At 44.3% G+C, this 103,930-nt stretch overlaps 1 protein-coding gene across 1 annotated transcript; it reads left to right on the top strand.

Annotated features, from left to right (window-relative positions):
* Positions 1 to 19,339: 19,339 nt before the first annotated feature.
* TAS1R3 (taste 1 receptor member 3) lies at positions 19,340 to 100,403 on the top strand. Its single transcript, XM_078640382.1, has 6 exons — positions 19,340 to 19,524; positions 38,181 to 38,481; positions 74,439 to 75,227; positions 89,995 to 90,201; positions 99,137 to 99,257; positions 99,454 to 100,403. Exons 1-6 carry the CDS (start codon positions 19,340 to 19,342, stop codon positions 100,401 to 100,403), a joined length of 2,553 nt encoding a protein of 850 aa, XP_078496508.1.
* Positions 100,404 to 103,930: the final 3,527 nt, after the last annotated feature.

Raw genomic sequence — 103,930 nt, 5'->3', positions numbered from 1 at the left:
CCCGTGGGACACAAGTCTGTTTTTGCTGCTCATATTGCAGGCTGTCTGCAGGGAGCGGGCTTCACCGAGGGGGAGCCCTGCTTCTTAATTAGACCTTGAAGAGCGAGGCCTTCCAGAAGCCTGGGCACCAGAGGCTCTGCAGATTGTTGCATCTCATTAGCACTTACTGTAAGTCTATCTATCTATCTATCTATCTATCTATCTATCTATCTATCTATCTATCTATCTATCTATCTATCTATCTATCTCTCTATCTACCTATCAATCTACCTATCAATCTATCTATCTATCTATCTATCTATCTATCTATCTATCTATCTATCTATCTATCTATCTATCTATCTATCTATCTATCTATCTATCTATCTATATATCTCTTTCTCACTATCTTTGTATAGAATTACTGAAGAAACTGAGCTTCTCGGGGTTAAATGGAAACTTGTTTTGGCGTTTTATGCCAAGTGCTGATTATGTCTCGCTTTTTTGTATTGGTTATTTTCAGATTCTTTTCTTCTGGGCAGTTTGGTTATGATATTGTTGACAGGACGAACTGCTGGATTTCACTCTTATTGTGCTCTTAGAATTGTCGACCGTGCACTCCACACGCCACAAAATCCCCCCCCCCCAGTCCTGGTTGTAAAATTAGGTGAAAATCTGCTTATGGCATATTCAAATATTCAAATAAAAAAGAATTACGATTTTTTTCCAGCTTTAAAGTCAAGTCCGAATGTGGTAAGTGAACACAGCAAACTCCATAAAATCTAACAAAAGAAAATTTAATTTAATTGTGGAGGATTATGGTTTATAAGGGGCCTCCAACCTTTTCAGTAGTGAGAGTTACTCCTGATCATTGAAAAAACTCACAGCCACTCCCTGATATGGATTAGATAAGGGTACCTAAAGTCCAAGCAACTTAAACACTGGCCCTGGAACACCCAGGGCATATTTACAAGCCCCTATCGCCACCATAACGTCACTTTTTTTGATGTTGTGGTGGCGGTACGAGCTCACCTTATTTACAAGGCAGCGTTAAGCCTCTTAACGTGGTTTAACACTGCCTTGTAAATAAGGCACCCTTTCACGCTATACTTAGCGGGAAAGGGGAGGGCAATAGGTGTTGCGGTGTACGCTCCACTGCAACACCCATTGATTTTGACGCTGCCCCATATTTACAAGGGTGGCGTAATAATGGGGCAGTGTCGAAATTGGGACCAAAAAAGACCTGGTCTTACCCTTCTTGCACATCAACAATCTTTTTTTTAAAATGACGCGTTGCAACTTCTATGTGTGCTGCATTCTGCAGCACACATAGAAGTGCAAAACGCCACTGGTGAATGTTTATGTGCAGGAAGGAACACCTTCCTGCACAAAAAAATCTTTCCCTGCAACGCAGGCACCCTTGCACAATGGCGCAAGAGTGCCTGTGCTGGCGCTCGGCAGCTGCAATTAGCGTCAGCACAGGGTGAAATGAAGGGCTGCACCTTATTCTTGTAAATATGGTGCAGCCCTGTGTGTCTGAAGTGGCAGAGCGCGGCTTTAAGCCAACAAGGCTAATGCCATGCTCCGTCCCTTCATTGTGAATATGCCCCCCAGAGTCCCACCGCAGCGTTAACACAGCACCGAAGGCACAAAAGCTGTATCACGAAAAGTTTACCTGATGGGGCCCTAAGGACCACTTTGCCCCTTTACTCTTGTTTATGAATCCCCCCAGAGATGGGAGCATCGTACTGGGGTTTGTGGTTTCTTTGTCGTGCAGAACATGGGAATGACATTACTCTCATTATAAGTTTGAAGACTCAAAACATTTCTGTTATCTGTTGAATTCCCCTAAAGTCCATTGCTTGATTGCCGACCCTGGACCACCTGTAAATGTTCTTTTGTTACATTTGTTCAGTGTGTCGAAACGTGAATCCGTGAGACCCTGTACTGCAAATACCAGTGCTGGATATAACCTATTGATATTTACAACACGATGGAGGGGGATCAGGGAAACAGAAAAGAAACCCGGTTGATCTGGACAGGGGGGGTTCTCTCCCTGCTTCACCTGCTGTGGTAAACACAGAATAATAAAATGGTCATTACCATTTTATTATTCTGTGTGCCGCCGGCCGTAGCAAGTGGAGGCGGGGTAGATTCCTGCAGATTACAGGATGATCTTTTAGGTGTTCAAGTATGCATACCAGTTTGGTCGGCTGCCTACAGTCGGGTCAATCTAACATGTGCACTTCAAAGCCACCAATCCCAGCACTGTAAAACAGCCGAGATATTGCAGGCACAGGACCCCCGGGCACAGCCTCAAAATGAGCGTTGGGTTAGCCTGCTCCAACCAATCCTGGAGCTTTCTTTCCTGCTTCTCGTCACCCCCAAGATTGTTTGAGAGAGGGGCAATTGTTTGGAGTGCTCGACGGCCGGACACATTTATGGTGAGTGCTGCACCATTAATTAATGTTGCCAGCCGCCATTAGATCTGGATACATCCTTCTGTTGGTCTCTCTAGGAACACCCAGCACATCTGTAAAATAATACAGTATCACAAGCAGGAAGTAACTGGACAAATGGAGTCTCTTGTACACTGAATGGATTTTAAAAAGTATTAGATAGCCTCAGGGAATCAAATTCTGACAGTGGTAAACGGATATATGTTGAATGACCTCAAGTGAGAAGAAACATGGCTGTCATTCTGCTTCTATTCAATTGGTCTTTAACTTTGGAATCCTTAGTGAGAATCTCAAAAATACTGTGAAGTACCAGCAGATGTTTGAGTCAACTTTCTCTGGGTTCACAATATAGCAGACGTCTTTTCCACTCAATAGTAAATAATGTCCCATAAAAAGAAAGCTATCTCTAACTACCACTTACTTTCCCAAACATCAACTAAATCCAGCAGCAAAGTTTCGTGAAAGCAGAATTATGATCTGAGATAACGGCCAGGAAGAGTGTGAATAGGGGGATGGCAACAGATTGACTATCAATAACTTCCAGGCAACTCCCTCTTTACAAAGGGATTTCCTGATGTGTCATATTGAGAAGAAAATGCCAAAGTATTCCCTGGGACACACAACTGAATCAGAAAGTTACTTTTTAGGTCGAAGCCTACCAGACAGCACAGCTGTCTGGTTTGCTAACAACCTTTTGGGGACCTTCGGATCTCTTCCCTGGGAAGGCATTCCACCCATTGCTTACCATTGGCTTTGTGGTTTCTAACTCTCATTTGGTTGCTTTCTATTTGCTGGCTCTATATTTTTAGGCTGTCCAGTTTGGGTTTGTCTCTTCCGTTGCCAAAATCCAATTTACTGTATGCTTCCACGAGGACTGGATTTCTGTAAATAGGCCTTTAAATCTCGTTCTTATCTTGTCACATCTGCTGTGCATTCAAAGTCAGAGGTCAAATGTTAGGTTCTGTCTTCCAGGGAGCTTGGTATTTACTTTTCTTTCTCTGACTTCAAAGTGAGAGGATTTATGTGACAATCATGCTGGCTACTGGGGGTGTGCACGAGGAAAGCTGTATGATGTTATTTTTCTTCTACCTCACAACAAAATGTAAATTTCTCTAAATAAACTGTGAAAATATTTCAGAATACATCAGAATTAGAAAGCACAAATGAAGCACAATTTTGGTATTTTAATACAACCTAAACAAATCAATACACTAGGTGATGACATTGCCACACATTATCGGTTGTGCGCTGTATACTTTTATCAGTTAAACAGTATGTCTGTGCAAATGTAATGGTCATTTCAATTGAAGATGTGTTGTCTGTAATGGCAGTATGCTACCACACCATGCCTACTTGCCTTCACTCCACTCTACTCTGCGCCACTTCACACCACTTCAGTCTACTCTGCACCACTTCACGCCACTCCACTACACGCCACTCCACACTGCATCACTACACTCTACTCTGCAGCACTTCACTCTATGTCACTTCACACTACACCTCTCTAATCTACATTGCTCTGCTTTATGTCAATGCATGCTACCCCACACCACTCTACTATGTACCATTGCACTCTTATACTCTGCATTCTACACCACTCCACGTTATGTCACTCCACTCTGCAACACTGCACTCTATGCCACTGCAATCTATGCCAATCACTCTACACTGCACCACTCTATGCCAATGCACTCCATGCCAATCCACTCTACTCTACTGTGCACCACTCCACTCTACTCTAAAACAATCTGCTCCATGGCACTAAACTCAGTGCCCTACACTCTGCACCACTGCACTTTAATCTGTGCCACTGCACTCTACTCTGCACCACTGCACTCTACTCCCCATCACTGCACTCTATGCCACTTTACTCAAAACCAATACATTCAACACCACTGCACTCTATGCCAGTCTACTCTGCACCACTGCACTCTACTCCACTCTGCAACACTTTACACCACTGCACTGTACGCCTCTGCAATCTATGCCATTCTACTCTATGCCGCTGCACTCTATGCTACACCATTCTACTCTGCACCACTGTACTCTATGCCACTGCTCTCTATGCCTCTCTACTATGAACACTCTATTCTACTACACTCCATACAAATGGACTCCATGCCACTCTAATATACCCCACTGCCATCTATGGCAGTCTACTCTGCAACACTGCACTCTCTGCTACTGAACTGTACCCTACTCTACACCACTACACTCTATGCCACTTCACTCTGCTCTGCTGTACTCTATGCCAGTGCACTCTATACCACTCCAATCTAACCACTCCACTCTACAGCGCTGCACTCTACTCTATGCCACCTTGCTCTACACCACCCTACTCTCCAATGCTGCACTCTCCACCACTGAAATCTGTGCCACACTTCTCTGCACCACTACTCTCTATGTCACTGTCATCTACTCTGCACAACTCTACTTTAGGACCCTCTACTTCACTCTACACCAATGCACCGCATATCACTACACTCTATGTAACTCTACTCTGCATCGCTCCACTCTAGGCCACTGCACTCTACATCCATACACTCTAATCTACTCTGCACCACTGCACTCTATGACACTATACTCTGTGCCACTCAATCAATTAATCAATCATTTGTAGAGCGCGCTACTCACCCTTGAGGGTCTCAAGGCGCTGAGGAGGGGTGGGGTGGTGGGGGGGTAGCTGCTACTGTTCGAACAGCCAGGTCTTGAGGAGTCTCCTGAAGGTCAGCAGGTCCTGGCTCTGTCGCAGGTGGATGGGGGGGTTCCATGTATTGGCGGCAAGGTGAGAGAAGGATCTGCCGCTGGTGTCGCTCGATGGTTGCGTGGAACGGTGGCGAGGGCGTGGTCCGCGGAGCGAAGCTGGCGGTTGGGAGCGTAGAAGGTGAGTTGTTTGTTGAGGTATGCTGGTCCGACGTCGTGGAGTGGTTTGTGAGCGTGGGTGAGGAGCTTGAAGGAGATCCTCTTGTTGATTGGGAGCCAGTGGAGGTCCCTCAGGTGGGTAAAGTCTCTTCTGGAGTTTAGCCGTGGTTCCCAGTCTGCTGGTGACAAGGCCTGGGTGACCGTCCTTCTGGTTCTGGTGGGGATCCATCTGTAGATCTTGTGAAGCATGCGGAGGGTGTTGGAGCAGGAGGATGAGACGGCACTGACTTGCTGGGCCATTGACAGAGATGAGTCCAGGATGAACCCCAGGTTGCATATGTTGTTGGTGGGTGTCGGTGCAGCTCCCAACGAGGCCGGTCACGAGGAATCATCTCAGGTGGAGGGGGTGGAGCCGAGGATGAGCACCTCCGTTTTATCAGAGTTCAGTTTCAGGCGACTGCTCTTCATCCATTCGGCAACGGCCTTCATTCCTTCGTGGAAGTTGGGTTTGGCGATGGCGGGTTCTTTGGTGAGGGAGAGGCTCAGCCGGGTGTCGTTGGCGCATGAGATGATGTTGAGGTTGTGCGATCGGACGATGTTGGTGAGTGGTGTCATGTAGACTTTGAAGAGGGTCAGGCTGAGGGATGATCCTTGGGGTACGCCGCAGGTGATTTTGGTGGCTTCGGATCGGAATGGAGGGAGACGGACTCTCTGGGTTCTGTTGGCGAGGAAGGAGATGACCCAGTCCAGGGCTTCGTCGCGGATCCCCACATTGTATAGGGGTATGCGTAGGGTGTGGTGGCAGACGGTGTTGAAGGCGGCGAGAGGTCTAGGAGGATGAGGGCCGTGGTTTCGCCGCTGTCCAGCAGGGTCCTGATGTTGTCGGTGGTGGCAATGAGGGTGGTTTCGGTGCTGTGGTTGCTGCGGAATCAGGATTGGGATGAGTCCAAGGTCTTGTTCTGTTCGAAGAAGCGGGTCAGTTGTCTATTGACGATCTTCTCGATGACTTTTGCTGGGAACGAGAGCAGAGAGATGGGCCGGAAGTTCTTGAGGTCCTTTGGGTCTGCCTTGGGTTTCTTGAGTAGGGCGCTGATCTCTGCGTGTCTCCAGCTTTCCGGGAAGGTGGCGGACTCGAATGAGTTGTTGAAGATCTTTTGGAGTTGGGGTGTGATGATGGAGCTCGCTTTGTTGAAGATGTGGTGGGGGCAGGGGTCTGACTGTGATCGGGAGTGGATGGTGTTCATGGTTTTGATGGTGTCTTCGTAGTTGACGTGGTTCTAGGAGATCAGGACGCCATTGTGGCTGGGGGGCGATGAGTCTGTGGTGTCGGCGGCTGTCGGAGGGGTCTGGACGTTGAAGCTGTCGTGGATGTCTATGATCTTGGAGTGGAAGAAGGTGGCTAGAGAATCGCAGAGGTCATGTGATGGCGGGATGTCGTTGGAGCTGGAGCTGGGGTTGGCGAGTTCCTTCACGATGTTGAAGAGCTCTTTGCTGTTGTGTGCGTTGTTGTCGATGCGTTCCTTGTAGGAGGTCCTTTTGGCAGTTCGAATGAGTTGGTGGTATCAGCCGCGGTCGGCAGTAGGAGTTCCTGCAGGGCGGTGACGTGGGGAGGGGGAGGGGGCAGGGTGGGGGGTAGTAATGTATGGATTACGGAGTTTAACAGGTAAGTAAACATATAAATAAATAAAACGAATTTCGTTGCGTGCACTGCATAACCAAATGCAATGCAGTGCATGCAATGAAATTCGTTTTATTTATTTAAATGTTTACTTACTCGTTAAACTCCGTAATCCATACATTACTACCCCCCACCCTGCCCCTCCCCTTCCCCATGTCACCGCCCTGCAGGAACTCCAACTGCCGACCGCGGCTGGGAGGTATCTGCGGCTGGCGTTCTTGAGGGCTGCATGGTTGTCCGGTGTTTCCTCGTGGCACCATTTCTTCTCTAGTCTTTGGCGGGTCTGTTTGAAAGCCTGGAGGTCGGCTGTGAACCAGATGGCCCTTCTGTCCATGCGTCGGTCTTTTGCACTCTACATCACTGCACTATTTGCCATTCTATTCCACTATGCCCCATTCCACTGTATGCAACTCCACTCTATGGCACTGCAAACTACCATGCACCACACCATTCACTGCCACTCTATTCTATGCTGCTGCAATCTACACCACTGCACTCAACTCCAATGCACTCTACATCACTTTACTCAAAAACAATACACTCTGCACTACTGCACTCTATGCACTGTACGTAACTATACTCTAGTCTGCAACACTCTGCTCTATGCCACTGCACTCTGCACCACTCTACTCTGCACCATTTCACTCTATTTCACTTTGCTCTGCACAACTTTATGCCACTCTACTTTACACCACTGCACTCTATAACACTCTACTCTGCAACGCTGCACTCTATGCCTTGTAGATATGGCTAAGCCCTGTGCGCCATCGAACGTCACAAAAAGTGACATTCCAGTGGCGCACAGGGCTTGTAAATAAGCTCCAAAGAGTGTCTGTCAAGCTGAGCAATGGTCAGACTGACAGACACTCTTCATGTTCAAGTCGGGCCCCCAGGCGCTGTATATGTGCTAAAAGCTCAGGCGCCTGGCTGCCTGAGCTGAACTTTGCAGGACCAAGGATTTCATACTCCTGTGGGCCTGACTGCCTCATCCCTGCAAAGCATCCCAAGTTCCTCCCCTTGGTGACAAGGAGGTGCATCACTTTTAGCCACGGTCCTCGGCGCTTCAGTTTTAAGCACTAGAGTGCCCGGGCCATGTGCTAATCAGCGACACCCTGTCACACAGCTGTCACTGACCCTATCTCATTCTGTGACGAGGAAAGGACCGCCACCATCTCTCTTTGGCTGACCTAAGTTCAGTACAAGCCCCAGGAACCTCGGAGGATGTTCGCTGCAGCCCAGTTAATTAAAAAATAAATATTCAGTGAATGCATTGGTGCATGTGTGTGTGTGTGTGAATGTATTTGTATTACTGCGTGCATGCTGTGAATGGGTTTGCACGCCTGTATGTGCTTATGAATGGTGGGTGTATGTGTGCATGCGTGTGAATGCCTGGGTGTGAGTGAGTGTGCAAGTAGATGGGTGAGTGTGAGTATGTGTGTGCATGTATGGCCCGCCCCCCCATCCCAGGCTGCCACTGACTCAGAGACTGCATATGATCTAGCTCATGACCGACATGTTAAATACTTAAATGAATGGAATTCTTCCCGTCTTAGGTGCTGTGAATGAATTTATTGCAGCAATTTGATCTATTTTGTTTACATCTTCACTCTTTTTTGACAAAACAGCCAGACCTGGTAATGTTTCTGCAGCTATAATGGATCTTAAAATATCTTCATCTCTGTTTTGCAGCTGTGACTCGCCCATTATCCCTTGAGCTCACTGTATAAAATGGTGGGTGGACATTTCAACTAAGCAACTCAAGAAAATTAGTTCAAGGCACTTGCAGAAGCCTCTGAAAGGGATTTGACTAACACTTTACACCTATTAAAAACACATCTTTCCATACTCCAGATTTAACAGTCATGAGCCAAAAAACAAAAGATGCCGGCCAAGATTTACAAAGGTGTCACGCAATGCAGGGCAGCACCCAAAGTTGCTGCGCTACACTGCATGAGAGGGAGCGAGCAGGAGAGCACCATATCTACAGAGATCTAGGGCCATATGTATCAAGAAAATTTGCATTCGCAAAATGCGAATTTGCTAGATGGTATGTATTAAGCAAAATCTGGTGCAAAATAAGGAATCGCAAAATTTGCGATTCCTTATTTTGCAATTGCATTTAAGGAATCACACATTTTGCGATTCCTTAAATGCAATGTATGAAGAAAAAAAAATTGCAAAATGTCCTTAAGGAATCGCAAATTACCACCAACTTCTAGTTGGTGTTAAGTTGCAAATTCCTTGAAAAATGCACATTTTTGCATTTTTCAAAGTGCCATGTGACGCACATACATGCCTTAGGGCATGTATGTGTGCCACATGTGCACCCATGCATATTTCAGGGGTGCAACAGGGTGTCCTTTGGACACCCCTGCACCCTTGACATTATTCTCAATTTGCGATTAGCAAATTGCGAATCGCAAATTGAGAATAACTTCCCTTTCATTCCTACGGGCCTCCATAGAAATGAATGGGAAAGTATTCCTTAATTGCGATTCACTATTTGCTAATCGCAATTAAGGAATTTTAAGAAATCTAAAAAAAAATGCGATTTTGTACATACATACCCATTTGCGACTCTTAAATAGCGATTTCTTAAAAATCGCTATTTGAGAATCGCAAATGGGTATCTTGATACATATGGCCCATAACTCTCTCCTCCCCTCTCCATAGCACAGTGCAGAATCTTGCTGCAGAGCGCCACACACACACACCTTTACACGTTAATGCAAGGTTGTCTGCGTGAGTCTAGCATAGGTTTTGGACTGGAAGAGTACCCTTCAGAACAAAATACTATCACTAGACACGTTTTAAAACTTTTGCTACTTTGTATGTGTGCTGTACAGTGCGGCAAACATGCATAGTCAGAAAAGAGAGAAGTAAAAAAAAATCTCATTTTAATGTCTGCTTTTCCAGCAGCGTTATTTTTAGGGTGCAAAATACTGTCTACTATTGTTAGTAGATAAGGTTTTGTGTCAGAAAGGATTTGTGATTGCATCAGCATGCCCATGTACTACCCATGTAGCACCCCCTTGAGGCAAATTAATGTAAAGCAGCGCTTCACACTAGTTTGCGTTACTGTTTCATACAAACCAACGCAAATACCGATTTAGGTTGGTTTGTAACCCCAAAAAGGTTTTGCTTTGGGTTTTCATTAAAACAGTACCACAAACCTGACCCAAAACCTTTGTTAACCTTGGCCGCCATCTGCCAACCTTGTTTTTCCTAACCCCATTTACAGGAAAGTAAACCACTAAATTTCTGATGGTGGAGCCTAACCCGGCTCTGCTGATAGAAACTTGTATCTTTGCTCCATCTGCCACTGGAACATTGGGTCATAGTGACAGTTGCCATACTGCATGTAGAGTGGGGCATCCACGCTGCATGTAGGGTGGGGCGACCATCACTCATTTTTCCTGCATAGGTGTGAATGATGCTCCAATGCACGAGAAATCTCCATGTGTGTAAGGACCATTGCTTTCTTATTTTTCTGAAACAAAAACTCATCCTTTGAAATTTTGTTTTGGTAAAGTAAAATAATTTTTATGAGTGAGGCCAAAAAAAAAGTGACACCCGCTGAGCAAATTGCTCTGCTGTCAGTGGAATTGACAATTATGGTGGTGGTTATCCTCAAGGAGAGCAGTGGTCAGTGAGTCTACCGACCTGGGGAGTTGGCAGACTCCCAATCAAAATATAAATTACCCCTTTAACACACACCAACTGGCCTCCTCCCACTGGCCTCCAAAAGGATGAGAGAAGGATTAGGAAGAAGGTCAACTGAGAGGCTTGTTGGGCCATAGCCCTTCTCTCACCCTCCCACCACTCTTCTGTTTTTATCCAGAACTAGATACTTTCCATACGACTTCACTAAGGCTAGGCTCAGCCAGGAACTTTAGACCTGATGTGGTAAGATTACTACCTTAATATAAACCAAAATAAATATTTTATACGCCCATGTGAAAGATATGCGCCACTAACTAATTTAATTAATAATATGTTATTTTATATTATATTAGAGATACTTGTGTATATGAAGATATGACTTTGCAATGCTCAAGGGAAAACACTTCCCTTTCAACCTTGGTTCAACGGTTCCTGCACACACCTGGATCTGATTGACTTGTGATGATGTGTTCAGTAGTGTGTCTGTGTCTTGTTCATTATTAGGTAAGTATGTTACCTTCAGTGGATGTGTGAGTCCTCTTGATGTGTGATGGATGCTGCTGGCAGGCTGTACCTAATTGATGATGTATCATCTAGGAAGGCATGCCCATTACCGTTGTAGATGTGTATGTTATGTTATGTTATGTTATATGATATTTATTAAGCGCACTGTCACCGTGAGTTTCCTGGCGCTCCAAGGATCCTAAAACTATAACAGACGAATTCAGTGACAATGGGAGAAGAGCAGGGTTTTTAAAGATTTCCTAAAGGCAAGAAGGGAACCGGAGGTCTTGAGGGGGAGAGGAAGAGAGTTCCATAGTTTTGGGGCCAAATAAGAAAAAGTGCGGCCACCGGATCTGGTGAGTTTGACGCGGGGGACAACTAAGAGGTGAAGGTTAGTGGACCTGAGGGCACGGGAAGGACAGTAAGGAGTGATCAAGGACGTGAGGAAAGCAGGAGATGGACCAGTAAGTGCTTTAAAGACCAGGCAGTGGACCTTAAAAGCTATTCTTTCACTGACTGGGAGCCAGTGAAGTTGATACAGTAAAGGTCGGGCCGACTGCCATCTGGAGAGATTGAACGCGAGTCTGGCAGCCTGGTTCTGGATGAGTTGTAACGTAGATAACAAGGAGTTGGGGAGACCGTGATAGATCGAGTTTGAGAAGTCTAGGCGGGACATCACCAAGGCTATGATGACTTGTAGCAGTGCTTCAGGGGTTAGAAAGTGGGCGACCTTCCGAATCCTGTATAGCTGGAACATACAGGAAGATGTTACTGCACTCACCTGGGCCTTAAGAGTGAGGCCGGAGTCAATAATGACCCCAAGGCTCTTCACACGGTCAGCGGGAGAGGGAGGAGTACCAAGCTCGCTGGGCCAGAACTGAGGTCCCCAATAGGTGGCACTGCTCCCGGGAAGGAGGAGCTCAGTCTTGCCCGGATTGAGCTTTAGTTGGTTTTGGCACATCCAGTGCTGAATATGTGTCATAGCCGATTGGAAGTTGGACACAGCGTCAGGGGAGGTGAGGGGAAAGATAATCTGCAGGTCGTCCGCGTAATTGAACACGGTAGCGTCCCACCTACTTAGAGAGTGAAGGAGGGGTAAAAGATATAAATTGAAGAGGAGGGGGGACAGGGAGGAGCCCTGGGGGACCCCGCAAGATGACGCAGCACTGGTGGCGCTGAACGGGCCCAGCCTGACTGCCTGAGATCTCCCCTCTAAAAAGGACTTAACCCAGGACAAGGCAGGCCCGCGGACTCCGGCGGACTCGACACGGTGGAGTAAGATGTTGTGGTCCACCGTGTCGAATGCCGCCGATAAGTCAAGAAGGACTAATGCCTGGGGTAGTCCTCTGTCCGCCTTGCTTCTAAGGTTGTCCAGTACGGCAAGGATCACAGCCTCGGTGGAATGGGCTGGTCGAAAGCCGGCCTGGTTGAAAGCCAGGAAGTTGGACTCCTCGATGAAGTGTGATAGGCAAGTAGTAACATGTGCCTCCACGACCTTAGACAGAAAAGGCAGAAGGGAGATGGGCCGATAGTTTACAAATACCGCTGGGTCCGCGCCAGTTTTTTTTAGCAGGGGCACCAATACGGCCTCCTTGAATGACCTGGGGACTATGCCAGTGCTGAGGGAAGAGTTAAGTAGGGGGAGGATACAATGGGGAAGGGAGTGACAGATGTCACGAAGCACGGACGGGGGACAGCAGTCCTTCGGAGAGCCAGATTTTACTCGCGAGGACAGCTTGGCAAGGGAATCAGAATCGAGTATAGGAAATCGATCCAGGATAAATGGATTGATAGGGGGAGGTGTAGCTGTGGTTAACGGGGGGAATGGGATATGGAATTTTTAATTTTGGTGATCTTTTCAATGAAGAAAGAGTTGAGCGCATTGCATGACTCAGCGGAGGGAGGCAGGTTAGGAAGTGTCCTGGCGTCGGATGTTAGTTCGCCAAGGACTTTGAAAATCTCCTTAGATTTATTGGGGGCTGTTAGGATTCGCTCAGAGATGAAAGCAGACTTGGTGGAAGTGATGGTTTGTTTATAGATTTTCCGCGCGACCACGTACGCTTCCCTATCGGCACTAAGATAATTGCGCCTCCATCTACGTTCCAATTGGCGTAGCTCTAGATGTTGCTGTTTTAGGGTCGAGTTATACCAGTTGTGAGACTTATTGGGGCGTGTTCGGGGGAAGCAAGACAGAGGTGCAAATAAATCACTGGCTGTCATGAGCCAATGAGAGATGTTAGCATCAAGAATGTTGACGTCTGAGATGTCAGTGGTTGATGGCTGAGTATCAGCAAGGGAGGAGAGGAAGGCAGGTGAATCAAGGAGCTTCCATTTCCGGGCAGTTCCTCCTGATAAGGGAGGAGATCTGACTGATCCTTTGACGACGATGGAGGACTCGATCAGTAGATGGTCGGACCAGACACAGGGGGAGACGATCGGACAGGAGAGCGTCACCCCCTGAGTCCAGATATGATCGAGAATATGGCCACCGATGTGGGTGGGGGAGGTGATATGCTGAGTCAGGTTTAGACTAAGGAGTGTCTCAAACAGTTCAGTGGCATGGGGGCCCGCGTTAGCATCGTTGTACCAGTAATTAAAATCTCCGAACATAACGATGCGGCCTGAGGAGGTCATCAGAGCAGAGAGTTGTTCACAGAGGGCAACGGAGAACAAGGGCATAGGGGTTGGGGGCGGTACAAAACGATAAGGGACAAAGCGCCGACCTCAGTTGCAAGGCTGATGACGAGATTCTCGGCCTCAGGAAGGCATAAAGAGGAAGACGTAATAACAGACAGGTCTTTACGTATGACTGCCGCCACCCCACCACCGCGCCTGCCGTTAGGCCGGTTGGCGTTCAGCATGTAATAATTGGGGGGTAGGGCAGCCAGAATATCAGGGAGGGAAGAGTCAGATAGCCAGGTCTCCGTGAGCAGCAGGATATCTGGGCTCTCTGCTGTTAATAAGAGAAAAATGTCGGCATGGTGCTGTGGGAGGGACCGCGTATTAAGATACAGGATGCGAATGCGGGACTCAGGCAGGGTAGGGGCCGGCGTTGGTGCCTGGATAAGTGTAGGAAAGGGCAGGTCGGCCGAGATACCATGAGAGACCAAACGGTCCCAAGTCGTCGATGGAAGAGCGCACGAAGGACACTTTAGGCTTATAAGTGAGGCAGGGGTGTAGGTGATCATGGGGGCAGCATCTCTGGGCCCTGGTCCCGGCCCGTCGCGGACGGGCGCAGACGGGCTTGCCTTAGGCGCGCCTTCGGCGCGCAAACGGCGCGCCCGCTGCGCCCGTCCGCTGCGCAGTATCTGTGTAAGTATGGCAACCCGTGGCATTGAGTGCGGTTTCATGCCATAATAGCCACCTAATGGCATATTTGAACTATGTCTGCTGTATGTTCGGTGGCCTGCCCTATGCTGTTCTGTAGTTGGATAGTTTGGGCCAATTGTACTAAGTCGCATGTTTGTGATTGTCTAATAGCGATTAGGAAATCGCAAAGTGCAATGTATAACAGTGTGTTTGATACTGTTAAGGATTCACAGTGAGTCGAAAACAGACCTGCCTCATTAATTTTCACGAGGCAGGTCGCAATTTGCGACCCATTGGGAATGGCTACAATCACAGGAATGGTGGCCTGCTGGGGTCAGCAGATTACCATGTTTGCGATTGCTTTTTAAATAAAGCACTTTTTTTTGTAATGCACCCCTTTTTCTTTAAAGGAAAACAGGATGCATTTCAAAAATAAAAATGAAAAGCTACCTTTTCATTTTTTTTAAGAGTAGGCAGTGGTCGTGGGACCGCTGCCTGCTCTTAAAAAATGTTGGCGCCCATATTCACTATGGGGAAAGGGCCCCTTGGGGACCCCTTCCCGTTTGTGAATGGCTTGGTGGTAACTGTGAATGTTTTGCGACCGCATTACCGGTTGCAAAACATTCCTATATACCAGTGTGACTCACTATTAGGAAGGGGCCCCTTAACACGCCCCTTCCTAATAGTGACTCGCTAACCCAGTTTTGCCAGTCAGTAATAGGTGATCGACTAGCAAAATCCGGTTGATACATGCCAAAGAGCATTTTACAGGTCACAAAGGGACTGCGGTAAAATGCTTCGTACATCTGGCCCTTTGTGAGGTGTGTCGTTAGAAAGTGCTCTTATGAACATGGCGTAGTTAATTAGAATTTGTATAGCACACAGCCTACCACACATCCGTATTGGTTCGGATTTGTGGACAATGGTGGCCCTACTGTGTGCTGTTAGGTGTAATGTAAGCGACCTGTAGTTAGAGATACTTGCTGTGATGAGTACGATAAACCACAGCAAAATGGCATATTCATTTTGTCTTTGATGTATGTGCAATGTGATATATAGAATGGGTACTTTTGAATGCATGTTCTTCATTGACTAGTGGGTGCTGGTGGAAGCTTCAGGATATCCAACCATAGATATATTCGTGTGGTTCTAGATATTTGTGGCATGTTCTGCCTGCAATGTTACATTGACTACTCAGGTGTCTAGTGGGAGCAGCGTAGACAGCACTAAAACATTTTGTTACTTAGGTGAGATGACTATCATTCTGTGAGTTCTACTTCTATATAAAGCTGTCAAATACATTTTAAGCAATATCTAGCCACAATCCTTCTATTGATGTGCTTGATGACATATTTGTATCGTTTATTTTTGCTTTAAATTTAACAAACCGCAATCAGTCAAATGCAATACAAATGGGAATTTCAGTGCATTTGCAAAATATTTTGCTTATTTGTTGTCTCAAATTTATGGTATCTCCTAGTAAATTGTCTGTGAGTGTCTTGTTGAGTGACGCGCTATCCAGTGTCAGTCATGTTGAGAATGTAGAAAGCTTTTCTTTTTTTGAGCGCTATTGTACATTGCACGTATCGTGTTTGTAGTGTCACAGAAGTCTGAAGTATTTTAAGCAATCTTGGAAATTGGAAAAGTATCCAATGATGAAAGAAATGGTGATTGTGAGCTTACGAGTATTGATAATATCCTACATACACATATTACTGAGATAGCAGCTATGTAGTTATAAATAGGAGCTCTTTCCATTGAAAAACTCCCTTTTTATTAACTAATAATTTTTGTGCTATTTCTCAAATCTGCACAACTTTAGCAAACAGCTCAGATCTTTCAATTCCAGGATTTATGCAGATTCATCTGGAATGGAAGTAAAGAGGAGTTAAAAAAGAAGCATTTTCCATTTCTCCCATAGGAATTTGTGCTTTCTGCCAGAGCAACATCTGCAGAACAGAACAGCACCACACTTGGCATGAAACTAGAACTCTCCTTCAATGGGGCATTTTTGAGTGTTGCTATTGATCAGTGTAGTATTTTTTTAGATAGTTGTGCTACAGAAAAGATGTCATTGAACTTCGAAGGGTTAAATTATAGAGATGTTCTGGGAGTTGGAAAGAAGTTTTGAGCTGCTTAAAAATGTAGCACCGTTTTTTCAAACTACATTAAATTTGGCAGACATTTAGCTCGCTCCTTGTACGTCAAGTTTGTGCAGCTCTGCTAAAGGGAACACAAATAAAGTGTGGTCAAAAATTGTCCATTGTCTAATACTGTAGGTGCCTTTTGAAATATCTGCATGAAAGTATGCAGCTAGCAAGCAAATCTCATCAAGGATTCTCACGTTTTGTGCAAATCTGTCAAGGTGGGATAGGGTTAGAAAAGGTATAATTGAAGCTTTCATTTACTTTCCTTTGTGTTGTTTGACGGACCTACACTAAACCTGAGATAACCGATTTGGACTAAACATGCCAATCCTCATGCATATTTCATTCTGATTCAGTGCAAAGTAAAAGGGAGGGAATTCGAATGGTGTACATATTCTAATAACTTTGAACTCCTTGATTTGCTAACAATTCTGGTGCTGTTTACAGAATCTACATGAAACTTGAGCTGTAGTAATTGGGCCTCATATGTTTTCCCCTCAAATTTATGGAGAGCATCAAACACTCTCAAATTATTAGTAAATTAAGAATATTATGACTACGCTGTTAAATTCTTAGCCACTTGACAAATCTGCATAAAATTTGGTGCACATTGGAAAAGTCAGATCAAGGTCTTTTTTTGCAGGTTTTGCATTCATCCGTCTAATGGTAAAAAGGTTATTACAAATCAAAGGTTTCATGATGACCGCTCACCTTTAAATTATTTCTCCTATTAATGGATCTGCACGGAACTTGATAACCCCAAAGTTAGCTAAGCCTACAAAGTCTCTGTCAAATGTCATACACATTCTTCTGTGTGAAATGAGAAATACATTTTTTTATATAATGTATTAATAGAGTCAGTGATTACGCTGCTGTGGTTAAGTATTGCTTTCAATTTAAAGAGATTATTTGGTTTGCTAAAAACTTTGGTGCCACTTGACAAATCGACACAAAAATTGGAACACACCATATCAGACGAAGGATCTGATTTAGCTCTCGGCGTACGGGTTACTCCATCACAACAATGACGGATTTCCTGTCTGCCGAAATATAATTCCATAGGATATAATGGGATTTATATTTCGGCAGACAGGATATCCGTGCTACATTGCGTGAGAGGAAGACAGCAGAAATTCATCACATCTACTAAGATATGGAAAATTGCTGCTGTCTCCTAGCATTAGGGCACTGTGTGCTGTATAGCGACAACACAGGCACCCTTGCACCATTACAGGCAGGATTGTTTTTATGCAGTGAAGGGATATCTTCATGCATATAAACTATCCTCAGAAGCAATCTCCTCTTTCTATGCATGTTGCAGTATGCCACATGCATAGAAAGAGGAAGTAATGAGGAGAAATAAAGACATTTCTCCTCCAAGTGCCTGCTCCTGAGAGACATAGCTTTTTGGCGCAATCCCAGGCTTAGTCACCTTAGTAAATCTGGGATGTATGCATAGAAAAACCCATGGTCCACCCATGGAATGCCTCCCCGTCGTTAAGTAATGCTAGGCAGCGCTACTCGCTGTATTACTTTATATGTACTAAACCACTCAAAGTGACTTTGCATGTCTTAGTAAAGGCCAAAAGGGATTTTGTGTTGGGGCTGCATCATAAAAGTGATGCACCTCCAAGGTGAAATGTTAGAAAATCTGGACCCAAAGCTTCCCACAAAATACAGCCTTTTAATAGTTTGGTGGAAATCCATTCAGTAATTTGTGAGACATTTGCATCACAAAAAGTGTATGATAGATTTTAAAGGGTTAAAATATAGGAATATCTTGTCCATCAATGTGTGACCCCTTTGCAATGGATCCGGTTTTGCAGAGAATTTGTGGGGTTAAATTAGCAAAAGTAAAACAATCCAATTGGACAAAACAATACATGTTTGTTGTTGGCTGAGCTTTTGTCCTTCCAGCCAAGGCCTGAGAACGGTTGGTTGCTGCGGAGTTGGGTGCAGAGCTTTGAGATGTCATCAGTGATGCCATCAATGATGTCATTTAAGATGCCATTAGTAATGTCATGTGTCAGTGTATGACTAGTGCATAACGGGTACTCAAGTTATTGCTTGCATAGCTAACCATAGCTGGTGAATTTCGCAGTTTTTTCAACTGAAAACTTTTACCACAACTTTAATTTATATATGGGTTTTCATAACATTTTTGAGAGTGATGTAAAGTAATATTAGTCTTAAAAGCAGAGGCAACTATACCAGCAGAATGCAGGTCTTAGTAATTGATAAAACAATTCCACCCACCAGCAAAACTCAAAGCTTGGATCTTTTTCTGTAGGTCTGATGGCTACCTACTTCTCCAACACCAGTGGCACTCCCATCCTATTTGATACAAGGCCCAAGTGGTATCTGAGGGTAGACGTATGACACAAAAAAATTACACCATCACCCATACCAACATGGCCACTATATCCTGTGATACTTCCTTATTCACCCCATCCTACCACAAATCTGTCGCAGGTGGTATTTTGGTTTCGTCAACGGCTTCCTGAAAAGGGCCACTAAATACACAACAGGCCCATTTGCATGTTGCTGAGTGATGAATTTGAATACAGCATGAGGAGCACTTGCTATGCATTCCTTGAACTTTGCAAAACAAATGAATTGTGTGAATTTGCCACATTCGAGACAAGAGAAATGATCATGCTTTAACGAAGGAACCTCCAGGTCTCTATAGGCACTCGTTAAGCAGTCTCAAGGAGGTGGCCGATACTCTCTAATGGGCAATGAGGAGCCTGGCCTACCTGCTGTGCCTGAACTTTCTGGGCTCTACAGCATCTGGGAACTTCTGCTCCACCTCCCTGTTCCAGGCCGATGGGCACTACATGGTTGGAGGTTTGTTCAGTTTTGGAACTAGCACAGTGGGAGACATAGCTGGACGTTCCAAGCCTGAGCTGTTGGAGTGTGGAAGGTAAGAGACCTACCTTCAGGAATAATTCACAGACTGGGGTCTGAGATATTCACCATTTAACATTGCAGGAATCTTCTGTTCTCACTTAGGCGTTATTACGTCAGTTGTTACAGTAATACTACGATTTCATTAATAATTGTACCGCACTTGGTAATCAAGATATTACAGTAAACCTACAATTAAATGGTGATTAAGGGACTTATTTAGATCTTGGTGGATGGAATACACTGTCAAAAATGTGACATATTTCAATCTCCAGAGGATATAATGGAATCGTAATGTGAGGGGCGGGATCTCTGTCACGTTTGTGACAGAGTATTCCGCTCCGCCAAGATCTATATTAGGTCCTAAGACACTCATTACAAAATGTGTGGAATAGGGTGACCTCTTTAACACTGTCCTGCAGTTTGGGACGATATTTACCAGACCCGATCAAATCTAACTCTGCTGCATCTGAATTTATCTTGTCTGATAAATATCTTCCAGTCCCAAGTCCGTCCCCTGATAATGGGGGCTAACATGCAGATTTTGGGGTTTCATGCACCAAAAGGCACATGCCACGTAAATTATCAAGCATTTTTCCACCAGTAAATTTCGGTAGGTTTGACCTGCCGAAATGTATTGTGGGAGAGGGGTATTTCAGGCATGGAATTTTAGGTACCAAACTCCTATTTGTGAAACCAGAGGTGAAAGGAGTTACTCCATATATTGCAATTACATGACCAGCTGGAAATGAGGGCCCATGTGTAAAGAATGCCACCTATTTCATGTTTTCGACAGGAATATGAGGCATAACATGCAGAATCGCTTTTTACACCGAATTCGGCATGTTTTGTCTTTTTTGCATGCCTTTTTCCCTCCTACGGTTAGACAGGTTTGACCTGCCAGAATCTATCAGGGGGCGTCTGAGAGGGCGTGACGTTGGAACGAAGCCCTTAAGTTGTCATGAGAGCCTGGCTGTTTTCCTGCGTTTAAAGGTGCAAAGCCCACACAAGTTCATTGCTGATGCTTAGTGCCACGAATATGCAAGCCTATCACCACATTTATAAGGAGTAGCAAGCGCTATGTAAATGTAATTACAATGCAATACAGTATTTGGATGCTGTTAATATGGCTATTTTTCCTAAACATAAATTTCGAGTTGAGTGAATAGAAAATCACTTTCCACAGATGCAGTGGGATTTCTCCTACATCCCACTGCCTATAATGAGAGACTCGGAGTTCTGGCTTTAAACACAAATATTATTTTTTGTTTAGTGTTCATATTTAGAAAGAAACAGTGAGAAATAGGGAGAAACTGGGGTGCAAGCTGAGCAGGAAAATAGAAAAATAAATAAATTCAGAGAAGAGAGGTAGTGAGAGGCAGAAATAAAGAGAGTGATACAACGACAGAGAGAGCGTGAGAGACAAAGGGACACAAAAACGACAGAGTGAGGCAATGAGCGCTAAGGAAACAGAGAGAAGAGGCAGGCAGTAAGAAGGAGTTCAGAGACATAGAAAATTAGCGTTTGTTTACATGCATAACTGTGCAGCAGTAAGTACTGTCGAGTTGGGTCCAGCAAGAGGTAATTTAGTTTGTGGCAAGTGCTATATTATTTATTTATTTATTTTGGCGGTTTTGTATAGCGCGAACAATTATGTGAATACAGTACTGGGAACAATTAGAGATTAGCGCATAACTACAGGAGTGTATAGGACAAGTTCAAGTGAATTTGGACATGAGAATCGATTTCACTTCTTTTTTTGAAAAAGGACGCAGATGGATTAAGTCTCGTATCTGGGGGTAAGGCGTTCCATATCCTGTGGGCCATTCCTGAGAAGATACGATTGTATGTTTTTTTCTTGGAGAAACGTTGTGGTTTAAGTAGAAGGTTGTTAGAGCTCCTGGTAGACCTGTTACCACCTGATAGTACTAGTTTCTCTGCTAGGTACCTCGGGTTTTGTGATGTAATGCCTTATGTGCCATAGAGGCGATTTTTAACTGGATTCTGACCTCAAAAGGTAGCCAGCTGAGGGCATGAAGGTCAGGGTAAATGTGGCAGTTTCGTTTGGTGCCTGTGACGAGTCTGGCGGCTGTCATGATTGAGGCTCTGAGAGGAGCGGTCTTTGATTTGGGAAGACCACAGAACGCGACACTCCCATAGTCAACTCTGGGAATTACTAGAGTTTGAACTGCCTGTTTGAAGTAATTTGCGGGTAGGAAGGGTTTCAATTTTCTCAGTGTGTTTATCTGAAAATTTGTTTTTCTCCAGTTAGGTGGTGAGGGATAGAATGCGCAAGGTCTGATGGACAAATATTTTCTAGAAATCTAATACTAAAGTTTGCTACCAAGGGAACCCAAAACAGCCACCACCCCGTGCTGTTGGATCACAATTGCTCACAATTGTTGAAATACAAAGTTTTTTTGTGCGGATTCCCTGAGCAATAACACAAATATCTATATATTACAGTCATTACGTTTTCTCAGTAATGATCCATAAACCAATGTTCGATAAAGTCCAAATTCAATTTGTAGTCTTTATTCCCATATTTTTCGGATTTTAAATTTTGAAGACTTGTTAAAACACAGGTTCCATATCTATGCTTCAGGAGGTCAAGTAGGTTGTCGTGTTTGACTGTATCGAAGGCTGAAGAAAGGTCAAGTAGGATTAGCAAGCAGGCTTTGTTTTAATCCAGTATTTGTAATGCATCATCAATTATTTGGGTCAATCATGGCTGATTCGGTACTGTGCCCTGATTGAAAGCCTGATTGGAATTGGTCGAGCAGGCTGAAGTGGACTATGTGGTTACTAAGCTGCATGTGGACACATTTTTTGAGTAGTTTGGCCAGGGTCGAGATGCTGGATATTGGGCGATAGTTATTCAGGTCTGATGGGTCCACTGATACTTTATTAAGGGTGGGGGATACCTGACCAGCTTTGAGGATGTCAGGGATGGTTCCTTGCATGAGAGAGGAATGTATGATCCTAGTCCATAGGGGCACTAGCATTATTAATTAATAAATATTGCTATTGCTATTACTATTTCTTAATAATGATGGTAATAATCAAAACAGTAATAATGATCATTGTAAGACGGATATTAATATTAGTAATTTATTTTTTAAATCACACTGGTAGATTTTCATACTAATAAAAACTTGCTCTATTTATAATTATGTTATCTTTATAAATGATGCTTACACAGAGGTTCAGGACGATAAGAAAAGACAGCTTCAAGTTTACGGACTAATAATAAGTCTATATATTAGGAATGACAAAAACCTCAAACATGCCACGGAATACACTTTTGACCGAGGGATGAAATACAGGACCGTCAAACAGAAAATAAAGGGGAAAAGGGAACCAAACAGTCTGTCAGTCAGTTATTGGACAAAGAGCCTGTAATATGACATTTTTGCAAACACTTATTTGCTCCCAAATACAGAGGAAAAAGGCATGTGCTGTGATTGATCGACCAACTAGGCCCTCATTACAGCGGTCAGGTAAATTTCCATATGTACGGTAACACACCATTTACTTTCTGCTTGTAATGAGGGACAAAAGGTCACTGTGCATAATTCAGATTGTATTATACTGTAATTGCATTTATATAGCGTTTACTACCCTTGACGAGGCATTGAACTGCTTTCTGGCGAGTAGCATGCAACTACGGAACCCAAAAAGAATTAATGGTGGATTAGTATAGTGAAATCTGAGTCAATTTGAGCAGTGGACATGTGAGTCTGTAGGATCATAGGGGGATAGAAATGGGTAGAGTCCAGAAAGTGTTTATTGGGAGTTCATAGTAGTAAGATGAGGTTTGGGATGAGTATAAGGAGAGATGGAGGAGGGAAGAATCTCTAGAAATGGATTAGGGAGATCATACTAGCAAAATGAGTATTGAGATGAGTAAAAAAAGAGGGATATTTCAGGGAAGAATTTACAAGAGTTGTTTGGGAGATCAAAGTATTAAAATGAGGTTTGGGATGATCCAAGGAGGGATAGCAGAGGAAAGAGTCTAGAAAGGGTTATTTTCAAGATCCTAGTAGTAGAATGAGATTTGGGATGAGTCAGAGTGTGGAAGTAGATGATAGATTGAGAGAGGTATCCGGTGAAATATAGTGTAGAGCTTTGGAGAGAGTCAACATTTTTTTTGTTACAGGAGGAGTAAAGTAATAAATATATAGATACATAAGTACATATTAGACATATTTATATCAGGAAATAGACATATCTAGAAACACACATATAATAACATTTGCTGCAGATTTATGTTTGAGTATGGTGGTTATGTAGGAAAGAGCCAACTCTTGAGTAATCTTCTGAAGATAAGATAGCTATCTGTAAATCTTATGTTTGGAGGTAATGAATTCCATAGTTTGGCTGCTTGAAGAGAGAAAGATGTGCCACCTATGGTTTTTTTCTTGTATGTTGGGATTTTGAGGTGAGGTGCCAATATGGAGCAGGGGTTCCTTTGTATTGTATTGGCTCTTATAGAGCGAATGGCTATCCGGAGGCATCCCAGGGCTGCGTGGGGCTAAGGGGAGGGGGACTGCTCTCTTATGTGAACAGCCAGGTCTTTAATTGTTTTCCGAACTTCAGATGGTTTGGTTTGCTCCGTAGATGTAGTGGGAGGGCATTCCATAGTCTGGCGGCATTGAGTGAATAACGCCTACCACCACTTCTGGCCTTTATGATCCTGAGAACCACAGCAAGATGGAGTTCATTTGATCGAAGTACTCTGCTTGCCCTGTACGGGTGAATCATGGCATTTATGATTACTGATCCTTATCCGTTCAGTGCCTTGTGGGCTATGCAGAGAGCCTTGAAGTTTATTCTCTCCTGTATTGGGAGCCAGTGGAGAGAGCGAAGGGCCAGTCTTGCTGAGCAGCGGTTGGGGGGGGTGGGGGCTGGGGGTCAGTGAGCAGCCTTGCCGCACTATTCTGTATGACCTGTAGTTTTAAAATAACTTCCTTTGGGGCACCTAAATAAAGAGCATTACCATAATCCAATCTGGATAGAATCAGGGCCTGGGTCACTAGTCTTTTTGCAAACGGGGGAAGGAGAGGGAGGATTTTGCGAATAATTCTTAGTAGGCCATAGCATGAGGCGGCCGACTTCCTCGCCTGGGATTTGAAGGTGAGGTTCTGGTCAAGCCAAATTCCCAGGATTTTGATCTCAGTTTTGGGTGGTTGGCACCGAGCCCATAGTGGACGGCCACAAGGGTTTTGGAAAGGAACTCAGTGAGTTGCCCAATATCATGAGTTCTGTCTTCTCACCATTGAGTTTCAGGAGGGAGAGACTCATCCATTTTGTGACTTCCTGCAGACAGGGGAGGAGACCATTGGCTTGTTGGCTAGGGTGGCTCAGCGATACAACCAACTGAGTGTCGTCGGCGTATGTCACCATGTGGATCCCAAAGGGGGACACTATTTCTGCCAATGGGGCCATATAGGCATTAAAAAGGGCGGGGCTTAGTGAGGAGCCCTGTGGGACTCCGCACTTTAAGGGAATTGGCCGTGAATTGATATTGTCCTTGAAGACCTGAAAAGATCTCCCTTCTAAGAAGTACTGCAGCCATAATAAGGCTATTCCAGTCACTCCTACCCCCCTGAGGCGGTGAATCAGAACAAGGTGGTTAACCGTGTCAAATGTCACGCTTAAGTCGAGGAGGATTATTGCTGCTGCTCCTCTTACATCCAGTACTTTTCTTGTTTCTTCCACCACTGATAGTATAGCGGTTTTCGTCCCTTGACCGTGGGGGAAGCCCGTTTGGGAGGCGTGGAGGGCACCATTGGTTTCAAGAAAAGCTGCTAGGGTGCGGTTGGCATGTTTCTCCGCTATCTTGCTGATACCGGGCAGGAGTGAAATGGGGCGGTAGTTACCTAGATCAGTTGGATCTAGGTTAGACTTTTTTAACAGTGCGCGCACCATTGCCCATTTCCACTTGGAGGTACCAAACCCATAATCAGATGAGGCATTGACCAGACGGGTGGCCGAAGGGGCGATGGTTGGTGCGACCAGTGACAGGATGTTGGCAGGTGCGGGGCCTGATGGGGATCCGCTTTTTACCAATGACAATATGGTAAGGAAAAGTCCCTGAGTTAGTAAGGGGAAGGTCCTTAGCTCCTGTTTTCCTGGTTGCATGCCATCATTCGGGTGTATAATAGGGATGTTCAGGTCTTCTTGAGGAAGGTCAAAAAGGGGTTGGAGTACACCGCTGACACGTCACAGCTGAATTACCTCTTTGCATCATGGTCGATGAGGAAGGTGTTTGAGAATGTTTTGGATTTTAGTGGGGAAAAAATTGGCCAGTTCAGTGCAGCGGTGACTAGAGGTGTCTAGAGGTGTCTGGTGGGACCACCGGACAGGGGGTTTTCATCAGCCTTGTGGCAATGTGGAAGATTTATCTGGGGGAGTTACCCGCCGCTGTGAATGTATATGGTGATTTTATTCCTAGTGAAAATTGGTCCTCTTCCATGAATTGCTTTCTGGGTGATACAAAGCAGCTTGACTGTGGATCTTCTGGCAACAGATAACCAATGTATGGCCCTCAAGGCCGGGAGATGTGGGCATGTGGCTTTACCTGTAGGAGTAGTCTGGCAGCAGGGACAGGGTCACATTTTTCCTTCTCTTCACTTCTGCCAGCTCTTTCAAACTGCTATGCCATGTTCCTTGTGTTATGGTTCTGAACTGTACTTTCCTGTTTAATAATTAATTCCTCTTTCTTCTGCAGCACACATAGAAAGAGGAATATGCCTCTCAGGTTTGTTTTTGTAAAGGAACGGGCCCCTTCCCACACAAAAACAATCCTGCACGCAACAGAGGCACCCTTGTGTTTGCGCTGTTGAAAGTTGGGCTGAAACCATCAACATTATCGGCGCCCTCTTGCTCTCCTTAAACCTTTTGTGCGCGTAAAACAGCCGCCATTTTGGGCACCATGGCTTCCCTGCTCTCGCCGAGGGCCAGCGCGCCTCTCTCTCCCTCCTAGCTTCGCTGACAACCCCCCCTGCCTGCACCTGCCGCGAATCATAAAACCCCTCTTCGGCGCTGCTCTGCCCCAGGCCCCCGTCTTGTTCCCAGCGCAACACCTCCCTTCTTCCCATTTATGATCTCCGGCCCTTTGATGCAAACCCCTTTTCCCCGTGTGCCCGTTTGTCTTCCCCGTTCCCAGGCCGACATCCAGCTCTGCCGATACCAATCCCTTGCCCCTCCCCGTACAATAGAAAGTTTCCCTCCTCAAAGGACCCCCGAGATGATCAAAGCCCCCCCATCCCACGAGATCCGATCGAACCCCACACACTCCGTGAATCTGCGGAATATCCAGCTGCGCGATGATCATCACCTGTTGTGAACGGGGCGGGGACTTCCACTGTAACCTTGCGTGGGAACGGGCTGGGAAGGGGGGGATTCTGAGGATGTCTTTCCGTACATCAAAGTATCGACGAGAATGTGTTACATGCAATAAACAGATAAACGTGTGTATAAGAGGCCAGGCCTCAGGGATGCAGTTAGAGCACCTCAGAACGATACCTTCTGTCCGTTTCGTTGTGTTCTCCTCCGGAGAGAATAAAAACCTTGTTTCCTGCCTTCCAGTCTCCAGCGCCTGCCTCTTCAATAGTTTAACTACTTTGTGGGTTCAAGAGGCGACACCGCCGGGCAAATACTTAAGGATCTTATATTCTGGTTGGTAGTGCCCCCCAATTATTTTCTACAATTGGCGTCCCAAGCGTGGGGCCCATCAGCGACCCATGGATCCAGTGGGAGAGGTCCTGACGACAAAGTGAACGACTGCAACGATCGGGAACGCGTCTGTCCGATAGACCCTCGTCTGACAGCCGATCATCCGAACTTCACTGGTTCCGAACAGACCTCTCTCTCGAGTGATCTACGGTCCTGACTGGGAACCATCAGGAGTGCCGCGAGGATAACGAAGAAGAGAGGACGATCGGGCGCTGGATTCGGAAGACAGGAAACTGTCCATGCGGTCCGGGTAAGGTCGTGTAACCACGACAAGTCGCGAAATCATTGCTTGATTGCTTGTTTGTTTAAAAATACTAGTATTGCTCTTTTTATTTATTTGGAGATTCACTGTCTGCAAACGGAGAAACAACGGGCTCTCTCTTTGCAAGCAGTGGAGGATAGGTAGGGCAGCAGCCGTGCTTATTTTTTTCTCCCCCACTCAATAATCACTTGAAACTGAACTGTTGTTCGCAAAACTATTGTTTCCTGGAGATTCCCTGTCTGCAAACAGGGAAGAGACCACCCTTTTTGCAGATAGTGAAAAGGGTAGGTAACGCAGATCTTTGCGGACCTACTCATTCTCCCCATTGTTATTTATTGGTCTTTTGTTATTTTTGATCCATGAGGTATTCACTGCCTGCAAACAACGTAGAATAGAAATATTCTGTCCAGTCTTTGCACCTAGTGATAAGATAGGCAGTGCTGACTTTTTAGTCCCTCGTTACGAGCCGTCATGTCTGTCTTCTCCCCACTGATTAGTAGCCTGTTTAGCCCGGACCGCCTATTAGAGATGGACCATCCAGCCCCACTGGAAGGCACCCCTAATAAGGACATGTTCATGAAGCATGGATTGACCGCTATAGCCTATAGTAAACTATGGCATAAATATACAAAAAAGGGTCAAGAAAGTCAATGGCCCCTGATAGGATCCTTCGATGATGATAAAATAAAAACGCTAGAAACTGCCCTGGGTAAAAACAAGACAACACCTACTATGCTTGACAGCTTCGGCATGTGGCGAAAAGAAACTGAACAACGTAAAAAGAAAACTGAGAGTAGGTTGGAAAAAGAGCTGCGAAAAGCAGCCCACCTAGCTGCTCAGAAACTAGAAAAAGAGATAAAGGAAAGAGAGAAAGCTAAACAGAAACTAGAAATGGAAACGCCAAGCCAGTGTCCGGTTAGAACCCCCTCCATGCTCTACCCTGATTTACCCTCGAAACGACAAGCCAATGAGGACCTGCTGTTAGGCCCTCCTATCATCTACATGCCCCCTCCATATGCCCCTTCTCAACCCTCGGCGCAGCACGCGCCACCCCCAGGTACAAACGAAGGTACCGCCACAGCGTCGGCCCCAATGGCCTCTGTGCCAGCCGAACCCCTTGTATTAAAACCCGCATCCACAACAACGATAGACGACCATGAGACTCGAGGGGCTGGCCCTGCAAGAACAAACAGACTAGACAAAGATGAGCGAGCGGGGATCGACAAAATAGCAAGGACACTGGTAGAAAGGAAGGATGATGAAGAGTACATCACAGATATGTTCAGCTCGTATACAGGGAGTCACAGACGACATTTTACCGTACGACTGTGTTATCATGTCTTGAATGCATACGAGGACCGATATCGAGACAAAGGTCCCGAGAGCCTAAGGACTCTGTACCGGAAGGTCGATATCGGGGATGAGGGCGAGTGTGATGTGTCGGACCTCCTTACGCGTACGCTTGAGGTTTTCCGCCACCTCACTGAACAAAAGCCGGGAGCTAAATCCGCAGCCTCCGTAGTGACCGAACCACCAACCGAGCAATCTAACACCATGATGCCGATACGTGAGGCTGCCCCTTACTGGGTTCCTCCTCGGGGTACAGGGACTCACGATGATGCAAACAACCAAGATGCGAAGGGAAGGGTAGTATACAACTGGGTCTACCAGCCATGGGACCGGCAAGAGATACTGACATTCCGGAAATCTCTACCCGACCTACGTAAAAACCCCACTGCCTTCTATACTGAATTGGGTACAGCCCTGGGTTCAACGATCATGACCCTGGCTGACATCGACTTGTTCTTCGGGTTATGTCTACCAGCTGATGTGTGGAAGCAAATCCGGAAAGTCGACCACCTTGAGCTGTTTGGACATACCTGGTCACAACTCGATGACCTGGACAAACAACGGGGACCAGGACAAAAGCCGTTGAAATCCATTCTAGACCTCCCAGATAAAATCGTAGAGAAATTAAAAACCCTAATCCCAGAAAAGAAAGTGGACTGGTCGATAGTAACAGCCTGTCGCCAAAAACCCCAGGAGGATGTATCGGAATACTTCTCCCGGTTTGAAACGGTGTTCTCCGATTACAGCGGCCAGGACATGACCACTGCAACCGGACACCATCTGTTTGTCCAGAATTATGTTAAGGGCCTATCATCGGAAATCTCCCAGAAACTACAGGCCAGCGAGAGTAGTTGGGCAGCCTCCAAACCTACAGCGATTCTCCAAATGGCCCAATATTATGAGCATCAGAAAAATGAAAACGATAGGGCGACAGAGAAAAAGAAGAAGGACTTAAAAGAGAGGGTGATGATTGCCAAACTGCAAGGGGTGACTATAGGACGAGACCAATACCGGGGAAACTACCAGACAAACGTCCCTAAGACTACATTCCCCCAGGACCGCACTCTGACTTCCTACAGTGGACGCACAGACCTTAGAGAAGACCAGTGCGCTTTCTGCAAAGGGACTGGCCATTGGAAATCCCAGTGCCCAGTTCTTCTGGAAATGAACAGAAACAGAGACCCCAGGGATGTAGCAAACGGACCGAGACCTAAGGGACAACAACGAGGGCCCCCAAATGACGCGACTAATGACAGATCAAGCAGACCAAATACGTTCGATCGACCCAGGCAGAACCAATATCAACAATCTGACTATGACGACACTCACACCTTCGCATAGGACAGCCAAGGGCGAGGGAGGGATCCAGTCGAGCTCTATGTTGACCAGCAGGGCCCTTATGTCACTGCTAAGGTCCTGGGTACCAAGTCTCCATTTCTGGTAGACACTGGCGCAACACGTAGTGCGTTATCTAAACGACTGATTCCAAGGGCACCCTTGTCTGGCTCACTCATAACATCGACAGGTTTCGATGGAACGCCCTCCACCAACCCTTTGTCTGCCCCGATTCTCTTTGACGTAGAAAACAACACCACCGACACCACGTTCTTGCTTTCCTCCAATAGCCCTGACGCCATTATGGGACTTGACTTACTGAAACACTTCCGAGCGACGATTAGGTGTTCTCAAGATGGAGTTCGAGTGTTTCTTTACGACAACCCCGTTCTGCTTAGACATTGTTCCCCCCGACACATGTTTTCCATCACCGACGTTGACGCGTCCCTGCTTGACACTCTACCTCCGTATCTGTGGGCCAAAGCGGATTCGGACGTAGGGCGTATGTTAATTGACCCAGTGCACATTACTGTCCGACCAGACGCAACACTCCCAAAACTCCCACAATATCGGATATCGCCAGAGGGCGAGAAGGCATTGGTAATGATTATCCAGTCACTGATAGACGCAGGAGTGGTAGAGGAAGTGGTTAGCAACGTTTGCAACAGCCCTATCTTGCCCATTATCAAGAAGCAGGGAGAGGGAGATGAGAAAGCATACCGTTTCATCATCGACCTCCGAGAGATCAACAAAGTGGTGGTACCCCAGTACCCTGTGGTCTCAGACATCACCACCATCCTGACCTTGATTCCATCCACTGCCACCACCTTTTCCGTCATCGACCTCAAGAACGCATTCTTCTCCATCCCCATCCACCCAGACAGCCGATATCTCTTCGGCTTTACCCTAAAAGCCCGCTCATATAGGTTTTGCCGAGCGCCTCAAGGCTACACAGAAAGCCCTAGCATCTACAGCCAGGCCCTCAAAAGACAACTAGACCAAGTCCAGTTACCCGACGGGGTGGTGTTGGTACAATATGTCGATGACATCCTTTTGGCAGCCGACACCACCCCTCTAGCGGTTACCGCCACCATTCAACTCTTGCACTTCCTTGCGGAAAATGGCCACAAGGTCTCCAAGAAGAAGTTGCAATTCTGCCTACCCCAGGTCACTTACCTAGGCCACCTTTTGTCCAAAGATGGAAGAAAACTCACCCCTGATCGAATCCAAACCATTCTAGATACCCCTGTCCCTAAAACCCAGAAGCAGGTTCGCTCCCTATTAGGCCTCACCTCCTTCTGCCGACAATGGTTACCAAACTTCAGCCTCGTTGTAAAACCACTGCTTTCTCTGCTAAACAAAGACGTCCCTTTCCCACTCCCTTGGACTCCTGAGTGTCAAACTTCCTTCACAGAACTGCGAGATGCCCTTTGCTCAGCCCCTGTCCTGGGTACCCCTGATTACAGAAAGCCCTTCTCCCTTTACACTCACGAAAGGGAGGGGTGCGCTTTATCTGTCCTGACCCAGGCCATCGGCCCTAAGCAACGACCGTGCGCTTACTTCTCTGCCACTCTTGACCCTGTCGCCAGAGCCTTGCCTGCCTGCCTTCGAGCTGTAGCTGCTGCTGCAGTCTCTATCCGACAGAGTGAGGGGATTGTACTCTCGAATTCCCTCACGGTACTGGTACCCCATGCAGTCGACACCCTCCTGAACCAAACCAAGACGCAACATCTGACGAGTGCACGGCTGACTGGATACGAACTGACCTTGCTTGCCCCCCATATCACCCTGAAAAGATGCACCACACTGAACCCAGCAACTCTGTTACCCTTGCCAGAGAACGATCCCAATGTGCACCCCGTACATGACTGCGTGACTCTTACGGACGAACAGACCAGGAGTAGGGTCGATCTCAGAGACACAGCTTTCCCTGACCCCGACGGGGAGTTGTGGGTGGACGGTTCTTGCATCAAACTCTCCGATGGTACCACTTCCGCTGCCTATGCAGTCACCACGGCTCGAACTGTAGTAGAAACAGCCCGCATCACCCAGCGATCTGCCCAGGCAGCGGAACTGATTGCTTTGACGCGAGCCTGCATCCTGGCAACAGGAACCACAGCGAACATTTACACCGACAGCCAGTATGCCTTCGGGGTGGTTCACCATTTTGGGTTCCTCTGGAGGGAGAGAGGATACTTGACCTCACACGGCACACCCATTTTGCACGGGGATTTAGTCTCCGCCTTAATCGAAGCTGTCCTCCTCCCCAACAAACTTGCCGTTATCAAATGCCAGGCACACAAGAAAGTGACAGACATTATTGGACAGGGAAATGCACTAGCCGACATCACCGCCCGAACGACAGCTGAAAATAGAACGACAACACATATGTACGTGACCAGGTCACAAGCAGAAAACTGGACTGACGCCAAGGACACAATTAGAGACATACAAACGACTAGCACACAACACGAATTGACTGAATGGACACGGGTGGGATTGAAAGACGATGAAGGCTGCTGGCGGACAAAAGACACGAACAGATGGTTGCTACCTGATTCGTACTTGATTCCCATATTAACCATGGCACACTCCCCTGCCCACATAGGATCAGCCCCCATGATCGAACTTGTCTCCAGGGTTTGGCACAATGACAAGATCCCAGATTCCGCCAAACGCCTGGTCCAACAATGCTTAATATGCCTGCAACACAACCCCGGGAAAGGAACTGTAGTACCCCGGGGGGGATTTGGGGTCCCAAACCACCCATTTGAAGTCCTGCAGATGGACTACATCCAGCTAGACAGATGCCAAGGCCTGAAATATGTACTCGTCGTGGTGTGCGCATTTAGCAAGTGGGTGGAAGCATATCCAACCCGTGACAACACCGCTATGGCCACTGCAAAGGTTCTGTTAAAGGAGTTTTTCCCCCGTTATGGCCTCTGTCGTGTTTTATGGAGTGATAATGGCCCCCACTTTTGTAGCCAAAGTTATCCAGCTCATCCTAAATGGGCTGGGTATTAAACAGAAATTCCACGCAGTCTTCCACCCTCAATCTGCTGGGCTTGTCGAACGACACAATGCCACACTAAAGCTTAAACTGGCCAAAATAGTGGCTACGACGGGCCTGAAATGGCCAGACGCCCTCCCATTGGCATTGCTATCGATGCGCTCTACCCCCACCCGACATCACTTAACCCCTTACGAAGTTGTCTTCGGTCGACCCATGAGCATCTGGTCTGCCCCGAAACCAACTTCCATTCATGACGTTCCGGATATCCTAATGTCTGATTATCTGTACAAATTGACTGAAACTTTGTCTGTCCTTCATCAGCAGGTGCAGCAGGCCATCCCCGATGCTTCCAGGGGTCCGGGTCACGCCATCCAGCCGGGGGACTTCGTGCTGATCCGAAATTTTCAGCGATCAAAGAGTTTGGAACCCCGGTGGACGGGCCCCTGGCAAGTGCTGATCACCACTCGGACCGCACTTCGAGTGGAGGGGAAGAAACACTGGCTGCACGCTCATCACTGCAAAAAGGTCTCTCCAGCCCTGGCCACGACAGACACCGTCAACACCCAAGAAGAGCTCCTGAACCAGGACCGACCATCGTTGAACTGCTACCCTGATACTGAGACACTTGAACTTTCAAAACATCCTGACCCCACTGTGCCATCTCGAGAAGGGTATTTCCTGCGTCGAAAGGAGGGAGCTTCGGCTAAGTAGGCCACGGACTAGGTTAAAGGATCTCAGAACGGTGACCCAAACTACCAAGGGTTACCTGGAGAGAAGCTAAAACTAAGTCTGTGGTCCTGCCCACTACCGAGCACCTTGAAGACGAAGATGATGGAAGCGCCAGATAAGAAGATGATGGAAGCGCCAAATAAGAAGCCGACGGAGACAGCAGGAAATACCCACTACAGAAACCCGAGAATAGACAGACTCCATAGCTCAAAGACAATTGCACTCCTCATCGTAATCCTCCTCTGTTTTCTCCTCATGACTACGCTCTGGATTATGGAAGAACACGCACCTGCTCACGAAACATTCCTAACCACTGCTCAGCCTACCACCATGAAGGAACATTATCTAATTTCGCTCTCTCCTCAACTAAGAGAGAGGCGAAAGGAGTTTTGGAACAACTCTTTCGTGCAGCTACTTCACCAGCACAATCTTGCCACCAATACCACCAACTGCTGGATCTGTGGGTTGCTACCCCATGCCACTGGACATTCAATACCATTCATCCCTTCACCCTTCTCTGTCCACGGCTCCTGCCTTGCTTGGCTGATCCTCCTGCAAGAAAGCTATACGGGTAATGCCACCTCCAGCAGAACTGCAGCACATTCTTCTCACGGGGCCGGGCGAAACAAGACAAAGACACACTTCTGCCCGCTGACCCCCAGCGACTCGAACCAAATGGACATCCCGGCTAAAGAACGAATCGAAATGCAGGTGTTCAACAATCCAACCAGACCCACCTTCTCCTATCTGCGGAAACGAACGGCTGCCACTCTGACTGTGGCCCTGACGGTCATCAACGTCACAGGCCACATGTGTGTAGAAGGACTTGGGACACAGCTGGTGGGTCGCAGCGCTTGCCGCTTTACCAGAACTTTGGACTCCACGGATCCACCTTCCTTTGTGTCATCCCCAAACATGTATTTCATCTGCGGCACGAAGGCCTACACCTGGCTCCCCAAAGGCTGGGGGGGCACTTGCTACATCTCCTTCGTCCTTCCTCCTACTTATGTAGCCCCAGCGAATCACCACCGGCAAAAACGAGCCAAAGACATTGAACAAGCCGACTCAACAGGGGCACAGTTCCTCGATGCTATGAAAGGACTCGTCCCCCTCTGGGGCCCGATGGCAAACAGCCGTGCCATCCGACATTTGACTCAGGCAGTCGAGACAACCATGAACATCACAGCGGGCATCTTTGCCAACAACACTGCCGAGCTCCAAGCGGTCCGTTTGGTGGCTCTGCAGAACCGCCTCGTTCTAGATGTGGTTCTGGCGGACCGTGGAGGAGCATGCCGCATTATTGGGTCCAGCTGTTGTACATACATACCGGACAACTCACCCTCAGTGTACAAAGCCATCGAACATCTTCACAGACTCTCTTCGGAAGTTCACCAAGAGCAAGAAGAATGGTCGCTTGGTGGTTGGTTCTGGGACACCGTCAAAAGCTGGGGCTGGAGACTGCTCACCATTATCCTGATTCCCGTAGTTGTAATATGTGGTCTATGCTTAGGAATTCAATGTTTGCCACCTATGTGTTCTTTATGTGCGAGTTGTATTTTTTCCAAAACTGTGGACATTGGAAGCGAACATATGAGAGCATTGTATGATACCGAAGTTAGGAATTTGATGAAAATTGACATCGAGTAAAGCAAGGTGGCTAGATATGTTGAAAAGGGGGGACTGTTGAAAGTTGGGCTGAAACCGTCAACATTATCGGCGCCCTCTTGCTCTCCTTAAACCTTTTGTGCGCGTAAAACAGCCGCCATTTTGGGCACCATGGCTTCCCTGCTCTCGCCGAGGGCCAGCGCGCCTCTCTCTCCCTCCTAGCTTCGCTGACAACCCCCCCTGCCTGCACCTGCCGCGAATCATAAAACCCCTCTTCGGCGCTGCTCTGCCCCAGGCCCCCGTCTTGTTCCCAGCGCAACACCTCCCTTCTTCCCATTTATGATCTCCGGCCCTTTGATGCAAACCCCTTTTCCCCGTGTGCCCGTTTGTCTTCCCCGTTCCCAGGCCGACATCCAGCTCTGCCGATACCAATCCCTTGCCCCTCCCCGTACAATAGAAAGTTTCCCTCCTCAAAGGACCCCCGAGATGATCAAAGCCCCCCCATCCCACGAGATCCGATCGAACCCCACACACTCCGTGAATCTGCGGAATATCCAGCTGCGCGATGATCATCACCTGTTGTGAACGGGGCGGGGACTTCCACTGTAACCTTGCGTGGGAACGGGCTGGGAAGGGGGGGATTCTGAGGATGTCTTTCCGTACATCAAAGTATCGACGAGAATGTGTTACATGCAATAAACAGATAAACGTGTGTATAAGAGGCCAGGCCTCAGGGATGCAGTTAGAGCACCTCAGAACGATACCTTCTGTCCGTTTCGTTGTGTTCTCCTCCGGAGAGAATAAAAACCTTGTTTCCTGCCTTCCAGTCTCCAGCGCCTGCCTCTTCAATAGTTTAACTACTTTGTGGGTTCAAGAGGCGACACCGCCGGGCAAATACTTAAGGATCTTATATTCTGGTTGGTAGTGCCCCCCAATTATTTTCTACAGCGCTAGGCAGCCAAAAGGGTACCAGCGCAGGGAAAAAAGCAGGAATGTGTTGTGTTTCTGCCATGCAGCGCAGCAAGGTGTCTTGATGCACTGCACTGCGTGACAAGTTTGTAAACAGGCCACATAGAACGTAGTGTAGAATGAACAAAAGAACGTTGAGGCCGAATCAAAACTAGCCACCTCTGGTGTTCCATAATCCCAGCATTTGTGAACAATGGTGTTAGGGTCCTAATATAAGCATTGAGTTCCTTGAGTTGTCATTTAAATAAATTAACTGCTGTTCTGTGGCCAATAACACCTCAAATTGAAACAGCTTGACCGAATAGCCATAGGTATATTTGACTTGAAACCACTTTTTAACACTCTCTTTAAAGACTCTGCTGGCAATGTCCCCTCCACATCTCCCGCTGTCTACAAGTCCTAGACAACACCTTCGGCACATACTTATGGGATCCCCCCATTCCACGGTGTCCATGGTTTATATATCTATATAAGCAAAGTCTTTCTACAGTCCAAGAACTGACACTTTCATTCATATTATCAGTGCCAGACTAGTCACCCAGACCACATGTGAGATCCGCCATTGAAACTACATGCTCAAGTACCTTAAAGGACATTCGACCTCACCTTTCTTTGCTATTCACAAATGTATTTCCACTCATAATTTGATTTACTCATCAATACATTTACACTGGTATGATGTAGTTTTACATCAGTGTTGTCACAGGGTGAGTTGTGGGCACTCTAAGGAGCTTACGCCTACCTAAGAATGCAAATACTTACACACTGGCAAATTGGTAGTTATTCAGACTTTAGCAAGCACATTTATCTCTGAATACAGTATGATATTTACTCCTGTTAAAGGCAGAGGTAAGATCTTATTCTGTGCCAGAATAGGGAGGCATAATCCTATTATTGGTAGAAGTGTTAAAAAACGGGTTTCTCCACAGAAAAAAATGTTTTCTCTGTAGAGCTCCCTTAAACAGTATAAACACGTGCTTATGCATTCTTTTTACCACTGCATGAATGTATATATGTTGCATTACCTATGTGTAAAAACATCACTCCTGGAAATCAGTGGCAGTTTTAGTTTCCCAGGAGTACACTTGGAATTCTTTGACAATTCCCAAAAAGTGGGAATGTAAATTCCAAGTGTTACTCCTAACTTAGCTGCAAGAAGTACATTTCTGGCTTGTTTGTAAATCATACCTCATTGGTCACTCTAGACACCAGTCGTTCACAAATTATTTGGACAAAAAGATTTACACTGATGAATCGTCAGATATATCCAAATTGATGATGGGCGATAGAAAGCTATTAAGAGCTATGTCGCCTCAGCAGAGAGTAATCACATAGTAAACTACCCTATGGCCTGACTCGCGATCCGTACTAATATGGCGGAGGCAATTCTACTGCTGCATTACCTAAAGCGGACATGATGACTATAGACATCAAAGAGATGTTAACATTTTAGCAAACAAGACAGAGAGGAGCAATGACAGTAGGAAGTCAAAGGTAAAGCTATATATATTGTATGATATTGTATAGCTCTGAAGAGAGGGGGAAGGGCCACAGCCTAGAAGGGGCACGCAGTCCTCACATGTTGCTAGAGTCTATATGAAATTGTTTCCATTTGTGGAATTTTCCCCCGCAGTACTAATAAATATTCACCTATGTGTTTATCCCACAGTTTTTATGATATGGGATTTGTGTTTGCTCTTGCAATGAGATTTGCCATTGAGGAGATCAACAACTCAACCTCTCTACTTCCGGGAGTCCGGCTGGGCTATGAGATCTACGACACCTGCTTCGAGCCACTGGTGGCCATGCAGCCCACCATGTTATTTCTCACCAGGCAGAACAGCACCGGCGTAGACGTCAACTGCAACTACACAGACTACAACACCCGGGTGATTGCGGTGGTGGGGCCCATGACATCAGCAATGTCCATGACCATGGGCAAACTGTTCAGCTTCTTCAAAGTCCCACAGGTAGAGACTGGTGTTTGCTGACGTGTCTTTTGAAGAAGAAAATAGTAGTAATGCTAGCAGCTTAGACATGTTGTAACCTGCAACAAAGCAAGGGCCATCCACCTGGCTTGCTGGTAATGTCAATGCAACACTGAACCATGCTGGAGGGTCAGCTGTTTGGCCTACTGAGAAGGGAAATTGTGAACAGGTGCGAAGACTGGTCCATGAGTTAGTTGGTAATGTAACCAGTCACCAAGCTGTATGTCGCAAATGGAAGATCCATAGACCAGGTGTATAAACAAGGTAACTTTATTCAGGCTTGGTTCCAGAGTTTTGTTAGTTGGTAATGTAACCAGTCACCAAGCTGTCTGTCGCAAATGGAAGTTCCATAGACCAGGTGTAAAAACAAGGTAACTTTATTCAGGCTTAGTTCCATTGTTTTTGTATAAGAGGAGGATATTCCTGGGAGTTTATCTGTTTTCAAGACTGCTTGTAACATCCAGAGATTTCCTCAGAGAGCCGACCCTTGTTGAAATTCACTTTAGAGTTGTATTATAACTTCTTATTGGAGTGATAGTTCATACCTGGCTGCCTCTATTTTGTTTGTGAAATTGGTCAGTGGAAAATCAGAGTGATTTTGTGTCCCTGGTCAGTTGAGATGCACAGTCATTCAATGTCATGTTCGAGTGACAGATATTGTTGTTTGCTAATGCCCATCTTCATGAGATGGTATTAATGGTATAGGGGAACTAGTGACTAACCGTGCCAAGGAATCCAATGCACACTGAGAGGATGCTAATATGGCATGATGGTCAACAGTCGCAAAGACTGCTGAGCAGTTAAGTAGGATGAGCGTGTCTGCAGCCATTTTTGTCTGTGATAAGGAGGGCGTTGTTCCTGTCGTGAACAGCAGCTGTCTCTATGTGGCAATAGTCTGAAGCTGGATTGATGGACGTGTATAAGACGGTTGTCTTATAGACTATCGAGCACCAAAATATTGTGTGGACAATATTCCTGTCCCAATATTCTTACCACAATATTTTGGCCACAAAATATTTTATCTTTGTTACTTTAGTCAATCATCCTACAAGATGGTTAGTATAGGTTATGTCTTTTAATTGGATCAAAACTGCATTTTGTATTATTTAGCTGATTATTGTTGGGTGGGTGATGGAGCGCTAGTTGTTTCAGATGCTTGATTTTAGGTAGTTTACTTGAGCTGAGCAAGGATCTCACCTATATTGAGTGTGTCTGGGAAGTTGCCTTCTATAAAAGATGTATTGTCTATTTTAGGGAGTGATGTTAATGCTTCTCTGGTGTTAGATATCACTACGGTCGATATGAGGATTTAGTCTTTAAACATGACAGCCTTTTGAGCTGTCAGGATGTCTAATGAGATTTGTAATTGAATACATCTCAAAGGTGGACATTTGGGTAGGTTTCATAGTGGAATGGGTGTCATAGTGATGGCTTGCTTATAGTTGTTGGTATCTTGTTAGAGGTGTCAATGAGCTTGTCTGGTAAGCTGAATGAATTGGATTGAATTTTATTGACTGATCGATTAATTAAAATCATTACAGTAAAAAACAAAAAACAAAAGGAAAATAATGTAAAACATTTTTAAAAATTGAGCTTTGGGTGCAAAATCAAGCCACAATGTTATTCATATTTCATTTGAGTTTAAAAGCATTTATAAAAACGTTAAAAAGCTCAGACTTAAAAGTTCTGGGCGGCTTGATAGTGCCCCTTAGCGCCTCTCGGGGGCCGCCCTAGTTGCTTCAACATTGTTCGGCATGTCCCGTTGCAGGAACAATGTTGCATTCTTGTGACTCCTTTAACGCATTCCTAATCAGATGCATACATTTCCCCATTCTCACTAAGTTCATTGTCGTTGACTTGGAGAAGCATATGGCCAAGGCCTCCCTGCAGGTCTTTGCCCTGTTGGCAATGCAAATCGGGCGGAGAAGGCGCCTGCGGTCATTCTTTAGTTTGGGATAGCAGCACAGAAGATGCAACCAGGATTCCTTCCTGAAGGAGCACAGCCTGCAAGTTATGTTTCCCTCCTTACGTGCCCATTTTGGATTGAAGTCAGTGATACGTAGCGTTATTAGTCTCATAAAAATGATTTTACTACAGACTCGCGGTGTCAGGGCCTCACTGAAATATTGTTGGGCTTTCCCCAGCATGTATGAATTGTTCAATGGCTGTAAGTTGGAGCTAGAGCGAATGGCTTTGAAGTCTTGTGCAAAGGATGTTTCTCGAACTTGCTTGTTTACTGCTCTCTTCCGAGCTGTAAGCGGAATTTCCAGGAGTCGCAGACTAGCTGCCTCTATCTTCAAAGTATTGATACCGAGGCCCAGTTTGAGAATCCAAACTGTTCCTACATCCTCAAAGGCGGATCTCAGTTGGTGTCTTAAGGAGTCCGCGGGGGCCCTCAGGGTCCTTAGGTACAACTTTATGAGGTACCTCTGGCACCTCTGGTAAGCTGGTTAAGGGGGGACCCACCATGATGTTGACTCAGTGATGACTCTGAAGAGGGCTTAGCTTCTGTTCGAGGCTTCTGTAATGTGTTAATGGCTGGTTTTGGCTCAGCGATGAGCTTTCTTTAAATGGTGAGTCTAGGCATTTCACCTCTGTTAAGTTGTCCTGGGGCTGGCGTATTTGTGTTTGTGACTGGAGCCTTTGACCTTAGTGATTTTTCTTAAGAGAAGATTTCAGGATCATGTCTTGTAATATCATTGGGACATTGATATTGAGGTTGCCTTTCAGGATGTTTAAACAATGAATTAGGGTGCTGATATTGTCTTTGGAGGGGACAGATGAATGGGCGAGCATTATTTGCTTGAGTGGGACAATGGGGTAACCATTAAAGGAGCAAGATTTGACTGACTATAGCTGGTAGTCATTGTGTGGTTTACCAACAATAGGTTGAAAGCATATTCTTGTCAACTGTGTTTGCTGGAGCAGGCAATTGATTGAAATCATGGAAATGGTGATCAGGTTGAGAGGGTTGGTCAAGATGTGTATTCAGTACTTGATGAGATGCATGTTATTGAGGGTAGCTAAAGGGTCAGCAAGTGCTACTTAATTTTTTAAGTGAACGAGTGCCATGAAAGGAGGAATTCTGCTTGTGTTTTTGGCAGAAGTGTTGGTGATGAAATCAGTGGTTTCCTTAAGGAAGTTTGTATGATTTCAGTGGAGTATAGATTAACTAGAATATTGATGTCTGAGAGGAAAAAATGAGAGAATGACAGGAGAGATATCCAAGTGAGGAGTGTAAAGTCAAGAGGGCATGTATATAACAGTTTCCCTTCCATTATAGTTAACAGTCTAATGTGTAGAATACAGTGCATCTGCGTCATTAAAGCATCTGAGGCCAGTATGATTTTTTATTGTAGATTTTATCAACCATACTTTACAAACCAAGCATTGGCAAAGCAAATAGCTTTTTACTTTCATTATACAAGAGACCAACTGGCTTGGGTAATGGCTGTCTGCAAATCGATGCTTAACAAAAAATGTAAATGTTTTTGCTACATAGCATAAATAATTTTACAGGAAATACGGTATTAAACATATTTCGTTTTTCATGTACAAGCAAACTATATTTATGAATGTAAAATTATCAAATCTACACACACAAGTGATGATTCTCAAATGATGCAGAAGTCTAGACATGGGACTGTGCTTTCACTCCTTTAAGAATATGTGTGTGCCATCCGTAGTGTAGGAGTTTGTTGATGTAATGGGACACTCCACTGTAAAGGTCCACTGCACGCACCCTTTGATATCTCCTTCACAATGCCTGCACATTACTAAGAGAATTCTGACACAAATTCTGCTTTGTCTTTGCAGCTTCTGCTAATAATTCCCCCATTATGTTAAAAATGTAGGGCACAGCCAATGTCTGCCTTATTGGCTGCTGCCGTCGGCCATTATCCGATGGCAGCACTACCTCGCTGGTGCTGCCGTCGGCCAAAGGCCGACGCGACCGCACCTGTTTTTTAAAACTGCCGCACTGCCGCAAAAAAGCGGAAGCAGCCAACGGGTATCAGTGGGAAGAGCTGTGTACATCTCATTGCATACACACCTTTACTGCTATGTCATCAACCCACCCACTCTCTCCATTATAGGCATTCCACCAAAATATTCAACTCAGTACTATTGTCGTTTGTGACTGCAAATAGCAGGGACCAAATTATTGAAGGTAAGTGTGCTTTTTATTATCTGTTTTACTGTAATATCAAAGTTAAAACATTGTTTACTTTTATATAATTTAATATTACTGTGATGTATTCTATTACAGTAAGATTTTATTTTCTTATATGTTATTATTATTTTTTAAATATTTTAAACTTCGATATTATAGTAAAACAGTTAATAAGCAACATTCTTACCTTCAATAATTACTGAACTAGAGTTAAAATATTAAATGTGACCCACACAAGAATGCATTTTACCCAATGTTTGTTATAGTTGAGATAAAATAGTAAATATGACCCCCAGCCCTCCACAGTGTTTGCACGTTCTCCAAAGTTTGTTGAACAGATGTTAGAATGGAAAATCCGATTTCCTCAATATATGTGTATTCCCCGCTGTTTGTTAGACTGGAGTACAATATCAACCTTAACTTCCCCAGTGTTTGTTGGATAGGGGTTAGAACATTAAATCTGACACAACCCCAAATATATGCACTTTTCTGAATGTTTTTTTAAAGCTGGAGTTAGAATAATAATTTGGAACCCCCTCAATGCATGCACTTTCCACAACATTTCTGGAATTTGAGTTAGAATAAAAAATATGACCTTTCACTATGTAGGCACTTTGCCCAATGTTTGGTAGACTGAAGCTAGAATACTTTATGGAGCCCCTCAAATACAAAATATGCTGCTCCCTGCGTGCACCAGCAATGTTTTAATTTGTTTCGCGGCCTGCTTCACAGTGGGCAGGGAAACAGATGAAAAGTCCGCTCCCAGGGGGTGAGAGCATTTTTCCTGCTCCCACCCGCTGGGACAAGACTTACTATTTGCTCTCACTTGGCAGAAGCTTTAATTGCTCTTGCCAAGTGAGAACAAACACATGTTTCCCTGCCCACACCACTAGAGGCAGGGAAACCACTATGTCCCGGGTGGATATTCCAGGACACAGCAGGAGTCCAGCACTAGGAAATGGGGTCTGCAGTGGCCATTACGGACTCCGGGAGGGGAGCCGCACAGCCTCCCCTTCTCATATTACATTCTGTCCAAGCCCTGAGGGATGGGGTCCCCGGGGCCGAAATCGGCCTGGGAGGGGGGCCGCATGCTTGCCCTCCCCTAATAAATTTTTTTTGTTCCCTGGCACAGTCCATGGGTGACCCCATCACCAGGCCAAGGAGATCAGGGTATTCCTGCCCTGCTCCCTTAAGTATTTTTTAAACTTTTGTCTTGGGATTCAGCTGTGTTCCAGTCCCAAAATGGCTGTCATTTCCTGGTTGAAGTGCGAGCAGCCAATCAGAACTCAGCATGAGATTTGTCGGATCCGAGGAGGGTCCCCATCTCTAGATATATATAAATCTTTTTTATTTATTAACTTCAAAACAACTGAACAAATTTACACTAAAAAAGAAAAAGAACTCTTTGTGGACCAAGATCTAGCGTTTTGTAAAAATTTGGTGTAATTCCATTCAGTTGTCCGGGCTGTAGTCATGTTCAAAATTTATATGGGAAATTGCATGAGGAAAACAAATTTTTGCGACCCCTCCCATTTTTCTTGACCTCACCTGACAAATCACCGTCGGAGGCCAGTCGGAATGACTGGTCAGATTCCTTTCCAACCAACACCATCAAAATGGGTAGGTCAGAAAGGAATCCGAACAACTGATTACGATGTGTTAGGAAATGACTACGACCAATGGTTTCCTAATGCATCGTAATCAGCCCCTAGTTCTTAATTGGAACAACTTTCTGGTGATAATATTACCGACTGGCAGTTGCCAACAGGTAGTTATACTTAGGACCTAGTTTCCATAGATTTTTTTTTGTGTGCTAATAACTTTGGCGTCGTTTGATGAATGTTCCCAAAATTTTCAAAACTAATCAACAGCACACTTCTGCACTGTTTGGAAAGTTTTGGGTGATTTTTCAAGTGGGGACTGAGAAAAAGGGGGCCCCAAAACCTCGCTGGTGGCCATAACTTGTTTTTTAAAACATTTCTGTGAATTCATGCTACCTGTGCCTGCTTTTTCTTGCCCCAAGGGGTGGGCCAGGTCCCAGGGTGAGTTTATTTATTAATTAGAGGGAAGGGGTGCACGTGGCGCCCCTCCGCAGGCCAATTATGGCTCTGGTGAGCCAATCCCCCGGGGCCCTGCCGCCTATATAAATGGCAGGGTAGCCATGCGACCCTCTCCTTGGCCAATTTCTGCCGCAGGGACCAACACCTCCCAGGATTTGGCCATCTCAAATATAGGAAAGAAGGAGGGGGCTCCCCTCCTGCAACCAATAATGGGCGGGGGAATCCATCCTCCTGGGCAGGAACCCGGCTATGTTCCGGGGTGCCTACCACTAGGACATAGTGTTTTCTCTGCCGGCAGGGAAACCTGTGTTTGCTCCCGCTTAGCAGGAACCATTTTAAAGCTCTGGCCAAGCAAGGGCAAACTCTTAGGGGCCTATTAGGTGCTGGGACTGGCCGCCAGTTGTGCGGTGGTCCTGCACCGGCAATTAGGATGCTAGCGCCACGGTGGCATCCCCCATCCACATAATTGTGGCAGGCAGTGCACACAGCACCGCCCGCCACATTGCTGTGGCTGCACACTGTGCATTTGCATGCACAACGTGGCAGGTACAGCGCTGTGCCTGCCACGTTGTGTATGCAAAAGCAGGGGGGTACCATAGGTACCTGCCATGTGCCCCTTCACCCTCCTCCAACATCCGGGGGGCCTGCAAAGGGCCCCCAACTGTGAAATCCGCATGCCTTTCCGTGGCAGCAACGCCGCCACGGAAAGGCTGAATCCTGCATGGATGCTAATATGGATGGCGGTGTCTAGCAGGCACGTCACCATATTCAACCCTTTTCCGCCCGGTAGACTCATCGACCGGGTGGAAAAGCGGCGTACGGTCTTCCCGTCCGCCGCGGTACCCCCACCATCATAATACGGCGGGGAGAAATGGGAGGTGGGCGGGGGTTAATGTCGGGCAGATCGCCACTGCCATGCAGGCGGTGGCGATCCGCCCGACATCATAATAGACCACTAAGTCTGCTTCCAGCATAGGGGAGCATAATAGTTGCTCCCGCCCTCTGGAAGCGGACTACTCCTCTGTTAACCCTGTCTGCTGTGAAGATCCCCTTCCCAATTATTAATTGTATAGACCCGGGGTATGGGGCCCTGGGGGTAGTAATGGCCCCCTTCTTAAAATGACCAGGCCCCAGGAGATGGGATGCCTGGGGCCAGAAATCAGCCCGGGCGGGAGACTGTGTGTCCCTCTTCCTATTTGAAATATGGCTGGACCCAGGGAGATGGGATCCCAGGTGCCAAAATCGGCCTGGGGAGGGGGTTTGTGTAATCCCCCTTCCCCATAAATTAAGTGATGTGTCCTGTAAATATGGTCCCTGCGGCCAAACACATCGCGGGGAAGGGACAATGTACCCCTACACCTGAAAAAAATGTGGCGGCCCCAGGGGATAGGGTGCCCGGGGCTAAATCGGCCCAGGGAAGGGGGCTACATGCCCCCCTCCTGGGTTGGCTGCTTTTGGGGGGTTAGCCACAGGGCTTGGCTGCAGCAGGGGGTTGGCTGCTTGGGGGGGTTAGTGGCCAACCTCCCGCCGTGCATGGCTGAAGGTCATGCATGGTGGTGTTTGGATTAACGTACAGTAATTAAATGTTACTTTATGTTAAAAAAAACCTAGAATTTTACTGAAAAAAACAAATGTTACAGGGACGTTATCGTTAGGATATAGAATTTAAAAAAACTTTAAAATTCACTAAAAAACCAAAGGTTACAAGGCCGTTATAGTTAGCTTCTGTTTTACACACACAAAACCATAGCAATTCAGCAGTTATAGTTAGAATTATCTCAAGTAACTATAACTTGCGCCCTCGCCATGCACTGCTAATTATATATCTTTTAGATATCTTTTATGACATCATTGATAATATCAGTGCAATATTTGCTGTAAAATTATTGATGAGAAAACTGCATGGCGGGAGTTCAAGGCTGCCTAAAGGGCGCCAGCGCAGAGGAAAAGGCAGGAGTGCTCCGCATTGCCTTAAATACGACCCATTCCTGCCCTTTTCCTGTCACGCGGTGCAGCGTAGCAAGGTGACTTCCTGCGCTGCACTGCATGACTTGTTCATAAATATGCCCCTCAGAGAGAGAGAGAGAGATAGGACAGATTGGAGCACATTACATGGGACCTCTTAATTCTGATGTAACATCAGAATTATAAGATCCAAGGAACACCACAGATCTCTTATCTTTCACATGGAGATTTGCGACCAGGAATTATAGATTCCCCTTTAATTCTATATTCCTTAGTGAACCCTGATGATATATCACATAATGGGCCAACTTTTCACCACACTTAGAGTTACTGGTAACCCTGGTATCAGCAAATGGGGAGGTGGGGAAACTCTAAATGAGTCTCAGTGACTGCACCGGTCGAGCAGTTCAAGGGTTCCTGGGCAGGAGGTAGGTGCATGGCATAAACAGGCGCAAGACTCAACATATGAACAGTAAGGCCAATAAGCAGATTGTCCAGTCAAATACTTGCTTTTGTGATGAGAGTAGTATTCAATACAGGCACACAATGTATATCAAAAACACACTAAATAGTATCCACAGGTTCTTAAGATTGCAACTCTAGTGTCATCCTGGGCAGTACCCCTGAGCTCCCCTTTCCCTTCTAACTGGGCTGGTTATTTCCCATTCGATAATGGAGGCAACTTTCAGATGTGTCCCATGCTTGTAACCATGCAACAAAGTATTTCTCTGGCATTAAAACGCGAGTCCCAGCAAAGCCTAGTGGCCTATAACAGGCTTACCTGACCCAGCCTTTTCAGGGAAAATGGGTATGTGTCTTCTTGGGCTCTGGCATCACAGTGCATGAGAGCTGCGGCATCTCACAGTCTGCTCTGGATGACGGTTCAGGGTTGCCCCACTTCTTGGATGGCTCACAGCAGTGTTGGAATTTCCCTCTACAGCTACCTTGGTTTTCGGTAAGTGTTACCACTGGCATTGGTCTCGTGGAGAAGCGTGGCTCAGTGGGTGGAGAAGCGTGGCTCAGTGGTAAGAGGCGGCAGACCTGGAAGCTGAGATCGACCGTGGACCAGGGTTCGATTCCCCGCCTCGGCGGGTCTCGGGCTCAAAATTCCACGGACTCGACAATTCTCGCTCCGTAGCCTACTCAACTCACGGGGTCACACTCTGCGACTCTGGGCAATAGCTTGCTTAATCTCCACTACGGCCCCTCGCGGCGGGATTCCTGGCTTTCACCTTGTGGACACCCTGCCGGGGTTTCTCACATGGGAATACCAGGACGGGTTCCCTAAGCAAGCGCTTAGATACCGTGTCGGTGATTTGCGCTATATAAATACATGTACATTTACATTTACATTTGGTCAGTTCCCTCTTAGTTGATCCTTCGTAAGGGATCGTAATGGCACAATGTTCCAAAGCGATTACCCTGAACTTTACGGTGGCCCCCACCTGACATACAAGGGTCTCCCACTTACTTCATCATAAGGGTGACTGCCCTAATCTTCATGGTGGCCCCCTCCTGCTTACCTGAGGGTAGCCAACATTCTCCAGTAAGGGCAACATCCCTAATTTTCATAGTGCCCCTCGCCTGGCATAAAGGGGTTGCCAACTATCAACAGCAAGGGTGTGGCTTTAAACTTCAGGGTGGTCCCCACCTGGCATACAGGGGTAGTCTACTTACTCCACCACAAGAGTGATGGCACTAAACTTCACAATGGCCCCCTCCTGGCTTACGGGTTAGCTGACTTACTCAAGCAAGGACCGGGACTATAAACTTGTTGGCCCCCACATGGCATACAGGTCACAGAATTTCAACAGTAAGGACAAAGGCTCTACACTTCATGGTGGCCTCCACCTGGCATACGGGGAGGGGGTTTCCAGCTTTCTATGAGAGGTGTGGATGAACCACATTCTTGCAAGGCTCCAATCCCGATCAGACATCTCCCACTTCTCTCACTGGGATCCACTCTACAGTATATCTACAGCATGCCCACTGGACCTCACTCTCTCCAGGCACTCTCCTCCTCCTCATAGCACCCTATGGGCTTGGCAGGCAGGGAGAAGGCCAGTGCTCCAGGCTTAAGGGTAGTGGACTTGAGTTCTTGGGTGATGGGCTCTCACCTAGTTGGGAGATTAGCAGACCTTGGTCCTGAGTCGGAGGTCCAACAGCTGGAAGACTTGGTGATCTTCTTTCCATGTTGATGAACAGCTTGTGGGACTCATGCTCTCACTTTTATAGTCCGTATCCAGTCACAGATGTAATTTAGTGTCCGATCTTTTGAAATTTGTGTTGTGGGTGTCAGCTCTTTGAAGTACCCTCTCTTCTGTCACAGCAAGAGACTCTTCGGTTTCAACTGACCCCACTACACAGGCCAAGGGAGTAACCGGGGATCACTACTCCTGGCTGTCAGCCTTCACTAATATATACCTCACAAACTTTTGAAGACCTAAGGCTTCCCTACTATTATCATTTTCCAGACCCTACAGTGCCAACCTTATCAGACCCACAGTTTTATCTGACAATGAGCCCAGGCCCACTGATCAGTAAATCTTCTTTGAGTCAAAGAGACCTTTGATGTGCACAGAGGATGCTCTGCTTCACTTCCTGGAGCGTGGATGCCTTAGAAATGTCATCAATGCACATCTCCTGTCTGGGTTTGCAGTCCTTACAAACTAGCCTTTCCAGAACCGGGGCTTCCAAAATGGAACCCAAAGCTTCAATTTTATGTACCACACACAGGCACACATACAGCACACACATGCACATATCACAAGCTAGCCAGCACTACACACAGTTGCAGGCCAAGGATGCGTTAAGTACACTGCAGCGGAAATTTATATGAGTGAACCGTTAAACACTACTTCCGTGTGCCACAGGCAAAAAGGCCTGTTCAGAGTACTGATTCACATGAAAAAGACAACAGGCCATCATTGCTCTTGGGCCACTCCTGGCATAGGCAGTAGCCCTGTAGCACCATGAGTGTAGCTGTTGGTGCGCCCCTTCTGGTCTGACAACACTGCATTACCATGAGACAGACCTAGGTCATGGTGCCGTAGCATGATCTGTGTTTGTCAATGACCCCAAATCAATACCAGGGGTCCAGATATCTATGCAGCTGGGGTACTCAGGGTAGGGGCACAAGCCCATCACCATATTTCCATTTCAACAGTACCCTGTTTGTGTTTTATATATCATGTTTATTTTGAGACAGGTACCTTGAATAACAGTGGGTTTTTCAAACAAGGAAAGATTTATTGAAAACCTTAAGTAGACAACTAGATTATACTGTTTAATTGTTCATAGTAATAAGAAGAGAAAAATACTTAAGAATGTTAAATTTTAGAAAACACACCTTTTGTGTTGTTAAAAAACATTCACGCCGAGATTTACAAATGTGTCTCACAAAGCAGCGCAGCAGGCAAAAATGCTGCGCTGCGTGACACGTAGGGAGCAGGAGTGCACCAAATCTAGGGAGATATGGCACCATCATCCCCTCTCCCTAGCAACGGCACATGAATCTGTCACATAATGCCACTCACAAACACCTTTTTGCCATAGTGTGTGCATTAGTCTAGTATAGGTTTCACTTCCAGTACAAAATTCCATGCCTAGACAACTTGTAAGACTTTTCCTACTTCGTCTCTGTGCTGTACAGAGTGGAACTCATGAAAAGTAAGGAGGAATAAAAACATTTCTCCTTATAACGCTTGCTTTCAAGTGGTGTTAATCTTTGCAGCTAAACACACAAGATGATGGACGGAATGTTGCACAATGGCTAAACATTCACCCCCAGTCACAGATCTGGGTTTAATCCATCGTTATTTTGCTCACCAAGCCACCCCAGTTCAGACATGGCCATATGCAAATCAGTCTTGACCCAGTGCCTCATGGGAACAGTCCAGACCGAACTGCCAAGCCATGTCTTCCCTGGACCAGAATCAAGCATCCTAGGACCGGTTTCTGGCTATCAGCCGTCTTCAGCCAGGATAGCTTGACTCCAGTGGCTTAGTGAGCAAGGGACCCACGTCTGGGCATACCCTTCCCACATGGGGTGAACAGCAAAACACACAAGATGATGGACGAAATGTTGCACAATGGCTAAACATTCACCCCCAGTCACAGATCTGGGTTTAATCCATCGTTATTTTGCTCACCAAGCCACACCAGTTCAGACATGGCCATATGCAAATCAGTCTTGACCCTGTGCCTCATGGGAACAGTCCAGACCGAACTGCCAAGCCATCTTGCAGCTAAACCATGTCTGCTATCATTAGTAGATAGGGTTTTGCGTCACAAAACCCTGGGTGGTAGCACAGCAACACCCAAGTACCACCAATGGAAAGCTCCCTTGATGCAGAAGAATGCAGAGCAGATCTTTGCACTGATTTGCGTTACTTTTTCTTACAAACCAATACCGAATACTAATTTGCGTTGGTTTGTAAATGCCAAAAAAGAATTTGTGTTGGGTCTGCGTTAAAAAAGTAATGCAAATCCGACACAAAACCTTCCTAAATCTGGCCCTCTACCTCTAGAAGGAAGACGTCTTTAGAAAGGATCTTAGTAGTGAGCAGCTAACAATAACTACTTAAAATCGGAATGTAAATGTGTTTTCCTTTTCTGAATAGCTTTTTTGGGAAACAACAGACAATTGTAAAGCTCTGCAATGTTTTTGAGACTGCCATTCTGATGGTGATGATACATATTTTTCCATATTTCACAGGGTACTGTGAAATATGTTCAATATTTCACAAGTCTAAGAGAAATATAGGTTTTCAGAAAAATGCAGTTTTTGCAATAAAAGAACCCAAGTATGTAAATTAAAGTTCACTTCAACTTCAATAACATTACAATTTATCTTTAATTAATTACATACCCATATGAATTAACTTGAAAACACTTGCACAGTGTCATGTCCCAGAGGCATTGGGTAACACAGAGGTGCATCTGAGGAGCTGTGTGCTTCCTGTTCTTAAAACACAGTGGTATCACCGTGGACGACGGACTTGCACTCTGAGTGCAGTGTGCAATCACAGGGATGCTGTAGGTCGGTTACTGGATGGTGCATTTTCACAGTTGTGTGGGCCCTTGTCAAACGTCTCATTCAATTGCTGAGTGGGATGGAAATTGGGCTGGTCTCTAGTGAGCCACTATTGTATACCCCTAGGTCTTGGGTACTATTATCCTTCTCAATCAGTGCAGCTCTTCGGCTAAGGAGGAGGAGCATCGCCCCACTGCTGAAAAGGAAAAATAACAAATGATGATAACGTACCGTCATCATTTTACTTTTCCTATTGCAGGCAGTGGGCTGGCCAGCAGAGATGGGGAGGAGTGGTTTGCTCTCTCTAAGTGTGCATGAACTGTTTTGCCGGCCCAGTTCATGTGCACTTTCCATGTTCCCTACCAGCCTACATGACACAGCCTGGTGAGGAACATGCACAGGCTCCCAGGAAGACAGAAGATGATGAGGACAGAGGAGAGGCGGCAGCCGGCCGCTAAAGGTAAGTCCTTTTTTCTTTTTTTTCATCCCCCGCCTCACCATCCCCGTCTGGTAGCAGCCGCTACTGTGCTCAGTGTGTCATCAACCCCTATTTGACTGTTTGAAGGATGGTGTGATCAAGTGTTCAAGGAGAATATAAACAGAATAACAGGGGCAACTGTGTACAATGTGGTCCTATGAGGAAATCAAAAACAAGTGATTCCCTTGGTTGTCTCACCTTCAAACAACAATACAGCACCTTCCTCACTCAGATCTATTCCTATGGACCTGTAGAGTTCATCTGACACTCTAATCATTCATTCAGCTATTGAAAGTCTTTACTAGAAGTGAAACCACAAAAGCACTTACAATCTACAGAAGGTAAATACGTAGGCAAAAGAAAATTCTCTTTGTTTTATTTTTATATTTATGAAGACAAAAAACCACAAACTATTCTGATTTTGATCAGTTAGTCATGCAGTTATTCTTGTATCAAAGTCCAGATTTCATCACACTAGATGCAGTACATACATCAAATAAACATTCTGTATTCAGCAAATAGACATTTTGTATTCAACCGTGTACAAAAAGAACATATTATATAAAAATTCACAAATAAAAATACATTACAAATGTGTCGACGCGTTTCGGTGGATCCTGCTGTGCGCACCACCTTCCTCAGGACAATTTAAAAACAATCTGTTGAGATGAATTCAAAAATAAAACATAATCACCAATTACTCTTGGCATTATATGTTTCAAGAAAATACATTCTAAATACTCTAAATCGATTTGATCTTGATAGTAGGACTCCTTGGCATAATATACTATAGTACGTCTTTCTAGGAGGCTTGCCTTTCTATACCTGTGCTTTTTATTTGTGGGTCCCACTTTTAGTTATAGTACCATTCTCGCACTCATCCCTTTTACTCGATATTCTCACCCATCATTCTGTCACTTTCTCTCTTTACTTCAAAATAATAATGAAAATGCATTCTACCATCTGCTCCCACATCCTTAGATACTACAGAGGTTGTTCACCACACACCTTATTGACAGCCTTAAACGTGCCACTTCTCACTTCTCAGTTAGATAGCGTGAACTGTTCACATCAGCTATTACGATGAAATGCCTGGTGCGGGAGAAAAAGGCCTATATCACTCTTCGAATTCCTATCATTCTTTAATTAAGTAGAGTAGTCCTAATGTTTTGTACTTACTCTAAACAGGGGAGATATCTCCTCAAACGCTTTCACTGTCTTTACCTCACAGTGTATGTAAAAAAGAGGTGGTGATTCCCTCTCGACTCCTCACAGTGGTCTGTAATACCTAGGCCAAGAAGGTAAAATTCGATAAATTCCCTAGGCTGAGGCCTATGTATTTTGCCAGGCGTTACAGTCCCGCCTCAATCATTATTTTTAACAGATATCCTCACTTACCGCTTTATCTTCAATATAGGCACTTCTCCTTTGCTCTCTGTGCTCTAACTTGATAGCTCATATTCCTCTGTATTGGGGGTTATTCAATTATCCCACTTACAGGTTCCTGCAAATGGAAAGATTATATCTCACTATTTTGTAGGATAAGGCCGTGGTGCAGTTATTAATTTTCGGGCTATCGTTCTATTATCTCATCTGATTGCCCCAAATTGCTTAAATCAATAAAGGCTCTTTGCTGCTCTGTTATTAACTAACACGTTATGTATACGGTGTTGTATTGTTGCTCAGTTATGTCCCAACACGCGTTGTTATCGGTTCCTCACTATGCGCAGATTGTTTACTACGCCCTGCCGACATCTGACCTGTGATACCATATATTTATATTGCCAGCGCTTTCTCTTAGTATTCTCTATTGATTGGTTATATTTATTACTGACTTGCACGTATCCCCTATGGCTCTGGTAGCTCTCGACAACCTGCTCCCACAAGGAACATATTACCTATCGTCGCGTAAGCGTTTTGTTCGACATTAGTATTCTAACCCTGGCTTCCTTTCCGTATTTATTTCATCATTTTATGAGGTTAGTACGGCCTCCTCTTTTAGGTACCCCAATATCCCAGACATTACCTACTCTCGAGTCTTTAATGCAACACTGTTTTTTGATTTGATCTTTTTCCCTGTTCCCTTGTGGTTGAGTAAGGGTGACTCTCTTTCTTTTTCTACAGTCCTATGAGGAAAGACTGTGGACCTAATTGTTAAAACTATTTTGGGCGGGTAAGTCAACTTAAATGTGCAACTAACTAATATATAAGTGCAAAACCTCTTTTGTTAAATTAGGAACATTGGTTTTGAACTCATAAATAAATGTACTTACATTAGGTTACCATGTGAGAAAATAGCTTCCCGTGGGTTTGAAGAGGACATTCCAGTGCAGGAATACACTTCAAGGTAATGGTGTGAGATTTGCACCTGTCAAAAGCAGCAGTAAATCACTTGGTATGTTGGTGAGGGCAGATAAACACTCCCCAGAACAGTGGTGAGGAGTGGGGCTGGAAGAGGAAGTCGTTTGTCTATGAGAACATACTGAATGTGTACTTGTAAGTTCTTTATTGTCTTTGAAACTATATGCATGTTGTGAAATTCAAAAATCTTTTCTAGATTTATGCCTGGAAGGGTGCGACTGGTGTAGGTTTCCAGGCATAACCTGGAAAACATTTCTGAACTTGAAGATCTGCACCCATTTGACGAAGTAAACCTGTTGGTGCAGTTTTGGGTGCAGATTTATCAATCTTTCACGTAGCGCACTGCAGAAAGCTACCATTTGTGCACTGTTTGAAAGGGAAAGGGCAGGAATGCGGCATATTTAACATTATACAGAGCATTCTTGTCCTTTCCTAGCGCTGGCGCAATTTTGGCAGCATAGCGCCAACGCAGGCATCCTTGCATTATGTTGCCAGGGTGGCTGTGGTGTAGGCAGGTTTGCTTTTGTACAGGAAGGAACACCTCCTGCACAGAACTAATCCTCATAGGCATTTCCACTTTCTATGTGTGCTACAGAATGCAACACACATAGTAAGAGGAAAAAAAAGAGAATATATAAAGATATTTTCCTTTGTTACGCCTCACCTAAGGAAGAGTAGCATTTAGACGCATTCTCAGGTCTACCACTAATAGTAATTCTTGGCATGCACCAAAACCGATGGGTGGATGTGTGGGAATACCCACGTTCCACCCATGGAATGCCTCCCTCGGGCAGAGTAACACCAGTCAGCGTATGTGGTGCCTTGGTTTACCCTGGATGTATCCAGCCGTGCTGGGCCATGCAAGGGGGCCTTGCGTGGCTTGATAAATTTCACCGCAAGGGCGACGCAAAACCTAACTAAATACGGGCCTTACCTCCTTGAAAAAGGGGTCCCTTGCACTTCCACTTCCCTCAGAAACCTTTTGTGCTTAGTCTTCTTACTAAAGCTGTGACACTGCCCCCAGTCAATGGAGCAAAAGTGCCACATACATGCATGCCCAAATGGGTGCCTCAGATGTTTTCTTCTTATTTTGTTTAATATGTTTTAGTAGGCAAGAACAGCACAACATAATACATATCTAGCCCATAAACTCATAAACAATATTATAAGCTCTTATTCAGATGCAGGCAGTCAAAAGAAAACACATTTTCAAGCATAACACATTTACCTTTATACATTTTAAAATTACTCATCACCCACGTCCCAAGATTGAGAGGTAGAAGGAAAAAAGAAGTAACAGAGTCGACACAGATGAAAGTATGTCACAGACATGATGCTTAGTTTAATTTATTTTGGAATCTAAGAAGGTCAAACAATGGCCAGATAGGGTCTGTAGTTAGCAGTCAATGTGGATGGTCAGGTACCTCAAATCCATCACTTTTTAATGCCCCGGGCAGGCTCCTCTTGGCAAATATGTGCTTTTTCTCCTCATACAGCAGCCTTAGCCACTGGGTTGCCGCTACTACAATATTCTATAAATCTGTTTTTTGATCTCCAAAACAAAATAGTTCCTCTGGAGCTGCGCTGGTCACAGAGCGGGGACAAGACATATTTCCCCTGCATGTGTCGGATCTTTCCATTGTTATATCTCTTTAAAGAACACTGTCTCAATCCCTAGAAGATATTGAGACCAACCTTACAGTACCACCACCCTTGCCTCTTGCCTCTACTAGGCTGAACCTTAGTAGGAAGTCAAGAATCTTAATTACCACTCCTGCATCGTCTCATTGACCCCTTCAACAGATCATCCATTTAGGTTAATTGGAAACACACTATAGAAGTCTGATAACCCCTGCATGCATTATTATTAGGAGTCCCAAATTAATTTTGTCTCCATGTTGATAATAGTATGCACTGCTCATCCACTAAAACACTGCCCCTAAATTCAGATATGCCTCCCAAAAGAGCCTCAATGCACTCCTTAACTAATCACATCCCAATTCATTGTTGTTTGGACCCAGCTACATGCAAATCATTCTTGACTCTGCTCCAATAGAAACAGTCCAGCCTGAACTGCCAAGCCAGGTCTTCCTTTAACCGGAACACAAGCACCCCAGGACCAGTTTCCCCATAGTTAATGGTTAGTCAGCAGGGTAAATCTTGATTCCAGTGACACAGTGTGCACAGGACCAACATCTGGGCATACCCGTGCAACAACAAGTATAAACAAGCATTTGCAATGCAATAGGTCTTGCATTTGTTGGAGTTGGAGCTATTGGCATAGTAAATGGCAATGTTTTTTTATTTATGCAGTGGAGTGATTAATTAAAGATAGAAAGTGCACACAATAACATATTTTAAGCTTTTACAGCAACTGAACAGTAAAACTATGGCTATGTTAACCTGCGAACTTCAGGAAAGGGGCTGGCACATTGGGGTTTATGTTTCTGTACATACATATACAGATGCACCATGACATGGTGTATATTTTGTTTTAATTTACAATTTAGGTGCAATGCAGATGACACACTTGGACAAATTAATAATAAATGCCAGGCGTTTAGTGTTGCTCTTAGGCTGATTCAGGCAACTATACACTTAGGGTGATGAAAGAATGAGTCGAGAATGGTCATGTATGTGTGTCCAACAAGTAGCTAAACAACTAAGCTAACCAAGGGCAGCATATATCACACACGAGGCCTGCCTCTCTACTTTGCACACATGCAAATACAATTGCCCATTCCTTATTATAGAAGCAGTACAAATTATGGAAAATGGTGTATGGTGTGTTTTTTCTTTTTTTTTCCACCAGCGTAACGTTTCTGTAGTCTGGCCCCTGTTGCTGGTGGCACAGCTCACGTGATGTGCGAGTGCTGATTGGGCCCTCTGTGAAAGACCTATAACTGATCCCTCAGTCATTGTGTGTTAACAGTCTTATAGATGTGCACAATACAAGTGTGCGCACTATTAGCTAATGAGTGTGAACACTCACCCCACGCAGTACTACTGAATCAACATTTGGTCTTCTGAACAATACAGGAGCATGGATTATATGTTTTCATCTTTCCAGATTTACACTAAAGGATGCGCTGTGTGTAGTTCTCTTTCTACAAGGAAATTAGCATATTTTTCAACAGAAAGGGTATGCCAAATCAATATGATGTGATCAAAGAAATCGTTCTAGATGTAGAGAAAAAAATGTATTCAGTTGCACACTAGGCAAAGAGTACAAAAGCGAACGCACAATTTAACCTATAAAGGAATCCAGACTACACTTCATATTTTAATAGCAAAAGCTTCCCTAAGTAAAGTGTTTTTGATAATGTACTTCCAACCAACATCGAGCTAAAGGCTACTGATCTCATGACAAACTTCCCAACAATTCCTTGCTTACAAGATTGAAAGTCAGATTTACTCTCTGCACTCTGTCATAATCATTCTTGCCCAACACGGCTCGAGTGGCCTCTTCTCACCTATGAAAAATAAACAGTTTAAGGTCCAGAATTCACCAACAAGAGGTTACATTGGCCTCAAGGTGCAAGGATTGTAAAGAATGCAATGCAAACTGGGCAAACAGTCCATCTGAAATCCATCGATCCGATGCCGGCCCGAGTTTCCTGCGGCTGTGGTAAGCCCCCTCATCCCCTCAACAACTTTATGTAAACTTACTGTTCCAAGAGACGACCCATGCCCTCGGACAGCTGCCCCTGGGAGCTGATAAGAGCCCTGACACCACCCCACCTCCCCCTGCTCCGCAACTCGCACGAAACAGGCCCAAAAACACAGCTGTTCGTAAGTTCGAGAACTATATACAGGAGAGGAGTATCACATGCTCCGGATCCATGCTTGGCAGCACTGTGGATGCCACAAACAGTAAACATTTCCGGATTAACTCCCCCGGCTTCTAAGGGCTGCCCTTTGGCCTCAGCGCCTGTCAGAACAGAGAGACACACACTGCATTTGTAGGGAATGAAGGTGGCAGCAAGATGGGAAAGGAGGAGAATAGCGCACTGGTCCCCCTTCCTGCTCGGCCACCATCTTGCTCAGGCACCGCTGATACCATGCAGAGAATGTGGCCAATGAGTGTGTGCAAAAAAGTTGTGCAAATACATAGCATTATCTTCCGATTTTAAAGTTGATTCTGCACAGAAAACACGTCGCTTGAGTGCGAAAGCTTACCTAAAAGGAATACGCACTTCACGGTAAAGCAGCAGGAGTGCACGCCGTATGGTAGCCTCCGTTCTCAAGCTTCCCAGATGGTAGAAGGTAGCGAAAGCGAAAAGGGGGGCATTGGGTGGGCTAGGAGCAGGGAAACTTGGACAACACAAGGGGAAACAAGTGTTAAGCCACCAGTGAGAACCAGTGGTGCGCGTGCACCACAGACGAGCAGGGCCAGGAATCGAAATTGGTGGTGCGCGCGCACCACAGAGGAGCGGGGGAGGGAGTGCGGCAGCAAGGCGAATGCGCGCTGCTGCACGTGCTGGCCACTGTCGAGAATGGGGGGAGCAAAGGCAGGACATGCGCCCACCTTTGCCCAATTGCGTGCTGGCTTTTTTTAAAAAAAGCATGCGAAAGCAAATGGCAGCCGCGGAAAGCTGCTCACACGCACGACCGTGTGAGCAGCTTTCAAAACCCAATACAAAAGGGCTCTCGCTGCACGGACAGAGCTGCACACTGCAACGCAGGCGCGAGCCCTAAAAATAGTGATGGAAGGAATGCTTGAATTAATCTCAGCCACTGGTAATCACTCAAGTCCACATTTCAATTCATTGATATTTTGCACACTACGGCACCTTAGTTTGGACCCAGCTACATGCAAATCAGTCTTGACCCTACTCCAATAAGGTGCTTACTTTTTCGAGACAAGGTCTGACACATGAATGTGTCACTGCTATGCACCACACTGCCTTGCAGATCACGCCCATTCACTCATGTTGCACCAGCCCACCCCGATGAGACCAGCCGGTGCACTGGTGCGAGTATTTCATCGAGCTGCAAATGATTCCACTCACTCTGCCGATCTGGTAGAGCAAGGGTAGGTCGCCTGGTCACAGAACCGCTGCTTAACTGTAAGTACTCCACCCCAGCGTTCTTCATGGGGATACTTCCTACTTGGCTGATGTCAGTTTACTTTAATTTGGCTGCACCTCTTTCATATTTGTTTGGTAGATTATTATTTCGTATCAATTGTTTCTTATACACCAGGGCATTAAAAACATTTAACGCTCCCTCTACCAGCAATCGATGCAGCTGGTGAACCACCCCAGATGGGTGAGTTTTTATAGAATTTACCCCATACCATGGTGATTGACAAGCCGACTTGTATGCCTAAGCTCCTAGATGTGCCACCTGCCTGCCCCCCTTTTGTACCTGCCTGCCAGTCATTTTTATCTTTCCACAGCGCCCGTCACACACGTTTTTAACTAATAGCATGATTAGAACTTTACTGCATGCTGATTGTATAGAGGATTTCCATTGATGTATTTCATTGTGCTTTCCAGGTCGGTATCACTACAAGGTCCCTCACTGTTAGGTTGTTTGAGTGTTTGGTTTACCCTTGATACTAACGAGGACACCAACCACTGTGTAGATAGGTATTTTACTCATGGTCCTGATCAATTGCCAATTGATCGCTGTAGTGACAACCTAGGCAAGAAACATGTTGACCTTCACTTTTTAGCCACCCCTGATCATTATACCAGTGGTGTGCCAAATTAATTTTTAGCCAGGACAAGTGGACTCGCTGATTAAAATTAATTTGGATATCACTGAGTCCTGTTTTAAATTGCCCTCACATTCCCTCACACCCTCTACACTCATTTACACTATTGGGCCCTATACTTGCACCGCACCTTACAGCTTTGGGAATAAAAGATCTCCGATAAAGAACCCCTCATAGGGTGCCCTTCAGGCATTACAGCACCTGCCTGACGAGGAGCATGAACCATATGATGAAATATGACACCCTGCCGGGTGTGTGAGGGCCCTAATTCCAAACGTGGGAGACTTCCAACTCCAACGTTTGGATATTTAACCAGACAGACCAGTCCTCTGTTCTTCTTTTTCTTGCTCACAATAAGTATACAAAACAGTGATGGATGGAATACTTGAATTTATCTCAGCCACTGGTTATCACTTGGTGCCATCATTATTTTGCACACCATACCTCCTCAGTTTGGACCCAACTATATGTAAATCAGTCTTGACCCTGCTCCAGTAGGAACAGTCCAGCCTGAATGATTGCAGATGGGCACTGAGATGTCTGCCCCAAAGGCAGCTAGGGTCTACAGAAATGTGGCTCACCCCGCCAAAGACACACACGCTGCTATATGTGGCTTCATTGACTATGACTCACTCTTGTGTGTTTTTTTAAATTATCCCCATGTCACCTGGGATGCTACCATTGTAATCCCTCTTGCAAGGTCACAGCTGCTTCATTGACTACGACTCACTCTTGTGTGTTTTTTTTTAATTATCTCCATGTCACCTGGGATGCTACCATTGTAATCCCTCTTGCAAGGTCACAGTTGCTTCACTTAGCTCGGACTATAACGTGGGCATACCCACACTATATTAGTATGTGGAAAATCTGTCTCCCCAGTTAGGCCTCTATCAACATCTTCCTCAACCTCTCCTTTAGCTCCACAGTTATCCATTGTCCCCCAGCCCACACCCCCCTCAGATCGGGTTTGGATCCTAGGTGGCCAATAGTTATTGAAAATAGAGTGTAGGAGAGTGTCCCTTTTTGACATGGTCCCCCCCACCTTTTGCTCACTGGTACTGATGTTGTTCATTGGTAGTGCACTTGGTTCCAGCTAACCAGGCACCAGTGCCAGAGCTCTTTCCCTAAAACCAAGAAAAAAGTTTAATTACAACCCAATTGGTGAGGACTTTAGAACCCTCGTAAGTCCCTGGTAAATGATACCTATGGTACCCAGGGCATGGGAACCAAAGGCGGTCCCTCTGGGCTGCAGCATGTATTATGTCACCCAAAGAGACCCACGCAAAAACTGCATGCAGTCTGCTGCTGCAGAATGTGTGAAAAGAAACACGCCCTTCTGAAAATATGATATTGCACACTCCCTGTGTGCAATGCCCAAGTACACTGCATGTCTTATAGGTAAGTCACTCCTGCACCCAGAGAGCACCTTAGAGGTGCTCCCTGAAACCCTACTAGTCCACTAGTGTGCTGGCTGACTGGTGTTGCCCAGCCTGCCACCACAGACAAGTTTCTGATCCACTGTAGGTGAGAGCCCATGCTCTTAGAGGCCAGAAACAATGTCAGTTCCGGAGGAAGGTGTTCTCACCTCCTCTAGTAGGCTTGCTAATGATTTAGCATATCAAGGTCAGAGGCTTCAACGCCTCTGCCACTTTTGAAATGCAATCCCAACTTTCCCCAGTCCTGGGGAATGCTGCCCCCTGCCCTGAGGCCCCTTTGGCACTAGAGCAGGCTAGTCAGAAGGCGTGTCACGCTTACAGCCTAGGCACACACCTAAGGTGGACCACATGAAGTGGACCTTCAAAGAAGGGCTTGACCATCTTGGTTTTGGGGAAACTAGGAACTCTTGGTCAGGATTATGACCACTCCTCACATGAAGTGATCATAGAAGGGGTGTAGTCACCCCAGTGGATAAGTAACCCATTGGTTGCTACCCTACACTCCCCTAAATGCCCTTAGATTCAAGTTTCAAGTTTGTTTGTTTATTATGTTTTGGAACTCCAAAGAGGCCCACATAAAATGAAAAAAAAGAAATACATAATACAAAGTACTCGTACAAATGCAACAAACATTAACAAGTTTTTGCCAAATAACTAAATAATCAGCACAACACAGTTAAATAAAAACCCACTAGTAGATATCTAAGAAACATTAAAAAAAATTAAAAATGCTGAAGCAGAACATTTCATTTGGAGGATTGTATAAAGCACATAAGAAAGAATTGGCTGTAAGGATATTCAATTTCAAACAAATTTGTCTAAACCACTTACAACGAAATAAACGAAGTGCAGGACATATAAAAAGAACATGTATAAAGTCCTGGGTAGACAAGTTACAAAAATTACAAATTGCAGAGCAACCATACCACTTAGCCATAAGCTTATTAAGAGGAAGTAGATCCTGCCTCAAGAGAAGCCAGAAACGCCGTATGCCATGTGATAGGTTCCAGGCGACATAGGGTTGCATGCGTTTTAATACGCACGTATCAGTGAGGGGGGATACTTTCTTCTTTGCAAGAATAGATTCCCTGTCCAGCCTAAAGCTGAGATCCCACGAGGCCTGTTTCAAAAGTGATTTTAACTGTACGGCAGACAGAGTAAAAAGAGTGCTCTCCTCCAATTGCAAAAGTACAACAGCTTTGCTGAAATTCTTTACAATAGAGGAGAACTCCTTTAAAGTGCCCAACAATTCCGACTTCAATAAGTGTGTCAAGGTACCCACATCCCCTCTGGCCAGACTGGCTACCCAACGCACTAGCCCTGCCAAACCCTGCGCCCAGCTACTACGGATGCCAAACTCAAGTCTCAGGGATGCCACTGTGCAGGCAGTGTTAATAGAGGCTAAAAAACGTAGAATTTTTCCTTCTGCAACATGTAAAAAAAAACAATACCCTATATCAACTATTTCAGTTCCGTACAGAAGGGATGACGGGATTTTTGCCCTAAAAACCTCTTGCATGTGAGGGAAATGTCTTCTCCCGGTGGCAGAGTACAATGCACTCAAACTTTTACCCTGATACAGGGCCTTCCGGGCATTATTATTGATGTGGGGCTTGTCACTTAGGTTATCAGATATTATTTTCCCCAGGAAGACATAAGACTTAACCACCTCCAGTTTATGACCTCCTACGGACCAACCAAAGTTCTCATATTTTCTTTTTTTCCTCCCTGAAATACTCATAATTTGACTTTTGGCCGTATTTATCTTTAAATAATGAAGTTCTGCAAAAAGGTGTAGGGCGTGCAGACGATTATTTAACCCTTTGGGCGTAAGGTCCAATATAAGGATATCGTCGAAATTGGGGTTCCCCCTAATGACGGAGCAATACCTTCACAAGCAGATAAATATTTAGGGGTCCCCCTGACACCAGAAACTCAGATTCATCTGCCTGGGAACCAAAGGAAGACTAAGAAGAGCCGATAGTGGACCAGCTCCGAAACTGGCACCAAACTCATCAATGAGGCCTGCACAGAGAGTGGCCCTGCTGTCCTGTTGTCTTCCCCTCTCCAGTCACTCAAGAAAAGTGAGAACCTCCAACGCCAGCGATCTGACGGAGTTCATGTAACCCAATGGTGTCTCCTTGCCCCTGAGATCCTCAATAGCTGGCCCCTTTTGGGTTTTGCTAGACTTTGCCCAAGTCGTCACTTGCAGTCTTTCTTTTACAGGCACACTCCATTGACTTTAAGGTGTAGCGCTCAAGGCAACCAACGTGACCAGCACCACTGGACCCAGTCTCACCAGGGCAGGTAAAACCAAACTGCTGGTGGTTTCTTGGACCTTGGCCCCTAAGCACCTTCTGTTCCACAAGACACCCTCCAGAAACACTTGCAGGTATATGTTTGTAGTGCATGTTTCTCCCATAGGATAACAAAAACCCATTTGAGGCTCCTATCTAAAAACTGGTATATTGCTATATTTTTGTTTGATGTCAAAATTCCTATCTCCAAAAGAATTTACCTGATTCTGACGAACTTAGGGGCACATTAGGATGGCGGGCGGGCTTTGCCCACCCGCCACCCTAGCGGAAATCGGGACCGCCCGTCTAAAGGGCGGGGGTCCCGACATTGGCATTAGGATGCGCCCGCCACAACTGTGGCGGGCGCATTCCTCAATTTAACATTGTGGCGGGCTGTGCTCACTGCACCGCCCGCCACATTGTTAAAAAACAAAAGCAGCCTTTGCACATTCGAAGCGACAGGCACTGCGCAGTGCCTGCCTCTTTGATTATGCAAAGGCAGGGGGGTACCACAGGTACCCCCCTGTGTGCCACGCCCCTTTGGCCTTCACTCTGGGGGCCCACAGGGGGCCCCCAGAGTGAGCACCGCATGCCTTGCCGCCACTGAAAGGCATTAAAAAAAGCCCATAGTAATATGGCGGGCGGTGTCTAACAGACACCGCCTCCATGTTACTCGTTTTCCGCCGGCCGCAAGGCGACCGGGGCGGAAAACAGGCGGGCGGTGTTTTTCACCGCCGCCTTCCCCTCCGCCATCCTAATATGGCAGGGGGGATTTGGGCTTGCGATGTTGGGCGGTTTGCCTCCGCCGTGCCGGCGGTGGCCAGCCCCAGCCTGGCGGAGGCTAACCGCCCGACATCGTAATGGACCCCTTAGTGTCTAAGATCATAGAAAATTCCATGTTATTTTTCCAAATTCGTCTTGGCTTTTCTTCTTGAGTGTGTTTCTCATTTATTGACTCTGTGCACAACAAATGTTAAACACTGCTCTCTGATAAGACTAAGCCGCTCGACCACATTGCCACAAATAGACTACTTGGGAGTATTAATTTAAGCCCTTAAACCAATAAGCGTCTGTACTTTTTGCATGATGTGCCCTTACATTTGTACTATCATATACAAAGCCAGCTTCCTACACAGAGATACTCCTTGTGACTATCTCTGCCACTTTTGTGGCTGGCACCATGGTGCCCTTTACACTGGTCGCTGTACAGGCCCCAGGTTCAAAAGGAAGTCTGAACTTACACCCTGTATACCTATCTTTCGCTAGCACCTGGTCTCCTACTTTAATTACCCGCTTTTGGGCATGCCGTCAGCTACTGCCTTTGACGTTCCTTTTCACCCTCTGCTAGAAAGACATGTCCCCAAAAGGAGGGACTTAAACCATGGTGTCTATTACTCTGCGTCCTAAACACAACACATAGGGTGGTTGTACCGGCAGTTGTGCGGCATCTGTCGATACTCTCTCAGGAAGATATAGATGGCTTCTTCCAGGGTCTGTCCTGCTGCAAGTGCTATGTGAATGACCTTTACCAGGGTCCTCTTGAATTGTTCTACCTCCCTTTAGCTTGGGCCATCTGGGCATAATTCTCCAGGGTCTGATCGTGCCAGGATATAGATCGCATAAAATCAAGCATGATAGCTATGTCCATATATTATGTTCTGAAAAGAGAAATGATCAGGGCTGCTGTTTTTTTTCATGTCATGAACATTCAATAAAATTGGTTATCAAAAAAAGAAAATCTCCAGAGTCTTGGTCCATTGAGAATGAAGATATACTGTCATTTCCTGCCTGTTAAATGGGGACGCGTTGCCAGTGTTGCAGCTCCTGAATTAGCTCATGGGACAATATGTTCTTCTCTAGCCTCGGTATAACCTCTCCAGCAACTATTTCAACCTCAGGGTACTTGGAGTAGTCGTCGATATTGATCAACATGCATCATCCATCGGGTAGGCTTCAGAAGTCTGCCTTGGCCCGGTATCAGGGCACATTGGGAATCTTCTCAGTGATAACTGGTGCTGGCTGCTTGGCCCCCCATAAATTGGAACAGCTCACACAGCCAAACTGTCTGCTCAATTAGCATGTTCTGCCAGGGAAATGACACTTTGCTGAGAATCCTGCTCTTGGTTTTAACTATCCCTTGATGGGATCCATGTGCCACATGATCGATGTGCTGTGCGAGGCTCTGGGGAATTGCCAAGCAAGGACCTCTCATAAGGCACCCTTCAGAAGAGACAGCAAGCTCATGCGAGATGGGGAGGCAAGGGGTTTTCCTCCCTCGCTCCTAGACTTTGGAACAAGCTCCCCTTGGAACTCAGGAACCAAGAATCTCTTGTCCTCTTCCGAAAGGGCCTTAAAACCTTGCTCTTCACTGAAGCCTACTCTTAGGCTCCTATACTCCCTATATATGTACCTGGCTATTTTCCATCATCTGCGCTTTGACGCCTTCGGGCAAAGTTGCGCACTACAAATCTCCATTCAATTCAATTCAATTCAATGTAGAGTCAAGCTAGTACTAATGGGGCCTCTTCTGTCCTCTTCTGTCCATCTACTTTTGTTGGCATGGAGTGTCTTCCAGTCTTCCATTGGCACTTCCTCTACAGCTAGCTAGAGACAGAAATGTGTCTGGGTGGCTGCAATGAGGGATATCAGAAGTAATCTAGAGTGCTCCACTACCAGGTGGATGTATTCATCTGTGCTCCCGGCTTGTATTCCACTTGAAACCTGTTTCTTGAATTTGTAGCATCCACTTCTCTATGCAGGCTGATGGTTTTGAGGCAAACCATCAGAACAGCGTTTTCAGTGGTTAGTGGTCCATATGCACCTTGAGGTGTCCAAACAGATACAGATGGAAATGCATGCATCCCCAATGGATGGCTATCACCTCCTTTTCAATATGAGATTATCTCTGTCCTGTGGTGGTGAGGGCATAGCTCGTATAAGCCACAGGGGCCCATTCTCCATACTGCTCTTAGCCCTGAATGGCTGGCGCCCACGGGTAATTATGGGTCCTTGGTAGAGTCAAAGCAGGCCAGCGTGGTATTATTTGACAAATCATTCTTGATGTCTTGGTAAGCTTTCACCTGTTCCTTGCCCCACAGCCAGGCAGGCCCTGCTTTGGTCAGGTCTCTAATGGGGTCTTGTCAGAGGGATGAGGTTCTTCATGAAGGGCCCACTGTAATTGACCATCCCTAAAACATTTGGTGCCAGATGTAGGAAGCCTAATATCGGTCGGTAACGGCCGAAATTACCGAATTTCGGCCGTTATCGACTGGTATTAGGTTTTTCAGATGTAGGAGGCCACATTTCAGGATTCGGTAATTTACCGAATCGGTAATTTAAGAAATCGGTAAATTACCGAATTCTTAAAATACCGATTTAGTAAATTACTGAGGGCCAGATGTAGGTCACCAAATACCGGTCGGTAACGGCCGATTTCCGCCGTTACCGACCGGTATTTGGTGATTGAGATGTAGGGGGCCTTAAATTTACAGATTCGGGTATATTTAAATAATCGGTAAATTTACAGATTCTGTAAATTACTGAATCGGTAAATTTACCAAATCTCAAATTTGTGATGTAGGTGGCACTGAAAACAGTGCCACAGGCCCTTAAGAATTCGTTATTTACCATGACATATTATGTCATGGTAAATAACGAATACCTGTGTACATGCACATCTGTGCATGTACACCTGTGCATGTACACCTTGTGGCATGTAGGGCATGTATGTGTGCCACATGGCACACAAGCCAGAATCATGGGTGCAACAGGGTGTCAAAGTGACACCCTGTCCCCCTTGCTAATTCGGTAATTTTACCGAATTGGTATTTACCGATTCGGTAATTGACATTGATTCCTATGGGCCTCAAGGCCCATAGGAATCAATGGCAATTACAGAATCAGTAAATACCGATTCATTAATTACCGAATCATACCGATTCGGTAATTAATTCGGTAAAATTACCTACATCCCGATTGCCAGTTCTTAAATACCGAATCGGTATGATTCGGTATTTAAGAATCGGTAATCTGGGATTACCAACATCGGGCCCCAGATCTGTAATGTAGGGAGCACTTAAGTGAGTGCTTCTTACATTTAAGGATTCATTATTTACCACCAACTATTAGTTGGTGGTAAATAACGAATTCCTTTTCAAAAGCAATTTTTTGCTTTTTATTCTGTGCCATGTGGCAGACATCCATGCCCTTAGGGCTTGTATGTGTGCCACATGTGCATCCATGCACTATTCAGGGGTGCCACAGGGTATCAATGTGACACCCTGCCACCCTTGAAAGGGTTCCCCCTATTGCCGATTCGGTATTTACCGATTCGGTAAATACCGAATCATTAAATACCGATTCTTAATTACCGAATCTTACCGATTCGGTAATTTTTGCCGAAAAATTATCTACATCCCATTTACCTATTCAGTTCAGTTCAGACAAGCTTTATTCAACGATTGTCATAAAAGCAAACAGTACATACAAATAGAGTTAAGACATATGAATAACATTTTTCAAGAATAACATTTTTTTTTTATTATTGAGTATTTACATATAAAACGCAGCAATTCATTATGCAATTAAGTCCATTACATCTATGGAATTAAATAAGTACATACACAATTAAAATTTGATTTCGGTACAGTGAATACATGTTAAATTTTGAGCATTCTACATAGCATCCTTTCATCCAGTTTTATACTGGAGGAGGATCTGGACCACGCAGGAACTTGAGATTTTTTCAAGGGGCCTGCTTGATATTATTTGTAGTGACATCTTTCATAAGATCAAGTGGTTAGAGCATATCTGGGGCCTCTTGACTAGCATGGGTTTACGGAATCTGTGGGAGGATCCTACAAACTCAAGGTTCCCGCCAAAAAAGATTCTAAAGACCCTTTATTGGCAGTTTGTGGCCGCGGGGGCTTATAGGTCTATTGACCCTGGGTCTTTGACCGGAATGTTTTTGGATATTAAGGATGTCCCAAAATTGGAAGCCTTTTGGGATGCTATCTTGAAAACGTTTGATCATAAATTATATTGTCAACTGAGGATTAGGAGCCTCCCGGTAGGGGCATTCACTAGTAGGTGGTCTCCGGGGGCTAAGGATGTTTGTCCATCATGTTTGGCTCGCCCGGAAACCATTGGACACCTGCTATTCGAATGCCCACTGTACATCGAGCCACGGAGAATGTGGCTTCGTCCAATGTGTAGGTTAATGGGTACCGACCGCGGGTCGGTGGCAGTTGGTATTATCCGTTCCTGTACTAATATGATAGTTTGTATAGCCGTGGCAAAATACTTGAGCTGGGCCCTTTCCAGAGGACGCTGATTCATGTTCACAGTACCCTTAAAAGATTTAGAGGCATTAAAAGTCATAAACTTTGATTTCTGTACGTTTACTTCTAAACCCCGAGCGGTACAAAAATCTTCAAAGAGCTTCAAGCCCTTTTGAAGCCCGCTAGGAGTTTTTGAAACTAAAAGACAATCGTCGGCAAACATTAAAATCGGGACTTTTGCTCCAGCAAGGATCGGTGCATCAATGTTGGAGTCAATTAAAATCTTTGCCACATCATTAATATATAAGGAAAATAGTGTTGGCACCAGGACACAGCCCTGGCGTACTCCAGTTTCCATTGGGAACTGCGGCGTAACATTCCCGGGACTCCCCCACCTGATTTGCGCATAGTTTTGCTCGTGGAGTTTTTTTACCAACGATAAGAGGGGTCCTGGCAAACCCATGCTGCTAAGGACACTCCATAAGGTGGAAAGAGGAACCAGGTCAAATGCCGCTCTTAAATCTATAAAAGCGGCATATAAACTTCCATGTCCAATCAGCACGGTCTTCCAGTACAACATAGCGAAATGCAGCACCTGGTCGACTGTGCTGATTGAAGTTCTAAACCCTGCCTGCAAGTGGGATAAGATCTTATTGGTACATTCCCAATCAAGAATTTTATTTAGAACCAGCCTGCCAAATATTTTTTGGGAGGTGTCAATCAGGCTGATTGGGCGATAATTACCTGGCTGCGACTTATCTCCTTTTTTAAAAACGGGTATGATCTCAGCCCCGTTCCAGGATCTAGGTATAGGGGCTCCCCTGGCAACCATATTTGCCAGAAGAAGTATATAACAGCCCCAAGAATTCTGGTCTTGCAAAAAAAGATCTGCGGGTATGCAATCAATACCTGGCGCTCTACCAGGGACCACTAGATCTACCTTCATTGCCCATGTTTCCTGGAATAGGCATAGTTCATGTTCTCGGATAAATAATGCCCACTCAGGTGACTCTAACTTAGGGCTCGATTAGGATCGCGGTTTTCCTGCATCCTCCGGGCCGACGGAAGCCACCGCCGGCCCGGAGGATGCGGGAAAACCGCTGCGGAGGCACAAAAGACCCACCGCCAAATTAGGATGGCGGTGGGTCTCAAAATCCGTCCGCGGCTTTTCCGCCGCGGTCGCCTTCCGACCGCGGCGGAAAAGCTCTAACATGGCTGGCGGTGTCTATCAGACACCGCCAGCCATATTAGGATGGCGGAAATCATATGCTTTTCCACGGCAGCTTTTCCGCCGTGGAAAAGCATTGGGACATTGACTTCGGGGGCCCGTTGCGGACCCCCTTGGTCAAGGGGGGTTAGGGGGTGCACATGGGGGGTACCTATTGTACCCCCCTGCATTTGCGTGGACAAAGCGGCAGGCACCGCGCGGTGCCTGCTGCTTTGTGCACGCAAATGCCGTGCATGCATTTTTAACATTGCGGCGGGTGCAGCTTGAAGCTGCACCCGCCGCAATGTTAAAGATTAAGGATGTGACCGCCACCCTGGCGGTCACATCCTAATCTGCACGGAGGGACCGCCGCAGCCCCTGCGGACGGTCCCTTCTACTTTATGGTGGCGGACAGACTCCGGTCTGTCCGCCATCATAATCGGCCCCTCAGTCTTTAGGCCAGCTATGTTCCATGAAAGAACGGATCCATGGCCACTGACACGAGGCACAGAGCAAGTCTTCCCTGTACAGTCTTGGTAAGTAATGGGGGGGATCGAATCATCAGTGGGACAGGCCCCTAGGGTTCGATTTATAAGGGAATTTCCTAAGATACAACTAGGACCCCCTCCAGTAATTTCTTTTTTGTCTTTTTTACTGGCTAATTCGATAGGGGGTAGGATAGATTCATCAATGGGAGAGGCCAGTGGAATTTGATTTATAAGAGAATTTGCTAAGGTACAACTAAGATCCTCTCCTGATGTTTCCCTATTGTCTACTTCACTGGCTAGTACAATTACCTATTCTTAACCACCGAATCGGTAACATTCGGTATTTAAGAATAGGTAAATTGTGATTACCTACATCTGGCCCTTGGTTACTGCCACCCAAGTCGGGCTGTGACTGATCCAAAGTTCTATACTTTGATTGGAGCCCACTGTTGTTGCTGAGAACCTGTATCTGTAAAAAGCTGTTCTCGCTCTTTAGGTCATCCACCATCGGGGTCAGGTGTCATTCCCTCTTGATAGCTAAGTTTAGTAGGTGCTTGTCTATGCACAGTTGTAACTCGCTGAGTTGTTTTGGCTTCCGTGTCACCATGTTTGGAAATGCCCACACATGGGGACCTCCACTTGCTCAATGATGTCTGCAGCCCCAAGGTTTCACATTTCTTCCTCCACCTTTGTTCTGAGGTGGAACACCACCCTCCAGTGGTGAAGGGCTGCTGGTTGAACGAACTTATCAATATTTAACTGCACCATCTTCCCGTGAAGGCTGCCAATACCTTGAAAAAGAGACTGGATCCCTTCTAACATCTCAACAATTCCTGTAATTTGGATGCTGAATACAAAGAGTCTCAGCTGAAGTGCTTCTGCCATCTGACAACTCAAGAGCATGCCTTTTCTTTACTGGTGACATAGATTTTGGCCATAGTAGACTGGTCTTGGTGTGTGCTGTTCACTGTGAACATTCCAGCTCTTGTCAGATGGAATTTGAGCTTGTGTCCCCGTGTCTCATACAGTTCCTGTGCTATGATATTTTTTGACTCTCTGGTCCTTAAGTGGTGCCCATGAAAAGCGCAGGTATTGATGATTAAGTGCCGGTGCTGAGCACCGGAAACCACCTGCTCAAATTAAGCACTACATGAGCAGCAAATAAGGGGTGTCCGCTCTCCTCTCCACTCGGGGCCAGGACCTAAGGCACTCTCACAGCCCAGGCCATGTATGCCCCAAGAAGCGGTCGGTCGTTGGCTTGAGTCTTCAGAGGTAGGCAAAGCCCATCCGCAGTAGAGGCCAGGGAGGGTCACAGACCGAAAACACCCCGCTCAGCACAAAACAGCTTTTGCATCCGCGATCACCCTGCGGCAACATGGACATGCCACGGTCTGTCGTACTTCATGGCTCTGTCTGTGTTGCCAAGACCATGTCCCTATATGGCTGATGTGCGCGGGCATCCCAGGATGGGCAAATGTCCGTGACAGTACCCTCCTCTTCGCCATTGCTGCAAGCAATCATTTTTGGAAACCAGGACTCATTTATCAGCATTAGTCTTTGGACCACAGAAAGGTAGAGTAAAGCAGAAAGTGACAGATGGGAAAGCATCAGGGGAAATTAGCAGCAATGAAAATAAAGAGGTAAAACTTAGTTAAAGAGGCAAAAAGTGAGGGGTGGTGTAAAAATTAAAGATGTCTTGGAAGGAAGACTTGGCATTTAAGAAAATATATATACTGCTTTTGCATTCTGTGTCTATGTAAAGTTGCCACAACTATATGCAGAGTTGGGAATGTATTCCCCATGTATTTAGATGGCTGCTCCTACCCATATCATGGCACCACCCTATTTAATATGTGGGTGGTAGCAATGCAAGATTTTTATTTGCTTTAGTAACTTTCTTGGTGCATTATTAATAACGCACCTAAGTGATTTTTGTAAACTTCTTTAGGATTGTTACTTGCTTTTTGTGATGTCATCAGAGTCAACAGCTATGTGACATCACTTCGTGTCATGACATTGGGAACAAAGGGCAAGTGATGTTTGGAGCCCATGGATTTATGGTCTCTTTTCTAACTGTGCAAGAAACATATATTTACAGACACTTCAATAAGTCAGCTGGTAACATATTAGAAACGAATATGCATGTGGACAGTGGCTTGATTTCTTCCTGCCTTGATAAAGCCCACACAGACATGGCCCGTGACAGCTATCATTGGGAAATAATTAGTGAAATGACACCGTACACTGCAGAGTGAGTGTATGTCATTTATTTTCCCAAAGGTAGAATTATAAAGTTTTGCTGGAAGGTTTGATCACGCTTTATGTGCACCAGCTCTTATTGGGCTAAGTGTTCATTACTGAACATGTATGATTGCTCCATGATGTACACTCTCTAACCATTAAAACCTTGTTTCACAAAGAAAGTTCTAATTCTGCACTCGAAAATGTACTCCTTTGTGAAACTGTAGATGTGCTACTTTCTGGAATTCAAAACATCGCAGGAATCCTCATGGAAAATTGCACCAGGTACGAGTATCTTTTTCCTATGTATTCCTGGGAAGGCCATGTCACATTTCTTCGCACTGTGCGGAGTTCTCCAGAGCAGAGAACTGTGCAGTCACACTTTTTATTTCTCCACTGGAAATTACTTTTCTCTGTGAAGAAATCCTTTTCCTTACAGGAGTAATTCTGTGGGCGATCTATTCCCCTTCCTGCCCTGGAAAGGAATTTACATCAGCCCTTGGTTAGAGTACAAATCCGACTATTTTCAGGATAGAAAGAGGTATTCAAGGTCTGTGTGAATGACAAGTGTACATGTTGGTGGACGTTTACAAACTTCCAATGTGAACCATGTCTTTGAACACTCATTTTTCCATGACTTGAGTGAGAGTTGTGTTTGTGGAGAACTCCGCAATGGGCGTACACCTTCCAAGAAATCACTTTTTGAGTTCCTGGCAGGAGTTTATAAGGTTAAATTTGATCATAGACTTACAATTACGACCGACTATACCTTTGTGTCTAGGGCCTTGTTTCTAGTTGCATCTTACCGTGAATGACTCACCCTTTATTCCTCCAAGGGTAAATAAAATAAGTACTTCTGGTGTTATTTGCAGCACTACAAAACTGCAAGATTTGCAATAACAAGACCTACATTAAAACCCAGGTAATAATGCACCTTCCATGGTTTTCTTCTCGTGGGTACTTTATAAATGAATGATACATATAACAGAGTCTTCTGAAGAACTTGGCTATTATCTTCTTGAGTGGGTATGTTTTCTGAAGGCTATCTTCAGATCACTTAAAGAAATGAGCAATTTGTCTACCCAACCTCAATGCCAAATTACTTTCCATTGTTCATATTTATTGGCAAAGCACTGATTTGAACAAGAACTGATTTAGTCTTTTTACACCCATGCCGTTTCTCTATATTTTGCCTTTAGGTGAGTTATGCAGCCAGCAGAAATGACCTCAGTGACCGAGAACTCTTTCCATCTTTCTTCAGGACCATCCCAAGTGACAAAATACAGATAGAAGCCATGGTTGAGGTCATTCGGTTCTTCAGGTGGAACTGGGTGGCAGCCATCGGCAGTGATGATGAGTATGGCCATGGGGGCCTGGAGCTGTTCTCCTCCCTGACTTCAGGGCGGGACATCTGCACCGCCTTTGAGAACACCATCCCCACAAATGGTAATGACCCCGCAGCAAAAGAGACCTTCGCGGAGACCGTGAAGCAGATTAACAACAGTCAGGCCAATGTCATCCTCCTTTTTGCCGACGAAGTGTCAGCACGTCCTTTGTTAGCTGAATGGGTAAGGCTAGGGTTAGGCCCGAAGGTATGGATGGCTAGCGATGGTTGGGCAACATCTCCACTGATTATGTCCCTACCGGGGGTCCTGAACATCGGCACCATACTTGGCTTTACAGTACAAGGACGACAAATTCCTGGCTTTGATGATCATGTATTAAAAGTCTTTAAAGCAGCACCAATGGAGAGTCTATGTTGGACATCTAGAGATGGCTTCTTCCCCTCTGCCGAACCGAGCACCTTACAAACTTATCAGTGTCAAGATTGTGACTACATCTCTTTCGACAACATATCATCTGCTCTAAAAAGCAATTACACGTACAGTACCTACGCAGCTGTGTACAGCATTGCCCACTCTCTGCACAATCTCCTGAAGTGCAACTCTGGAGCATGTCTGGAGATCCCAAATATTACAGCGTGGCAGGTAAGGAAATGCGATATCAATACTTACTGTCAATTTTAATGCTTCAGTTTGAAGACAGACTAAAAAAGTTGAGTAGACTCTAAGGGCTACCTTTAAATACCATGGGATCAATATGAGAATAATTGTCAAATCCTCTTTGGTGACACCAGGTTGTGTGAAGAAAATAACCCAATTCAAATTATATTGTCAGCAAAAATGGACTTTGGTTGTGCCTGGTAATAACTGAGAAACTGAGGGCCCAAACAATACAAATCTACAGGCGTGAATTTCCATCCACCTGGCTTCAGGCCTAAGCCATGGTGTAAATCTCTATCTAGCTGCAATGCATGAACTCTGGACAGGGATTTATGACTAGTCGTAAGAGTATTAGTACACGCCAAAAGGGACTTGAGGCTAGTACAACTCAAGAATGGGCATCAAGTTACTACTAATAATTTTACAAGTGTATTTTGAACATAAATCCACCAAGTGCAGTTCTATATAGCCTGGCCTGTTACCTCGGCCCTAAACTATTCACAACAACAAATTGAAAAGAATATGGAAACAGGCATCACGTTTGGAAAATAAAATACACTTGACAAACATTAATATTGGGGACATTTAAATAGATCCCACACCCTGCACTCTGTGAGATGGTGTAGTGGGATGGGTGTGCGTGCGTGCGTGTGAGATGATGTGGTATGCGTGCGTGTGAGATGATGTGGTATGCGTGTGTATTTATAGTTTGGGACATGCAGTATTTTATGACTTGCTCTGACTGTTTAGAACACTGTTAGATATGAGATGAGTCATGTGTATTTATAATTCATTAACTATTTATATATTTGTAATGTGTTTATGTATGTACTTCTGTTACATTTCCATTCTAATAATGAGATTTCTATAGGTGCCTGCAATGTATAGTTATATGGCCACTTTCGAACACTAACTGTATTTTTTATTTTACTTTTGCACAATCTGTTTTATATAGGTGTACAGCAATGTCTAAAGTTATATTACGATGTTTACATTCATTTTCTTTTTAAATTATTTGTTTTATTTTTTAAGATTTGTATACTTTTGTACAGTTTGATACATATGGGTACACGCTAAAGCCTAAAGTAGTATGATAATTTGTATTCTTTTATTTATTTGTCTTTTTAGGTGTTGAGCTTTAGGCTGTAAATTATATTCCCCTTCTCCATTCGTTTTATTGTGAGTCCCTTGCAGTGGCCATGTGTGGTGTGTGACTTACAAGACTTGGCTGGTTTGAGTCTGTTTTGGGTAGTAATACAGCTAGTAGATGTGGGTGTATATTTAATGAACTGCAAATTACTTACCCCTTTTGTACATGCCTTGATATGTCCCTCCCTGTTCCACCTACTTTCAATTCCTTTTCTCTTCCCTCTTAGTAATGACTGTCAATAAACAATGTTAAATAAAGTGAGTATCAATAATGACTCATTAGTTAAACCTTAATGAAAGCAGAGTTAATGAGCGGTGGCAGGTGGAGAGTGGGAAGTGGTGGTAGATACATCTATAAAACTTGTTTTCGCAAGGCTCACAGGTCAGAGAATAGGTGGGATAAGATTGAGCAAAATAACTTCCAAATCTGTGCCAGTCTGCTGTCCTAGCCGAACAAATGGAAGCAGTGTAAGTCTCCTTTAACCACATTGGCTCTTTTTTACCCTGAAATGTAATTCACCAATAATAATGAAAGTGAAGTTGTCCAGGAGGAAATCATAGAAGTGAGCACCCCACATAGTGGTAATAAGAGCTATATAAATGATACAATACAGTAAAATACAATGATGAAAAACACAGCGTATGAAAATAATATTATTACATTTGTACACCATTAATAATCCTTATGAGATATACTCTGAGGTTCAATATGTAATCTATCTTTTATTTACAATGTACTCAAAATGGGGTGTCACTTTTAAAATACTCAAGTGTGTCGATAAGTTTCAGCTTGTTCTCTGTGGGCCAATTCACAAGACTCAAGGTCACATTTACAGTTGAGATGCTTATACCCACAACCTGTGGAAATGTGTGATTGCACTGTCATTCAAAAGAGAAAAATGCCTTTAAAGATTGTTTTGTGCTGGAAGCTGTCCCTTCCTGCACAAAAACAATTCTGCCTGCATTGGCGCTTGGCAGCACATTATGGTCCAGCCTAGGCAGAGAGCAGGAATGCACCGTATAATGTTAAATACAGCGCATTCCTGCCATGTCCCTTTCATGCAGTGCAGCAAGGTGGCCTGCTACGTTGCGTGAAAATGTAATAAATATGCCCCACACTATTCAACTATTTGTCTTGTCACAATGCATCTACTTTTAATTAGGATAGGTGGATGTTTTAATATTACACGATGGCATAGAGATGACATAGAGAATGGTTGTTTTTCAAACAACTTTCAAGGTGGGTCAAGCTCGTGACTTATCTGACATGCAATGGTTTTTAGTTAATAAATCAGACACCACTTTTAAGAGCAATGTACAGCAAGTTTGTGCTTTCAACTAGCGAGACCTCTAGCAGATACACATATCAAACTTTCAGCCGATTAATATTTGCCTCAGGCAAATAACTATCACCCAATCAAATTAATATATTAGCCAATTTATTATTGTAAAGTATTCCTAGAAGTGATGCATGTACTCATTTGCAGTTTACTGATTTCACAACATTAAAACACAGAGTAAGCAAGGTATCAGTCTGCTTAAACTGATCAACTCTATAGTGATCATTGGTGACTCGCGTTAAGTAAAGAAAGCATTCAAAGAGAGAGGATGAAGTAAGTAAATAGACTACTATTTTTAATGGTCTACACCAGCAGTTCTTAACTTTTTGACGTCTATGGACCTCCGCTGAATCAACACTGGAATTCGGGGACTGCCACTGAGTCATTATTGGAAGCTGGGAACCCCCGGCCTAAGCAATTTCCATGATTTGAGCTTGCAAACAATACACAGAAATAGAAAAACAAGTATACATTAAACAAATTCTCAAATATTAAAATATTTTGTTTAATTTACAATCAAATATAAAAAAATTCACAGTTTCAGTTTTGCTTACTTATTTGTGTAAACGTTATTAATGTCAATGTAGTGTTTTTAATATTACTTGATTTTGTAACATAGTCACGGACCTCCTGAGTAGGCCTAGCAGACCCCAAGTGGTCTTCGGACCACAGGTTAAGAACCACTGGTCGACACTTTTTATAAGGTATGCATTACATTTTACGACTCATGAAACATCTCTCAATGATATTGGCTGCCTTTTGCATATGGCATAAGAGACAATACAGACTCAACCAAACACATACACATTGCAAAATAAATGCCTTTTAGCCTCCCAGATGGTACTGGTATTCCATACTATCTAGTCATGTTCTCACTCATCCAGTTCAAATCCAAACAAAGAAAATCAGGACTTGTTGGATTATGAGTTTGGGATGATTGCTATTGTGCTGCAAATCATATGCTCAACACATAGCCTCTTTCTGAAAGTAGCAGTGCAGGCAGGCCTACTCTTGCTCTAGAGCAGTGCCTCCCTTTTTTCCTGAGCTGTTGCCAGGTGAGGTGAGGTAGCTTCCTTGCAAGGACAAGGTAAGAAGAAACGGTTTTGATCCATTATTGGAGTATGATAGCTGGCAATGTTGGTGTCACTATCTGATTAGTTCTGGTATCCCTGTATTGTCTGTTGATTAACCTCATTGAGATGCACGTTGTTGTTTATTTTTGCAGGCACCTTCGGATATATGGTGCTTGCAAAGGAAGGATTGTACACTCTACACAAGAAGTGACTTGGTTGTATCGTTACCATTCATTTCTATTGTACAAGGAATTAAATAACTCCTCTTTTTTTTATATATTTTTGTTTTGACACTATTGCAGTAGCAAGCATTGAGTGGGTCCTGACGATGGCACTAGACAGAACATTGTCTGTTTGTGCTGAAACACGTTGACCACTTTATAATCTTAGACAGCTATTTGGTAAAACTGTCTTTTTGCACTGTTTTTAATTTGAATTCCGATAGATAATAATAAATATGGGGTCTAGCGCAACTCAATTTCAACTTCACTTTTCACCTATGCACTGCACTTAGTTCCCATACACTCAACTACTCTCATCTGGTAGACTAAGGAGTTAGCACTGCTACTTGAAAACATCCTTGTGCTCCCCATCACTATGATAGGGTTGTGTTGTAGCCCTTAGTGTCACTAGTGTGACTTTAAGAGGAGACCCAGATAATGAAGCATGTCACCAGTTTGATGAGTGATGGGAATCCGGAAATTTATTGAATATTTCCTCCTTTCTTTTGCGGCAATTGTCTCATTGTTGTTTTCCCTCCAGACTTTATAGTGTTCGTAACACTGTTGTAGACTCTTGGATACTTAAGGTATGTGAATATTGATGATTGGGACAAGGTTTCCAGATAGGTCTTTAAATATTGCCTCTGACCCTACCTAAAGTTTTTGTGCTTTACTCACTGTGCAATGACATTTTTTCATAGAAAGTATTAGTCTGGAGGATATGACGATGAAAAGACGTTAGCTTTTCTTTCTCAGCTTTGTTATCATAACAAACAAGTGCTAGTTGGCCACTGACATTTGGAAGCGCTGCCAAACATATTAGCGATCTTCTGGTACAGCATATACATTTTATATGCTGTACCAGAAGATCGATTAAATGGGATAGGAAATGCCTTTCTATGCCTACCATATTTGCAGATAACCTTGTTGTATCCTTAATATTGTTGTATAGGACTTGCACATTATGTTGTGCCTCGTAAACATAGCTATGCACAAGTAGTCTTTGTCTTCTTGTTCTGGATCTTTGGAGAACCAGCAGTTGGAGAGGGGAGTTTGAGATAGAGATCCAGGATGAAAGACGTTGTATCATGGGTATATATGTATTCTACAAACTTCATAAATAAATTAAGTATATCTTGAACCTTTGGTGTTCCTGTCATCTGTGTGATACCTCCTTTGGAACAAAACATTATGGCGACGAGCTGAGAACCTACCGTGATCCATAACCGACAACGGCCACGCAGAGTTCCTTGTGAAGGGAGAAGCTGGAGTTGCCAGAGAAGCATGAGTTGCTGACTGATTATCATGAATCATCGGTGAGCTTGTGTATATTTACAGGCTGTTGTGAATGGACTGCGATACACTAAAGGAGGCAGTACTTTGTAATTAACGTAAGCTCCAGGCAAAACATGGCAAGGGACACAGACGCTGGCTCGGCATGCTGTAATCTGTCGCTTGCGTGTATGTGTGCATTATTTTGACTGCCTCCACAGTATACATTAACGCAGCAGTTGGCTAGTGTGCCGGGTGAGTATAACAATTTAAATTTGGAAAACTTCAGAGTCTGCTTGACTTGTAGTCACATGTATAGAAGAAGTGAATATTGCATTTTCATTCACAAGTTGGAGGATCTGGCATACGTATATCCAATAGGTAGCAATTGATGGATATATATCAAGTAATTGTTCAGTGATAACACTTTCTTCCATTTAACACATTATCATTGCAACGGTTGTACTGTTGCAATACACTGGAACAAGGTGTCTACAATTTCAGCATGGGTAGTGGAGGGGGGCTTGTTCAGCAACCTTCAAATTTTATTAAAACTCCTGGCAGACCAGTAGAGTAATGAAAGCATTGGATATTGGTGTTTGAAAATGATATAGTTGCCATTGATAGTTTAAACTATTCACCACCTAGGAAGCTTGCATTACTTTTCAATTGTTTGGGATCGGAAGATCAAAAGATTTTTGATCATCTATTGAAATACTACCAACAGAGACAGAAAGGAATGGATGGAATGTTTATATTGAAGCACACAGAAGGCTTTTTTGTCTTTCTCTGATGAAATGAGTGTGATGTGAAGCTCTTAACCTTCTATTCCAAGAAGCAATCCAATTGTGACATCATTGATCACTGTGAGGCTTCTTTAAGGATCCAAGCGAGCACTTGGAATTTTGAGAATTGTGTTGATCAATATATATAAGATCAGATTGTGCTGAACCGTGCATCTAAAAAAGTTCAAGAACATTTGTGTTGCACCTATTCTAAACTGGTGAAGACAATTAAGATTGCTATGATTATTGAGCATTCAACGACATCTGTGAGAGGGATTGCTGGGGACACTAGTGAAAATGATGGTATGAGTGTGAATGTTATGCGTGAAGTACAAGATCCCACAAACAAGAGTTTTCCAAGGGGTAAGAAAGTTGAAAATAGTCAAAAGGGATAATGGAAACACCTGACAAACATCAAGAAGCAGTGGTTTCAGGTATAGCTTTACAGCAATGATGTGTGCAGAAGTACCGAAAATCTTTATACGGTTGAGCTCTATTCTTTGCAATATCTTCCTGTGAGTGTGGCAGAAAATTAGAAAGTGCAGATTTGTAGCAACAACCGAACTCCATAGTACTGGTCTACAGGTGTAAACTTTGTCGGTCACCATCATGTTTCGCAGCCTAATATTTGGCTTTAAGCGACCATCTTGACCAGAACCAGAGCAGTACAACTGGACTCTCTCGGGCCTAGTCATGAAATTAATTTTGTAGTATCTTTAACAGTACTACAATTATACTTCTAAAGGCCAACAAAATGCTATTCAAAAACCTCTGAGAGTAAAACATCACCTCCTTATTCACTTCTATATTTTCTGTAGTGAGATCCTCATACATCTGAGGTTACCCCTTAGTAGTATATGTTGGAGGAAAAATAAAAAAATTACCTTTAAAAATAAATACCCACTTAAAAAAATATATATATATACATATATGTATATACATACATACATTTGAATTTTGAACCTGGACATTATGAGACAGTAAAAATATTGAGAATACAGTCTATTCTAGAATATCGTTGTCTAGATTTGCAATGATTTGTGGGGAGTTAGTTTTATCCCTGTGCATTGTTAAACGCATGAAGTATTCCTATACACTTTGGTATAAATTGTACAATACATCGGCATGTAAATAGATTTGAATCAAATTGAATTGCGACTTGTTAATGCATTGAATTGAAAAACTACGAGTCTGTCTACAGTTTTAATTTCACGGTAGTCCACTCGCGAGCCACAACAAAAAAAGTGTGTTTAAAAGTGAGTGAAAACCTTTACTTCCGTGTTGGTGAGCAAGCCTGCAAGAAAGGCGAAATGCGTCCAATTAGAGCCGGTGAACAAAACCACTTTGTTGCACTTGTACACGGCGTCGTCATCCTTGTTACAAGGTGAAAGAATACACACATACATATAGATAAATAGCTGTATACACACATACATACATATAGATGCACATACATATATATATTATGCATTCATAATTATTAAAGATAATGTATAGAAGTAATTAAAAGTGGTTTAATTATATTTTAATGAAATGTATGTAATATTAATTTATACATTCAAAAACGTTGTGAATATATTTTATAATTAAATAATAAATGTGTTTTTATTTTTTAAATTTGTAAACAATTAATTATATTTATTTATGTTTTTAACTATATTAAATAATTCAATTTAACATTGCTTCTCATTGGGTTTTATTTTAACCCCTACCTTCATTTTGTTCTATGGAGTATGTTGACCATGTATGGTGCTGGACTTGCTACTGTTTCTTTCTGGCAGTATTATCTCACACTCATAAATGTGGCTCCACCCTCTGTTTTGTTGGGGGGGGCTGTAAATCTACACTTTCGAGTAACTCTTCACTCAGATTTAATGAATAGCCAAAAGTAGTAAAGTTACTCAAAAGTATCAGAGTACATGACACATATCAATTATTCACAAGTGTAAGTTTCCTTTGTGAATACTCCCTGCCACCCAAATCCTTTCACATAGTCATCAGGTTGTGGCACATGAAACAAGGGAGTGAAATGACTAATGGAGGTTTAACACTCCTCGTTCTCTGTATATTGTACTCAAAAGGAGTGAGCTCTGGATGATTCATTTATAAGCCTCTTCCAGTGAAATATTCGACTTGCATGACCTGGCTCTGTCCTACAGTGCATCTTTGTTTATTGCATTGTTTAGTTCAGAGAAGCATTAAAGCATGTACGGAGTAGAGTTCCATTAGGGTCTCAACCACCTACCATAAGTCATGCTGGGAATGGCCATTACCTCTTTGCTCCTTCTTAATCTTGCAAAATTTTAAAATACTGGCTGAAATGCATAAACATTTTGAACACAGGGTCAGCTGGTCATAGGCTTTATTTAATTACTGAGGTGGGCGGCACAATGTGGTTCATACAATGTGCAAAACAGGCCATGCACACTGCCACCTGGAAGGGCACATGCAATGCAGGAACATATTTTTGTGTTCAATTAGGCCAGGAGATTTACATTTCTCTGGGATTTCTCAGTTGAACAGCTGAATATAGCAGCCATTGCATGCTGATAACTGCATGCAAGGGGAAGTCATGGACGCTCTCTGGCCAAAACTCTTGGAGTAGGCCAACTTCCAGTGATAGACACGTAGGGCCTGATTATGATGGCAGTGGGACGAGTGTTTGACCATCATTGTCGTGGGCAGGTGACTGTCCGACAATGAGTCAACGGTCCCACCTGCCCTATTATGATAGGACCGCCCTGCAGGCAGTCGGAAAGTGCCTTCTTCTACTGTGGCTTGTGCTATGGCCCAGGTTAAGGGCCACAACACAATTCACAGTGGTAAAAGGCACTTAGTGCACATCCATTAACCCTGTGCGAGGCACCATGTGGTGCCTGGCACACGGTATATGGATGTGTGGGGAAGCCCTACATGTGCCCCCTAGGCCACTTAGAAGTGGCCCACAGGGGATGGTGGCCCTGCCTGGGGCCCCCAAAGTCCCTTTCTGGCAGCCTTTCCATGGCAGTGGGACAGCCAAAAAATGGCAGTTGCAAAGGGACATTCTAATCCCTACGGCAGTGCATGCACAGGCACTCTCTCATAGCAGTCCGACCATCACCACAATGGGATCCTTCATCCTGTCGGAGGTGGCGGTCTGTCCCCCAGTCCGCTGAGGTTCGACCATCCACATCGCAATTGGGCAGTCCAACTGATGGCCCGGATGTTGGTGGGACTGCCACTGATGCCCTGTTAGTGTCAGTCTCACCTACATCCAAATAAGGCCTATTGTCTGTCAATTTCCCACTGCTCCACATGTCAGCGGTCAGATTAATCAGTTGCACTGCTTACATCTTCTTTTTGCAGCTGCAATTAATAATAATATTGTGCAATGAAATTCAGGCACAGAAATAACGGAAAAGTGTGTGTGGTTCTGTGCCTCATATTTTGATAATTTGCTCTCATGAAGTCAAGGAATCACTACCCTTCCATCAAGGTATATTGAAGAAGGTCAAATGCCAACCGTTTCCCCAACTTCCCAGTCTATAGGAAAGATTTAGGGACGCCTGACCTCATTATGGGTAAGGTCTTGGGATAGGCCTGTATTTTGGCATACCCACAATTGGTTACCATGACCATGATTGGGCAGATGTGAGATCTTGGTGCTATCCTTAGGTTCAGGATACGTTTGTCTTTAGTAATACCATAATATGTGGCATTACAGATTGTTCTGTATCTTCTCCTTCACTTATTTTAACCATCTTAAAGAACAGCCTCTTTGCAATGAATGTGTAATATAGTTTGGTTCAGAAGTGTGTGACGTAGAAAGGATTCCAAGAAAGCTGGGAATGGGACTGAAGGAAAGGTGCTGTAAATAGCAGTTGCTGCCCAGTGACCCTTTCCAACAGAAGCACTTAATAAATCTCTGAACAATTACTCCACGTGCGCCTCTTCTCACTGGCGATGAATGGGCCAGTTACTCTTTAGTTGAGGAGGCCCTGGGGCATTGGTAAGCCATAACGTACATCAGGTAATATGTTTAGGGAGATTTATTGTGCAAATGGATCAGAAACCCTGATCTGATTTATTCACCCAGTGCGGGTTCTGGTTACAATGAACCTTGATGAGGAGGACAAACGTGTACAAACAGGTGTGGAGGAAGTGACAAGGGAGTGCCTATCAAAAAGTGAAAGGAAGGAAGAATGTCAAAAGGTTGCCTCTATGTGCAGAGTTGTTGATGTCATGTCAGGTTGCCCGCGAAAGCTTGACATTTCAGAAGAGTAAGAGGATTATCATAACGTGATGAGGGATATGGCGTTTTGAGGCAAAGCAACGTGTTAGTAGTTCCAAAAGGCTTATGGGTCATTCACATGAGAAATGATGTGGTGAAACTGCCTGATGGAAAAATGTGGGATAGGTCCAAGGTAAACCCAATGCTAAGGGATTGCATGACAATTGTGTTGCTGGAACTGGCAGATTAAATATGAGTACACGGTTTTCTGTGCAAAAGAGTGTTTTTTAAATGTGCGAAGAGAATCAGTAAAAAAAATCATGAAAGTGCCTATGTTAATAAATGGTTATGAGATAACCTGAATGCAGTATGCTTATCTGAGTGAAGTTAGAACTCTGCTTTTAGGATGATGATTATAATTATTATATTTATTATACATACCTGCTATGTCATTTTGCATTCATATCCGACCACTCCTCGTTCTGCTCTGCACATAATTGTTAATTTTCATTGTTTTCTTCATAGTTGAATTACACATTTAAAGGAAACAGTTGTGTTTAGAAAAAAAGTCTGGCTAAAAAGGTATAATCAATCCATCTTCGTGAAGTACGTCCTGGTGTCAGTTTTTGATGCAATTATGTTTTTCATTGCAAATAAATAGTGCAAAGCACACAAGGTGTGCACACAACACTTGCTCACATTCTGGCCATTCTCATTACTCCTGTGTGCATATGGTAAAATGTTAGCATGAATGGTGCAGGATTATACAACGTGGCGTAATGGCATCATTTCGTGAATTTACATAAACGTAAATCGTCATTCCCAAAATTGCAAATTACACCATGGTAATTTAATTTTGCCAGGCCATAATCAAAACATGTAGTGACAACCAACGTGTGTCAAAGACCTATGCATTTACATGATTTAATGACTTATTCACAGAGGGGTTTGCATTTCGACATTTAGTTGATAGTATTAAAAAAAACATTCTAAACTTATGTTCTTCTCAAGAATTTAGGACAATGAACGACTAGACTGTGTAAAACTAAAAAAAGTCCAGTTATCTAGAACGAAATAGAGTTCTCTCAAATGGGTTGTTATTATGTGTTCATTTTGAAATGTTTCTTATTTATAGTTTGAAAAATACTCATGAATACACAGAAAGCAATTGCCATGGCGCAGCAAAAAGCAACTGGGAAGCACATACAGGGTTACTATTTTTACAGAAATTACTCCAACAATGCTTCTACCAGCATTATTTCAACAACTGAAAGAATAATGCTGTCCACGCCTTTACCTGCACAACATTTTCTACAGCATTCATTTAGCAATCTTTTCTGGAGTACCCAATAAAAAGAGACGACATAATTAGACTGTGAAAATAATGAATAAATTGGTGTACTGAAAAGTTTGAAATTACGCACAATAACTCCAGTGCTTATTTTATGCACGTGGCTGGCGTTGACAATCATTGTTGTAGATTTGGACATTATCTTGATCAGACTTTGACCCGAAGCAGGAGACAGACAGGCAGGCAGGAACCGGGAGAAAAATAGAGCCAGAGAAAGAAAAGAAAACAGTGACATAGGGAGAAAAAAAGTTGAAAAAGAACCTGCAAGAATGAGACAACGTAACAGGGTGTTGTAGGAGGCATGAAGTGGAATCAAGACTAGGCAACCTTCATATTTGATAATTCTGCCAGTGGACCCCAGAGAAAAACTCAATTAATGTTTTTACTAAATAGACTCTACAAATACCTTCATTGGAAAACATAGCAGTTTTACAGATAGCATCGTTGGAAACTCCCTGAAATATATTAGTTTACTAAAAAATAAAATGTCTTAAGGTATAATTATCCAACAAGCTAGCAGAGGTTTATCAAGGATGTCAGGGACACTAGCTCAAGCTCTACAAATGCCACCCTATAACTTGATTAAGCAGCTTAATACAGCCATAACTCAGGGGCTGAGGAACCCTTAGGTGTCCTTTGCTGCACTATTGATATCTACACCCTTGTAGGCTAGGTAATTGTGTCCATGTTAAATCATACCAAGCCCCATGGGAGTGGTTGTGGAGCTTTCCAGGAAGGAGGGCTTCCGGTGAAACTGGCACAGCCTGGGCTTTGGCAGAGATCAGCTCAGATATACATGTTAAGCAATATGCGTTCTTTTGTGGCACAAACCATGTCAACACACGCAGATTCTTAGTCTAGAAATGAATCACAGATCAACATTAAGAGGAACAGGCCTGGGGAAAAATGGCCAGCTGCCCACCCTCAGCCACACCCCTACTTCAGACACCCCCTGCTTACCCTGAAATTACCCAGGCCTTTTACAGAGACACTGAGCACATCACTTAAACCTAACTGTTACTTAAACACCCCCGGCATACCCTCAGAGATTCATGTGCTGTCCCAGAAAACTACAGAATGCCCCCAGGGAACAGAAGCATGCCCTCTGAGAACAGTAGTATGACTTCAGAGAATACCAACATCTTCTCAGAGACATACATCCTGCTCTCAGTCAACTCCAACTGGTCCTTACAATTCCCTATGTTTGCCTCAGGTAGCCTGTAAATAGCACAAGCAGGCCCTCAAATACCCTTAGAATATCTCAGGGACATTCAGCTCACCTTCAGACAACCTTCGGCAACTGTCACATAAACGTAGCTTACCTTCAGAAAAAACTAACTGGCCTCAAGAAACTCTAAGCCACCCAGTCTGTCTCAGGCTGAGAGACCTCTAAATGGCCCTCGATTACCTGAAAATGGCACTGCAGGTCTATTATCCCACTCTCGCCGGCCCACAACTTGCTATCGGACACCACCAGCTGGCCAGTCCCTCAAAATTCCCAGAGAGTCACCAGAGGCCCTTGGTATGCCATCAGATACTTCCAGCTGGCTCTGCAAAGCCCTCAGCAAGAAACCTGATATGTTTGGTCAGCATTCAGACATCTACAGTCTACTCGATAATACGTCAAGTGCACCCCACAATCCCTGAACCAGCCCTCACACAGCCTCAACATAGCCTTGGAGTCTTTAATAATTAGGGCCTGATTTATGCTTTTTTTGCATACAGTACTCCTCCATCCGTCAGGTGGGTCAAAGCTTTACCTTTGCCATCCTGGTTGGACTACCGTCCACCAGATTTAGTGATGACCACCAGCCCAGCAGTCATCTCTGCTAAAAAGGTTTAGTGGACAGTCACCGTTGGTTAAGATGGCCATTTACAAACTAATCATCTAAAACCTAATGACCCCAACACTGTGTGAGTTTTCTTCCAGGGTGTTGAGACCATTGTTTGATTTTTTTCTGTCCCTCACTAGCAGATTTCTCCTGGCGATAAAGGACTGAAAAAAAGGACATAATATCATCTAACCTAAATAGGATGAGCAGTGAAATGGCCTCATTCTGATGGCCCATGCTCCGTCATGTTGCCGGAATAACCTTTCCTCCGACTGAGCCAATGGGGGCTCTCAGGTTGGAAAATTTAACCCATATTTGATTATTACCTACCTCTCCAGTCCTTGGTCTATCTTCCGACACTTGACGCTAGCCAAAAACTACTGACCCAGACCTTAGAGAACCTTGGTGTGACCTTGGATAGCCCTAGCATGCCCCCAAAAAATTATTGGATTGTTTTCAGTCTCCACCACCTGCTTATTACACTACCCAGCCAGCTATTCGAGATTGCCAACTTGCCATCAGATGTCCACTGTAGGCCCTCAAATTACCCATGTTGCACCCTCAGACACCTTCAGCCAGGCATCATAGCTCACCACCACACACAACCAGTGGATAGACAGCATCATCCTGCCTGTGATCAGCCTAAAAGGTCCCTTAAACTCCCACAGATATGTGATCCTCAAGTGGGCAAAACATGGCTTGGTCTTAGTGACTAGGGAGGCAGTCACCACCCCTTCCCTACCTATAACTACTTAATTGCAAGGATTACATTATTCTTTGCAATTTTGATGGCTGTGGATTTTTTTTTAACTTATAAGTACAGATCAGTAAAAACAGAAAACAGGGAACCTTACTTAAGATCTAGCCCCATTCAGCATCACCCCAGCTCCATTTCAGTTTGCTTGCACCCTGCACAGATCCTTTTTAGTAAAGCCTTCTTGGTAGGCCGCCATTCTTCTCCTTACTTAATCATTTGTAGTTTAAATAGATCAGGAGGTTGAGTTCCAACTTCAGAGGTCTGTGCTTGTCACAGATTCGAGTCATAGCAGGGCCGAAATAGTATTTACCCTTTTAAGATCAATGAAATGAGTAGTGTTGAGTTGACTAATAATGACGCAATATATTTAAGTGACAAAAGTGAATATAGTTAGCTCAATGCACTTAGCAATGCCCGGTTACTTACTGGCAAACTTCATTACTCTGTATACAGGTCTTCTTCGTCTCAGTACTGAACCCCCCCCCCCCCCCCCTCCCTGCTCCTATCCTGTATTTTGGTTCAGGTTAGCTTGGATATCTTTAGGTTGTGATCAGGTGAGGCTCCCTGTTATATGGCATGCTGGGATAGGGGTGGCCATATTGGGGGTATGCTTTTGGCTGGCCCAGGTAATCAATATCTGTGGGAGCTGGGGACTGCTCATACTGTAAGAACTAGACGAGGAAGATGTACGAAGAGGTAATGGTGTGTTATACGCCTCCATAATTCCATCTTTTTTTTGTCTCCCATTATACTGTCCTGCAGTTGTTGGAAGAGGTGAGGAGAGTCCAGTTTCGTCTTAACAACCTTTCATTTCACTATGATGACTTTGGAAATCTCAACACGGGATACAATGTTCTGCTCTGGCATGAAAGAAACAGCAGTGTGCAGTATTCAACCTTCGGCAGCTACACAAACGGGACATTAGACGTGGACCAGAATCAGATTCAGTGGCACACACGGAACAACGAGGTAAGAGTGGGCAGACTGCACCTGCAGCATAAATCATATCTAGGACAGCATGCATTGAAATCCAGACACTAGATGCTAGGTGGATTTAGGAACTAGAGCCTGGAACCACAAATATGTTTACTGGGCGTCCAAACTATCTGAAGTTAGTCTGAGGGTTATATGCTTTAGATGCACTGCAACAAAAACCACAGGTGTCCACTCCCTGATAGGTAATATAACAAAATCCCACTGTCTAAGGGAACAGAAAAATATGTGACTATGCAGCCATCCAATAAAATTGCACAAAGGAAAAAGTCCTCGAGGATATTTCAAATTGTATTGGAAACTCTCTCTCACAACTCATGAAATTATTTCACTGAGATCCATGGCAAAGGCAAAGTTATGAAGATGTTTTGCCACTTTCCACTTTCAAAAGATTCCCAAAATAAAACTTGGACAAATTGTAAAAGAACAAAGAGCAGTCTCTTCTAAAAAGTAGGATAGAACGCAATTAATTTGGATATTTTATGATTTGCCAATCCTAATATATTGTGAATCCTAAACAAATATTATAACTTTTTTGAAAAAAAAGTTTTTAAAACTAAAAAAATATTTTTCGACCTTTCAACAAATATAATCCATTTTTATAAACTTGAAAGTTAGTTTTATCATTATCAGACAAGTGCAGCAACATAAAATTCCTTAATAACATTTATATATTTCTGATAACCAATTTCAACTTTTCACAGCTCTAAATAATGGTAATAAGTACTTATCAGGTAACCTCAAATGTCCTAAAAGAAAACAATGGTTATTGTGAACATTTTGTAAGAAGTCTCACGTATTCTAAAAATCATTGCAGCACCTCAGTCTCAAAAGTATATGTGACTCTGCCCGTGTAATAATGCAAAATGACAGGGGGAGCTGCAGAACCTTGGAACTACTTTGCCTGGTTGTCTATGGTTTTTATGTACATTTTTCAGCATTTTAATTGCTCCCTGTGACGGTACCTTACTGGCTGGGCTCAATTATACTACTCACCTCTCCATGGCTCTCCACTCTTCGCCACTCCTTCTCCTCACCGGTCTCTAACCTCGGTCACACTCCCATATGTGACACTGTCAACCTCCTGTTCCTTGGCAAGACCTTGGAAAAATGTGTCTTACAACAACTTAATCATCATATACGAAAATTCTCTCTCCTTGACCCATTCCAATCCGGGTTTAGGAAAGGCTATAGTACTGAAACGGCCATGCTGAATATATCTGATGACATTCACATATCCTTAGACGAGGGTGATGCTTGCCTGCTTATCCTACTTGACATATCGGCGGCGTTCGATACTGTTAATCACCCAGCCCTTCTTGAATCTTTGAAGTTGCGTTTCAGTATGAATGGCGCAGTATTAAAATGGTTCACATCCTACATTCAACACCTCTCGCAACAAATCAAAATCAACTCATGCCTGTCAAAGCCCACTCGGATCAATCTTGGCATGCCCCACGGCTCAATTCTTTCCCCCTCCTATTTCGATCTCTTCATGGAACCCCTTACGGTCATCCTGAAACAGGCAGGGTATAAATATCACCAATATGCTGATGATACTACAAAATCAAATAACCCAATAACATTCTACATCTTAACGACACGCTGAACAAGTTACAATCCTGGTTTTACGCTAATCACTTAAAGCTAAACCCCATCAAAATGAAATAATTATTTTCTCCCCCAAATGTAACCACCTTCCAATCCACTAATGGCTCAACGCCAAAGCTTTAAATTGTTCTCTTACTCAATCCAACTCCGCAAAATCCCTTGACTTCTTTCTGGACAACAACATGTCAATGAAAGAGTGCATCAAGAACACAGCAAAAGGAGAGCTGCACCCACTCAAAAACATCAAGAAACCTAAACCATTTATTATTCCCGTCAATTGTGGTGCAATCTTTGGTCCTCTCCAAACTAGACTATTGTGACTATGGCGTGACTATGATAATTCCTTTCTCACTGGGACGCCGAAAACTCACTTCGCCCCCCCCCCCTTAGAAGAGTTCTTAACATGGCATCCAGGCTCATCTTAGACGTTAAACAGTTTGAACACATCACTCCTGTACTCAAGAGTAACAACTGGCTTCCTATTGAAGGAAGATGTACCTAAAAGACTGCGTGTATATTCCACAAAGTACTTCACTCTCATACATCCAACTACTTAGAAGACAAGCTGTCAAAAGCAGGAACTACTAGATCATTGAGAAGCTCCAATGCACTTCTGCTCCTATCTCCCAATCAAAAAAAGTAAGCAACCAAGTCGCGATCTTTCCCCGGAAATGCTCCAAGCATATGGAACTCACTACAGTGTGACCTTCAATGCAACCCTTCCTTCCATTACTTCAAGAGAAACCTGAAACCTCTCCTCCTCAACAAATATTTTAACTTCTAGTTTACGGTTAATTATCGACTGATCAAATCTAGACCCTCTGTCTTAAGGGGCTGTGTATTTGCTTATGCTGTCTATTAGTTCCTCTCGAATTGTGTGTTTAGTTGTTTGTTACTCATCTATCACCTTTGATGTGTACCATTATCTATTGAACTCTCACCTCATATGTTCATAACGTGTCTGTTTGAATGTATTCTATCACTTTCATGTGAGGCGCTCTGACACCTTTGGGTCTAGCTAGGGCTACATAAAACTTATATAAAGATAAAATGAAATGCGGTGACACTGCAGAATGTGGTGAGGGCCCCTTAGACTTCAGTATCTTGGAGATGTTCATATGCCTCAGGCTGATTTGGGGACCCCTGAATGATGAGGGCCCACTTGCGTTGTGGGGGCTGCAGCAGCATGCCCACATGTCTACAACTGTCTGACTGACGTGTCATTACCTCTTACACAATTGTACATAGTGTACAACTGCAAACTGGGAAATTATTTGCAGGTGTGCATGTGTGTTCTTTCTCCTCCACAGGGAAAATATTTTTCACCTTCTAGAAACACCCTCCCCTAAGCCCCAACAAGTTGGTCCCATCTAGTTCCCAACTTTGAATGAGATGTATTCCTCCCCTTGTCAAAAGTAAATCTCCAATTATTTGCAGAGTGGACATTGGTCAGAAAAATAATTATGAGTTCCCACAACTCTGGTGCAAGTCTGCACAAGCTTTCTAGGACATCCCCACCCTAGAATGCACACTGCCAGGGTCGGACTGGCCTATAGGTCAATCAGGCAGTGCCCAGTGGGCCAGTCTGATAGGTCTGTGTGCCGGCCGGTTTATGCCTGGTTGATTGGCCTGTTTCATTGTCTGCTGGGCTGAGTTTTACTATTGATTTCCCTGATATTAAACAAAATTTTCTACAGTAATTTCAAATCCATGCAGTCTTCAATACCTTAGAAACCACTTATACAGTGCTTCTTAACAAGTTCAAAGTTTCCCTGACTTGCAAGCAGTGGCCACATTTTTAGCTTTCTAATTCACTAATGGGGGCCACTTTTATTTTGGTCCCGGGCTATTTTCTGTCTAAGTACGACCCTGCCCACACCCGTTCCTGGAGTGGAATTTAATTATGTACAGTAAACTGTCATGAGTAAATGGATTTAAAACAATATGGTCACCGTTTGGGAGTGCTTTGCATTTGTGAAATTGGCCTACTGCACATCTAAGTCTGGCATGCATTGCTTTGAGAATTGGGGCCTAGTTTTAAAGTTTTAACAAACAAGTCAATACTTTTAAAGTGCATAAAAATAACTTGTCATTTTAACAAGCATTAGCCATTTTTTTAAATCTTACAAAATATGATTGATAGTTTAAAAATGTTATTTCATTTATTTCATCCAAAGTTAGTAGTTTAATGTTAAAAATGATAAATTAAGGTTCACTGTACCACAGGATTCAGGAGGTTCACTGGAAAAAGAGGTAACAGAAACAGGATTCTTCAGCATCTTATAGGGGAATGTCTAACAGGCCACCAATCCACCACCACATGTTCTTCTCATAGCATCTTGCTGTGTCTTATCTGACGTCAAAAGTTTGTAGAAGAGAAACATTGTTATTGTAGCATTACTTTGCATCAAGGGGTTATTACAAGGGTGGTACACTAGCGTTCCCATGCAACCACTGATGCTTTTGACTCTAAACCCTATCTACTAACATCAGTAGACAGGGTTTAGCGGCCAAAATTGACGCAGCTGGAAAGCAGGCGTTAAAAGGAGAAATTATTAATTTCCCCTTTTTTCCGGCTTTGCATGCATGCTGCACTCTGCAGCACACATACAAAATAGGAAAAGCTGTAAGGTGTGTCTAGCCATAGTATTTTGTACAGGAAGGTTACCCTTCCTGTTCAAAAGCTATGAAAGACTCAGGCACACACCTTAGCACTATGACGCTAAGGTTTTTGTCTGGTGCACAGCAGTTGAAATCAGCGCCAGTGCTAGAGAGAGGGGAGGAGAGAGAGCCTATCTCTGTGAATATGGCGCTCTCCTGCTCTATCCCTGTCACGCAACACAGCACAGCATTTTTTTGTGCTGCTGCGCTGCGTTCAGTGACACCTTTCAGAATCTGGGCAACAGAATTTTGTACATGAATGGTACCCATCCTGTACAAAACCAATGCTAGATTAGGCACGCACCCTATCACTACGGCGCTAAGGTGTGTGACTCCTGGTTACTGGTAATTTCCTGGTTATATTCTGACAACATCAACATTAGACTGAACAAAATAAGTGCTTTTAAGTCTTCACTCCATTGTCTGCATAAGTTCACATATATGGTGAACATTAATGATCATTTGACTTTAAATTAAAAGAAAACATTACGTGTGCTCCATCCATATAGTCCTTTAGATGACTATCCTTGCGAGTGCCATTGGTATTGTTATATGGCAGTCCCCTTCTTTCGTGGTGAAATGGATACAGAGCCATACATCCTGTCTCTGTTGTTTACTGTGGAAGTTTACAGCTTAAAATCTAAAGATTCTTGGTCCAGTAAGATGTGTCCTTCAACTAAAAAAGGTAACCTTAACAAACCTTAAAAAAAGATCTCCCATTACATATTTTGACCATGTGGATCTACCTTTAAAGAAGACACTGACGACTCCCCCCACACCAGAGTTTCTTTTGTTTTCAAATTCAGTGGCCCTCGCTGCCATAAAGGAACATCATAGAAAACTGGAACTATAAACAGAGAATGTGTATTTCCTTGCATGATTAACGTGTGCTTAAACATAAAAAGATGCTTACACCCAAACTAATTTTTCTATAGTCAATTTTATAGTTTTGCTTCTTCTTGAGTTTATGAGCTTATAATAAACAACATTTATTCATTTTTCACCACAGTTGAAATTATATTTAAAAAATGTATAATTATTTGAACTGCACACCTCATCTTTTGCAGTAGAAGACACCAATGGCATTCCATAACAAAAATCCACGGCATACAACAGTTACCCCCTTGTAGTGAGAGGATATTATCCAAGAAGGATCTGAGTAACCAGTCGAGTAAAGTACTGAACCTTTTTTGTCCTGAGTGGAAAAGCACCGCTACATAAATAAATCTCCACTAGTCTTGGGAGAATAGTAAGTCTCTGCAATATCCTCTTATAAAGACGCTGAGTCGTAATGTACAAAAGTCAATGTTCCTTTAATAATCCACTTGTGGACAAGACACCAGCCAACGCGTTTCGTTCTGTCACTCAGAACTTCTTCAGGGCGCAATCTCTTTTTCCAGTCATATAATATTTCAAACGGTTTCCTTATTATCAAAAGTTTTCCTGTATTTCAGGGTATTTTATCTTTGGTTATCCTGTTGCAAGGGGACCGAGAGTCTAGGTGCTTTAAATGATTTCCAAAATTGTATCTAGGTTGCTTGTTAATTTACAAGTAAGACTCTCAACCTTATGTTTTTCAAAGGTAAGTTCGACGTGGTCAAAAAAAGGGGGTCCCAAATCCTATTCCTTGAAGGTAACCAAAATAATATTTCCTTACGGCAATTACCTGTTCGTGGATCCGGATTACGTAAAGTCTGCGTCCCGGAACTCCAAAACGCGGTCGTCTCTATTCTATTCTAGAGACGACCGCGTTTTGGAGTTCCGGGACGCAGACTTTACGTAATCCGGATCCACGAACAGGTAATTGCCGTAAGGTGATATCATTTTGGTTACCTTCAAGGAATAGGATTTGGGACCCCCTTTTTTTGACCACGTCGAACTTACCTTTGAAAAACATAAGGTTGAGAGTCTTACTTGTGAATTAACAAGCAACCTAGATACAAATTTGGAAATCATTTAAAGCACCTAGACTCTCGGTCCCCTTGCAACAGGATAACCAAAGATAGAATACCCTGAAATACAGGAAAACTTTTGATAATAAGGAAACCGTTTGAAATATTATATGACTGGAAAAAGAGATTGCGCCCTGAAGAAGTTCTGAGTGACAGAACGAAACGCGTTGGCTGGTGTCTTGTCCACAAGTGGATTATTAAAGGAACATTGACTTTTGTACATTACTACTCAGCGTCTTTATAAGAGGATATTGCAGAGACTTACTATTCTCCCAAGACTAGTGGAGATTTATTTATGTAGCGGTGCTTTTCCACTCAGGACAAAAAATTGACTTTTTTCCCAAGTTTGGGTAATGCTCTTGGAACAGGGAGCATGTGGAATGTGCACGCTGATTAATTGAAAATTGACTAAGTTGGTGATACTTGGATTGGTGCTTTGTTTTTGTGCTTAAGTGGTCCACTGTTCATTTCGCGTTGTAACTAAAGTACTGAACCTGTTTTCCTTCTTTTTGGTGAAAGATAATTCTCACAGTATTCCTTCATTGCTAATTTAGTAAATTTCATGTTTAAATATCACTCTGCTAGTACTCCAGTTGTACCCAGGGGAAAAAATCAGTGTGTTTATGGATGTGCACAGAAGTTATATCAGTACAGAACTTATTTTTCTGAAGTACATGTTGCTCTGTAAGCAATTGGCCCACATAGATCTGTCTTTTTGTACTATGTCTACTGCCCTAATTGTTTGGCACCCATAGATAATGAAAGTCCTCCAGTGCTGACCTTTGTTTTAGGACTAAACTTTGATAATCATCCAGTGTTGACAAATTAGATGGTAATTGTGTCCCCACAGGAACAGGTCTCACACTCTGTTTCACTCATCCTTCCAGTATTTCTGTTTACAGAGTGTCTTTCCACTCTCCCTACAGAGTTAAATGTTTGATCCAAAATCAGCACCTTTGAGCTGGATGAAGATAAAAAGTGTTTTGGTCCTTTCATAATGTCATGTTACATACGCCACCAGATTCAAGCTCGCCTGGCTGATGGGGGTGATACCCAGAAACTGGCCTGTGGATGCTTATTTCTGGTCTAGGGAGGGCTTGGCAGTTCAGGCTGGGCTGTTCCCATTGGGAGCAGGGTTGAGACTGATTTGTATATGGCTGGGTCTAACCTTAAATGACGGGGCATGCAAAAATAAACATGGATTTAACCCAGATCTGTGACTGGGGGTGGATGTTTGATTTGTTCAGCATACCGTCCATCATCTGTTCTTTTTGCATATTCTTCATTGTTGTCATCAGATAGTTCAGTATATCGGACAAACGTACAAGCTTTTGGTACATCCCATGTGACAGGCTTCTCACAAATGTCATCAAGGTTAAAACTAATTTGCCCCCAATTGACTTCTGAAGCTTTTTTCTTCTTCAGAAGTGATTGTCCTTGAGCCATACAGCCAGCTTGACTGTTGTTAGCAATAGTTTCTGGTTCTTGGACTAGTTCAATGGGTTCATACGCTAGATTTTGATTTGAGACTCTACATACACCTACACAGTTTCTTTGTGATAGAGAACAATCAAACACAAGTGGGAAAACTATCTGGAAACCCATTAGCAGAACAGAACGGTATTGAGGCATTTTTCTGAATATAATGAACTTGTCAGTCTGTATCAGATGTAGAGGTACCTGGTTCCAGAGCTATGTAGCAAGGCATCGAAATGACTGACAGCTTTTCAGGGATGGTTTACTTAAGGAACTTGGAGTAATAGCAAACTTTCGGAGCAAATAGCTCTTGGCTGTATATGTGGCTTTTTGACACTGCTCCAGATTTACGAAAAATTGTAAATCTGAGGTAGGGCCAAAAAAGTACGCCTCCTCAGGGGAGACACAACGAGGAGAAATATTTTTATTTCTCCTCGTTTTTGCATTCTGCAGCACACATAGAAAGAGGAAAAGGCCTCTTGTGATTGTTTTTGTGCAGAAAGGTTTCCTTTCCTGCACAAGAATAATCATCCCTGCAACATAGGCAGCCTTGCACCATAGTGCAACCCTGGTTGCGTTGGCGCACGGCAGCCCATTGTGCACCGGTGCAGGGAAAAAGGACATTGAATGTGCTGTATCTAATGGATACAGCAAATTGCTGACCTTTCCTTTTGCTGTAGGGCAGCGCAGTAGCAAGGCCTGCTGCGCTGCCGTATCACAAAAAAAACATAAATGAGGCCTACAGTGTGTAAAAATAAGCTCTGCAGAAAGCATCTATTTGAGAATGCCTAAAGGGCTCATAATGCAGAGAGATCACTGTTTCACTTGAGTGACAGGAGTAGGACCTGGCTCCAGACAACTCGGCCAAAGTGACCTCTCCCAGATACCTTTATTTCTGTCAATAATTAAAAGTTCATATTTTTTGCCATGTCATGTTAGGAAGTTCAATACGGCCCATTGTTGGACTTTCTGCCAGTAATCACAAGAGCGGGGCATCGATGGTCCAGGCTGGTACTGAACTTCATATCTTCATGATATGAAAGAGCAGAGTAAGGCTACATGACGAAGAGCATCAGTGGCAACAGTGAACCTTTGGGAACCCTATGGGGAACACCTAATTAGCCTGCCATGGAGCTGCCTGATTAATCCTTTGCCTATAACTTGACATTCTGCAGGTATCAGACTGTTCTTTTACTCTTTATTCCCTACAGGTGCCTGGGTCAATGTGCAACAACAAGTGTGGAGAAGGTCAGATCAAGAGGATGCGTGGTTTCTACTCCTGCTGCTATGACTGTGTTGACTGCATGGAGGGCTTTTTCAAGAGAACACCTGGTAAGTATGTGGAGGGGTTGACCCAGTGGCATTCGAAATGGCACAATATGTTGTCTATAAAGCAGGCTATTCATAGGAGGATTGATGGCTTTTCGCACTGTGAACCAGCCGGTCAATTTTTCACTTGTACACAAGTTTGCCAGAATTTACGGCTTCTTGTAATGCTTTCTCCCTTTCTCTCTCTTTTGATAACTAGAAGATGAAACATGTACCCGGTGTCCTCCACAGACCTGGTCTCCAGCCAGAAGCTCTGAGTGCTACAACCAGGTTCTGAAATACGTCTCCTGGGAGAACCCATTCGCTGTGCTGCTGCTGGTCCTTATATCACTTGTCATTCTTCTCATCCTGGCTGTGGCAGGGCTCTTCTTGAAGAATCTCCACACTCCTCTTATACAGTCATCAGGAGGCAAAATGTGCTTCGCCATCTTACTGTCACTGCTTGTTGCATGTGGCACCAGTGCCACCTTCATAGGAAAACCAAACAAGTACACATGTGCCATCCAACAGCCTCTGCTAGCCTTTAGCCTCACCACCTGCCTTGCCCTCTTCCTGGTTAAATTACTGAAACTTGTTCTGGCAGCTGAGCTCTCTCACTGTCCCAACATTTACCTTGAGTGGCTCCATGGCAAAGGATGTTGGCTGATTGTGGCTCTCTGCCTATTGATTCAGAGTGCCATCTGCTTTTGGTACATCAGCGTGGTGCCCCCTAAAGTCGAGACTAGTGACAGCGAGTCAGAACATGAGATCCTGCTCCACTGTTCCACCCAGTCCTTGGTGGAGTTTGGCCTGCTGCTCAGCTTGAATGGAGGACTGGCCTGCATATGCTTCCTGTGCACCTTCCTGGTGCACACCCCATCCGGAAAGTACAACCTTGCCCGTGGCATCACCCGTGCCTTGCTGTTATACTTCATTGCCTGGATCTTCTTTATCCCAACCTACTCCACAGTTCAGGACTCCTACAAGCCAGTGGTGCAGGTCTCCGTCATCTTGCTGTGCACCCAAGGAATCCTGGGAGCCTTCTTTCTCCCTAAATGCTACCTGCTTTGGTTTAGGCCGGAACGGAACACATCTGCCTTTTTTGGGAGTACCACCGATGAGCCCACCAGCATTAAAGCTCCCAGGGAACAGCAGTCTAACAATAAATGAACCTGTCCCTATAGAACCTCGATTTCACCTGCATGAGGCTTTGTGTCACTTCTGCGTCACATGGAAACCTATCCTACATGTAGAGTAGCATGAGAGATGCTTAGGCTGGAAATAATGTATGCATGGACAACACTACTGACACCATGTGGGCTTCTACAATGTATATGGTTTGTCCTTAAACAGGCTATTGAAGATCTCCATTCCATCCAGTAGTCTTCATACACACTTCTCCAAGTAATTTATCCCCCCGCCCCCCAAACGAGACCCATCCCCTCAATGAAATCTGGGTGATCTTGTTACTAGTTGACAAGAACAGCAGTATTCTGTATGCATGTTGACTGGGGTATGCATACACACGATTGTAGGAATAATCCTCAATAAAGTTTATTACCACGTGTAGTTTTATCCCTGTTTGCATAATGACATTTCTCAGACTGGCTTATTGTTGCTTACTCTTCTGGTTAGGATGGAGCACAATAGGAGTGTCTGTTGGGCATGGTCATAGCTGGTTTCAGCGCTGATGTTAACATGGTTGGTGGCGTGAAATGGAGGTCGCTTGGTTGAGAGCCTGCAGGTGAGGCACTGTGGGCATGAGAGTGCTCCAAGAGCCCCTCAGTGGGTCTGTTCTGCCAGTAACACCAGTTACCCCTAGAAGTCCCTGAGGACAGAAGATAGGTTACCCATAGAGGTGGGACACCACCCGTGGGGACAGAGGGTCTCCTTGTGCCTTCATAGGGCTGGCTCAAGACAGCAGCAGGCAGATGTCCCACGTAATCCCATGTCCTCTGCCTCTTAAGGCGCTCGGTATGACTCCGAGTAGGTGATGCATAGTGGGTCACCACTGTAGAGCCGCCACTCACGAGTGAGAAAGGGTCGGTGGGGCTCCCCTCTGTCTGCAGGTGTGGGATCTGGTGCATAGCAAGGTCTATCCTTGACTTCGACAAGGAGCACCGCTGAGCTCATAGACTAATCAGCATTCCTAGTACGCACACCAGTTCACAAACTTAGCCAGCCTTGCAGTTTTATTTTTCTGTCACTAACTATAACAAAGGCAAAAGAAGTCCTAAGAAGCCATGGGCAAGATCCAATAACCTCTTGGACATTAAGGGTGACAACATTGCCCCAGTCCTTATATTAATTAAGTGAAGTGAATCCCTTTTCACCTTTCTCCCAGAGGCATGAGGGATAGTCTGAATACACAGTTATTGATGCACCCCATATGAGTGATTACTGTTTTCTCAAATGACCGAGGGTTCTTTTGTGTCAATGCATCGATGTTCTCAGCGATCAGTGAGAAGGGTGGTATAGCTTCTCTGTGTCAGGTACTAAGATGAATATAGATAAAAATGGGCCAGCTAGCCAACTTGGTAAGTGTCTTTATTACCATATTGGGGTATCATAGTATTTGTTGGCCTAAGAAGAAGCGGGGGCATTTAAATAAACATGGTTGGAAAGAGAGACATCATCCTGAGAAAGCCTCCACCATAGGACCTAGTCATGCCAGCCCTGCCTGTAGAATCAGGGGCCAAAACCCATTGATTCCCAGTTGTAACCTACAAGAAGTGGCTAACATTGTATTTTGTCAAAATAGTTTACTATTAAAAGCCACACAGCCATGTTTTTCCTATACTGGAGCTATGTACAATGGACATATTGCATCCAAATTCAGACAGTTCATTGGCTCCTGGGCTCCAGATATTCCTGTCAACACAGAGTGTGAAAAGAAAAGCAGCCGCAAAGTACCAAAGGATGACTCTTAACCACATCAAGCAAAGATGCTGTTTGGGCGCAAACTAAGGCTTCTATGGCCTGCAGCGACAATGCTGCTGATGCAGGAAACTTTCTGATTCCCTAACCACATTAAGCTATCAATGTGAGCCACACGGTACGTTTTAAATACCAATGCTTTCAAAATGCTCCTTGGATAATCATGTCACTTTCAGTACCCATGTGCATTATTTCTCCCCCTTTCTGCTTTCTGTTGCGACTGAAATAGCAGAACGGATATGGAGAAAGCAAAACTGTATTCTGTTATTATTCCAGCACATTGAAAAATGCTGTTTTGAGTGGACAAGTTGTTTAATTTTCAGGAAAACTTTCAATTAAACATCACCATTTTCAACTGATTGAAATTATATTTTTAAGTAAAGGACCACTAATTTGTTTGATTCTGTTGATAAAAATGAATGATCTATCTATATTTGAAAAATAAACTAGAGTAAGTCTTTCTTCTGAGATTTATTCATATTAATGTATCATTATGTTTATACTCTGCAAATAAGGGCACAGTTAGGTTCATAGAGGGAGGTTTTAATACTACCTATATCAATGTGGGATTAGCTGGATTCCTAACCAGCAAAAACGCATTACTCTGAGTCCTAGTTGTTATCATCCCAATGAGGTGTACTGTACCCTAGAGGTAGATACCCTGCATATACTTAACTCAGACAATCCAGCCATGTTCTACAACTAGCTCCTCCCTCTGAGTGTGCCTAGGAATAGAACTTCACCCATCCCTCACAGCTCCTAAATAATCAGCAGGAGCAATATACTAAGAAGCATGTTTAAACCAAACCTTGTCAGATGGTGAGGGAAGCATTAACTACCACAATGTTGTGAAGGTTAGTGAATATTTACCTATATATACTTAATGTCACAATTTTGGTATAGTACGTATTCCAGCTACAGAATTTTTGTAGGACATTATTTACATTATATTTTTACATATAAACTAGGCCCTATTCTGTCCAGATTAGCCTCACCCATCTCTGTTGTCCACAAGAGTCAAGTTTCACATCCATCTGGCCTTGCTGTTTGGACCATTTGACGATTCCCGGGTGCGAGTCCAATCATATGCAGACGATACACAGGGGTCTCTATGTGTGCTTCTCTAAAGGTTAACGTAATATCTCAAATGTGCATAGTCTACTCAAAGGGTTTGAGGGTTGGATGCAATGAAACAGCAGTAAAACTGAATTCATCCTCTTACACAGCCATGGTCCGAATGGCCCACTAGTCGCTGTGTATACCTCTGACCTCTAAACGAGAACCTGTGCAGATCCACAGTGTCAAGAAGATGGTGTTCATATTTAATGAGGGGGTGGCATTTGTGGGCACGGGGTTAAGTTTGTTGGAAGCTGTTTCAACCTAATGAGCAAAGTCAAACCCTTGCTCTCATCACTATCCTGTAAGTCAGGGTTTCCGATCCTGGAGTGGCGGATCCATACCAGATTTTTAGCATATCCCCATTTAGATAAATGTGGCTGTTTCAAAAATCTGACATGGATCCGGCCCTCCAGGACCGACTTTGGAGAGCCCTGCTGTAAGTGAAAGACCTTGGTGGTGGGGCTGCTGTGAATGCAAGAACTGATTATTAATCCTGCCTGCTCTCTGGGCTTCCCTCTAACAAATCCTGGGGCTTCAAAGAGCCCCAGATGGAGCCATAGGATTTATTTCTGGTGAAAAAAAAGCGAACATGTCACAGTGGCACAAAAAATCGACATTAGTGTCCTGTGAAGGAACTTACT

Source organism: Lissotriton helveticus, chromosome 5_1, assembly GCF_964261635.1.
Source record: "Lissotriton helveticus chromosome 5_1, aLisHel1.1, whole genome shotgun sequence".
Lineage (NCBI taxonomy): Eukaryota > Metazoa > Chordata > Amphibia > Caudata > Salamandridae > Lissotriton > Lissotriton helveticus.
The sequence above is the reverse complement of the archived record's forward strand: the minus strand, read 5'-3'. Positions and strand labels throughout refer to the sequence as shown.

Excerpts from the sequence above, each read along its gene's own strand:
- TAS1R3 (XM_078640382.1), top strand. The coding sequence starts at position 19,340 with ATGAGGAGCCTGGCCTACCTGCTGTGCCTGAACTTTCTGGGCTCTACA. Across the intron at positions 38,482-74,438 it reads GCTTCTTCAAAGTCCCACAG|GTGAGTTATGCAGCCAGCAG; the intron begins GTAGAGACTGGT and ends TTTTGCCTTTAG. Across the intron at positions 75,228-89,994 it reads CAAATATTACAGCGTGGCAG|TTGTTGGAAGAGGTGAGGAG; the intron begins GTAAGGAAATGC and ends ACTGTCCTGCAG.